The sequence below is a fragment of the Squalius cephalus genome, assembly GCF_949319135.1.
Source record: "Squalius cephalus genome assembly, chromosome: 2".
Lineage (NCBI taxonomy): Eukaryota > Metazoa > Chordata > Actinopteri > Cypriniformes > Leuciscidae > Squalius > Squalius cephalus.
Genome location: NC_137123.1, coordinates 45,769,632 through 45,883,689, shown reverse-complemented (window position 1 = coordinate 45,883,689; position 114,058 = coordinate 45,769,632). Strand labels below are relative to the sequence as shown.

The window sequence follows — 114,058 nt, the reverse complement described above, 5'->3', positions numbered from 1 at the left end:
TGCTGGACTGGATGAGATATTCCAAGAGCTTTTGAAGTACGGCGGGCCAGTGATCGCCCAAAAGCTGGTCGAGTTGTGCAACAAATGTTGGCAGTCCGAGACTGTCCCTAATGATTGGCGAAAGGGCGTCATTGTCAAGCTGCCGAAGAAGGAGAATCCATCTGACTGTGGGAACTGGAGAGGCATCACCTTGCTTTCAGTGCCTGGCAAAGTCTTTTGCAGTGTCATGCTGCGACGCCTGCGGACGGCTGTTGATCGATGCCTGCGTGACAACCAGGCTGGATTTCGAGGAGGACGGTCGTGCAGTGAACAGATATTCACCCTCCGTAATATCATTGAGCAGTCCGTCAAGTTCAAGCGGTCCCTTTCCATCAATTTTATTGACTTCAAGAAGGCCTTTGATAGTGTCCATTGGGATTCGCTGTGGCGTATTCTTCACATATATGGCGCCCCGCCACAATTCATCGCCATTTTCAAGAACCTGTATTTGAACTCCAATTTCACGATCAAGACCGAAACTGGGACCACCGACTTCTTTCACCGGCGTCCGGCAGGGATGCATTTTATCGCCATTCCTCTTCTTGATCGTGGTCGACTTTGTCATGGCGAAGGCGATGGATGGACCCGGTTATGGGATTCCATGGACTGACCAATCACGTCTGACCAACCTGGATTTTGCTGACGATATTGCACTGTTCGTGGAGACGAGGAAATCTCTTGGACGTATGACCTCCTCTTTGGAGAGGGAATCGGGCAAAGTTGGGTTAACGGAGAGAAGACCGAGGTCATGCAGGTCCACTTACTACCAACACCGGCCATGATCCCGATCCATCTAGGGCAGCAGCAGCTGGAAGACGTCACCCAGTTCACTTACCTTGGGAGTCTAATTAAAAATGACGGTGACTCGGAGGCGGATGTGCTCTGTCGCATTGCCAAGGCATCAGCAGTGTTCTACCGCCTGCGGCCCATCTGGACATCGAGTACCATCAGCATGACCATCAAACTGCATCTGTACGCAACCATCATCCTGCCTGTCACCTATGGCAGCGAGACGTGGAAGGTCACAGTGGCCGTCACCCATAAGGTTGACGTATTTCATCAGCGGTGTCTACAACGTATCCTTGGAATTAGCTATCTAGACCACATCACCAATGTAGAAGTCCTCCGACGGAGTAAAATGAGCAGACTGAGTATCATCATCGCCGAACAGAGACTACGATTGGCTGGCCATGTTCTGCGAATGGACCGGCACCGGATTATGAGGTGCGCCATGTACTGGGAACCACTAGATGCCAAGCTTGGACGTGGACGACCCAAGACCAACTGGAGGTCCACATTCAAAGACGTCTTGAAGCGACTCGGCATCAGCTGGATGGAAGCCAAGGACCGAGCGTCTGATTGTGCGCAGTGGAGAGCTCTCGTTGCCCTATATGCTAGACAGCATGGGCAGGACTAAGGTAAGGTATTATTACTATTATTATTATTATATTATTATGGTTTGGGGAGAATAAGCCATTTTCTAGGAGGCCATCTTAACCACCAATTGAAGCTCAACAGAATTTAAATGATGTGACAGGAAACAACTCAAAGAAAAAGAGTAAATCAACAACATAATGGCTTCATCAAAAGAAAATATGCCTTCAGGAGTGGCCCAGTCATGACCTCAACCCGACTGGGATGCTATGACCTCAACTATCTGAAAATCTGAAATGTCCAGATCAACATTTGGTCAGTTTTGAAGTGAGAAAAGTATTTCTTGTTTTGAAGGGATATTTCTCCCATAAATGAAAATTCTATAATAATTTGTTGTTACAAACCTCTTTCTACTGTGAAAAAAAAGTATTTTTTTGTCAACACAATAAAATTTGAGATCTGCCAGAAAGCCAGAGATCTGTGTTTTCCTTGACAGAATATTAAAATAAAAAAATAATTAAAAAAATGACTAATTGGTCAGTAGATTTATATCAGTATGTGGTAGACATTCAAAATAATGTCAGCCCACTCAAAGGTAAAAATTAAGTAAAGCTTTATTCCAAACAGAGAGCTACCAAAGTGAGTGCTAAAACACATTTTATGAGTATTTATTCAGTAAAATCATACATATACACAGTTATCAATGAAACAAAGACTTTCAAAATTGATTGGATAAACAAATGAACAGATCACTGTAAGGCCTCCTACTTTCTTTTACCATGTATACTTCCAGTTCATCTTCATCCACCTTGGTCTTTCTTATCATCGCATGTTGTGATGCACGTAAATAATTTTTCATTGGAAACGTTTTATGACTCGCTAGGCTCTTACAAACCATACTGACCTTTTTAGTTCTTTTTCACAGCATTTGGCTACAGAGTGCAGATTAGACTTGAAACTTGCAAGAGGGACAGAAAGAAACATACAATAATTTTCTCAAAATATTGACACACACACACACACATGTATATATGTAAAAACAAACAATATAAAATCAAAAAGCTAAAACTTAAACATAAAGAACATATACTGTAAATGACACACCCTTCCTCAGTTCACACATCCTTCCTTCAGGAACAACCTGTTCTCAGAACCGAGTGCTCATTCAAAAACAAAAACAAATCTTTAAATTAAAAAGTACCTGCTGTACCTCATGCAAAATTAACAACATTAATAATGTATAAGAAGTGGTAGTGATTGAATACACATTAGAAAATAATAATTCCCTTACAGTAACTGGCTGATTTGATTGCATTTTATTTTGGCATTTCACTGAAATGAAGAACGCTCGGATAACAGATGACAAATGCAGGGCCGGATTAACCATATGGGCATTTGGGCACCATACAGGGCTGTATAAAGGTTTTCAAGCATGGACGAGCTGACCAGTGTGTCCAGGGGAACTGCAATACCTGGAGTGAGACAAATAATTCTCTTATTTTATATTTTCCTGTCACCTCCTATTCAGCTCCTCCACAAATTAATGCTCATGTTTTCAACTTCACCTCTGTGTGTTGTCTTATTTTCCCTCTCTCTCCTTTGCTGAGTTCAGAATCTAAAGCAGAATGTAGGTCAGCAGTCGGTGCCGAGTTACCAATTAGAAACAGCTGTGTTTTTTTGTCCACAGAGTGAGCGGAGGTCAGCGATTTCTGCTTTCGTTCTCATTCTTCTTCTTGTTGCTCTCTGGCTTCTTTCCCCTCTCTCATTTACCAGTCTAAAAAATAATGTGTTTAACTGTCTCTTTTCACTGGTCTATGATGATGATGACGATAACACCTCAGCTCAATATTTATACTCTTTCTTCCCTAAAGGAATATATTGTTAAAAGGAATAGGCCAGTTCAGCCAAAACGAATAATCTGTCATTATATGTTCAACCTCACATTTCAAAACAGTATGATTTTTTCCCCTTAACACACACACACACACACACACACACACACACACACACACATTCCATTAAAAAATGGAATGAGGCATCTCTTTATTTACTAAACCCCTATAGCTTACCTTGGCAGAAATGACTGACTTATTATTTTTGAGTCTGATATTTGTAATGAAGCAGTTGATATGGTTCACAAAACCATAACCATGATTCTTTCATAAACAACATGAGCGTGAGTAAATAATTACAAAATTTTCAGTTTTGGGTGAACTGCTTATTTAAAACAAAACAAAATAATTCAGTTTACTCGTATTCCTCCTGTTGACAAATTTTAAAAGCCTTGAGAAATTAATAAAATACATGTGTTTTATGACTTGCAAATAAACATGGTTTTGAAAACTGTTTCTTTGCAAATTCTGCTAAATGTCAACGAGAACACCAAGTTGTGATATTGTGTTTTATAGCATTATTGATATATATATATATATTCTTATGTTATAGCCTGTTTTGAACCTCAGGAAAGTAGCCACTTTGAAAGAAATAGTACACGGATGACCATTTCAGAGTCGACCGCGCCCTTGGCGTCATATCATTGAGTATCATCCAACTTTGATGGTTTCATTTAATAAAAAATATAAGCTAATTTAGGCTACATCTTATTTTTAAACGTGAATCAGCGAGCTGTACTAACACTTTAATGTGATAGTGCCTCAGTAAACGATCAGAAACTTGATTTTCAAAAACATTTCCTTTCACTGAGTTCCTTCCAGAGACAACTTTGTCACTGCCAGCATAGTTCAGTAAACGAGGTTATTAGAAAACACGCCCAGTGTTTCATTTGGCCAACCAGCTGCTAGTATAGGGTGCGTCAGTCCAATGAGCGATTTAGGGGTTGGGTCACACGTACTGTTGCTAGGGCATGGCTTTAACCTTGTTACTATCACTGACTAACCAATCAAATGACATTTCTCAATGTGTCAACATCTTTCCCGTGAACTTCACTATTTGAAGTATTTGATTGGATACAAATGTTTTTAAGTTCCGCCTTTCACACTTTTCTGTTATCTGATTGGGCGAAGAAGCCATCAATCGAGCTCCAGATTTTAGTTTACGTGCAGTCTGCATTAATTTTTGTCGAGAGTCTCTACGACTCGGAATTGAGCTGTTCATATCGAGCGTCATCATTTTTTTTTGTTTATTTGTTTTGTTTTTGTTTCTTGCATTTGTTTTAAATTTATTGTTATACAGTGTTAATGCGTTTTTGTATTGTTTTTATTTCTGTAAACACACCAGGATGGAACTTAATTCTCTTCTACTTCTTCTTGAGGCAGCAGAGTATTTGGAAAGAAGAGACAGAGGTATATATGGATGTCTGTGGGATCAACCAAAACAATCTTTTTATTTGCAATTTTTCGTTTTTGGGGTCTAATGCCACTTATAAACCTGCCAGCTGATCAAGTGTAGTTTAATTCAAGCCCAAAAGGACGATAGCTTCTTGTTACTGTGAGTTACTAAAGTCAATAAATAGTCAGTTATCGGGATAAGATGACTTACATGTGTCATTCATCCCAACCTACGTTAAAATGTTGATCCGTTTTCATTTTCCGTCAAATGTAACCCGGGGGATGAGGTGTTTGCTTTACACTAAGTTAAGATAAACACAATTCGTCATTTTAAACGGCTTGACGTGAAAACATATAAAGTGTCTAACTTCCTAACCGTCTAAATTGTTGTACACTGAATCACACAAATCTGTATTTAATGCTGGTTTTGTTTACTTTCTCACTAGAAGCTGAACACGGTTATGCGTCTGTTTTGCCGTACGACAGCGACTTGTCCAGAAAGAAAACGAAATCTTCTCCCATTTCAAGAAAAAACCACAACAATAGGTAAATACAATACAAGTATTGCTATATTAATGGATGGATACATTCAAACTATGTTTATTCTACGTGTAATCGCCATTTTTGTTGATGGGCTTGGCTGTGTATAAACATTGCCACGCGTACAGCGTCAACTTTCTGCTGCTGCTGCTTTCCCTTTTCCACTGCTGTCATCTCCCTTCTACTCAGTCATTTTCATTTAAAAGCATGTATTTAATTAACAAAACCTATTTGTTTAAACACTACTGTCAACGTCAGTACATTTTTAAGGATTTGTAATATATACGGGAAGTAGCTTAAAACACTAAAGTTTGCATGCTTAAAATTATTTGTCAACCATTTTTTGACCATGCATTCTTGCACACTGAAAACAAACAGTGATTTCAGAAGTAATGTTTTTCTCAGAAGTTGCAATTTTATTGACTTTATTAAATATGAGCATTAATGTGTCATAGACAGTGGGCTTGTAGTAGTGTAGATAAGGTGTGGTTAAACTCTCACTGTTGGGTGTAGTGTGAAGACTCAAGTCAGCGGCTGGAGAGTATGGCGAGTGGATCATGCCTTTTCTAAGGCTACCCTGAAGAAGGCGAAGGAGCAGTCTACCCTTCCGTCGCCGTCAGTCCGTGTCTATTTTTGAATGGGATTGATAGAGACGTCAGACGACAGACCGGCGGCGACGTCACGGCGGCGTCACAGTAGTAACGTATAGGCTACCTTACGGCGACGTGGCGACGGCGTACGTGAGAAATGTATAAAAAATCATAACGTCTGAACCAGGCACGTCGCCTAATAAGACGCCTGATACACACGTCGTCCCTCAGTACATTGCCTAATAAGACGCCTGATACACACGTCGTCCCTCAGTACGTCGCCTAATAAGACGCCTGATACACACGTCGTCCCAATATAATGTTATTTTTCCCATGTTGATAACGAAAAGTGAATAGCATGAGTAAGATTGGATTTGCAATAGGCTATATCGGGAGACATGATTTTTGTTTTGTAGGAAGCTTTTCTTTAAAGTGAATTTTTGTTTAATATTAAAGCCTCTTAATTTTAAATTTGTCATCACCCAATTGTATGGATTTAATAAAAAAAGAAGCGAATATTCCATAAACAGGCTCTAACTTGTTGGTCTTTCTACAGCAGTGTTTCAATAAATGGTCTATCTTTTCTAGACAGAAAAGTTAACAACAAAGTAGGCCTAATAAAAAAATGTATTTGCAAAATCTATCCCTGCCTCCAGATACTATGGTCCCCCTTGTATGAAAATATTAATTGGAATAGAGCATGGAGTAACCCACATACATTTTTAATTACAAACAAAGTAAAAGAAATATAATTTAAAATTATTTACCATTATTACCCCTGTAACAAGATTATCTCTAAATTTATAGCCTACCGTAGACGAAAAATGCAGCTTTTGCTTTATGGAAACGGAAACGTTAGACCATTTATTCTATAATTGCTCACATAGCTCTTCTCTGTGGAATGATATAGCCTACAATGTTTCATTAATGGACAACTTGGCTCAAACATAGCCTACATTTATCTAATTTTGATATCTTCTTTTACTTTTCTGACTCAAATTTCTCTGTACAATATATAGTCAACTTAATCATTTTGCTTGGAAAATTCTTTATTCTTAAATCGAAGTTTATGAAAAACTACGGTGACGCATTGCTGCCACATAATTTTTTCCACTCAATTGTCGTAATAACGAGATCTTATGTCGTTTTAACGACATATTTTTCTCGTAATAACGAGATCTTATTTCATTAAAACGACATATTTTCTTGGCCTTATAAGAACGTGTGTAGTCATGTACAAAATATGCCTTTATCCACATAAAATTGATAGCCAATCATGTCTTTATCATACGTTCAAAAAGCTGAAGAAATAGCAGCCCCCAACGGACATTCATGTTAAAAGATAAAATTCTGTACACACCTTATTAATAACAGATGAGCCCAGAATACGAACATTGTGTTTAATTCATAGACTGTAAAAAAATAGGTTTAATTGCATATTAGGCTAAGCATTTTCCTCTCATAGAAAACCCTTATAATAAAGAAAAAGCTTAATGTGGCTTAATATACTTCAGTGATCAAGATCAAATGCTGTACACACCTTATTAATAAACCATACTATCCTACAGAAAAGCAGATGAGCCCAGAATATGAACGCAATGCATTTAATTATACGTTAAGCGTTTTCCGATAGAAACCCTTTATTATAAAGAAAATAAAGGTGGCTCTTAACGTGGCTTTCTATGGGAGGATGGCATTGCGGTGCACAGCAAATCCTTTAAATGGTATTCAATGCAAAACAAAAATGAAAAATAAAAGTAGCCAATAAAATAAACAAATTATTGTGGCATTAATTAGCCCACAAACAATATTTATTTTAAAGACTAAACGAATTTGTTTAAAGAAAAAAAACAGCGTTGGGCGTTTATCTTTAGAGTGTTTCAGCCGCCCTTTTCAAACTGGCGCAATAAAATGCAACAGAATTTGATTTGTTAAACATGAAGGACTTATCAGTCTGGCATGGCCGCTCGCTCTAACGTTAACCTAGATAAATGTTCGCTATTATTAAGCGCATATCCGAGTGTTTGTGCGGAGTGTGGAGCGCGCACTGCATGGCACACATGGACGCGCCGGTGCCATCACTCGCATTTTCCTATCAACAGTGGAAACAACTTAAATACTCCATTTCTGGTCATACAGAAAAGAATAAAACATCAGTCGCAACTTTATTTGTGTAAACTCTCAACAACAAGAAAACGTTGTGCTTTTGTAAAATAAAAGAAAACGAACGCGCTTTCATGATCTCTGTGAATTGGAGCGCGTCTCAAAAATGAACCGAAAAACAGTTAGCCTCACAGACATGAGAAATATAACTATCTATATAAAGTTTATAAATAAAATAAAAATGTCCACCAACGAAAAAAAATCCAATCGAAAGCAAATACGGTATACCATCTGATTATGTGATCCTGTCCGTATGAAAGGCGCATTCATTAGCCTACTTTTGCCGGTGCTTTGCGGCAAGTTTTATGCGCTTGAGCGCGGAATAGCCATATATACACCCAGGATTGAATATAAACGTGCGATTAGTCCTAATTGCTTAAATAAATTACTACTAGTCTAGAAAAATCCTTTAGTCTATGGCAACTCTAATCAATAGCCTACATTTAATATTTGACATTATTTAATTAGTAATTTTATCCAGCTCTTTACATTAAATTAGTTGAGTTAGCATAATTAGTTAATGAACAAATAAAATAATAAAATAAAGTTTAAATTATACCGGTAACATTGCTTATTCCACCACACAAAGGATTGTTTATGGTGACAATCCGTTATACATGTGAAGATTGTATATGGCTGTATCTTGAAGATTTTTGTATTGTATCTTCTGTTATAAAGATGAAGATTGACATTTCGTTAATTAAACAAAATAAGAACACAATGTTGTAAAAAATAAACAACTTAGGCTATCTGTTAGATGTGTTTTGACTACTTTTTGTTTAATTATCTCTAGGTAATGAAGATATAGCCTATTAACAAAAATAAATCTTAGGCTATATATAATATATTATATAAAAAAAAACTTATAGGCCTATATAAAATATATTTTAAAAAAGGGCCTCATTGATTCATTTTGCCTGATTGGGGGCTGTTACTATTTGCATAAGCTTTTTGAACGTAGAAGTGTGAAAAAGGCGCGATAGGCTGTCAATTTTATGTGGATTATAAAGGCAAAAAACGAGAAAACGAGAAAAATATGTCGTTTTAACGACATAAGATCACGTTATTACGAGAAAAGATGACGTTAAAACGACATAAGATCTCGTTATTACAATAATTGAGGGGAAAAAATAATATGTATGTGGCAGCAGCTATGCGTCACCGTAGTACTGCTCTTGATGTGTAACAATTATCGTCAGTTATCCTCTTGCGCCCTCTGTTGGCATTTGTACATACATATGTTCATTGTTTATATATTTCTTCATGTATTTTAATAGTGTTGTTAAATAAAATAAAATAATGAATTACTTTTAATACCCTACTTTATTTGAACCAATTATATTGCCTCATTTGTAATTATGTATTTAAGTAAAGGCTATTGTTCACTTCAGATCTATCTTTATGACCAAAAAATATATAGCCTAAATAAATAGTCGACACTGACAGCCCTAGTCTTGAACATTTGACCATGAACCTACATTGTTTTGCATTTTGTGACTAAACGACTATTTCCCTATCTTATATTTTTTCATTGTTGATTTCTTGAAAATAATAGGCTATTAAAATACTTTCTTGTCACCTTCTCCTGTAAACAATATCGTGAATAGTTTCATAGTGTGTATTCGCCCATTATGGTCGACTGTGTAAATTAAAATTATTACCACCTTCAAAAGTAAAAACTCAGAATGACACATTCCAGAATATTATGTTTATAGATTACAATTAATGAATTTATCTGTTCAACTTTAAAGTTGTTGTTAATAATTGTGCAAAAAGTTGTGACTTTGATGGTGTATAATTTGCATAGTCCTCATATCCACTAGAAAGTGAGTGAATTATAAAAAAAAAACAAAAAAAACTATGTTCGTAAACCATTCAGAGATGACATTAATGACATACACAACTTTGTATACAATACAAAATTTGATATTTTCCATGTCATCAGAATACAAGAAAAGAATGATTGATTAGAAAGATAACAAAGGAAAGATAAGAAAAGCTAGGGGGGAAAATAGATATTATTTTATTGTGATGCGACATTGGAGTCATGCTGTGGTGAGACGTTGGTGTCACGCGTCTGTGATGCGACGTGCTGTGGTGAGACGTTGGAGTCACGCGTCAGTGGTGCGACGTGCTGTGATGCGACGTTGGAGTCACGCGTTGGTTTCACGCGTCTGTGGTGCGGCGTACCCCTTCTGTCACGTAAAAGTACACGACTGTCGACTTCGGTAAGTTATCCGTGGCACTATCCACTCGTCATAGGAGAGTTGACCCCTGGATCTGTTTTGCTGCATTAGTCCCCTTTCCTTGCAATGTCAAAGCAAAACAGCAGGAGCCTAGTGTGCTGCCCTTCCCCCACATATGCATAGAGAGCACTGAAAAGGGGAAATCTATGGGATAACCAGGAAATGTGTGAATATTTTTTATTTTTACTTTTTACCAAAATGTACTATACTTTTCTAATTGATTTACAGATTACAAAAACTTCTGATGTGTGGACTTTCAGTAGTATATTGTTAAATATTTTTTTCTCCCAACACCATGCATTCTGCGCTAGCCTTGTGCCTGTATTTTTAGTCACGGTAATGTTTTTATAATGAACATAGCTTATAGCATATTTTGCTATGCAGCCTCATACCTGTCATTTGCATTAATTTCATTATGCATACTCAGGGATACTTCCACATTAAGGGAGAGGTAAAATAATTTTTTTTGCAGTCCCACATGATGATGCTAGTCGTGCAGAAAGTGCACACTGCAGCTTCGACATACAATAAACAACTGATGCTATGACCTATATATTTTGTTTCTGTAGTCTATTCAGTGAGTATAATCTCTCTGTTTTGTTTGTTTGGAGAACATGTATTTGCCCTATCGTACACCCCAGCATTCATACCCTGGACTAAAATAGCAATGCGTTGTAGCGTGCTGAATTTCCTCTGCGTCATTGAGTGCATGCTGTTGGGTGATATTGGCCTAATAGACACAGTAAGGGAATGCAAAATGATTGTGTTTTGTCTATAATATAGAATTCAGAGCATAACAGCATGTGGAGTGGGAAGGGGCCAGGGTGCATCAAAAGAATATCATTAATTTAAACAGATTAATTTAAACTCAAAATGCGTTGCATTACCTTCTTTGGGTGCAATGATAATTTATTGAATATTTATGCAAAAAGGGCATTTTTGTTAATTTTCTCAATAGACAACATCTTAACCAAGTGCATATGTATGCTAACAGACAAATGTAGCTCTTTGATGCTCTTTTTGGACCACATCATTTCATAAAGAACATCACCACTATTTCACACTGCTTTATTTTGCCACAGTAGATTGTAACAGCATCACTATCATTATATAAAAACCCTTTTTATATACTTTGTTAAAGAGGTTTACATGCTCATCTATGTTTCTATTTATTCCCTGTTCAGGTCATCACACAATGAGCTGGAAAAACACAGGTAAGATCATATCTGATATCCTACAATTCATATGTCGTTTAAGAAATGCCTTTAAGAGGGCTTTAAGAGTTTTTATATGTAGGAACCATCAAAAGAGTGTGGGTTATAATTGTGGATAACATAATGGTTTACATATATCTTAGAAGCCAGTGTCTTGTAGTGATGAGCAGGGTTTGAAATGAACATTCGCTAATCTGCCAAATGTTGTTGATAATCATCCATGATCAACTTAAAATCCAATTTGGCAGGTTATGGTTCATAAATGATGTTTGTTTGACTACACAGGAGCCAAAGGTGCCCTTTGCTGTTTTGGCATATTGAGATGCTGCTGCTTAACCTGCTGCATTCAGTGTAAAATATTTGCCAACAATATACTGACTCAAAGGGCATGGGAATATCACATGATATATTGGGACATGATTTTCACTATCATTATCGGACGCCTTGGGAATGAGAACGGGTTGGCTTTTTTGAATGTATGTTATTGGAATAGAGGCTTTAATACTTTTGTGATGAAACAACTGATCACTTTATGAATTGACAGCCTGTCTACTAATCTTCAGGGTGTTTGCCATTAAACATTCATTTTGGAGTCATCTGTACTTGAGTTTAAAACCAAATTAAACATGATTTCCTGCATTGCCCTTCAAGGGCACAAAAACACTGTTTGAAGTTTCACCCCACAGGTATAAGATTCAGATTTCGATTTTATAATAAATATATTTAAATCTAAGCTGTCACTTTGAAAATTAATTTTCTTAGTTAATTCTAGTAAGTATTTTTGTTTTAGCTAGTAGAAATTCTGAATGGTTGGTAAAGTTGCCAAATTGGCTTGTGAGTGAAAAAGTTGATTTCAAACCCTGAAGATGAGGTGATAGTAAGAGAGAGATAGTGTTTGCTAAATAAGAGATAAACTAAATAAACTAATTACAGTGTGACAGACAATTTTGTGCTGTTCGTGTTTGTTCCAGAGATCGGGTGTGTTTGTGTGAGAATTGTGTCCCTTGTGCTGATTTCTTGGAGTTTGCCAGTCACATGCTTAAGTTTGAGGAATTGATTACTGCTGCTCTGTGAGAAATATGTTCAGTCATGTCCTTCCTCAGAATAGAGCTTCTGAACCATTGACAGCAGCACTAGTACCGGGGGGAAAAACAGGAAAACCATATGGACAGGTTTATGACATTTTTAAAGGGACATATTGAAATACAAAAGAGAAAAACATTCCAATGTCATGCAACTTCCTGTTACTGTATCTCTGTGTCAGGGGATCCAATTTTGAGTTAATGCTCTAAATCAAGGGGACCCCTGGTCTGCTGTGGTACTGCAGGGGGTCCACCAATTAATGTTTGATCACAAAAATATTTTTTTGTTAAACAAATTAAAACATGGGTAAAAAACATCACTAAGTCAAATTTAAATATACGCACTCTGAAACAAAAGCAACAGGACCCTCAGTTGATACTGTAACAATATAATATTATTGGCGAAACACTCATTTTGAGAACGTGAAATGTTCCTATTTACAGTGAGTGTTTCTCAAAACAAAGAATGCAAAGAACGGACTTGTGTTCTTGGGGAGAAAGCTCTTGCTAGTTGTTCTTGGAAGAATGAACTCACAAGGTGACGAGCACACAGAACGCTGCTGACAGTTTGAGACGATGTGTTCTTGCTGGTATTGCGCAATAACACCCCCGCACAGACGCCGTCTGCAGTACCCAAACATAACGAGAATTATCGACGATAACAGCCAGGCTTTATCGCCCAAGCCTACCCTCAGCTCAAGGGATTACTCTACAACTGTACACTACAATGTAATGTATATTCATAACAATAAAGCAACGCTTATGGAGATTCTCACTTCCGAAAACGTTTGAGCACATTTTCGATTCGCCATAAATTTTCGTAAAAATGCCAATATTAGAAATCTACACAGTTGATTTCTTGCATCAAATGTTCTCAGAAGTGAATTTAGTGATGAAATAGCGTATGAAATTGTAGAAAAATGACTTACTGTTACTCTTAAGATACTCTTACCTGCCTCTCCTTCATCGAATGCCAAAATGAATGCTGGGATATTTCTGCCGTCAAGTTCACACAAGTTACCAACCGATGCATCCTCGGTAAAATGGGCGTGTCAAGAACACTACCGGGATTTTTAACTGTTCTTGCCAAAATGCAAACTTGTGTATTAGGACAGTACTTGGGCAGCGACTGATGACGTTTCACAAGTCCACAAGAACACAAGTACAGACAAGAACGCATATTGAGAAACGGCCAGTGTGATTTTGCAGCCAGGAGAAATGTAGCCAATCACACGTTCTATCTTGAAATCAATGTCCAATCAGTGGTGTTGAAGTTAAAATCGAAAAAAAGAGTTTTTGTTCAGTGATGAGTTCTGCTCGTTCTCGTGAATCATCTCATTAACAAACAAATACACAATGTAAGTTAGAGATTTATTATGCAGTGTAGACAACTTAATTGATTTTAGTGGAATGTTGTGAGATCGCAAACTGAGATGAGTGACAGTTTTTTAATGATTGTAAAGTGAGCACTATTTCACACTTTCGAGGCTACATCTATAATCCATTGAAAAAAGGTATTGTTTTTCATGCTGCAAAGAGGACCGGTGGCCAAATACACGCTGTAAAGTTTTTGAAGTGAGTGACATCTACCTATAAATGCAGGATTCACTCTCGAAATTGTAATTGCCATAGTGATACTAGCGTGTGATAAAAATATGGCATGTCAAAATAGATACACGCAAAATCCAGTTATGTCATTTTTAAATTCCATTCCATTATTTGCAAAAGTAATGACTTGTAAATAGTCTTAAATGTCTCACTGTACATTGCTATTCTTGTTATGGTGGAGCCGTTGCTACACATTACATCTGCACTTCTCACTAATCCTCACTAATTTCAGATGCTCAGTGCTTTTGATTCTTAATTGTCCATCACACAGTCGAATTAAAATGTGATATTTTAGTAAACTTTAAGCTAAAGTTCAGGTAAATGCTTATTTGTTCATCTGATTAATAAAATACTGTCACGGGGTGAAGAATCACACAACAAAGAGAGCTCACATTAAAGCCCCGGAGGGTGGGTTTAATGAACAGAGTGAAATGGTGAAAGCAGACAGTACGGGTAGGTGCGCCGGTGAGTGGTGTGCTTCTTGTCCTCGTGCCAGTGAAGTCCGTGTCTGAGTGCTCGTAGGGAGAGATCGGCTTCAGCTGCTGTCTGTGAGAGAATAAAGAGAAGCGTTAGTTCCACTTTCTCCGTCAGAGGTTCTCCCCCTAACTCTTTCGCCATGTGTGCTTATAAGCACGGTAGTTGATGAGCCGCAGCTGAGGCCGATCGGGGCGTGATGAGGACGTGCAGCTGTGGCTCGTTTGTTTCCAGGGCGACGCTGATGATCGGCCGGGACGCTCGTCACACTCCCCCCCCCCCCTAAGCGTCGTCCTGGTCCTGTTGAGGATATGAGAAAGCAGGGGAGAGAGAGGGGGTGGGTGGGGAGTGACCCCTGACAGACCTGCAAAAGCTGCCCAGATCCGAGAGAGTCCGTCGGCGTTTGAGTTCATGGCTCCGGCCCGATGTTGTACCTCAAAGTGGAAGTCCTGGAGCGCAAGGAACCATCGGGTCACCCTGGCGTTGGTATTCTTGGCTCGTGCCATCCACTGGAGAGGGGCGTGGTCGGTGACCAGGGTGAACCTCCGGCCAAGGAGGTAGTATCGCAGCTCCAGGACTGCCCACTTGATGGCCAGAGCCTCCTTCTCCACGGTGGCATAGTTTCTCTCGGCTGGGGACAGCTTCCTGCTGATGTACAGGACCGGATGCTCTTCTCCCTCTTGGATTTGGGAGAGGACGGCTCCCAAACCTGTGTCTGAGGCATCCGTCTGCAGCAGGAAGGGACAGGTGAAGTCGGGAGCTCGCAGGACTGGCTCCGAGGTGAGGGCGGATTTAACCTTCTTGAAAGCGTCTTCTGCTGCCGGGGTCCACTGTACTTTCTCCGGCTGTCCCTTCCTGGTCAGATCTGTCAGGGGGGCGGCTAACGAGGAGAAGTCAGAGATGAAGCAGCGATAGTACCCCGCCAACCCTAAGAACGCTCGTACCTGGGTTTTGGTCCTTGGCTGTGGGGCTGTCCTGACGGCCTCTACCTTTTTTTCCTGGGGACGGATCATCCCTCGTCCCACTTGGAAACCCAGGTACTTTGCCTCATACAGCGCTAAATGACATTTCCGAGGGTTGGCGGTGAGTCCAGCCCTCCGGAGATCGGACAGCACCCTCCGTAGACGGTCCAGGTGGTCCTCCCACGCCTCTGAGTGGATGACGACATCGTCGATATAAGCGGCGGCGTAGGCCTGATGGGGCCGCAGGATGATATCCATCAGTCTTTGAAAGGTAGCGGGTGCTCCATGAAGGCCGAAGGGAAGGGTCCGGTATTGCCAGTGCCCACCGGGGGTAGAGAATGCTGTTTTGGGCTTTGCAGAGGGAGAAAGCGGTACCTGCCAATACCCTTTTGTAAGGTCCAAGGTGGAGATAAACCGGGCCCTCCCCAGGCGGTCCAGTAATTCATCCACTCGAGGCATGGGGTACCCGTCGAACTCTGAGACTTCGTTGAGGCGTCGAAAGTCGTTACAGAAGCGGAGGGTGCCGTCCGGTTTTGGAACCATCACAATTGGGCTGGACCACGGGCTGCGCGATGGTTCTATCACCCCTAACTTCAACATTTGTTGTACCTCTTCCTCGATAGCCTGCCGACGAGCCTCAGGGATGCGGTAGGGGCGCTGCCGGACAACGACTCCAGGTGGTGTGGGGATGTCGTGATGTAGTACGTTGGTCCGCCCGGGGAATGGAGAGAACACATCCGAGAACTGACCGACCAGGTGCTGCAGGTCCGCCTTCTGAGCAGCCGAGAGCTGGGGGTTGAAGTCTACAACCACGGGTTCAGAGATGGCTAGAGCTGTAAGTTGGTCTCTAGTCCCCACCCACTTCTTGAGGAGGTTGATGTGGTACAACTGATTTGGACGGCGCCTTCCTGGCTGGCGTAGACAATAGGTGACTGGGCCAATTTTCTCCAGGACGGTGTACGGGCCCTGCCAGGTGGCGAGGAACTTACAGGCGGCGTTGGGGACTAGGACCATAACACGGTCTCCGGGTTGGAATTCCCGTGGCTGGGCTGCTCGGTTGTAGTGCCGTTGTTGGGACTGCTGTGCCTTCACCAGGTGTTCCCGGACTAACGGCATGACCCGGTCGATCTTGTTCCTCATCTGTCTTACGTGTTCCACGACGGAGCGATGGGCTGCAGGCTGCTGCTCCCAGGCCTCCCTTGCTACGTCCAGGAGGCCTCGAGGTTGTCGTCCGAACAGGAGCTCAAAGGGGGTGAAGCCAGTTGAGGCCTGGGGAACCTCGCGGACGTCGAAGAGGACATACGGCAACATCAGGTCCCAATCGCGCCGGTCTTCTGCGGTCACTCTGCGGAGCATTTGTTTGAGGGTTTGGTTAAACCTCTCCACGAGGCCGTCGGTTTGCGGGTGGTAGACTGTGGTCCTCAACTGCTTCACCCTCAGCAGCCTGCAGAGATCAGCCATTAGCCGGGACATAAAGGGGGTACCTTGGTCGGTCAGTATCTCCGCTGGGATGCCGACTCGGCTGAACAGCATGAAGAGCTCGTGGGCGATGGACTTGGCTGTAGCTTTCCGGAGGGGCAGTGCTTCCGGATACCGGGTGGCGTAGTCGACAATCACTAGGATGTGTTCGTGTCCCCGGGCTGACTTCGGCAGCGGCCCTACCAGATCCATCCCGATGCGCTCGAAGGGCACGTCGATGATGGGCAGCGAAATCATGGGGCTGGGGGAGGCTTCCTGGGAGAGGTACGTTGGCAGGTCGGGCAGGCCTGACAAAAGCGTTTTACCTCGGCGTCGATCCCCGGCCAGTGGAAACGGTCCCGGATTCTCTGTGTAGTGTTGTCAGCCCCGAGGTGCCCCGCCATGGGGTGTGTGTGCGCGAGCTCCAGCACTGTCTCTGTCTTCGACCGGGGCACCACCAGCAACGTTCTTTCCTCCCCCCTTCGCTGCGCGACACAATACAGCAGGCCATTTTGGACCACAAAGTGCGGGAGAGGATGGGGACCAGGCTGAACTTCTTTCCCGTCTATAATACGGACCCGTTCCCAGCAGTGTTTCAGCCTGTCGTCCTCGCGCTGTTCCCTTGCGAATGAGCCCCCTTCCGTGACCTGCTGAAAAACATCAAAGAAGAGATTAGGGCATTGGGAAGGGGACTCACCATCTCTCCCGCTGTCAGAGGCCAGGAGGGCGGAGCGCTGACGTGGTCCGCGGGCTGGTCTCCGCCTCCGGAGGCTCCCTCTCGGGCTGACGGGCTGGGTGGCAGTGGCCAGGAGGCGGTCAAACCCGGGCCAGTCTCTTCCCAGCAGGACCGGCACTGGAAGGTCCTTTACCAGTCCTACTTCGACCGGCCAGGAACCTGAGGGGGCTGAGATCGTCACTCTCCGGGTCGGTATTTCTCGGGTCTCCCCGTGGACGCAGGTGATGGGAAGACGAGCTTTGGAGTCCGTGCGGGGGAACAGCAGACTAGACTGGATCAGGCTGACCGCGCTGCCGGAGTCCAAGAGGGCACGGAAAGGCTTCCCATTTATTTTCACGTCGACCTCGGGGGCCCCTAGCGGTGGGTCGCTGTGGACGATGCAGCCCGCCAGCCAGTTTTTAGTGGGTGGTGTGGGGTCCTCCGTGGGCATAGGCTCATCACGGATAGGGGGAGCCGCGGGCCTGCTGTTTGGTCGGAACGTGCCCTCCGGCGCGCGTCGCTCCTGGACCACCCTCCGGGGAAACGGTAGCGCTCTCTCCCCGGCATCCCGCTGTTGGGCCGCATCCGCCAGCTCGATGGCCTCGACGAGTTCCAAGGTGGTAGTTGGACTCCTCATGGCGACGGCCTGTCGATGGGAGCGGGGCAGGGCACGAAGTAGCCGGTCGATGACGACACGTTCCGCCACTTGTTCCGGCGTGGGGTCTCCCTCCAAGAGCCAGTGTTGGGCAAGCCGTGAGAGCTCGGCAACCTGGGCGCGGGCGGGCAGGCGGGACTTGTAATTCCAGTCGAAGAAATATTGGGCTGCGCAGACTGGCGACAGCCCTAAACGGCTGAGGATTTCTCTCTTGACATCCGGATATCGGTCGGCGACAGCGGCTGGAAGAGAAAAATAAGCCCGCTGGGCTTCCCCAGTGAGGAGTGGGGCCAGTGCCCGCGCCCAGTCGGCTGGTGGCCATTCCTCTGTTGTCGCTGTTGTTTCAAACATTCGCAAGAATGCCTCTACATCATCGTGAGGGGTTAATTTAGGTAATAACCTGGCAGCTTGCACGCGAGGGTCCGGCGGCGGAGCGTGTTGGACGGCGGCGGCACGAAGTGCCGCGACTTCCTGTTCGGTTTCGCCCTGCCGGGTGGCGAGGTGCTCCACAATCTGCTGCTGGCGGATGCTGACCTCGGTGATCCGTTGGAGAAGTTGGTCCATCTCGGGGGAGGAGCGCTCGTCTGTCATAACCAGAACACAAAAAGGGGAAAAAACTGATGAGTTTTTTTTATTTTTTTTAAATTTTTTTTTATCACTTGTTGGTGATTCTTCACTCTTCTGCCCGCATTCTCCACCAGACTGTCACGGGGTGAAGAATCACACAACAAAGAGAGCTCACATTAAAGCCCCGGAGGGTGGGTTTAATGAACAGAGTGAAATGGTGAAAGCAGACAGTACGGGTAGGTGCGCCGGTGAGTGGTGTGCTTCTTGTCCTCGTGCCAGTGAAGTCCGTGTCTGAGTGCTCGTAGGGAGAGATCGGCTTCAGCTGCTGTCTGTGAGAGAATAAAGAGAAGCGTTAGTTCCACTTTCTCCGTCAGAGGTTCTCCCCCTAACTCTTTCGCCATGTGTGCTTATAAGCACGGTAGTTGATGAGCCGCAGCTGAGGCCGATCGGGGCGTGATGAGGACGTGCAGCTGTGGCTCGTTTGTTTCCAGGGCGACGCTGATGATCGGCCGGGACGCTCGTCACAATACAAACAACTAATGAATTGTGATTTTTATCGCAACATGTTGTTTATTATGATGCATAAATCTCAATTTTTCGTTCACAACGTACACTTCCAAATTGTGAGATGCGGCCGAACGCATTGCCAGTTTAAAATGGTTTTATGACCTCACACACCTAAAGCGCGTGCACTGAAACCAGCTGTCACAGCGCTAAACTGAATCATCTTTATCGCCTTATTGGGTGCTTCTCAATATCCCTCCTCGTCTCCTCTCTCCTCCGTCCTCCATCCTATGACCCGGAAACCGATCGAGCACAGCCATCTTGAAGGACATCTCAATTCTCTAATTGCACCGCGAGGAGTTGAGGATCGAGTAGTGAGGAGGCTTCCTGAGGAGTCATGAGCGAGGATACACAGGTGGATCCTATGCGGAAGAGTTTTATCGACTAAAACGTGACGCACGTATAAATTCTCCTCCCCCTTCACATCGGTCACAATAATTTTGATTTATACTTTACTTTTGCAGTTTATATAAACCACACATCTCACATATTTCAACAAGGTATCTTTCTTTATTATTATTTATTATTAATTTCTTAAATAAACAAATTTCAACAACATGAGGGCAGATCCTCTGAGCGCTGCTGATGACGCGATGAAGTGACGCTCGAGTGATCAAGGATTCCAATGTATAAAAAAAGCTTTCATTCGATCCCTCCGTCCTCGCGTCTTTTCCTTGCAGCCTTCCCTCGCATCCTACAGGGGGCGGAGCTGAGACGCGAGGAAAGGAAGCGAGGAGAGGAAACGAGGATGCACAAATAAGAATTGAGAAGCACCCTGTGTGTTTCAAATGTCAAAAACACACAAAGTTCACGTAAACAGTTTATCTTAATGAATGTAAACATCTGAAAAAAAAATAAAAGATGTGTGGAAAAAAAAAAACCTTTACCAAAATTTTCAAATTTCATACTAAGTATACTACAAAACTATTAACATGTTTACTGACATTACACTACACAATAATAATAATAATCCTATGACAGTAATAGCCATATATTGGAAAGCAAATGCACTGAAAAATAAATGAAACTTTCATAATTAGTTTTGCCTTAATTTCGATACTTGAAAGAGATAAACACGTAAGCTTTTATTTTGACAGAAACTGTAGTCAAGATTTTGCCGGAAAACAAGTTTACAAAACTTGTCTCATTACAATTCTAGTGAAATACTGTATGTGAAAATAATGCGTAACTGGTGCCCGTTAACCTGTTAAGCTGCAACCCCACTTTTGAAAAATCCCCAGAAATGACATACCCAAACTAAAACAGATACAGTTCATGAACCCTTTGCACTAAAAGCACAAGTATGATCTCATTTGAAAGCTGACACCTGGTAGTTTATTGTAAATGTAGAATTAATTATTGTCATAATGATTTTTTTTTTTTTAAATAGCTTCAAAGTTTTGTAAAGTTATTAGAATTTTTTTTTTTATGAAACATATTAATGAAAATAAAATTGAAGTTGGCACTGGAGCAATCTAGAAATGCACTACAGCTAAAGCCACATGTCTGACCATGTTATATTTAAAATATGAAGATAATAAGTCTAAAACTCTGTATTTAGTTAAATGTTTTTCAAGATCATGTCATGACTTTATTTTGATTAGGCTACTCTAAAAATGCTACTGATGTTTAGTCGTTGTCTAAGCATCCATTCAGTCTTTTGTCTCTATTGTTTTGTGGTGCAAACGAGCCCCATTCAGTCTCAGTCTCCCCCTGCACACATTCACACCTCTCCAGACTGGTTATGGCTCGAAATATGCATTTCTTTTGTCTGCATTATAGTTACTAACGACTGGCTATTCACAGGGTTTTAATCCCTAATTTCTTTTATCAAAGTTCTCACTTCACATTTGAAGTGCACTAAATAGTGGTCAAATGCACTAAAACATATCAGTAAGCATTCTTATTTAGAACAAAATTCATAAAAGAATAACCCCTGGTGGCAGGTGCACCTGGGCTAGCTAGCATGTTAGCTTAGCACACCATCAATACACGACCATTTATGAGATTAAAACCATGTTTGTGCTCCAAACTTACTTCATAACGCAATCGAGTGTTTTAAATAATCTTCTGTGATATAATTTGGCTTCAGATAAAAAAAAAATCAGACAGAAAACATTATTTATAGTTTTCTGCACGATGATAAAGTCTATATCGATTAGCATTACATTATAAATATAATATAAAATATAAAATACCTGGCATGGCTTGAAGAACACAGGCAAATCAAATATCATAGCAAACATGTTTATTGTCTTCAAAACATCTTTTATCTGCATATTACAGCGATCTCTGTAGGTTTGTGTGTAGCAGTGACGTCCTGGAATGTCACATGATTATGGCTCTTCTTCATGTCCCATATATGGATTATTTTTTGTGCATATAGCGCCCTCAGGCTATTGGTATGAATTGAAAACACTGCACATCTCAGTAAGAAGCGATCATAATGATTACATCGACGCATTTGGGTATAAATTCAATAAATATTATTCCTGTCTTTAGAAATATGACGTGAATCTATGAGAATATATCAATATTTCTCCAAGTTTGCACATTTTTGAGCTAAAAGCCCTGAAGGACGTTGTTTTGTGTATCGCTGTCATGACGACAGCACGGGAGTTTTTTATGAATGGAAGCGACTGACGCGCATAATTCATATTAAAGGTATCGACTCATTTTTTCATTTCATAATTCCTGACACAAATTAAGACATAACTGTCACTATAAGTTTCTCAGAATACAATAGTGGTCAAATACTGAAACTTGAGTATTATATCTTTTTAATGATGTATAGTTTGTCAAGGTATAACATTAAATCTGATAGTAACTTTGAACTATATAAATAAAAAAACGCTTCAGTGCGCCCACGCACTGGTGAAGCTTAACAGGTTAAAGGCAGGGTAGTTAGGTTTTTTCTAAAAAACTTTTTCCCAAATTTGTTTAAACTGTCTTTATATACCAATACATAATTAAAATGTAAGTACTAATGTAAGAAAAAGAGAGGATAAAAATCGAGTGTCTGTAGTCCTCTCAAGGCTGCAATAAACACAGCTACTTATTTCCATTCGGAATGAATGAAATGATTGGCTGGGCGACTGTCACTCTCCCTCGCTACCATGGCTACCACCCCTGCTGCTACAGGAGCTGCCCACATGCGCGCACCCATTTGACTCGAGGAGGCGAAGAGGCACGCAAAACTAGGAAGAATCACAATTATGGCAGAGAAAGAACAGTCAAAATTCCCAGTAACTGCATATACAGTCTGCGAAGGCAAACAAGGCAAAAAAAGGAAGACAGTATTCGAAAAGGCTATGACCAAAAAGTCTTTGGATAAAGCAAGAAGTAAGACGAGAGTCAATATCGGCCAACAGTGCTTTCATCGTGAAAGCTCTTACATGCAAAACACCGTATATGTTATGACTCTTACACGAAATTCACCTTCATCACAGTGTAACTGATGGTAATGGGAAAACGTGTATCAATGCAACCTGTTTTTAGCTTTGCCTTATGTTACTAGCTCGTTACCGAATCAAACTCAATATATTTTAAACTTTACCAGTATCGATATGCTAGCTTGATAGTGAGTACTAACAGCCATGTTAGTTGTTTATATTCATAATGATAAAGTTAGGTATTTTATTACATGTGATTCTGACATGATGTCACTACATGCACTGCGCTCCTCTCCGCTCGGCGCTGACAAACGCGTCCTCCAAGCTGAGCGGTCGGCATCGCGCGTTCATGTGTTTTGGGGGCGTGGCTTTGGAAGGAGCCCAGAAGGGAGGGGGTGGGAGTGAATGGAATAAGTAGCTGTGTTTATTGCAGCCCTGAGAGGACTATAGACACTCGATTTTTATACTCTCTTTTTCAGAGTACTTACATTTTAATTATGTATTGGTATATAAAGACAGTTTAAACTAATTTGGGAAAAAGTTTTTTTAGAAAAAACCTACCTACCCTGCCTTTAAGTTCCCAAATGCACGCTAAACTCAGCACATGCACAGATGGAATTCACCACATTCATTCACTGTGAACTGAGCTGTGCACAGCTGATCGCATGAGCCAAATGTGCACTTCTCTTTAGGACTAGTTCACACTACAGGATTTTAAGCCTGATTCAAGCCCGATTTGCAAGTTAATGAGCTCGCCGACAGGTCGTGCTGTAATCGCGTGCAAATCTGCTGGTGATCCGTGCTCACCAATCTTTATGTGTTAAATACTAAATGACGCATCAAAAACGCTCTCCGATGCCAGACAAATATCTAGCATGCTAAATATCTGGAGCTGTCGGCTGACTCGATAGCCTGTGGTGTCATGTGTCGCGACGAGCATCAGCCAATGAGAGAGAAAGGCATAGGTTGAGGTCACCTAAAGAAAAACAGCAGCAGCAGCAAAAAGAAAAGTTTGGACCCAAGAAATGGAGCAAAATTTAATTTAACTGTGGCAGGAGCATGAATGCCTGTTTGATGTTTCCAACAAGATGTAGTCTACCACAACCGAGATGGCAGCTGCTTTTTTCATTATAAACATGTTTTACTTACCTCCAACTCTCTCTGTAGCACAGACATAAAAAAGCCCTGAACCGCATGGCGAAAAAAAAGAAAGAAAGAAAACTTATCTTGTTATTTCGAGATATTAAGTCGTTATTTCAACATAATATCTTGTTATTTCGACATAATATCTGTTATTTTGACATATCTCGTTATTTCGACATAATATCTGTTATTTCGACATAATATCTGTTATTTCGACATATCTCGTTATTTCAACATAATAAGGGTACATTCTAATCTGCATTAAGCCACATTAACCTCTTAAGTGTCACCGGCCCACCGGTGGGCCCAAAATCATTACATATTTAAAACAGTAATATCCTATAATAAACATAAACTAATCTTGACAAACTATATATCATTTGAAAGCTTACAAACTCTAGTTTTCATATTTGGTGAATGATTTCCAAAATAAATTAGAGAGGAGCTGTAATTTATCAATTTGCAACAAGAATATTTTCATATTTATAAGGCGTGTTCAGACCTTTATTTTGAAATAGCAATGAACATGAAAAATCATGAAAGAATGGATGAAACCTCAGTTTGTTTTCATGCCAAGAGTTCAAAAGATATCATCCATTCAATTATTTTAGAAAAAAATATATTAATATGTTTTTAATAACACATATGGAAATGAAGGCACCCTTATATGGGCAGTAATGGAGTCTGGTTGTCACCTAGTGAAAATGTTTGGTACTGCGCCCAAACAAAATCTCACTGAAAGCTCATTTTTTGAGATATCAACCTAAAATTTGAAACACAACTTATTCAGATTTTTGGCTTTGATTTTCTAGCAGTTTTAGAGTCGGCCAGGTTTTAAAAATATATATTTTATATAAAATATGAATAATTAAATTTTTTAAATTGTACATTTTCATAAACACAAACTTATATAACTTTTTTTTTGTTTCACTTTCTTAATTTATTTCACTTCAACAAAAATCTGCCAAATGTCTTCTTTAAAACAAGACCAATTTTACGTCTATACTCCAAAGCATTCTTTAATTACAACCATTTAAAGTCGAAATGTGCATTTTCATGTATATTTAAAAAAAGGGGGGTGACACTTAAAGGGTTAAGCGTTCTTATAATGGTTTTCTATGGGAGGAAAATGTTTAACGTGTAATTAAACGCGTTGCGTTCATATTCTGGGCTCATCTGATTTATTTGTACATACTATAGCCTACTTTAATATGATTTTAGTATCATAATGATTAATAAATGTACGCACAATTATCCGTGAACTTGATCAATTTTGCAGATATGTTTTACTATGCACAAACAAATGCCTTTCAACTTCAGAATTCAAAATTCAGAATTAAATGAATGTGCAGCAATTTGTACAAATAGAGAGTACATATAGAGTACAAATAGTATGCAATATAATCATGACATGGAGGTGCCGGCGCGGTCACTTGCATTACACGTGAACTGGAGCGCATCTCATCCTAAATTAACCGAAACTCAGCGTATGCCTCACAGACATGAGACATATATCTATAGAAAGCTTTAAATGTCTTTAAACGAAACAATTCAAAACGAAAAGAAATAGGCTACTCTCTGATTATGTAATCCATTATGTGCATTTCTCTCTATAGGCGCGCTCACTACAGATCGTCAACTTCATCTTTGCAGCCGACACTGACACAGAAAACACTAGTTTATTAATAAAAATCAATGCACGCGTGTCACCAGATTTACAAATTCTTATTTGTTGCATACACACATATTATGTTGAAATAATTAGATATTATGTTGAAATAACATTATTAATAATAATAAATCTTTAAGAATATTTGATTGAATGCTGAATGGTGTGCTTGTTCAATTTAATACAATTAAAACTTTAATTGTGATAATTAAAATAATTGAATATTAAATATTGAGTGGCCATGTTTTGCTCATTTATTAATAGTATTTATATATATTATATAATTGCGCAGCTCCCCCTGTCAGTGATCTAGCACCCCCTCAGCACCTGTTTTTTAAATTCTCTAGCGTCGCCCCTGAGCACAGACAATCCCTGCTGCCCGCATGTGCTTATCCATTCTTTCACCCATATTCTTTTTTTTTGAGGGGGTTCTGAACAGATCATTGCGCAAACAACTTGCACTGCCAATTTTGTCCCGGCGTCCATTTTCAAATAGACAACTCCTGTTTCGCATCATTTCCCATTCCACTTCTCGCGCGTGTTTTCGTGACAAAACGTGGTTTGGGGACTGGATAGAGTCGTTGGGTGACAGTTGTTGTCAGCTCGTGTAGTGTGGAACCCCCTGTTGCAGATCATTTACGTAGTGTCACGTAGTGTGAACACCATAACGACTTCAAGACTCCAGAGCAAGTCATGTAGTCTAAACAGCACAGCGATCTGCCGACGTTTAAAGTTGTGTAGTGTGAACTAGGCATTATGCAGCGCAGTCAGACAATCTTTTGAGATTTGATAAGGACATATAGGGATTTTAGTTTGTTTGACAGCAATGGCGCAAAACATGACATTAAGGACCTTTTATGTTATTATGAGAAGTTTAAATATAGCCTATTCTCGAGCCGCCGGTGGCAGGTCTATTGTTTTGCATTTATACTCCAAAATGTAATGCACAGTTAATTTGACATACAGTATCAGATTGTTTTGTTCCGTCCATTGCTATGGTTATTACTGTCAATCGGTCATTTAAGTAGGGTTGTTAATCCAGAAACGTTTCACTGTGTAATTAGCAGCATGAAAAATATATCATATACAGAAAGCGAGCAAAGATCGCTGCCATTAGAATCACTGAAGCTGTCAATGAATCTCTTATTGACAACTTGTTTATACTTTGGTTATAAAGGATTCTCGAGCATGCAGAACTCGTGCTGAATAAAAAATCTGCCATTCTGAGCAGTGTTGAGTGGATTCTGACTAATTTAAACACCTGATTGGCATTGCATTCACGTGATCAAAATACCTTTGACACTCTTCACAGAGTGCTTACACAAACACTCAAAATAGCGTTATAAAGGGGTCATATGATGCCATTTTAAAAGTTCATTATTATGTTGGCTTTGTCAGATCTACTATTTAAGCTTATTATTAAGTTGGCTTGAGAAAGCCAACTTAATGAAATCCTATTTAAACATTATTATTCTTTATCTGAGACTAAATTTTCTGACTCTAACTCCTCCTAGAGCTTTAACTCTACATACTCCAAACTCAGACCTTCAGACTGTTCTGACTTAGTGTGCTATAACTTTTCAGACTGATTTGACTTTCAGTTTTCTTAAAAATTAATATTAAAAATCATCGACTTTCATTGCAGAATGTTCAAATTGAGCCAAGGCTACGGTGGCCCAGTAGTGCACAACCCAAAAACTCAAATCTAAACTCCCTGAAGCTCTAGACTCAATTAAACTACCATTCTATTTATATCTATATATCTTCAAACCTTTTCTATCTATCTATCTATCTATCTATCTATCTATCTATCTATCTATCTATCTATCTATCTATCTATCTATCTATCTATCTATCTATCTATCTATCTATCTATCTATCTATCTTCAACAGTTTTCTGTCTATCTATCTAATCTATCTTTCTTTCTAACTAATCTTTCTTTCAAACTAATTTTTCTTTCTAACTAAATAATCTAGCTAATCTTTCTTTTTTACTTTTTAACTAATCTACCTTTCTTTCTAACTAAACTTTCTTTCTTACTTTATCTATCTATCTATCTATCTATCTATCTATCTATCTATCTATCTATCTATCTATCTATCTATCTATCTATCTATCTATCTATCTATCTATCTATCTATCTATCTAAGCTTTCTTTCTTTCTAACTAATCTTTCTTTATTTCTAACTAATCTTTCTTTATTTCTAACTAATCTTTCTTTATTTCTAACTATTCTTTATTTCTAACTAATCCATCTTTCTTTCTTTCTTTCTTTCTTTCTTTCTTTCTAACTAATCTATCTTTCTTTCTAACTAATCTCTTTCTAACTACTCTTTCCTTCTTTTTTCTTACTCTATTCTTTCTTTCTAACCTATCTTTCTTTCTAACTAATCTATCTTTCTTTCTTTCTAACTAATCTTTCTTTCTTTCTTTCTTTCTTTCTTTCTTTCTTTCTTTCTTTCTTTCTTTCTTTCTAACTAATCTGTCTTTTTCTAACTAATCCATCTTTTTTTCTTTCTAACTAATCTTTCTAACTAATCTATCTATCTTTCATTCTAACTAATCTATCTATCTTTCTAACTAATCTATCTTTCTAACTAATCTATCTATCTATCTATCTATCTATCTATCTATCTATCTATCTATCTATCTATCTAAGCTTTCTTTCTTTCTAACTAATCTTTCTTTATTTCTAACTAATCTTTCTTTATTTCTAACTATTCTTTATTTCTAACTAATCTTTCTTTCTTTCTTTCTTTCTTTCTTTCTTTCTAACTAATCTATCTTTCTTTCTAACTAATCTCTTTCTAACTACTCTTTCCTTCTTTTTTCTTACTCTATTCTTTCTTTCTAACCTATCTTTCTTTCTAACTAATCTATCTTTCTTTCTTTCTAACTAATCTTTCTTTCTTTCTTTCTTTCTTTCTTTCTTTCTTTCTTTCTTTCTTTCTTTCTTTCTAACTAATCTGTCTTTTTCTAACTAATCCATCTTTTTTTCTTTCTAACTAATCTTTCTAACTAATCTATATATCTTTCATTCTAACTAATCTATCTATCTTTCTAACTAATCTATCTTTCTAACTAATCTATCTTTCTTACTAATCTAGCTTTCTTTCTTTCTAACTAATCTTTCTTTCTTTCTACCTACTTTCCTTCTTTTTTCTTACTCTTTTTTTCTTTCTTTCTTACCTTTCTTTCTTTCTAAATAAATAATCTTTCTTTCTGTCTTTCTTTCAACCTAATCTTTCTTTCTTTCTAACTATTCTTTCTTTCTTTCTTTCTTTCTTTCTTTCTTTTTCTTTCTTTCTTCCTAATCTTTCTTCCTAATCTTTCTTTCTTTCTACCTAATCCTTCTTTCTTTTTTCTATCTTTCTTTCTTTTTTCTATCTTTCTTCTTTAACTAATCTTTTTCTCTTTCTTTCTTTCTTTCTTTCTTTCTTTCTTTCAAACTAATCTTTCTTTCTCTATAAATAATCTTTTTTTCTTTCTAATCTATCTTTCTAACTAATCTTTCTTTTTAAAGGGGTCATATAATGGTACATGCACTTTTACAAGTTGATTGTACTGAAATGTGTGTTGGCAGTGCCTGTACACAACCATCATAAAATGATAAAAATCCATTCAGTGGTTTTTTTTTAATCTTCTTATGTTTTCCCCTGTCTCAAATCAAGGCGTGGGAGGGACGCCCCTCCCACGATTGTTGATTGACAGCAGTGTTTCAACACAGACCCGCCCTCGCTTGTGAGCGAGCTGTCAATCATCATAGTCCGCGCGGGAATATTCCAATGCTTTCATGTTTGCGCAAATCATTTCACCAGACTGCTTTATAAACGAGAACATTGAAAAAGGTATTAGCTCCTGTCTGAGTATGTGTTGTTTATGTGCCTAATGACTGTCATAGTCTCACAGACTGGTTATTTTTTAAACAGATCAGTAAAATGTTAGTGCTTCAGCCCTGACAGTTGTACCTAACAACACTGCATAGATAACGTTACGCATCACGGACAAGCCTACATTTACCGGAAAAAAGTTTTTCATGACCATTAGCTGTAACATCAATCTGTCAATGAACTAACGGATACATCAGTAAACACATAGCGTTTGTATCTCACTACTCTACCCTGCCAGTACATACAAAGATAGATCAAAGTGACATTACGTTAACCAACCATTCAGAAACGTCCTGTTTTCCGACTCCGGTTCAAATTGATACGGTTGCACAGTGTCCTCAGAGACTCCCGCTGCCATTCTTCAAAATATACCCTCAACTGTTGTCAAGGCAACACTCCAAGTGTGTTGTGTCCGGTTGTGTCAAAACGCGTCCGGTTGTGTCAAAACGGCCCACAGAACAGAGAGGCGGGGTGAGCAAAGTTCATTATCATTTAAAGACGCATGACTTAAACGTCGTGCTGAAAACAGAGCTGTTTTTGACCAGGTAAAATTAGTGTTTTCTTACAATACTAATGAGAATTTTTAATTAAAGTATATTACAAACTTTTAATTTAGACCCTAAAGAATCATATTAGCTTGTACAAAAATGGCATTATATGACCCCTTTAACTGATCTTTCTAACTAATCCATCTTTCTTTCTTTTTCTTTCTAACTAATCATTTTTTCTTTCTTTCTTTAACTATTCTTTCTTTCTAACTAATCTATCAATCAATATTTAAACTACTTTAAACTTCTTCAAACTCTCTGGTCCGGCTTTCTCAAGCCAACTTAAAGTTTGTCTCAACAAACTTTTTTTCTAGTTATTATTATTATTATTATTATTAGCAAAAATTAAAACAGTATATCCTTCTAGGGCTTTCAAGGTACAACCACCAAACTCGTGTCAGACTTGGGTTGTTATATCTTTTCTAGCTGATCCGACTGATGATTTTCGTTCATCAGACTTTCAATGAGTGGGTCAAAACTTTTGTACAATAAGACTTAAAGAATATTTAAGCTGTCTATCACTAGCCAAGCTTAAAGGGATAGTTCACCCAAAAATGTTAATTTTGTCACCATTTACTCACCCTTGAGCCGTGAGATATCTGTCTCCCATATTAGCATTTTAGAGTGAAAAACTATTTAATATTTTCTAGCCTCTGGAACAAGCTGTAGTGTGCACACACTATGGTGATTCATGCAAAACTCTTACAAAACTATAATCAGGCTTTGACCAGGATTCAGTGCTGCACTGATAATTAGTTGATGCTTCCCATTTCAGATGGGAAATGCATTTAGTGCTTGTTATTAAAGCTAGAGATGCACCGGTCAACCGGCCCTAAATCGGAACCAGCCGGTTTTGCTCCAAACACATGATCGGTTTTTCATTTTATTTTGGCCAATCTCTATCCCGAGAAAATGCTGTATTGCTGCTGTTCCATAAGAGCCACCTACTGTCGGAGAGTGAATTTGCATTTTCATTCAGCTACCACCCATTGATGAAAGGGGTAATATAATCAGGGTAATTTCATAGGTGAATAACCCCAAATATATTTTTTAGTATTAACCCTCTGGGGTCGGCCGGCGCAACAAGCTCGCTTTTTTTCTTATTAGTGCAAAAAATACTCAAAATACTCTGTTGATTTTGATCTTACATATAAGTGTTGTACATCATTCGATCCTGTTAAGTGTCTCTTTCTTTGTGTATACTCACAATAAAAACAAAGTGTTGTGCTTTTGGCCAAATAAAGAAAAATAAACATTCATGTACTTTACGTCGTCTTGCTACGCTGAGAGGAATAATATTATCGTAATAATAATCCTTGGAAATGTACCTCAGAAGTGCTGGTTTAGTTTCACTTTGAAGAGCAACGGATCCAGCTGAGGATTGTGAATAGTAAGTTCTTTATTCTTAAGTGCTTTGTTCTAATTGCGGTGTGGACTAGTGTTTGTAAACCGCAAAAAGACTGTTTAAATATGAATCGCGTGTCTGTGTGTGAATGAATGAACTGCACAGATGTGCGCTGTTGTTTACTACAGCTGTAGTAAACAACAGCGCGCATCTGTGCCGTTCATTCACACTCGCACTTACATTAGTAAACATTATTTTTACACGAACACATCTACTAGTTTAGCTTTTACCAAACTATATTGCTATACTGAGATGAGTAAAAATCGACTGAAATATGTTGAAATAAAATGTCTTTTTATAAGCAACGTATTAAACTGCAAATTAACATTTATATGCTAATATATCATAAAAACGATATGTTGCAGACGAAATATGAATGTTTAGACAAGATTTCGTTGATTAGTTTTGGATAGATTATAAAGTTTTTACTGTAAAAAGACTACTGCCACATCAAATAAGCTTTTGTTCACCAATTTCTGCTCATATGTTATAGAATGGGATGTTACTATAAAGTAGGTATATTGAATTATCAACTAAGATGTTATTATAATGTTTGTTCCAATATTCAAACTAATGAATCCTTAACTTTGAAATACATATGATAAAATGTATACAATATGCATGCATACAAAATTTGTGGAAAAAGACATTTTTTTCAAGATGTTTCCAACTCTAACTTTGAACCAATTCTGCAGAATGAATATATATATATATATATATATATATATATATATATATATAATGTGTGTAAGCAATAAGGTACGAGAGGCTGTACTGTATCGTGAATAAGTAACGGCTGAAGGGCGTTGTTAGGCACGACGCGAAGTGGAGTGCCTGCCACCCCTTCAGCCATTACTTATTCACGATACAGTATGAGGCGCCACGTAGGATTTAAAGGTGAACTAAGTAACTTTTTTACCTTAACTGAACAGCTTCGGAGACATTGGAGTGGTTATATTAATTATTTCGGGTTGAATGGTGGTCGTTTCGCACTCCCCTGGTGCCCGTGAGCGGAAAATACGCACTTGCAACTTTGAGCCGGCGGGCCGCCGGCCAGCGCGTCAGGAAGTATCGCGTGATATCAGGTCTCGCGATGTAAACAATTGCTTTACGGCCAAAAGAAATCTGCTAAAATGCTGTCATTATTGCGCTCCCTCACGCTGTTCGCACCCGAATGAAGAAGACGTTTTAAAGAATGTCCCATCTGCTTTGATGTCGTTGATCTACTAGCCTCTGGTGTCTGAGAATCGCCAACGAGTTTTTACAACAGTGTTGTCAAATATCTATTCCGAAGCTGTGGGGGGAGCTCTAGAGAGAAACCTGCGAGCAAAAAGCGAGAATACAGCGAAGAAATCCCGAAACTACTGAGCCCTGCTTTAAATCAAACTTCGCTTATCAATACATACATAACACATGCACATACACCTATAAATTACTCGCATATACATGTATACTATTGGATGTTCAAAATACATATATGAAATACACGTGCACACTAATATGAAATCCATACCAATACATATTATGTTAGTAATGAATGCATATACACTTGTGAATAACTTGCATATACATATAAACTTGACGCACGCATACACCTATAAATACTTGCATATACATATAAACTTCAATGCATATAAACCTATAAACACTCGCATATACATATAAACTTCCATGCATATACACCTATAAACACTCGCACATACATTAGGGCTGCACGATATTGGGAAAAAATGACATTGCGATATTTTATTTTTCTGCGATATATATTGCGATATGAAATCTAATCTAATTTTTTCTTACAAACAAAAATGGGGTGAGCACACTCACATTCTCATTTTAAATGATTTAAACATCAGAGTATGATTTAAATTAGAGTAAATTATTTGTTTGTAACTTTAGGATATGGTTTGAATTGTTAACATATTAACTAACATGAACTTACCATGAGCAATACTTCTGTTACTATATTTATTAATCTTTGTTTATCTTAGTTTATAAAAACACAGCTGTTCATTGTTTGGTAATGTTACTTCACAGTGCATTAACTATGTTAACAAATACTGTACAACTTTTGATTTCAATAATGTAGGCTATAGCCTAAATGTTGAAATTGTTGTAGAAGTGCAGTTTAGTAATAGTAAACTAATGTAGTTAAATAATTTAATAAATAGAACATTATTGTAAAGTGTTACAGATTTTTTTATACACCAATTCAGACGTCTCGTGAGTTCAGTGTTGGACAGGTCAGTTGTTTAAACCATTCATTAAATTGAATCGGTTCAAAGGAATCATTAGTTCGCGAATCGGACGTGTACGGCACGCGTTGTGTAATTATCTCGGCAGTTTAGGATATCGCACAAGATTTGACAACACAGAAAACATTTCATCACTGGATAGTTTTTTTTTCTTTTTCTTTTGTTCGACACCATCGTGTCAATTTATTTAGATTAATGTGCGCGAGGGAGAGAGAGCAAGACAGCGCTCGTGTTGTTTGAAGACGGTGAAGGTGAGCGCGCGCGCGGCCGGGGCTCGCTCGCTCTCTCTCTCTCTCTCTCTCTCTCTCTCTGCTCGTTCTTATATGCGCCCTGTTAAACTGACAGGACTTAAAAACACATGCAAATGATAAACTTTCACTCTATGATGGTTAAGCTGTGCAATTAATCCGCGAATCACATTCGTCCAAGGGCCTGTGAGCAGCTGGCCCGTACGGTAATGAATAACGGATCAACTACGACAGCCTACATCGCACATCCTGCGATGTGACTATCGTGGATTCGTACATCGCGATATCGATGCTTAAACGACACATCGTGCAGCCCTAACATACATATAAACTTCCATGCATATACACCTATAAACACTCGCACATACATATAAACTTTCATGCATATACACCTATAAACACTCGCACATACATATAGGGCCCTATTTTAACGATCTGAAACGCAAGTGTCAACGCGCAAAGCGCAAGTAACTTTGTGGGCGGGTCTTGGCGCTGTTGCTATTTTCCCGGCGGGATAAATGACTCTTGCGCCAGGCGCAAATCTAAAATGGGTTGGTCTGAAGAGCTTCATTATTCATAGGTGTGGTTTGGGCGTAACGTGAAATAAACCAATCAGAGCGTCATCTCACATTCCCTTTAAGAGCAGGCGCGCTTGTTCTAAAGCGGATTCCTATTATAACGGCGGATTTGCCAGACGCACGCGAGGAGCGGTTCACAGCCGAGGAGAGCAACGCTCTCGTCAGGGACGTTGGGGATGGAGAAACCCACCCAAATTAACTTCGGTTAAAAAGGCGTATGATAATTTGGGTAAATGTGTAAGCTAGATGTATGCTTTTATAATAAATTATCTATCTATCTATCTATCTATCTATCTATCTATCTATCTATCTATCTATCTATCGTAATAATGTATGATTTGCAAAAATGAAAACTGCTGCTTCTGTGTAGATGAGAGAATCAAAGTGTATGCGCGTTGTGCACACACTACATTGATTATGGCCAAGCATGCGCCCTTAAAATAGCATATGAATAACATGTGCAACGCGCCACTGACTTTAAACCATTTTTTCCTGGTTAGTGGCGCAACTGTTTTCTAAACCTGCAAAATAGCATGAAGGAATGTTTGCGCTGGAACACGCCTCCTTTTTTGCGCTGAACCGCCCAGGGAGCGCAAGTTCATTCCCTAGTTTAGCGACGTGCTTCTGTGGAGGGAAAAACGCGCTTTGCGCGGGTGCAAAATAGGAATGATACATGCGTCGGTGTACAAAGTCAATTGCGCTGGGTGCAAGATAGGGCCCATAAACTTCCATGCATATACACCTATAAACACTCGCATATACATATAAACTCGATGCGCGCATACACATCCATAAAACACTCGCACATACATATAAAATAAAACGTGGATGCATGCTTTGTGTATATATGCAAGTGATTTCATATGTGGATGTGCGTGAACTTTTCAGTGTAAAAGGAAGGCATTTCAGTGTAAAAGGAAGGCATTTGTGCGTACACGGAATTAACCTGCCTTTTTAAAAGTTTGTTTTACAATTTGAAATGAAATAAGCATAAACGAGAAAACGGCCCCTTTATTCGTTTTTTAGCCTAAAGCCTCTTACGTTGTTGATTTATATTTCAAACAAGAATTCGACATTTGCTCGCAATGTTTTTCTTACAAAAAAACCTCATCATTTTGCAGGACAATTGTCTTTTACAGTATACAACACAGATAGAAGGGTGCCAATAAATCTGTGGTGATATACAACATGCTTTAAGAAAAGTTTATTTCCATCACACTGTAAAGTGTTTTTAGATATTACATATAGATAACATACACCAAAGATTTTACATATAAACTGGGTCAGCATACTGTTAATTACAGTTAGTACCACGGGAAGTAGGGGTGCTGATGTGACCCCTGGAGTGGAGCCCATGAAGAAATATGGTTGGGGATAAAAGTTCACACAAACAAAACCAAAAAACTGTGGTGTTTAGCCTATACGACAATTCACCATGACGTCACAACAGTAATAGACGTTCTTCCGGGTGGCAAAAGCCGAAGCGTTCCTATGACAACGCTAGTAAATTGCTTGGAAAGGAGGCCCACCGTCGACAGTAAAAATGTAATAAAAATAAAACATTTAATTAAATATAATGCATTTTTTTTATCATAATAACAACTGTGTTTAATGGTAGAAGTAAAAAATATAATATTATGTAATATAGTAGGCCTACACATAATTAGCAAAATACTCTCTATAGATCTTTTTTCTAGCCAAAATAACGTGCTATATAGCCTATAATGGTCAATAAATGGCTTTCCTGAGGTAAATGTTACGTGACAATTGTTCTCCAGCTGTTATATCGACCTTTGCGCGGTTGAAAAACACTGATTGGTCGATATTATGTATGAGGAATATACATTTAGGTAAGTTGCGTGAGAAAATGGATGTGTAGTGAGAGCGTGTGAAAAGTGACAATTGTATGAGGCGCCACGTAGGATTTAAATCAAACTTCGCTTATCAATACATAACACAATACAATTATAAATTACTCGCATATACATTTATTGGATGTTCAAAATACATATATGAAATACTCGTGCACACTAATATGAAATCCATACCAATACATATTATGTTAGTAATGAATGCTTGTGAATAACTTGCATATAGGCTACATATAAACTTGACGCACGCATACACCTATAAATACTTTTAAACTTCCATGCATATACATAAACACTCGTCTCGCACATACACACTCGCAGCACGCAGACACACCTATAAACACTCGCACATACATATAAACTCGATGCGCATAACGTTACACATTCATAAAACACTCGCGCATACAAAATAAAACGTGGATGCATGCTTTAGTTGTGTAGGCTATATGTATGCGAGTATTTATAGGTGTATGCGTGCGTCAAGTTTATATGCAATATTCACAAGTGTATGCATTCATTACTAACATTGGTATGAATTTCATATTAGTGTGCACGTGTATTTCATATGTATTTTGAACATCCAATAGTATAGCCTACATGTATATGCGGGTAATTTATAGGTGTATATGCACGTGTGTTATGTATGTATTGATAAGCGAAGTTTGATTTAAATCCTACGTGGCGCCTCATACAATTGCGTGAGTCTCACGGTCAGTCGCTATAACCTCCTCACCCACAGGAAATCGATAAAACCCTACACCTTTTGCTGTATATCTGGCAGCGCAACCCCAAACACAACACGTTTTCATCATCGTTTCAACTTTGATCAACAACAATGTTTTTAACTATGTAACTGTTGCAGTCGCCGGCTGGATCTCTTCAGTTAGTCAGTGGAAGCCGCTCGCGTTCTGCCACCCGGAAGTTACTCGCCGCCTATTGTTTACAAACATTCTGAAAAGGCCTATAGGCATACATATTACGTGTGTTTGTTTTTATTTATGCAATATTATAAAATACCCATATTATAACAAATAAATATATTTGGAAATTGCCCTTTAAAACGAAGGCTCAGTTTGTGGTTCACAATTATTTGACTAAAAACAACAAAAACAATAAAACAAAGACAAAGTCACTTATATTAAACACTTTTTTATTGATTTTTTTGTTAACAGAAGTTATATCTAGCACCTTTAATTGCCTTCGCTATCGTCCTGTCAATCATCTGTCTCATTCTCGCGGGTCGCGGATATGATTACAGTTTCAGTAAAACTGTATTTCACCATCATCGGTACCCACCCTCAGCCGATTGGCATTACAGTATTTGCAATCACCATCCCGTGTCAAAACGGAGCGTCTAAAAGAAACGTTCTGACTGCTGCCTGAACATTGGTCAGTGAGCCTCTCCCGCTCGGCGCTGTCAAGCACAGCTTCACCACACAGATTTAACTCCGCACAGCTAAATAAAACAGGCTGGTGGCAGACTAATAATTAATATCTCTGATGTAAAGATTTCTGTGAAACGTGTAAAGTTGCACAGAAGAAAGCCCAATAGGACCTGCCCTGTACAGTTTAAGAATCTGTAGCCATAGTAGAGGACTATTATTTTGTAGAACAGACCCGAGCGACAACTGATGACGTCACATGCTCAGACTTGCTTGACCAATCGGCGGAAGGGGGCGTGTCAGGCCGCCCACATGTGGAAAACGAATTTTGAAGTAATTTATTCGTTTTTTGCCTGTGAACTAAAAAACTAAAAATCAAGCCGAAATCTCGTTTTTTCCGTTTTTTTTTTTTTTTTAAACAAAAAAAACGAATAAAGGGGCCGTTTTCTCGTTTATGCTTATTTCATTTCAAATTGGAAAACAAACTATCAAAATGACACAAATGACTTTTACACTGAAATGCCTTCCGGACCGGTTACACTGAAATGCCTTCCTTTTACACTGAAATGCCTTCCGGTTACACTGAAATTCCTTCCGTTTGCACTGAAAAGTTCACGCACATCCACATTAAAATCACTCGCATATACATACACAACTAAAGCACACATCCACGTTTTATTTTATATGTATGCGCGAGTGTTTTATGGATGTGTATGCGCGCATCGAGTTTATATGTATATGCGAGTGTTTATAGGTGTATATGCATGGAAGTTTATATTATGTGCGAGTGTTTATAGGTGTATATGCATGGAAGTTTATATGTATGTGCGAGTGTTTATAGGTGTATATGCATGGAAGTTTATATGTATGTGCGAGTGTTTATAGGTGTATATGCATGGAAGTTTATATGTATGTGCGAGTGTTTATAGGTGTATATGCATGGAAGTTTATATGTATGTGCGAGTGTTTATAGGTGTATATGCATGGAAGTTTATATGTATATGCGAGTGTTTATAGGTGTATATGCATGGAAGTTTATATGTATGTGCGAGTGTTTATAGGTGTATATGCATGGAAGTTTATATGTATGTGCGAGTGTTTATAGGTGTATATGCATGGAAGTTTATATGTATGTGCGAGTGTTTATAGGTGTATATGCATGGAAGTTTATATGTATGTGCGAGTGTTTATGGGCCATTCTACAGAATTGGTGCAAAGTCAGAGTTGGAAACATCTTGAAATTTTTTTGTTTTTTCCCACAAATTTTGCATGTATGCAAATTGTATAATATCCAAGGTATGCTTTTCTAGTAATTGTGCAGTTAATTCTCATATTGTATTTTCAGAAAATGCTGGAATATTTTCCTTCTCCCCAAATTTGTCACTACCGAAACACAATATTAAATAATTTATTAAGAAGGCTTATAATGACCTATTAAGATTTTGTTTACATCTACCTTATAAATATATATTTTTTCTATTTTTAAAAAATATTTTTACTGGTTAAATCAATAAAGATTATAATTTTAATAATATTTTAAGTGTGATTTATGAGATTTGTTGTATTTTGAACCCAATCTTTCTTTGTAGAAGGCATAAAGTTTATCGTACTGATTTCAAAGTTAAGGATTCATTAGTATTAATATGCATTGAACCAAACACTATCATAACATCTTAGTTGATAATTCAATATACTTTATTTTTGACAAAACATCCCATGTTACGGTAGTGACTGCACATTTTTGGTAGTGACAGTAATGTTTTGGTAGTGAAAATTAGTTTGCCATGGCTGAATCAGACTGTCCACATTTTATGTTAATATAAATAAATAACTATGATGCACATATGCAGTCAGTACATATAGCAGACACACATCTGACAGTAAATATCTTATAAGAACACCTAGAGCTATTCTATATTTTGGGTCTTGAGGTGCAAGTGAGAAGAGGTATGCTCATAGATTTTTCTTCCTAAAAAAACAACAACTTACAATGTAGACTCAGAACCACTTTGTTTTATTTTCACATTTTCAACATTTTGTTTATGAGTCATTCAGATAAATCTCCAGAACCACTGAACTCTCTGTCTGTGTGTGTGTGTGTGTGTGTGTGTGTGTGTGTGTGTGTGTGTGTGTGTGTGTACTGGTGTCTGATCACCCTCACTGGAAGTGCTAGGTGGTGTGGAAGCCCTGCAAAATGTCTCCATCTCTTTTTGTCTTTTCACCATCATCCTGTGTCTTTTCTGTCTTTTCCTCCATGCTTTTCTGACATGTCTTTGCTCCCTGTCAGATAATTCACTGATACTCTTCAACTTTCCTTCTTCCCTTCGTTTCTTATTTCTTTCATTTTCTTTCCTTAAGTATTCCTCGTACTTCACTGGGTCTTCCCTCAACCTTTGTTTGTATTCTCTCTGTCTCTCTGTTGTAGTTTTTCTATTTTTTTTAGGCATGTTGGTGTTTTATGTCATTCTCCTTGCCAAGTTAATCATAGAAATTAACATTACTGACAACAACCTTACACCTAAGCTAGTATCATGGACTGCAACCTTAAGTAATTGTAACCTCATCACATTACAGAATTTTAACAGAATATTGCATACTAAAACACTACTAAAACATACTACAGTAGTAATTATTTGCATAACTGTACTAAAATGTAGTTTATTCCTCCAAATAAAGGATTATGTGTTCCCTTTTGTCACTACCAAAACAATGTCACAACCGAAACTTCAAGAAAATGTTTCGGTTGTGACTGTTTTGGTAGTGACAATTTTAGATAACTTTTGAGCCTAGCTCGAAGATGCTAATCAGCACATGGTTAGCCATCACTGGTCAGAACAGTTGAACACATATAACAACTAAATTTTATGGAATAACATCCCAAAAAAATTTCTCAATAGCAGAAAAAATGAGTTTGGTAGTGACATTCCTTAAAGTTACACACAGATTTTTAGACTTTAGAACACATTTACCTCAAAATGATGGGATCAATCTACTCACCATATAGCACATGAGAGAGAGGGACACAGGAATATTTCCTGATCAAAAATGTAGGAGTGTGGTTAAAATCAGTCTCAGCCAATGGACTACAACATTCACTGTTTTGGTAGTGACATGAAAATGCGGGACATGTTTTTTTAGATAAAGTTTCATGATTTAAAAATAAAATATAAAATAAATATTTTTTTAACTTCATTTAAAAAAATATATATATATATATTTTTTTTAAAACAAGAATGGAAAAATTTGCAAAAAATTATTCAATATCATTTTCACAAGTTGAAATTTAGGGGTTAGGGTTTGGGACAGCCACCTCCTAATTGAAAGTAGCCCATAAATTATGATTTTATATATATAAAGCTTACTGATATCTTAAATATTATTGTGGGTTTCAATAGATAATTGAAGGATCTTAGTAAACATCTAAGATTTTAATAATTAAATGCTTTTCAAATGTGTTTTTTGGATGAGGGACAGCAGTTTGCACCAATTCTGTAGAATGGCCCTTATAGGTGTATATGCATGGAAGTTTATATGTATGTGCGAGTGTTTATAGGTGTATATGCATGGAAGTTTATATGTATGTGCGAGTGTTTATAGGTGTATATGCATGGAAGTTTATATGTATGTGCGAGTGTTTATAGGTGTATATGCATGGAAGTTTATATGTATGTGCGAGTGTTTATAGGTGTACAGTATATGCATGGAAGTTTATATGTATGTGCGAGTGTTTATAGGTGTATATGCATGGAAGTTTATATGTATGTGCGAGTGTTTATAGGTGTATATGCATGGAAGTTTATATGTATATGCGAGTGTTTATAGGTGTATATGCATGGAAGTTTATATGTATGTGCGAGTGTTTATAGGTGTATGCATGGAAGTTTATATGTATATGCGAGTATTTATAGGTGTATGCGTGCGTCAAGTTTATATGTATATGCAAGTTATTCACAAGTGTATATGCATTCATTACTAACATAATATGTAGGCTATTGGTATGGATTTCATATTAGTGTGCACGTGTATTTCATATATGTATTTTGAACATCCAATAGTATACATGTATATGCGAGTAATTTATAGGTGTATATGCAGATTATGCACGTGTGTTATGTATGTATTGATAAGCGAAGTTTGATTTAAATCCTACGTGGCGCCTCATAATACAGCACTTGCCTCAAGTACCTTTTTGCTTTTATAAAACAGTTATCACAAAATATTACAGTAAAAAAAAAAATGTATTAGTGCAACTTTCATGAAGTTAAATCAATAAAAGCATTCCTTCCGCTAGAAAAAAATAGTCCCTGTGACCGTGAACAACGTTCCAATGTGTAATATGCATGAAAGCTCAAATAAAAACAACAAACCGTTCTCAAACTTTCTCATTGTTTTTATTTTTTACAACACAATATTTGTGAAATTTCCTCACACAAATAGGCATAGCTTATCTCTCAGCATGAGAAAACGTTTATTTTTTTGTTTATTCCGTTATTTTCTCTCTGCACTAAACTAAATATTTACATAGCCTAAATAAAAACACAAGGGCACATATTTTGATAGATAACAGTTAGGTCTTTAATCTATTTTATTAATGTTATTAATTTAGTTGCTAAAATGCTGCCTAACAAGAGATACTTTTTTTTATTGTTGTTTATTTACATTTATTTGAACATCTCCGTTTATTGTGCACGCATTCAATATTTGTCTCATTTCAATCGGCTCCACTGTGGTGATATTTAAAGGTCCCGTTCTGCGTGATCCCATGTTTCAATCTTTAGTTAGTGTGTAATGTTGCTGTTAGAGCATAAATAATATCTGTAAAATTATAAAGCTCAAAGTTCAATGCCAAGCGAGATATTTTATTTAACAGAAGTTGACTACAAAAAACGGCTCGATTGGACTACATCCCTCTACTTCCTTCTTTAATGATGTCACTAGAACCGTTTCTTGACTAACCTCCGCCCACAGGAATGCTCCCTCAACTCTACTGGCTACTTGCGCACTTCTTATAACTTAGGCTACTGGGTTTACTCAGCTCTTACGGTGATTTTCTGAAGTAAAACTGACGCTTCATCTTTTGTGTGATGTACAATAAACTTTATTAAACTCATCAGTACATGTTTGATCATCATTCAGACAGCAGACTTGTAGGCTATTAATAAATAATGGATACATAGCCTACAAGCAGATGACAAATACGTTATAATAACCGTAATTAAACTACTAAACCATACCTGTTTCATCTCTATACAGCACTCTGACTCTGTAGGCATTATTGTCCGACTCGAAATGAACGCCGTTACTGAGAGTTTCTGATATTATCATCATTCCGTGAGATGAATTTTTCTTGACAGACTGAGCGCGAGCTCATGAAGCTCCGCCCCCTGTGTCGTCCAGCAGCAGCTCATTTGCATTTAAAGGGCACACACTGAAACAGCTCGTTTTTCTGAGCCCCAAAAAATGTCAATTTAAACATGCTGTAAAAAATTATCTGTTGGGTATTTTGAGCTCAAACTTCACATACACACTCTGGGGACATCAGAGACTTATTTTACATCTTGTGAAAAGGGGCATATAACGGGACCTTTAACGCGGTTCTCTTTAGTTGGGGCTCAGCACTGTCAGCAGTGTTTTCTGTTGCAGCAAGAATGTCGCTCCAGTGCTTTCTTTGTTTTAAGTTTGGCCTCCAGTAGCTCTGTAGTGAACTTTCACACTTATGTCCACTCACAGACATAATTTCCCTCGATTCGAGACCAGCATCGGACAATCTCTGCACCATGGTGCTGCGAAGGCAGTGATTTGTGTAAACCTTGGAGGTGCCTGCTGCTTTACAAATTCTCGGCAACATTGTTGCAAGGTAGTTCACACCCATAGGCTCTCTTTTGTACCTGCAACAGTCAAAAACGAGAAAAAACTTTAACACAACAAGATTTAACACAAATTATAAATGGCTAATATGATTTATGTGCCGCTGCGTGATCTACGTACCAAACCCATTTAGAGAGGTTTTGCTTTTTGGGGTGAAGGTAAAAAGCAGGGGGGTTAGATGGCAGAAGAGAAAAGTACTTCTCTAGAGAGGCAACGGGACAAAGCGGGTTCCCAGTTTGTTGGAACATGAAGCCACGCCTGCTCTCCTTATTTCTGTCATGTGGGTCCTTATGGTTTTTTGTGTGTTCATTGAAGCTCATTGTGACATACTTTAGACCATTTTCGTTTGTTAAAATGCGAAATGAGTCTGGAATGAGTTCTCGGTTCCCCTCTTTTCCTCTACGTCCGAAGTGTAACTGCACGTCAAACCAGACTTTGTTTTACGAGTCCTTCAGGCGTGTTGGGATTAAGCGCATCGGACAGTTTTATGGTGCTGAAATCTGTAGTAGAAATCGGTGTGTGATGCTCCGTTTTATCACGACCCTCTCTTCTCATTGTCTTTACGACTCAGACGAAAACATTATTGGATGAGGTGAATTCGCTGTCTCTCATCAGACACCAGGACAAACTCAAAGGTGGATCATTCAGGAATCTGTTCAGACCCGCACGTAACGCTACATAGCTACTGATCCCATATTTTTCGCCTTTGGAGCTTCTGACAGTTCCGTAGAAGTCACAGAGAAGTGTGTTGAGTTCCGTCTTGGTGATTTGTTTAAAATCAATGCTGCAACCCTTTTCACTACACCAGTCACCGAAGCATTTCACTGCCCATTGGGTTTGCTGCACGATATTTTTTTCATTACGAGTCTTCTCGAATGTATCAATGTTACATTTCAGCACTTCAGCACGACGGTTCATATTTGTAGAAGTCTCTCCAAATTGTTCCTCAAACCACTCATCCATCGTCATGCCACCTAGTAAATGGAAATTTACTTTAACCCCCTGAGGTCGGCAATCACGCCGGCGTGATCTACTCGTTTTTTTTTTTTATCAGTGCAAAATACTCTGTTGATTTTGATTTTACATACTTGTGTTGTACATCATTCAAAGCTGTTAAATCTCGTCTTTTATTTGTGTACACTCATAATAAAAACAAAATGTTGTGTTTTCCGTAAAACAAAGAAAATAAACATGATGCGCGTTCTGCCGTCTCTCTCAATGTGAAACTCATTCTGAAACGCGACAGAAAATGACCTGTAACTCAGCGAATGTTTGTCACACAGACTTGAAACGCATGTCTATACAACGCTTGGAATCTCTATTTTTAAAGTATGTAAATAATATAAAAAACAAATATTCTATTTTTAAGTAATCCATACGAAAGCAGCGGCATGTACAGTTTCTCAAACGCGTCCTCATTAAATTTAATTTGAACACGCCTACGAGCGCACGAGCGATTGACATGCAAATGATCCATGCGGAGAAACGCAGACCTGTAAAACGCCCTCATCACCTCAAAACAAAGAAGCAGAGACTTCGTAACTTAGCCTACTCCTTACTGTGTTTGAAAGACGCGCCAGAGCTTACATTGGATTTAGGCTACCTCAGAAGAAGAAGAACGCGATTTGTAGACAAGAAAGATTTAAGGTAAGAAATTTTTACATATTAGTTTGTTATTGTTGCATAAATGTCACATTGCAGTTGAACTGTTGCTAGATATATGGGGAATATTATAATATTTAGACCCGTGTTTACTGTTAAGCCTACTGTGTTTGTGGATATCTGGTCAAACGTAGATATGTATGGTAACCATAATGTTTTATATTTGAGCGCGATCGCGTTTGAATGTATCAGATTTTGCAGCGCGATCGCGTTTGAATGTATCATTTGAACATTTGAAAAGCAAAACGCACCAAACGGCTTCATGTTTTTACTATTATCTCATTTCATATCATCATAACGAATGGAAACATTTGAAGTAACATGATAATCAATATATTTTTCTCTAGCTTGGTTGTTACTGAAATATTTTGGAAGATTTATACTGCTATCTATTGTTATTATTATTTTACCCAGCACTGCGCATAGCTTATGCCTACAAGGCACAACAAACCTTGTGTTCATTATATTATATATTGTTGGAAACATTTGTGTGTGTGTGTGTGTGTGTGTGTATTTTGTGAACTTTAAAAAGCAATTTTAACCAGAAAAATCTAATATTTATTTCCAAAATCGTGCAGGCCTTTCTCTTGATATCAGTATGTTCATTTTTTTCAGGGCCCAGATGCCACTGAGTCCTGCCGACTTCAACATTCACATGAGTCTCTGGAACATGAACATGGTAAAGTGAAAATCAAACACCTTGCAAATTAAAGGTATGTAGCCTACAATGTTTTTAGGAATGGCACAAAGGTCTGTCTTTGAAGTGTTTTTTTTGGCATTTGTTGTGTATCTTTGGGTTATGTTGTGTTGTAAATAAATCCAAACAATTTAAAAGCCATTCTTTTTTTAATCTCCTCATTTACAGTATTGTGCAAGGTTGCTCAGAATGACAGGGCTATTAGGAGCTATATTAGGATAGCTCCTAATAGGGCCGTTGGGGAGGTTCTTTGTCTTTCTCAGGTGAGAAAAGCTTACATATTAATGAGCTGCCGCATAAGGCTTTCTAACACAAAACACGTCGTAAAATTTTTAAATCAATATATTGTCTTCTCTGAATGAGCAGTCAGGGTGATTTTCACATTGTTTTGGAGCAAATATTCTAGGCTACGTGATACAATTTTCAAAAGTCTTGTGAAGAAATAATCAGTATGGGTTTCATGGCCTTATTTCAGTGAGAATTTTTTTTTGTATTTTCACAAACCACGCATAAATGTCATTATCTCAAAACTACAAACTTTTACATACGTGCTGTTGATATATTATTGTAGCAGAGTTTGTGCTGAATACAGTGTAATCAGACTTTATCCATGAAAATGTCACAAGTAACAGAAATAACCAGAAATGTCAGAGCATGTCAGAACACCTCCAGGGCCCAGAAAACAGCTCAGACCTCAGAGGGTTAAACATTTTAGCCTTTTTAATTCTTACGTTTTTTCTATGTTTATGTTGATACGTGTGGTTGCTAAGGGTGTTGCTAAGGGCGCAGTGATAAATAGAACCGTTGGGTGGAAGCGGTCATTGCCGTGTTTTATCGTGAATAAAGCACAGCTATTGACCAATCAGAATCAAGGATTGGAACTAACCGTTTTATATATATATGACACAAGACACATTCTGCCCTGTCTGTTACAGAGAGCAGAGACAGAAGACACCCTTCACAATCTTACTTCATGTTTGCTCTTTCCTGTTTTTCTGCCTCCTCCAGTTGCTTCACTCTTCTGACTCATCAGGAGCTTGAGGTATAAGAGGAGGTACAAAAGCATGGTCTAAAATGTTCATTAGTTTAACAACAATTTCTCAGTGGAAGTTAGTATTGTCAGAAATGGTGATATGTCAATATTTATTGATACTGAAATATCTGAATTGATTCCAATACTCCTTTTCTGCAATATTGAAACACCGATACCAGTTGTGCGTTCTCTCTCTCTCTACTCTCTGACAGCGAATTGACAGTTTGACACACCCCCAACTCCTCTCACTCGTCTCATTTGTTCCGGTTGAAGTATTGGTGTTTAGGGCTGTCACTTTAGTGAAAAAATCCTGTTCGATTTTTGCGACATAAGTGTTCATTGAATCGATTGTAAAATCGATTTTCCATGTCTAAAGACGGGGCTCTCAAGTGTCACGCATTGAGCGTGACAGTCACTCATTTCGGTCTTTTGTCACGCACTCCCGCCACACATTGTATTTCTCACGCGGAAAAACTATTTATGCCGCAGCGCCCAAAATTTCTCTGCCCGTGCCGATCTCACTATGGAACCGGCAGCCAGAAATCAAGCGCGTCTCCCCTAGCCGAGCCTGCCACTTATCAGCCAATCAAAAAAAAGAAAGGGGCTACACAATAGCCAATCAGAAAATAGCACTATTGTATCTGGGTAAGATTTAACGCAACAACCAATGAAAAAAAGCACATCCTGGAATTGTTAACGTGATTCTGCTACAGCGTCTTCGTTCAAAGTTTCGTTCACCCATAGAGGAAACCACTGGAGCTCCGAGCATCACTTTGAGCACAGAGTAAGTCATGATGATCTCCTGTTTTAATGTTACAACAAATTCACAACTTGTTTGACACAAACAGTGACAACTTGACTGCTGTTTAGAGAATGTTTCCCAGATAATTAGCATCAGTTTTTCGTGAGTGTCTGTAACTTTTTTTAAAAAATTTGTTTTATTGCACTTCAAACAAACAAAGTCAATGTACAGTCAGAATTGCAATATATACAAAATGGAGAAAACAAAAACAAACTAACAAAACAAAAAAAACAGACATTATAGGCTAAACATTATATAAAAATATCAAAGGATTCACAAACCGAAATAGTTTTAATTGCTTTCTTATTGTGGGAATGAAAGATAGTTTTGATATATAATTGCATTTCTTTTTCAAGAACCAAAAACAAAGGTTTGGTTTTATTGTACTTACATTTATGTATATGGAATTTAGCTAAAATTAAATTTATAATATAGTACTCTTTCCTTTTATTTGAGGGAATATTATTAAAACCAAATATAACATTGTTGTCAATGTTGTCAATTATAAATCTAGACAAATCTTTCCAAAATTTTCTTACATGAGCGCAATGCCAAAACAGATTAAACAAAGTTTCAGGCAATGTATTGCAAAAAGAACAGTTCAGATCAATTTCCTTTTTAAATTTAACAAGAAAATTATTTACTGGGTTGTACCTGTGTAAGATTTTGAAACTTATTTCCTTTATTTTATTTACCAATAAATATTTGTTTGGTAAAGTCCAGATGGCCTTCCATAACAAACCTTCAACCAGTCTATTCCAGTAAACAATACAGTTTGGCCTGGTGACAATGTCTTTTTGAAACAATGAACGAATGGTTTTATTTACGTTTACGACTCCGGGGGCAAAACAAATTTTCCCAATTTCAGTATCAAATAAATTAAAGGAAGAAAGGGGCGCAGTACTGGTTTGGCTATTAGCTCTGAATAATGCCAAGTCCCCTGTGGGGATCGCATCCATGACAATCGAAAACTCCCTGGGCGTCACTGGAATTTTATGGAGACCTAGAAACTCAGAGTAAGTTAGCAGCATACCTTCTTGATTTAGTAATTGATCTACTCGTATTATACCTGCTAAAAACCATCTTTCAAAAAAATAAGGTTTTATTTTTAAATAATAAATTGTAATTGTTCCAAATTAAATATCTATGGGGTGAAAAATTATGCTTATATAAAAGGGACCAAGCAAGCAACATTTGTTTGTGAAAGCAAGACAAATTTAGAGGGATTTTCTCAATTTTATAATTGCAAATCAAGAGAAAATCAAGAATACCAACTCTGGAGAAAACAAGGTTGGGTATGAAATACCCAAAGAGAATTTGGATTTAGAATGAAATATCTAATCCAATTTATTTAAAAAATATTATTTAAAGTACTGAAATCAAGGAAGTTCAAACCACCTGATTCATAATTATTCATTATTATAGACTTCCTAATATAATGAGTTTTGTTTCTCCAAAGAAAATTAAATAAGGCAGTATCAATAGCTTTACACATCTCCTTAGAAACAGCGAGTGAAGTCGCAGTATAGACTAATCTTGACAGTCCCTCAGCTTTACATAACAAAACTCTACCTTTTAGGGATAAATCCCTCAAAAGCCAGTGATTCAGCTTTGCTTTAGTTTTCTGGAGAATGGGATCAAAATTTATCTTACATCTAGATTTTTGTTTTTTCGAAATGACAATCCCCAAATATGTCACAGACTCCTTTACTGGGATATTAGCAATTTGTTGTAATTGACAGTCTTTAACAGATAACAGTTCACATTTGTTAATGAAGCTTGAAGCTTTAGAAAAGGCATCTACTACTTTAAGAGCTGCCGAGATTTGATGTTGATCTTTTAGGAACAGTGCAGTATCGTCTCCTAACTGGGATATTATAATTTCCCTACCAGCAATAGATATACCTTTTAATTGGCTTGACTTAATATGAATATTCATAAGCTGAGTGCAAAACAAGAAGAGATAAGGGGAGATGGGACAACCTTGCCTTATACCACGGTTTAAATTAAATCTAGATGACGAACCACATTTAAGTTTAATAGAACAGTTTGCGTTCCTATACATTGTTTGTATAGCATTACAAAAAAGTCTCCAAAGCCAAATTTTTGTAAAGACCTAAAAATAAAAGCATGCTCCACCGTATCGAAGGCTTTATAGAAATCTAAGAAAAGAATAAATCCATTATCAGTACTTAAATGTGAATAGTCCCAACACGTCTAGAACTAATATTATATTATTTGAAATATGTCTTTTCTTTAGGAAGCCAGATTGAGCCTCGTCTATAAGGGGGTCCATAACTGATTTGATTCTATTTGCAAAGACTAAGGCAAAGATCTTATAATCATTGTTTAAGAGAGAGATTGGTCTCCAATTATCTAATAGCAAAGGGTCTTTTTTTTGGTTTTGGAATCAAAGTAATTAACCCTTGAGTTAAAGTAGGTGGAAGACATTGATTTTCTATACTCTCTATATAAACTTCTTTAAGAAACAGGGCAATAAGATCAGAAAAGGTTTTATAAAATTCAGCTGTGAGGCCATCAACCCCAGGAGATTTGTTAACCTTAATATGTGCGATAGCGCTCAACAGTAATTAAGCTATCACAAAGTTCTTTTTGTACAGGGTCGACAGATTTACAATTTATTCCAGAAATAGAATTTAGAAATAAATAAGCCGAATGATCACAGAATTTGGAAGAATATAAACCACTATAAAATTCTGTACAAAATTTTGATATTTTAACTTGGTCATCTGTAACATCCCCATCTATTTTAAGTTGTTCAATTGTATTATTTTTAGAATGAAATTTCTCTTTTTCCAAAAAAACATGCAGAGTTTTGTTCCCCTTTCTTCAACCATCGCTTTCGTGACCTGGTGAAGGCTCCTTCTGCCTTATTTTTATATAATTTGTCCAACTCCAATTGTAGAGTGACTAACTCAGCTTGTTCATCTTCATTTGGACATGATTTTGAGGAGAGGACAGCTAATCTTGAAATAATATTGTCCTCTTTAGTCCGTCTTTCTATTGCCATTAAGCTACCCTGTTTTCGAAAGTACTTAGCTACCTCAAATTTCAATAGCTCCCAATTACTGCAGAATTTCTTTTCTGAAAGTGCTTTATACCAATGACATAAAATAATATTTTTAACCTTTGTTTTAATATGTTCATATAGTAATGAACTATTAAGTTTCCAATATGAACTTCTACCCATGGTATGTGGAGAAGTGCTGAAATTAATAGAAATAAGAACAGCTTTATGGTCGCTGAGCGGTGAAGGAATCACATTAACAGAGACATCTGAAGATTGTATATTCGCAGACACTAACCAATAATCTATTCGAGATTGCCTGTTACCAGACTTGTTGCTCCAAGTATATGTCAACGAATCAGGAAACGTAGACCTCCATATATCAACCAAATTGAATCTCTCCATAAAACGTTTAAGGTTTGTATTTTGATTATAAGATGGTCTTGCTGGTAAACAATCGAGAGAGCCGTCCATAACAGTATTAAAATCACCCCCTATGATAAGAGAAAGATCCGGGAATTGCGATAGCTCCTGAAGGATATGCTCTTCTAAAGTTTCAAATAAATGATCGTTTTCACTTTTAGAATTATATCCATAAACACTCGCAATGAGCAATACAGAACCATGAATTTTGAGAGTTTGGCACAAATAATGTCCAGATCCGTCACGTTGTGTATGCAAAATCTCCCCGGTGAATCTGTTCTTTAAAGTGACGACACCGGCGGAGCGCTCGGATCCATGCGCACACCAGATGTCGTTACCCCACTGAGTCCTCCAGAAACGCACATCATCAGGAATCGAATGAGATTCTTGAAAAAAACAAAAATCAGTCCTATGCTGTTTAGCAAATAAAAATAAAGCTTTCCGTTTAATATGTTGCCTTAACCCCCTGGCATTTAGTGTAACTACAGACAATGACAGAACGACAGTGAAAAGTGATCCACAAAAATAAGTGCGACTACAAGAACAGTTGGTAGGAGAAACCGCGTAGGCTAGGTAGAGAGAAAAATAAAAACATAAACTCGAATTTCCAATGGCCACGAAAACTGATCTTGTTCAAATAAAATAATTATGAAAACAGTGTTTTCATTTGAGGACAAATGTGTGTATAAATCCCATGTTGGCTTATAAGAACAAAAAATCAACCATTCAGTAAAGTGAGCAGAATTGCTGCATGTCCTCGTTCATCATATTAGGTTAATTCCGGTCCCGATGGTAAAGGTAAAAATAAATTAACAAAAAAAAAAAACTTTGAAGACATAACGGTCTTCATTTTAGTTCAAAATACTGTCTACAAAACCATTAGCTTAATGATCCAACTTTTGTAGGGCTGTAGCCTACCCCCAAAAAAAGAAAAAGAAAAAAAGGGGTACCTCTCCTCATCTCTCATGGTGGGTTAATTTCGATCCCGGTAACAAAGGCACCTCCACCAACAAAGTAAGCAGATTTTCCTTTGAGACGGGCTTCATTTACTGCAGGCCATAGCTGGAGACGTCTTGCTCTGTCCATCTTAGACAAATCTTCCGCAAAACGCAGACCGTGACTCCTCAGGTATTCAGACTTTTTTGCCGCTTTCCACACAGAATCGCGAATCACCCTGGATGTGAACTGAATAATTATTCCTCTGGGTTTATCAATATTGGACAACTCCTTTCCTTTCTTCTGGCCCAGATGATGCACTGTGTCAATGAGACTAGGAAGTTTGGCCTTCTCTGCAGGTAGGATAGCTTGACATATGCCAATAGCTTTTTGGCGCACATCTTCTTTATCGGGCTCCGGTACACCGAATAAACAGAGATTCCATCTTCGTGAATAACTCTCTAACTCTGCAATACGCAACTCAGCTGAGCTCAGGCGCGCCTCATCGTTGGCGATGCGCTTTTCAAGAACTGCAGATTTCTCCTTAATGTCCTTTATCTCAGCACATGCAAAGTCAATAGTTTTCTTGAGTCCCTAAATTCGCAGGGTGTTTTCAGAGATCAATCTCTCCAAAGCATCGGATCTGGAGTTGATGAGTTGCGAGAGTTGTAGGACTATGTCAGAGGTCTCCATTACAGCGGTCTCCATTACAGCGGCTGAAGTAGGTAACTGCTCCGATTTACCTTTCTTTGGAGCAGGTGATTTGCTTGGGGTGACAGGTATGGCTGTAAAGTCTTCATCAGCCAATATATAGTCATGGAAATGTTCCTCCATGCTAACGCTATCTGGTGTGACTGTTGTCTTAGACTTCGATTTTCTATCTCTTTTACGATCAGAGGTCGCCATTTGGTCAAATTAAATGTTGTTTAACCAATTGAGAGCCAATAGGTTACATTAGATATGACAATTAGACTATCACTTTCCTGAAAACAATTTAAATTTCGTGGCTCTCCTTAAACCATGTGCTTACTAGGGCGCCATCTTGAGCCTCCCTGCCGTCTGTAACTTAGCCAACAGTTTTACAGCCTGTTCACTGACAACACCTGCTCAGAACAAGTAGTCTAGGCCTTGTCGTTATCACACGATGACTGATATATTGTCACATTATAAACATCTCTCTCTCTCCAAATAGGCTTAATAATTTTATTAGCACTAAATAAATTAAAGTGTATTGCATAGTCGATGTTATAGGTCACTTTTAAAATCATGTCATATTTTATAATTATATCCTGGCCATGGATGCATTAATCATTGCATCTGTCTTTCAAAGATGTCAGGTAAAAAGCAATTAAGCATCCTCTCATTCGCCCTGAGAGGAGAGTCCCCTAAAAAGGCCAGGTTAGAGGATGCTGTCCCAGAGAAGGTGGCGAAAAGGGTAGATCCATTAGAGGAGGAGACAGTGCAGGTGGAAGGCAACAAGTCCAAAAAGGCAACAAACACTTTCAATAAACAACACCAGTCATAATCTCTCTCTCTCTCTCTCTCTCTCTCTCTCTCTCTCTCTCTCTCTCTCTCTCTCTCTCTCTCTCTCTCTCTCTCTCTCTCTCTCTCACTCACTCACTCACTCACTCACTCACTCACTCTCACACACACACACATAATCGATTGCACAATCGATTGATTACACACACACACACACACACACACACACACACACACACACACACACACACACACACACACACACGCAGAAATTGAATAAATACTTTGTATGTGGTATTTGAGCAATTATTAATAACAACAACAAAAACACTAAAAAAACACCCCATTCCCGTCAGGAGGTCGGGCGGGGGAAATGACGTTTCCATTTTAAATATTTGCCAAATATAGGCAAATCTACGGACAACTAACAGGCATTAGGACGAACGTAAACAGGGCGCCTGAGACGTGCACATTCAGCAATATTTCTGATGATTTATTGGCGTGAAGTTTCTTGCACAATGACAAACAGGAGTGCAACATTCTCGAAAAACAATTAGCTGAGTGGACTGCCATAACATCAATGAAAAACATTACTGCAGGCTTCAACATGGCTGTGTTTACGATTAGAAATGTCAAACAAATTTTGCCTACGTAGGCGATTGTAGACCGTAGCCCGAATCTGTATCTGTATGCATGAGACTGTCTGAATACCGTCAGAATTCACTTTTTTGTAGTAAAAAGAGACACATTATGCAGAAATATAATTTGCTGTCATGTGTGTTTGTCAGAGTCTGCAGTTGCTGTGTGACGCATGTTCACTGCAGGCGTATCGTGACGAGCTGGACGCGCTCCGAGAGAAGGCCGTTAAAATCGATTCCCTATTTTCATTTTCGAAACTTGTGTTGGTTGGTCCGATCGATTGTGCAATCGATTTTCGAACGTAAAGTGACAGCCCTATTGGTGTTACAGGTCCTGAATTTTTGCTCGGGGTTTTGGTTATTGTGCATAATTTTACTCATTCCCGCAAGTTTCATGATCACAACAAAATCATGCGCAACACTGATCTAAAGAAGTGGTGCCCCCACATAAAGCCGCCTCTCAATCAGCTCGCAAGTAACAAATTTAGTTGGTTTTCTTGGCTTATTTTGCTTAAACGGTCAAATGCACACACAATTATGTCAAAATGCTTGGTTTGGTGAATATTCAGATAAACAGTCTGGAATGGAACAGTTTTGGAATGTAAATAGTTGAGAAAGAAAACACATGTTGTATAACAGTATATTGGATCTGTGCATAAGCTCTTAAAGTGACAGCAGCCTAATAAACATGCTGCTGTCATGTTAATCAGAGAATAAAAGACAAAGAGAAGGTCACTCATTGCTCTTTACTGAATAACTTTTGTAACTTAAATTGTAAGCATTAATCTGTATTTCATTTTTACAACGAAGACTATCCAGTGTTATTTTATTTTACTTAATTTAATTTCTTTAGTATTTCTTACCCGAATACTACTGTTAAACCCACCTGAAAAACATAAAACCACATTTATTTAATGTTTTTTTTATTCTATTGCATTTTATTTGTGATATTGTTTGCAATTAGCTTTTTTTGTTCAACTAACTGTCTACTTGTCTTTTTTTTTTAAGTTTCAAATAAAGCCTCCCTGTGCTGTGTGTAAGCTATTGCAACAAAATTAGCCAAATTATCAAAAAATTATGAGATAATAATAAAACTGTCTATAGCAGTATGGCAATTTTCCCCATGTATCGGATATAGATATTTTAAGGTATGGTATCGAAGTTACAAATTCCAGTAATCGTGACAACACTAGTGGAAGTCTCTTTTAATTAGCCTATACAGTGAAATGATACCCTACCAAAAGAGGAATTAAAATTGAAGTTGGGCTGTGCGATATCACAATATTAGATCATGAAGTAAGTGTAAAATTACACCTAGGTGTAAAAAAATTACACCGTGGCATAAATCCAACGCCATGTTCCTCACCAAATGAATGAGAAGGGGTTTTAGTCTAAATAAAGGGCTAGTAGGATTGTAAAATGAGTTAATGTGATTGATAATTTGATTTAATAATCAACTATAATGACTAATAGCCTACAACGTGTCACCAATGCAGCCTCAGATGCGTGCTAGTCAGAATGTGTAACTCCTGTTGTGGACGCGCACTTCCTGGAGCAACATGCTGAAACACGGCAACTAAACCCAATGAATTCACAACAATTTATTAAAACAGTGTTCTCATTATAATGTTATGTAATATGACAGTCCCAATCATAGTTATTATTAGACGTGCATTGCTGTTTGAGCTACGTACTGAATGAACACTGGTAAACTGAAGAGCTTTGCTAGCGGGTTATTTAACTCAACGAAACGCATCCCATATGAGATTAATCAGATATATATACAAAATAAACATAATATTACAAATTATATCTGCACAAAATTACACAAAGTATTCCCATTGAACCACAATTAAGGTTGAACCACTGTAGTCACATGGACTATATTAACTATGTCTTTCCTACCTTTTTGGGCCTTCAAAGTGTTAATTAAATAGCCGTCAATGGAGTCCCCCTGAGCCATAGGATTTTATCAAAAATATCTTAATTTGTGTTTCGAAGATGAATATAGGTCTTGCGGGTTTGGAACAAATTGAGGGTGGGTAATTAAGGACAGAATTTTAATTTTTGGGTGAACTATCCCTTTAACCAAATGCATCCTATATGAGATAAATCAGGAGTGCCCAATCCTGCTCCTGCCAATCGACTGTACTGCACAGTTCATCTCCAACTCTAATCAAACACACATGCCTTTAATTTTCAAGTGATCCTGACTACCTTAATTGGTTGCTTCAGGTGTGTTTGATTAGGGTTGGAGATTAACTGTGCAGGACAGTCAATCGCAGGAGCAGGATTGGGCACCTCTGAGATAAATCATATATAGGCCTACACAAAATAAACCCAATATTACAACTTGCGTTTGCACAAAACAAAAGGCTGCGAATGCTCATGCAAACTTATAGTCATGAAGGTCTAACTCTAGCCTTTTAACGTAAAATGGTCCCAATTCCAAACATAACTCTGGCGCGCTCGCTTGAGCAGCACGCAAGTTTTATTGATTAAATTATTATCGACAATGAATTGGTTGTCAAATAATCATTAGCATCTCTAATTAAAATGTCTTTACGATCTGCCTCCTTGAGAGATCATATAATCTCAGTCGGAGTTTTGATGCCCCCATCCCAACATATTGTACAGTGTGACGTACATTAACATCACGTTTAGCACCGTAGTGGTAGGGTTGGGCATACCGCTAGACATGGTTATGATCACGTGACTTTTGTAGTTTTTCGTCGTCACAAAAGTATTAAAGCTTTGCCCGTTTAAACTTTTTAAAAAGGTTTTACTTGCACACTGTTTGGACATGTGCTTTTCTGGAGACACACACCGAAAGTTCTATTTCACGTCTTATTGCGCTTAAACTGTCAAATAAACAAAAGGTTTACATAAACACAGTCGGATATGTCTTAAGTGAATGTAAACAGCTGAGATAAAATCAGATGTCTGTCAGTATATTGGATCCGTTCATGAGGTGACAGAAGCTAGTCTCGCATAGCTGACGGCAGACAGTCTGGACTCCATCGCAGCTTTAAAGGGGCATTTCACCGGTGGGAACTAAGGATGGGCATTTTTCAAAAATATTGCATTCGAATATATTTTTTTACGTTTTTGTCACCATTTCTGAACAAGCTTACGATTAGGCAATATACACAACAAGCTTACAATATATGTTAAAGTTTTATTTTAGTTGAAAACATTAAACAATGTGTAAACCAAAAAATATATATATTGATCTAAGTGTGTGATCTACTGACAATGCGCAAATTAAAGAACACACGCAGCCGGATCATTTTGATAATGACCAACGCAATCTATCAAGAGCAGCGCAAATTAGCATCTGGTTTAAGACATGCTTTTTTTGGACGTTAAATGGCGCAAATACCAGTAAATTGACTAGTGCAAACCTTAGTAAACCACCTTACATGATAAGAATAATCATTAAATTCTCTCTTATAAATTTTGCAGAAGGGAAACTTCTACAAATGCATATATTACTGATTGCCTTAAGTAAATCATGACAAAAGAGGGTGTGCGCTGGTGCAAGCTGTTAGTAAATCTGATCCTTAGTGTAATTGGAAAAAATAAATAAAGAGCATAAGATAATACGCCATGTAATACTCATGCATTTATATATATATATATATATATATATATATATATATATATATATATATAAAACTGGTTTAATGTTTTTTATTTTTTTTTTATTTTTTTTTTTAGCATTTTTAAAATGATTATGTAAATAATTAACTAAATTAACTAAATAACTTGCCCTTGGCCCTCTGGTTGAGAACCACAGCATTGTCACTAAAAATGTCAATGTCAAAGTCAAAACAAAAATTACAAATAAATCTAAATAAACTAATCAATCTTTTAAAATAAATAGTTGGATGGTGGAACATCCTGGCCCTTCACTAGTCAGTAGCCTACATTTAAAGAGTAATCTCTGTTGGAATGGTCAGCGAAGATCTGTGTTGACACAGTAATCCAGTTCACTGAAGATATGCCTGAACCTGCAACTTTACTGTAGGCATTTGAAATGGAATTCATGCTGTGCCTGTACTTCATGTGTCACCCAGCATTCCTGTGTCATTTTCACATCTGCAGGTGGAACTTTTCTGAGCAGTTCGCTTTGTACAGTTGTACAGTACTTGGAATTGCATTATATTTGTCTATTTTAAGTCATGTAAAAGTGCATTCATTTGTTATTGTTTTGAAGAAATTTAACTTGACATTCAACAATGACCTGAATGACCACAAATCTTCACGCACATGTAATCATGCGCATAGCTGGGAGGCAGTTCGAAAAACAAGGCTGATCTGTGAACAGTGAAATACAGCTCACATACGCTACAGTTTACAGTGTCAAAGACAGGAAAGGTGGAGGGTTGTTTGTGGTGAATGCTGAGGGAACATTGTAAAATCCACAATTGTAAGTTCTAAAAACTGATACACCAAAAGCAAAGCATTTATGCCCAGTTTTAGCAATACTAATAAAAATAGTTTAACATAAATGGAGTCTGTTTTACAAATTTACTGTTGGATTGCACACAATGAAATTTAAGTTGTGACAAAATATTCAAGAATTGTAAATAATATTACAAAAAAAAAGAAAAGAAAAAAAAGATACTTTATTGTAATATAAATTATTACAAATATATAATAATATTTATTCCTTATCCTACCTAACATCACATTTTTCATTGCTACAGTCAAATTACACTTCTTAATCTTCACTGGGGGTTTAAACCTCCATGTTCTGTAAAGCTGCTTTAGAACATTATGCATTGTGAATGGTGCTATATGAATAAAACTGACTTAACTTGTGCTGTTTGACCCAGAAATCAGATCACTGCACTGCACTCAGTGAGATCAGGTTTTCAGGAGTTGAAACCTTTTTGGAAATTTCAGTTAGGTACATTTATTTGCATGCAGGGTCTCACCATTATTCAGTGAAATTATACATGTGCACTGTTGCTGTGAAAAACAAACAGTGCAGGAATAGAAAGAGAAGCTCAAGATACAGTGTCCTGTTAGTTTAGCTCATGGTAATCATTCACAGAGTCATTATAATGTGACTCCTGGCCTATTTCAAATAGCCTCTGTGTTAGCAGGCACACTATATTTTTTAGTTTACTCCCCAGGCTTTCTTTAAGTGCTGTTGAGAGATTGTTCTAATCAATACACCAGTATGATTGCAAAAGAGTCTGGACCCAGTTTTAGCAGCTGCTTGAGTGATACCAGTTGCTTGAATAAAACTGATTGAGAACAACAATAAGTCTAAATGCAAATTAATTTGGGCCAGAGGCAAACAGAATGTTCATCAATTTAGCATATCATTTCAAAGCTCTTTTCATAATTTTTTCCATCACAGTATTCTAAGACATGTGACCATTAGAAGTCGGGCAAGTAGTATTGCTCTAATGATAAATAAATATTATTTTGTAACATTTTACGTTTTAGCTATCATATACACTCACTTATTAAGGACTTGATTGCTTTTTATTCCACAAACATTGCAAGGCATCAGCTCTTTGTTATAAGCCCACTTTAATGATAATGGAGGAGTGGCGAGGTTAGGTGTGCATTTGTCACTTGCATAAAGCTGCAATTTCAGTCTAGTTCCTCTGTCATCCCTGCATTCAAACCTGCAACCTTTGTGTTAGCAGCCCAAAGCAGCATCCTGAATCAGTCTAAATTTATCTCAGGCTAATAATCCTATAACCTGTTCTTTATTTGTTGCAGACGTGCCAAACTGCGATTGTACCTGGAGCAGTTGAAACAGCTTGTGCCTTTGGGTCCTGATAGCACCCGTCACACCACACTGAGCCTGCTCAAACGCGCCAAAATGCACATCAAGGTACAAACATATAAGCATCTTTTTGACTATATGTTTGTTTACACAGCAGTAAAGAGGTTAGAGAAGCTTAAAGCAGTTACAGTCAGAGGGGACGTTAATCAGGAACTGGCTACAGGAAGTTTATGTCACTCTCCATGTTGTAACTCAGATAATCCACAGTTCCTAACGCGGTAGAGATGGTAATATACCTCAGCTTAACATTATTCTTATAATCATAGTCTTTTTTTTATTTTTATTTTATCATTTAAATATTCATGCATGTGATGCATCTGACAGTTCTCATGTGAATCATTGCATCATGTGAGGTAATTTCTGAATTAAGATTCATATTGATATTTTTGTGTGGTATAAAGTAAAAAATGTCAGGGTGATACAACTTTTCTGATATCATCAAGAAAGAAAAAAGCCTCATTAAAATAATGACATTCTGTGTTGCCAAATCCCCCAATCAGAACATTTCTCTTGAATGGATATTTTTCATACCTGGTGTTTTATCTGGTGGCAATCCGCCCAATCTGGCAACACTGTCTGCAGCAGCAGCCTCCCTCGGGTCCTAGTGCCTGCCCAGTAGGAAGTTTGATTTATTTAGGGGGGAGCTGTAGATCTACTTGTTAGGCTAATAAAATGGAACGTAAAATACACAAATAAGATTTAGTCACTTCTGTTTCTCAATAAAGCAAGAAGTAATTGATGTCATACAATCACGAGTCTGATTTGATTTAATGGTCAGAAGCTATAGCCTACATGATAAATAAATGACACTTGTAAATTTATTAATCTGTAATATATTTTTTTCAAACAGATGATGAAAATAACTTGAATCCAAGGAGCTCTAAAAGAATTGTAGAATTTTTATCTGAGGCTAAAGGCAGCATCCTTCAACTGAAGTCACGCCACCCGCACTTCATGTGTTGATGACTCCATTGCTGTAGACCATCTACAAATGTTAAATCCACAATTGAAATATTTAGGTTGCAACTGTATCTGTCTGAAAAATATTTGTTTTATTGTTTTGTTATTTTCAAAGCTTTCAATGTACTCTTATTATAAAAAAGAAATTTATTAATATTTATTTAGCACTATCAAGTAAATTTTTGATAAGGAGACCTCAGAACTCTAAAACCTGAATAAAAAAAAAAAAAAAAATATATATATATATATATATACAGTGCTATGCATAAGTGAATACACCCATGCTAAAGTTGACTAAAAAGAGGAATAAAAAATCATATTTTGGAAATTGAACTTAATGCCTTAATTTAAAAAATGACGAAAAATCCAACCTTTAAGGACACCAATTTTCTTTGTGAATGAATAATGTATCGTAAATAAATAAATGTTCTTCCTTAAAATACATGGTGCATAAGTGAGTACACCCCTATGTTAAATTCCCATAGAGGCAGGCAGATTTTTATTTTTAAGTTTTTTTTTTTTTTTTTTTTTTTAGGATACTATGCATCCTGATAAAGTTCCCTTGGCCTTTGGAATTAAAATAGCCCCACATCATCACATAGCCTTCACCATACCTAGAGATTGGCATGGTTTTATTTCAGTTAGCCTAAAAGCTAGTTTGATTTGCATTGAGAGATGATCTTATGGAAAGTACCCCATGCCAATCTCTAGGTATGGTGAAGGCTATGTGATGATGTGGGGCTATTTTAATTCCAAAGGCCAAGGGAACTTTATCAGGATGCATAGTATCCTAAAAAATTTTTTTTAAAAATACTTAAAAATAAAAATCTGCCTGCCTCTATGGGAATTTAACATAGGGGTGTACTCACTTATGCACCATGTATTTTAAGGAAGAACATTTATTTATTTACGATACATTATTCATTCACAAAGAAAATTGGTGTCCTTAAAGGTTGGATTTTTCCTAATTTTTTAAATTAAGGCATTAAGTTCAATTTCCAAAATATGATTTTTTATTCCTCTTTTTAGTCAACTTTAGCATGGGTGTATTCACTTATGCATTGCACTGTATATATATATATATAATTTTTTTTTTTTTTTTTTTTTTTTTTTAACACTAAGGCTATTTTCAGACTGCAGGCAAAAGTGGCCCAAATCCGATTTTCTTTGTTCATAAGTCATTAGCTGAAATATGTATTTTTTTTTTTTTTTTTTTTTCTTAACAGTGTAAACAGCTCAAACATGGAATTTGATCTTTTCGATTCTGATTTGGGCCACTTCCATATAGCCTATGATTCTAAATCAGACACAGGTCTGATGTTTTGCAATGCGACCTCAGTTCAAACAGTCATATCGGAATTCATGCAACTTTTAAGTCACTCTAGAGTCTAGATCAACATTCATCACAATTCAGCACTGATGGGAGCCAATCCAAAGATTTTACATACCGTTAATTATTTGGTCACTCCGTGAATATGGTATACTGCAGTGAAGTTAGTCAGTGGAGGGATGGTGAGCTGTTATACTAATGTATTACAGTGACAGCTCTATACAAGCAAAACTTTAGGAAAAACTGTATGTGAAAAACATCTCATCCTAGTCTGTGTCCTCTTTATCGGCTGTGCACAGATTCGCTAGCTTCCACATCACATCACTGTACAAATGAACTTGTTTTTCTGTTTTCTTCTGTATAATTCTGTGCTGCGTGCCATCTTTGTTATTGTTCTTTTGTGCATGTGTGTGAGTTTAGGATCGGAGCTGTTCAGACTCGAATCTGATATTAGCCACTTTTAAAAATAACGTGAACAGCCAAACAAAACAAAAAAAATCGGATTTGAGCAATAAATCAGAATTGAGCACTAAGGCTTGCTTTGTGAACGTAGCCGAAAATAATTAATTTATAATTCCTAAACAGGAGAGAGGTGTTATGTCCATACAACGAATATATATATATATATATATTTGTTGTATGGACATAACACCTCTCTCCTGTTTAGGAATTAAATATAAATATATATATATATATAAATATATATATAAAAAAAATTTTTGTTCATATTGGCTATCGCTAAAAATTGGTTAAAAAATATCGGCATATCGGATATTAGCAAAAATCCAATATCGTGCATCCCTATCAGTGTGACAATACAATTGTTTTTTGTTGTTTTAATAGAAAAACTTTGACATAATTTGAATTGAAATGAATTGTTTTAGCTTGAGAGAAATGTTTTACTTTTTACAGTTTTCATAATGTAGAGAGTGTGTTAATTTATATAAAAAACATTTTAAATCAGCAAACTAGGTGAGAAATTGAGTAAAATAAACAATGCGTGTGAGTTGACATTGTCTTGATTTGTGCTTGAAATCGTGATCAGGAAACAAGATTGTAATTTTGAGCAAAATAATTGTAATTATCATTTAACCATGACTAAAATATGACAAGTTTTCAATGACTAAAACTAGACTAAAATTTCCAGACTTTTAGTCAACCAAAACTTGACCAAACAAAAAACAGAATAGGTTGACAATAAAAAATAGACAAAACAAAACAAAAAACACAAGGCTAAGACTGATGTATCATGCATATACATGTAGGGAAAACAATATATTTGTGAATGAATAACTATTTTTAAACTTGAAATAATTATTGGGTTGTGTACCAAGCACATGTTTTCTATGTGTATTAAACCAGTTATTACTTATTGCTTGATGGTTAAACCACATGAGTAACATCTGTAGAGTCATTCAATTGAAAATTTCTTGAAAATTGAACTTTTCGAAAGAACTAGATTTTTATCTTTTATTTATTATGGACACTCTATGTCACTAACTCATTTAAATTTGCCTAATGAAAAAGGGCATTTAGCGTCAGTGGAATGAAATGTGTTCAAACTGTCACTGAAACAGAGACTAGACTAAGGCAACCTGGTACTATGTCTCTGTTGGCCCTTTTGTTTCTTTCCTGTTTGTCACACAGTATTTCAGCTCACCCTGTCTGGTTTCCTGTCATGCACCATAGTCATGCACCAATCTGTTCATGTGATTGTCTCCCTTTTTAGCTCACACAAATTGTGGATTTCTTGCACTGTGCATGCTCAAGCCGACTAGTAGATACATGTCATGCAGTGTGGTGTTTCTGTGCGCTGTGGTTTGATCAGTGGAAACATATGCTCTGCAGAAGCTGGAGGAACAGGACAGGAAGGCTCTAAACATGAAGGAGCAACTGCAAAGAGAACATCGCTACCTCAAACGGCGTCTGGAGCAGCTCTCTGTACAGGGCTTAGAGCGCATTCGCACTGACAGCATGGGCTCCACCATCTCCACTGACTCTGAGCAAGGTAGAGCACAGCTGAAATATCCCGATGAATGCTGAAATACATCCAATAAAACCTTTAAAAACGAAATTAAGTTCTACACTTACAGCAATTACACATACTGTTACATATGCTACACACGTGTATATCGTATGTACTATATAGGCTGTATGACCATAGTTGATTCCAGATCATGTGACCTACATTAATCTCTGTATATACAGTGAGGTCCAGATGTCTGAGACTTTTTGTAAAAATGTTAGTTTTCTGTAAAAATTATACGATTAGCATTACAATTTAAGTGCAAGTTTAATTGATAAATGAATACATTTCAGAATGCCTTTGAATGTTTTAATGTTCTTGCGCTTCTATATATATACACACACACAGACACACACCATACTGTTCCTTCATACTATTCCATGTTTTTAAATTTTCAAAATCCTAAAACTTTCTCTTTCAGTTTAAATGAGATAGAAGTGGACTTACATTTTGTGTAAAATATGTAAATACATTTTGTAGTTAACAGTTAATTAAGCAAATGAGCAGAAATCAGATTTGATCTGCATTCAGCTGTAGTTTGTGTGCTTGTGCTGTTGATTACCACAGATAGTAATTTCAACTCTTCACACTTTAATATGTATAAACAAACATGAAGAGGGTTTACAGTAAATACATGTATTGTGGAACACCAGTAGGTAAGCGGGCAGCACTGCAAATAATAATAACAATAATGTTAAGCATACTATTTCACATAACCATTACCATTTTACACAAGTCAGCATTATTGTCTGTGGCAAGCTTCAGAATTTTATATTTGCCATTAGGTTTAATATAACACAGAATATTCCTTTATTCTTGGGATCTTTGATTCATGTATAAAAAAAAAACACTTTCTATGTTTTCACAGATGTGGACATTGACATAGAGGGAATGGAGTTTACGCCAGGTGAGAATGATAGTGTGGACAGTGTTAGTGATGGTGAGGACCACTACAGCCTGCAGAGCAGCTCCAGCGATGGAGGCCACCATTCACATTCCCACAGATTACAGGCTCACATCTGCTAGGCCGTATCAGACCGCTACAGTGTGTCACCTCCAACATACCCATCAGCCAGTCCCAGCTGGCAGGAAACACCTGGCTGACTTCCACTCATCAGAAAACTCTCTTCCCTCTCAACCCTTGCAACACTTTATATCAGACCCCCCCCAACCCCAACCCCAACCCCAACCCCACGAATACACAAACAAGCAATATGTGGTTTTAGTAAGAACATGTGGTGTGGTAATGCAGTTTCAACTTGTCTTTTCTGCTGCGGTGTGAAACTGGCTCTGTTCCAAAACTTAGTAACTGCCTTGCTGTCTATCATCTACGTAGGCAGTTCTGTCATCTAAGGCAGTATAGACTCCTTAATAGATTAATGGAAAGGGAGCAAAAGGCTAAAACTCCTGGGCACTTCTAGGAATCAATGGATTCTCTTTCAGATAAAAAATTTGAAGTTAAATTGACCTTGAAGTTTATTAATTGGTTAATTTTTTGTGAAAGAAGATAGAATAATAATATCTAATGGCTGACTACTAATGGAGCAAAGAAATGGTGCTCTCCAAATGCATCACTACAACGGTCTGTTGTTAATAGTTTTAGTAGTAAATTAACAGTAGTAAAATTTAATAGTAAATTATGTGGCATTAAACTTGGAAAGCTACAGCTTTCTAATTCAGTAAAATTATTCTGGACCAAGCCTGAAAGACTTGAGAAGATGAGTAGTTTTTTTTTTTTTTTTTTTTTACCTGTTTTTTGTTTTGTGTGTGTGTGTGTGTGTGTGTGTGTGTGTGTGTGTGTGTGGCCAGCAATCAAACTGACAAGTCAAAACTGCATGACTGTACATGTGAAGGTGTAGAGATGGGGGAAAAAACACTTGTCGAGGTGTTGGTACTATCAGAATATAATTAATATGATGCTTTTAGTCCCATGTTTTTCCCTGTAACTTAATTGCAATAATTTTTGAAGCCTGTATTCTTCAGCAGTTTATATGCAGTGTGCAATATACAGTATATTAAAGAAAGTTCTTTGTGCTAGGAATTCCAACTCTTCAGACAGTCCCAGTCTTTAAAGCAGGTTAGACCAAAATAATTGAAAAAAGAAAGAAATTACTTTTGAAAAAAAGAAAGAAATAACTTTTGAAAAAAGAAGCCAAAACCATACTGGTGATTTGAAGTGTAGTTCATATTTTCTGTAGTAGATTTTGTATTATATTTTCCTAAATAGTCCTTGATTAAAAGACAAATAGAGGTGTGTGTGTATATATATATATATATATATATATATATATATATATAAAAATGACAGAACATGAGGCCAGGATAATGTTTGGGAGGCATTTGTTCCTTATCTCCAACCGTCATACTGTGCCTTGACTGGTCGTATCCCTTTTCCTCCCATCATCTCCTTGACACATCCCTCCAGCCCTGCTCGGATCCACTACCTGCCAGCCACCCCGCAGCTTCCATCCTCAGAATAGACTCTTCTTTGGCCTTTGGCACAAGGTGACGAGAAACATTGGTTAGTCACCTCTGACCTCCTTCTTTTAATTCCCCGAAAATGTGCTTTCCATTCTGCCATGCAGCATCATCCACATCAGCGCACACTGGTCATCTCCTCTTTTGGCAGCTCGTCTCACCCCATTGAAAAGCGTTATCCAATCAACTCTGCCCTTGAGGCTCTTTTCATTTCATTTTTTTTTTTTTAAGTTTGATAATAGCTGTCTTTTATTGTCCTTATGCCTAAGATGTGTTTTGTAATTCAAACAATGAAGTGGAAAACCTTGGGAGAAGAGCATTGGAATCAATCATTAATGGCAGCTCAAGTCCTCCCCACCCTCTCCCAATGGTAGTTCCTGTTTTAGTGTTAAAGTGTGCTTAAGGTGATGGCAGTATTTGATCCTTTGCCCATAAAAGCAAAGATACAGCAATATGATAATTTTGTTTGTAAAGGGGTGGAGACTGGGTGTATTTGGTAAGCAGCACTGTTTCAATACTATGGTGCATATTGTGACCAACTCATTGAGTGTTTTTTTTGTATTTTTATTTTTTTATTGTTATTATTTTATCTCTCCATTCTCTGCAAACACTTAAAGGAGGGAGCATGTTTTTATTTTATTTCATTTTACTCTTTTATTTTATATCTTTTTGTAAAGCATTTTTTTTCCATTGAAGAGTTTACATTTATGTCATGGATATATGCCTGACTGTTGTAGCAAAACTATGCTTTTTCAATGTGTTCCAGTATGTTGATCAAGTGAATTGTAAAAAAGAAAAAGCAAACTCTTGCACAGAATCTCCAACAACATGATTTGATCGAGAGTTCAAAGAATTGTGCATGAGATTTTTTTTCAAATCTTTAAGAGATTGTAGCTTTCATTGGCATTATCTAAGAATCACGTCACATGGCAAATTATGTGAAATCAAGCTAAAGTCAGCTTCCAGTGTGGTGAAAGAAATACATGTGACAGAGACAGGGCTATTCAGCGGCTGCAGGGTTTTTGAAAGCTTTAAAACACTAAAAAAATTAATAAAAGAGTGTATGTCAGCATACAGGTACACATATAATTATGTGAAAAGAGCCAGGTGTCCAAGGATCTTAGATGTGTGTTCTATAACTCCGCAAAAAAAAAAAAAAAAAAAAAAAAAAAAAAAAAGGATGGCATGTTGTGATGATACTTTGCGTTTGTTGGGCCTTGCAGATTGAGCTTTCTGCTGAGCATGTTTGATTGAGCTTACTTAAAGTCTGTGCGGCAGGAAAGCTAGATGGCATAGAGACAGGAGACTGGGAGTCAAGGCTACTTAAAGAACAGACCAGAATGACCAAGAAGAAAATATATAGCTATATATATAATTCCTTTTACCTTTGTTATACACATAAAAGCACTAGAAGAAAGAAAGAACTTCCATGAAAAAGATTCCTGCCATATAGATTCTATTAGATATAGACTTATTTTTCTAACCCCTCCCAATTTTGGGAGGCATCAGGTGTAATATCAGATTTATATCTTTATATGACTGTAGGTTTGTGACCCATATTTTCTGCCCACTTTTTCTCTCTGCTTTTATTTGTGTTCATGAAGCAGTTTGTTGACCGGTCAGCATGAGTGGCGTAGCCCGCAGAACGCTTGCGTTTTAGCATGAGGAAAACTTGCGGAGAGACTGCGAAGGGAGGGTTCTGTGCTGGAGACCTGTGAACAGATTTCATTTTAGAAAACAAGTAATATGCATTCAGATGTTGTATAATATTGTAAAGGTTTTTTTTCTCTCTCTTTGTGTGTGTGTGTGTGTGTGTGTGTGTGTGTGTGTGTGTGTGTGTGTGTCTGTCTGTGTCTGTGAGTACGTACACATATTTACCTGGTGCTGGCTATGTTTGAGCCCACACTCTTAAGGTATTATGTATTCTTGTATTGTAATATAAATAATTAAAATGTTTTATACATAGTGGGTCTACGGTCATTATTTGCAATTTGCAACAGCCATTGTGAAAATATATGCTTGGAGTGTAGATCATACATTTTAGCCCTCATGTTCTGTGGACAATCATGTATCAACAAAACAAAATATATCCTGATGCAGTGTAGTTTCTGAAAGGCAGCAGATAGGGAAAAAATATAGACAAATTGGGCACTGGTAAAATGTTTCTAAAATTTTAACTAAATATTTGTAATTTATATGTCAGCAAAGATGCTTTTTGCACCCAGATAATGTAGTTCTATCAGTAGAGAGCTTAACATGCTACCCAACAAAACATTTATTGACCTCTTGTCCTGTTTTTTGTTTTTGTTTTTTTTGACAAAAAACAAAACAAAAACAGCAACATACAAAACTCTCGTAGGGGAAAGAATATACATGCATATATATGACATGTTGTCAATATACAAAAAAGTATTAACTAAGCAGAAAACAACAAAAAACAAACCAAAGAGGGGGAGTTCCTTAAAAATACACAAGTCAAAGGCAAAACGGCTAGAGAAAATAAAATTAACATTTGGAGCGGCACATAGACTGTAAAAAAAGGAGCGGCACTACAAGCGACAGGGGGAGATTAATCAAAACAGTAGTTTCCTAGATACATCACTACACATTTTTTCTTGCAATTTTAGTAGATTTGATCTTTTTCAGTGAGGTAAAAAAAAAACTATTCAAAATCATTTATAAACCAAACAAAGGAAGGCTTAGAACATCTGACCTCTTGTCCTGTCTCAGGCAGTGAAAAGGCAGTTATTTGGGTAACGCACGACCTCGTGTGGTTATTTTGCTTAACATCGTCACAGTGGTTATTTGACTCCAGATCAATAGGTGTCGCAGTGTAAAAGCCCGATGTTTATGCCGAGTGTTCTTGAGTTCGCTTTGCACTCTGGGAGGTTTGTCCTCTTTAGGTGTCATTGTACATTCTACTTTATTTGTAAAGTAATAGAAAATCAGTATGACTGGATCCACAGCGGATGAAAAGCTCCGCTTTGAGCAGTTAACAAAGCTTCGGCGGCAATGGCTTAAAGATCAGGAACTCAGTCCTCGAGAGCCTGTCACTGCACCCAAAACACCCGGCCGCATCGAGCGATTCTGGGGTGGATTTCTGGAGCCCAAGACACTCTGGAGACTTTACGTGAGTTTATGTCTTATATGATCTATTTATCCAGAGAGTGAAAATGTATGTTGTGTATAAGTAACATGCATTGAAGTTTAACTGAGCATTTTAACGGCAGGATATTATTATAACTTGCAATTTTGTCTTATCTTCTTTTTATGCGGACGAACCAGACATTTAAAGCCTATAATGCCAGCGTTTTTGCTATCACTCGGATTCTGATCCCGGCCTGGGTCGTGCATTACTATATGAAGTACCATGTCGCTGTAAGTGCATGTTTATTATGGTCACACTGATTTCTTTGAACATAATTAATTAATTATTGTGTGTGTGTGTGTGTGTGTTCGTAAGGATGTACATTATTCGATGAGAAGAAACGGAGTAAAAAAAGGAGTTCAACACTTATGTTACGTTTTGGCTCGATACACTCACAAAGTCAAAATAGATTTGAAGTACTTGTTTTTATTTATTTATTATTTTTAACACTTTACAATAAGGTCTCATTTGTTAACAGTATATTTACTTCGAAGACATGATATGATAAACATACAAAAAGTATGGTTTATTAAAATGTTAAATTTGGTATTTCATCAGGCATGGGCTTGAATAGGCTTCAACTTATCCATGTACAGGGCAATGATGACACCAGAATAGTAATATTCATGACTCATGATAAAAATACAACATTATGCTAGACACACATGCTGGCACTCTGTCCCTGACTTCAAACATTTAAAGTCTTAAATTTTGTATTTTATAAAATAATGTATTGTATATTTAATTTTATAATCATAAATAATAAACATGGAAGCTCAAATGTGCAGGGTGTTTCCAGAATTTGATCATTGCATAGTCATATTAGCCATAATCAAACAAACCTGAAAATTCTAACCAAAGTTTTCAGTTACTTAAAAATTACAGGCAGGTGTCTGTTTGATTAAGGATGGAGCTAAACTCTGCAGGACATAATTGCCCATCCCTAAACTTAATACTTCAACAAATCAAACAGGTATAAAACATAACATTCTGAAAGAAGTATCTAGATTCTAGAACATTCACTTAAAAATAGAACATGTTAGCTAACGTTATCAATCAAATCAATGATTTCAGATGTATCTATTTACTGTAACCTACCTCATCAGTGAAGTATCAGAAAATTAGTTTGACAATCTGGGTTTATCATATTTGATACTAAATTAAATCTGTCTAAACTTTAATTTTGGGAAAAGTATACATATTGTTTCTATCCACGATACATATTTTTGTATTGTGATATATATCCTGACATGTTATATTGTTGAATATGAATGTAGTATTTCTTTCAATTCAGTGTAATGGTTATATCTATTAAAAGGCTAATTACATTCTATTTTGGTGAACCAAAACTATACAAAAACTGAGGGACTGAAATATTTCCATAGATAAAATGAAAGATAAAATAACACTAAATATCTTTGTGTTTTGGTTGATCATTGTCATGTTAATAAATAAAATGATTTTTCTTGTTTCCACAGAAAAAGCCATATGGAATTGTTGAGCTAAAACCCAGACTGTTTCCTGTAAGTATATTTGGTCCAAGCAGTATTATCACAAAAGTATTCATTTATCATTTATATTTACATTTTACATTTATTCAGTTAGCAGCCTCTTTTATCCAAAGCGACTTATAATTTAAAGCTTAGACAAAGGAATATAGTAAAGTAATCAGTATGATGTTTTGTAAATTAACATTCAAGTAATCATTCATATTGATGTTTCTAAATGTCCTCATACACATCTTTCTTTGTGCATGTTTGTTTTTCAGGGAGACACCATTTTGGAAACAGGAGAAGTTGTCCCAGATCTTCCTGAAGCAGAGAGTCATGGTCATCATTAAAGATGCCCATTTATATTCAGTATAAACATCCTGTCTGCACTGGTTGTAAAATGAACACGTTTGAGTGTATACTATGTCAATAAAATTTATTATACAGATTTTGTGTGCTTTTACTGTGCTTTCAAGTGACAGTAACACGCCCCTTTGGGTAGATTACTCCTTAATATAAATATTCTGGTACTGAGTAAAAGTTCATTTTGATCGTTAAAATTAAGGCTATTTAATATGATTCTATTTTGATAAAAACAACGAACAGTCAAGAGCAAAATTATTTAACAACACAAGGAGTCTTAGACATTTGTTATTGCATATATTTTTTAGGGAGAAAATGTCAAATAAAACAGATTTTCCTAAATAGTGAAAAATTAAAGTTTTTTTTTTATCAATTAGCATATAATACACTCTGTCGTTGCTATTTAGTTAACAATTATCTAATGTTTTTGTGAGTGTTTTAGTATTTTGAAATTATGAAATTAAAAACATTAACGCGTCAAATTTAGCTTTGGACGTCTTTCTTGCACTTGAGTGATATTAGACATTCTCTGGTGATATGCTTTTATTTTGAAGTGAGAAACAGGAAGTTCTGAAAGTGACTGCATTTCACTTCCGAGATGTTCTTGTTTTTTACGTCATTATCAACATTGCTTATGTAGATCTAGACCGACTGAGAGAAGTTGGGTCATTTTTGGTTCTTAGTAAACGATTTTTATATTTACAGTAATGGTGTAGCAATAAAATCCGTCAGATATTATGTATTTCAGACATTTTTGAATATCGTGTAGTGATCTTTGAACTGACACTGCTTTTTTAGGCATCAAGTAAGTTAACGTACATTATTTTCAGGTTAACGTTACATGTTTTTGTGGATTCTGTAATGCATTATTACAATTATTAAACGGTACAAGTCATAATGCTCCTTTTTTGTTTCGGATACTTAAGCGAGATGCTTCCAGTGGAATCCAGATGATCTAAGTAACTTACTCCGAAAGTTTCAACAAATACAAGGAATAGTAAGTAAAACATAATTTTTAAGGGGATATATTAGTTCTACATTATTCGCTTATACATAGATTTATTATAGAAATGTATTTATTGCGATTAACATAAAAGCTAGTATGACACTGCATAGTTATGTCTATATGCTGCACGGTAGGCTATTTTGAAACGCAGCAAAGTTCCAATATTTTGTTGTATCTATCAAAAAGTAGGTTATTATTACTAAGAAGAAAAATTGTAATGTGAGTAAACACGATCACAGAAATAGGCTTTTAGTATTAGTAGGCTATTTATTGGTATGTAGTCATATTTACTCATAGAATATTTCATAATAATGTGACGTACAAAAGTTTTCTAATATTAAGCAGTGAATCTATTTTGTTTTTAAAAAATCTGAGGAATAGAACAGTATGCTATACTACCTAAAAAGGTTTTCTTTTAGGGAATTTCAGGACAGTATCACTTTGACATGTTTGGCTTTGTACTCCTTAAAACATCTAAATAAGTTCAAATTCATTATTTTTCTTTTAATTTATAATGTTATTTAAACTTTCTAAACATTCACATTTAGACAAATGTAGCGAATGCTGAGAACAGTACAAGTAGCCTAATAATTCAAATGTTTCTTCCACCAGATAATGGCATCACCACAAATGAAGGAGCGCCCATCAGGTTTTGTGTTAAACACAATATCAAAAGCAGCATCTCCAGAATCAAAGTGCCCAATCTGCCTGGATCACTTTAAAAACATATCATATCTTGATGTGTGCCTACATAAGTTTTGCTTCTGCTGCATTCATGAGTGGTCAAAGAACAAAGCAGAATGCCCCTTATGCAAGCAGCCATTTAATTCAATCTATCACACCATTAAATCTGAAGATAACTACAAGAGATTTGACCTGCGACCAACTGAGAATGGCTCATTTGGCAACATGGCAGGGCAAAGATTCAGGTATCGCACCACACTTACCGGTGACCGCAGACCAGCAACGAGGAGAACGTCTCCTCCACCTGACCATGGTGTCATATTTGAGGGCCTGAGAGGATCTCTTCCACAGCGGCACAGCAGAGATCTCCATAGCATGATAAGGAGGCTGGCAGTAAGGCAAAGAAGAGAGAGTGAGGGCAGGTCTGTTCAAAGTCTTCATGAACAAGAAGTGATTAAATTCAGACGAGCCTTGTACAGAAGAGGTGTGCGAGTCCAAAGTGTGCAGGATGGTGGCCGTACCAGGGAGACCTCCGCAGAGTTCTTTAAAAGAAATCCTGCTTGTCTCCACAGGCTTGTACCCTGGTTGAGACGAGAGCTGACTGTTCTGTATGGTACCCATGGTTCTCTTGTCAATATAGTGCAGCACATCATCATGACTCTGATCACTCGACAAAACTTGGACGACCAGACTGTTCTACATGAGCTTCGGCCGTTCTTGCTGTCCCACACTGAGCACTTCCTGCATGAGTTTCTCAGCTTTGCTCAATCCCCGTTCAACATGGAGGCATATGACCAGCGTGCTGTTTATGACTTGCCTCGGCCCCCCGGACAGAGTAGCAGTTCAGAAACATCTGTGATTGCCATCTCTGAAGATGAAAGTGATTCTTTAGTGTCAGGAGCCCAGGAATATGCCACTCCTAGGGTGACTTTAAGCCAAACAGCATGGGATGATGAGACCCCGGGGCCATCCTACACTTCAGAGCTATCTCAGGTATTACCTTTCCATGTGAGGGACTCAGATTCTGATAGTAGTGTTGGGGAAGCAGTAGTGTCTGTTGCTGCAGTGCCACATCAGGACCGTCCAGGAAATACTGCCACTATTGCAGTGGAAGAAGAGGACTCCTCTGGCAGTGATGAAGACTGTGTTATTATCAGCTATGTTAAGCCAGTGGCAGAAAGGACACCAGAACTGGTCCAGCTTTCTTCTGACTCTGAACATTCTGAGCAGAATGAAGAGCCGCAAAACCCTCAAGCACCCCAACACATTCGTTTTACTTCAGAGTCAGATTTGTCACCCATTGTAACTCAGAGACCCTCAAGGAGGCCAACAAGGTCCCCTCGCTCACCTGATGACACCTCTACACATCTTAGAAAAGAAGATAAATATGGTAAAAGGAATCATGAAAGGGAGTTGTCAGGATCTAGAGAAGGATCCTCACACAGCAACAGGACACACTCTTCCTCTTGTAGCAGGAAGCACCCATTGTCTAAAGAGAGCAAGCATAACCGGAACCAAGGAAAGGATACAAGTCGCCACACCTCTAGTTATTGGCATTCATATAGCCATTATAGTCAGCAAGGCAGTGACAGGAGTTGTTATACAGAGACATGCTCATCCTACACCAGCTACTACAGAAGTGTTTATAATCGCCCTCATTCTCTATCACACAACAGAAGGCGAGGCATGGATCGTGAGGACAGAAGTAGCTCAAGGAGCACTTCTAGAATCAAGTCCGGCTCCTCCAGCGGCCAGGAAAGAAGACACTCAAGGAGCAATTCCAAAATCAACTCTTCGAATCGTCGGCACAGAAGTCATTATGAGAGCCATTCTAGAATCAACTCCTCCAACCGTAAGGACAGAAGTCGCTCAAGGAGCAGTTCTAGAATCAAGTCCAGTTCCTCCAACTGTCAGGACAGAAATCACTCTAGAAGCAGCTCTAGATACAACTTCTCCAATCGTGAGGGCAAAAGTCGCTCAAGGAGCAATTCTCGAATCAACTCCTCCAACCGTCAGGAAAGAAGTCGCTCAAGGAACAATTCTAGAATCAACTCCAAATCCTCACATCAGACAACACTACATGGTGAATATGGCAGGAAAAGGAAGTACAAAGCAAAGCATTATGAGGAACCCTCAAGGAAGAGTCCTAGTACATGTTTCACAGATACTGCTGAAGATGGTGCAAAAAAGAAAAACAAGAAGCATCACAAAAGGTGCAAGAGGAAAAGTAAGAGTCCAAGCGTAGATGACAAATCTGAGGGTCACAGTAGGAAACATCACAAGAAGAAGAAAAAGAAACACAAGAAGAAGAGCAAGAGACATAATAGTGAGAGGAGGGTGGTAAAGCACAGCCCTGTTCTCATTACAATTAATAGTGACAGTGACAGTGACAGTGACAATGCTGACTCCAGTGAACCCTCAACCAGTAATATCTGTGCAGCTAGCTCCACTTTTACAACAGCAAACAGTTCTACAAAAACTGAAACTCAGCCACTCAAGTCCAGTTTCCTAGACATGGAGCAAGAGTCAACTGCTGGAACTGAATATAGTTCAGTGGGTGATGCAGGGAATCACCTCAATACTGATTAACGCAAATGCCTTTGTGATTTTATATGTTCAATTTAACTGTAATTGAACTCCTCAATTTGTGACGAATAAAGATTTGCAAATGACTTCTTGAAATGCCCACATGCATTTTCAGTGTTGCAAAATCCATTTTTGTTTGCTGAGACATTTCATTTTGTATTGTGTACACATCACATTATTTTTTTTATTACATTACATTATTTAATTTACGAGTTATGATGGCATTTTAGTGGAATAAATCATGCACCATATTCTAACATATTGTAACAAAAAACAAAACAAAAATAAGTTTCAGTGCTTAAATTACATCCCATAACACAAGCTAATAGTAGCGTTGTCTTCATCGTTAAAATGTAGTTGTTTTATGGTTATCTTCTCTTGGATCCACTCTTGTGGGGTTTGAGATTATTTCATTACTTGGGTTTAGTTAAATCACAGTAGGCGGCGCTACTGCGCTTGTTTCGCTTGCGCAGCGCCATAAAACAAGCAAGAACAAGTAGGAAGCTGATGTTATAGTTTATTGTTGCACGTGGAAGCATAGAAGAAAATGGCATTGGACAGTCACATAAAGGTAAATTAAATATTATTATGAAATATGACACGTGAGTTATGTAAGAAAATAGTTTAGGGGAGTGGTACTGCAGTGTTTTCACGTCAACATTCGAAAGAATCAAATGTTGCATTACTTGGCTTCTGAAATGAACATCAACTTTATAATAATATAGTGTTGTTGTAATCGTTAGAATAGAGCACTTCTCTTTCCTTCCAATGTCAGCAGCCCGTTTCGCTCTTTAGAGCATGATGAAAACCTAATATGACAACATGCTTTACGGTCAAACAGTTTTGTTTCCTGGTTCATGATAGAGAGACCAACGAGAGTGTTCCTTTTGTTTTTTGGCATTGACATAAATATTGTATTTCGAAAAGTTTGCTACTTCAGTATTTGTTGATTTTTTTCCCCACATGTTTCCATGGTATACTGTAGAACAAAGGTAAGCATTTCATAAATGTAAAAGTTTAAAATTGGCAAAAACATTTAATATATGCAAAGAGTCAAAATTTACAGTGTTGACCCTTTTTCTTCATAACCTCTGCCATTTTCTCAGAAAGGCCCGGTTCTTGCCAGCTATAGAAGGGTGGGCTGGCAGATATGCTGAGTGGGCAAATGTGGGGAAATTTGTTTGGAAAATGTATTTATTCATTAGATATTACTTGGGTGCACATGTTATTGTTTGTTGTTTGTGGGTCAGTAAATCAAGCCAGTGACTAAACTGTCAGTTTCACATTATTTCTCTTAATAGCGTGAAAATAATCTGTTGTTTAAATTGTGATTAAATTATATACAGAAAGCAATTAAAGAACGCTCCCTTTATAATCACTGGAGCTTTCATTCATACAGCACAAGTTTATCAGTGTTCTGGACTCTCACCAAAACTCCCATTATAATCAGTGATGCTGTCTACACTGCACAATGAATCTCTTATTTACATAGTGTTTGCACTGTTAGTTATGATGAAAGCATTCGGGAGAGTGCAGAAATCGAGTTGTGTTGACGAGATCACTGCATTTAATGCACTCAAGAGACATGTCTGTTATCGGCTACATTGCTCAGAGTCATCGCTGCAACCTTTAATGCCACGGGAGTAGATCTAAATATTATGCTATAATCAACACTTTTCACGATTTGTTTATCGACAGCTGTAATAGTAAAAACGTTGTAAAGTTTTCGAGAGAGTTCTACATGTAGTACTTATTTCATATTCAAAGATGTTAGTCAATCATAGCAGTGGGCATTTACATTAAAGTCTCACAGTGGACACGCCCCTTCCAATAGGGCATTCAAATCACAAGGCTAAAATCATGGTAGATCAGGCCTTTTATTTCTAAATTATGATATTTTTTTGACAATGTAAAAATCATACTAACATTTTAAGTTCACCTCAGTAAACATAAAAAAATGCATTCCATGACCCCTTTAATTGAAACAAACAATTGAAGACACCATCCCACCTTTAGATATGTCTATAATACAGCATCTCATGTTCTTATAGATAGGAATAATTGGTGGATCTGGTCTTGATGATCCAGATATCCTAGAGGGAAGAACAGAACGATATGTAGTCACACCATTTGGAAAGGTGAGTGTCTCTGCATTGTGTCTACTGTGCTTTCTAACATGCATGTTTATAAGAGAGCATATTTGGAATGAATATATCCCTTTGCTTGAATTGAACTGAGAAGTTGATAAAATCACAAATTGTTAGGATTTTGCTTTTAAATCATGTGGTAACCATAGTATATCACAGATGGGCAGAGCCAGAAGGTTTATTTATTGACACTCATTTCCTCCTCTCTTTTGACAGCCATCTGATGCGCTAATTTTGGGCAAAATAAAGAATGTTGAATGTGTCCTTCTTGCAAGGTGATTACACTGGCATGTATATGACTTTTATATTGACTTTTACTTGAAATGCCTGCTGATTTTATATATGAAGGACAAAAGTCTAATCTAGAACTAATCTAATCACAAGGCATGGGAGACAACACACCATCATGCCCACCAATGTAAATTACCAGGCCAATATTTGGGCACTGAAGGAAGAGGGCTGCACTCACCTGCTAGTCACCACAGCATGTGGTTCTCTCAGAGAGGACATCCAGCCGGGGGACATTGTTTTGATTGACCAGTTTATTGATAGGTAAGTATTCATTTGTCTATAATAATTTGACGTTACACTTTTAATTTCACCCTCACTTAAAATAATATTTTAAAGACAATAGAGGTGGAGGACATACAAAGCTACTAAACAATACTGAATGAAGCAAACACTGAGACATCCTTTGACCTTTGTTGAAGGTACTAGAGTCGACCCCCATACTAGAGCTGTTCAAAGTCAAGGAATCGACTCCTCATCCAGACACAATATTAAAGCTGATATCGCTAAACAAATTTAAGATAAATTCTTATGCTTTTTTTTCTTCTTCTTGTCTTCCGTTGGAATAATGAATAAGAATGCTTCTTGTTTGCTGATTGGCTGCTGTTTGTAATAAGCTACTTAAAGGTGCTGTATGTAATTTTTTTTGACTTCGCTAAAGCATGAAAATACCATATGTTTGCAGATATTTAGGAAACCTAAGTTCACATAGCCTAACGTTTCTCTGAAAAACAATGCTAATGCCAGTTATTTTACTTTGAAATGTTTGTTCTGTGTTCGAATGTCTGTTTTTGTTTTGGTCTGTGTGATTCCGCCCACTGCTAATTTATCCAATAGTATTTCGACACCCCAGGTTGCCAGTAGGTGGAAATAGAGCCCTGCACGGGCCTCAAATCTAGGCCCGAGCCCGGCCCTGGCCCGAGACGCTCAGGCCCTAGCCCGACCCGTGTCCGACAGCTCATCAGAATTATCAGCCCGAGTCCGACCCGAGCCCGTTTTTTTTTTTTTTTTTTTTTTTTTTTTTTTCACAGCGGCAGACTGACATTAAAATATGTTCGTTTTGTTAGTTATGTTTCTTTTCTTTTCATTTCTTTATTAAGCTAATTTAGACAAATGTTGGGAGCATTTAAAAAAAAAATGACGACCAAGCAGCCGAGCCAACAGTGAGTAAAACATGTTTGATCAATTTAGCCTCTCAAATCAACGCTAATACTTTACTTAGCTACAATAAAATCCATAGATGTAAAACACTTCAAGCATATCACACAGACAGTTAGTTTAATGTTTATTTATTAAACCACAGTGAGTAATTTTTTTTTTTGAAATACTGAGGCAGGCTCAGGCTGCTTGCAACAGCGCTCGCAAACGAAATGAGCAATAGTCAATCTAAACAAATTAAATAAAATAAATAAAAAACAAACTTGCAGGTTATCTTACCTCAAAAATGCACCACAGAACATGGCCATTCTTTTTTCCAGTAGTTTCCAACAGTTAAACGAAAATAAAGTCCAATCGAACGAAAAACGAAAAACATCAGAAGTTTCCAACAGTTAAACGAAAATAAAGTCCAATCAAACGAAAAGTTAGAATAGTCTCTTACAGAGCATCGTGGAGAAAAAGAATAGCATCCACAGTGGAAGATTTTAACCCAGTCCTCTCTTCTATCACTCGCGATTTTTCTCTTAATATTCTCCATTATTTGCACATGAGGTGAATCGTTGGTTGCGCTGACGGGAAACCACTTGTGTGTGCGCGTGTGTGCGTGCGACTGTCATGTCAATCATATGTCAGTGTAAATAATTATAAGATTATTAAAGTTATGAGGTTATTAAATGTCTTTCTATGTTTGTTTTTCTATCGTCGACGTCAATTTCTCATATTTTTTTTTATTAATGTCTAAAAATATAAAAAGAAGGATAACTCAAAAAAGGCCCGAGGCCCGGCCCGCATGTGAACTATGACGTGAAAATTGGCCCGAAGCCCGGCCCTAGGGGCGTAAAAAAGTCGGGGCCTGTCGGGCTCGGGCTGAAATGCAGGGCTCTAGGTGGAAAACACAGCGTTTTGCAGCCATGGAAGCCAGCAAACGAACTGGGTCAGAGATCGCAGATTCTACCCAACCTAAAAAGCGAATCTAATTGATCATCAACTTGCATTGTAAGTCTCCTCGCCTTCTATTGTCAATTGCGCTCGCTCCTGTTGCGTGTCCTCAATCTGGCAACCCGTGTGAGTGTCGAGTCTGAGGAGAAGGGGGCGGGGGAAACAACTCTCTCCAATATTTAGAATTTGGACTGCAGTACCCATTTCCACCACTAGCTATTCATTTTACATACTGCACCTTTAATTTGAATGTCAAAAGGTTGAATTACAAATTTCTATTCACTTTTGTTCTGTAGTGGAATTACAGTTAGAGCACATAAAGAGACCAATATGCTTAATGAAGAGCAGAAGTCAAAGCTGAAGTTGACAGAGTTTTGAAGTCAAAGTTCTCCACACTTCCAAAGGCTGTAGTAGGAGTAAGATGCTCCAGCCTAGAACTAACTTTGGACTCAGAAACACTAGTGCTTATTAGGGGCTTTCACACCGGGTAGTACTAGGAACTAGCCACCAGGATGGTTCACCGAGAACAAATGGTTCCCCTAGGAATGTTTTCCTGGTTGCATTCGCACCGCCAGTAGGAACTCTGAAGTGACGTAAGTGAAAAAGTGACTTTTATTTTAACGTGTGGTGGACCTTAATTTTGACGGCTCTGAGAACGCTAAAGCCTGAGCTCACAGTGCTATCTCCGTGTTCATTAGTTTACGATCTGTCTAACAGTCCTGTCTAATACGGTAATAATACATAGAAGGTAGACGGTATATGAAAAGGTATTAGTGTATGGTGTGTGGTTGATATCCAGTGTTGCTAGATGAGCAGAAATCATGTTTGGCTTGGTCCCCTCAAAGTTTGGATTTTCTCCTCAGCGTAAAGGTTAAGAGGCCCATCTATCACTGTTTTCCATTTTTGTAGAGTTAATTTCTGGAGTAAATATATAGGCTGTAATCTGTGTGTTTACACAGCCTTTTTAAAAATGGCAGGTGCTGGTGTTTTGCGTGCGTTCGGCCAATCAGCATACACTAACGCCATGGATAGTTCCTATAGTGCTGGTTTAGACCCTACTCTGAAGTAGGAACTAAATTAGTTCCTCCAAAAGGAGTTCCTAGAACTAAAATTGCTACTAGTTCCTGTGGTGTGAACATGCCAAAATCCGGGTACTTCCGCCAATAGTTCTAGGAACTATGAAAATGTTCTTCCGGTGCGAAAGCACCTATAGTCATATGGATAATCACGTTATTTCTACAGGTTCTGTACAGGTTAACAGTACAGATAACTTTAGCAACATCTGAATATTGTATTCTTCTGTATAATTCTGTATTCTATTGTATTGTATTGTTCTTTACGCAAATATTAATTTCATTCAATCATTTAAAGTCATTATCTTTGACGCACTCTGTCCCATATACATGAGAAAGTTTGGTAAGGGTCACTGGTGTGTCATAGGAGTCAAAGGCACTTCTCATCTGGAACATTTTGAACTCTTCTGGAGACTATTCCTTTGGCATGGTCACATGCGTCTCATAATAATAATAATAATAATAATAATAAACAGCCCCTGCAAACACAATTGGATAAAACACAGGCTAGCTATATCTTTTCCCTTCAAGGCTGAGTTTTGTCAGAACATGAACTCTACGGTCCACACATGTGCACAGAGCACTGATATAAACTTTTGTATATGATTCACTCTCATAGTTAAAATATAGTGGCCAATGGTGCAATAAATCCTAAAAATTACACATGCTAAGTATGCATAGCCTATGTGTTAATGGATTCATGTAGTGTGTTATTGACCTTCATGACCTTAGAAACAGTTGTCTCATACAACTAGATGAGAAGAGCAGAATAAAATTAATTAGTTCAAACTGACAATTCTTGATTTTTTTGTATGAGCAAATTAATTAATTACAAAACAAGTACATATCTATTCTCTGCCAAGCCAGGCTAAATAAGTAAACACTTATACTGCATTCCTGTCAAGTCAAGTCATCTACATTTATATAGCGCTTTTAACAATGTAGATTGTTCCAAAGCGGCTTTACAGAGATACAAGGATAGTTTCGCAACGATCATTAGTTATTAACTTAGGGGCCGCGGCGCTAACACAACACCGTTTTAACAGGAAACTACACAGACTTTAAACGCGAAACCTGTGAGAACGCTGATGGCGTGCACATGCGTATTACGAGTTCAGTCTATTGGTATGCGCGTTTGAATATATGTGCGCAGGTTTGTAATTCCCTACAAACCAAGCCTTAAAAAACTACTTGTCTGGCCTTAACATTAGATACAGAATTGTATCACTTCGGCGTAGATACGCGAACCGAATTTTCCCAACAACGCCTTATCTGTAGAGTGGTAAAGGGATCCTCCATAAGGAGAAACTAGTTGGCAATTTAGCACCACGTTATGACATCGGGTCCAGGCGCAGGTCCTTCATCAGATCTGGATACAGCCTGGATCTGGCAGGCTGCGGGAAAACCTCGGGATAAACAAAAACACTAAAATTACTAAAATGGCGTAGATGCCATTCTTTTTATGATGTAACGAGTACATCAGGATTTATGGGAAGTGTTCCCGGTTCCGGCTGACCTGATCTATGCAGCCTAACATTGAATTATAGATATCTATAATGTGTTATGTGTATGCTAGGTCAAAGAGATGTGTTTTTAGTCTAGCTTTGAACTGACAGAGTGTATCTGCTTCCCGGACAATGGTAGGAAGACTGTTCCAAAGTTTTGGTGCTAAATAGGAGAAGGATCTACTGCAAGCAGTTGATTTTGATATTCTAGGTATTATCAACTGGCCGGAATTTTGAGATCGCAATAGACGTGAAGGACTATAATGCGTTAAGAGCTCGCTCAAGTACTGCGGAGCTAAACCATTTAGTGCTTTGTAAGTAATCAGCAATATTTTAAAATTTATACGATGTTTAATAGGGAGCCAGTGCGTACTTCCTGGTTCTGGTAAGAACTCGAGCTGCTGCGTTTTGGACCAGCTGTAGTTTGCTTATTAAGCGTGCAGGGCATGAGGTCATGAACGCATGAACTAATTGTTCCGCATTTGTCAATGAGAGCATATGGCGTAATTTAGATATATTTTTAAGATGGAAAAATGCGGTTTTACAGATACTAGACACGTGACTTTCAAATGAAAGATTGGTATCAAATAGCACACCCAGGTTCCTAACCCATGATGAAGACTTAACAGAGCAGCCATCAAGTGTTAGACAGTATTCTAGGTTTTTACGTGAGGAAGTTTTTTCTCCAATAATTAGAATCTCTGTTTTTTCAGAATTTAGTAGAAGGAAATTACTAGTCATACAATTTTTTTATATCAGCTATGCATTCCGTTAATTTTGTGAATTGGTAGTTTTCGTTAGGTTGTGAAGAAATATAGAGCTGAGTATCATCGGCATAACAGTGAAAGCTAATTCCATGCTTCATAATGATATCTCCTAATGGTACGGTAGCATGTACAGAGTGAACAGCAGTGGTCCTACTACTGAGCCTTGTGGTACGCCATACTGAACTTGTGATCGATAAGACGTCTATTTAAAAGAATGTTGTGGTCAATAGTGTCAAATGCAGCACTAAGATCGAGTAACACTAATAGAGAGATACAACCATGATCAGATGATAAGAGCAAATCATTTGTGACTCTAATGAGAGCTGTCTCGGTACTATGGTACGGTCTAAATCCTGACTGAAAATCCTCGCAGATATAATTTCTTTCTAAAAAGGAACATAGTTGTGAAGATACTGCCTTTTCTAGTATATTTGACAGAAAGGGTAGATTCGAGATCGGCCTGTAATTGACTAATTCTGTAGGATCAAGTTGCGTTTTTTTTAACAAGCGGTTTAATCATAGCCAGCTTAAAGGTTTTTGGTATGTAACCGCACTGGCATTAGTAGTACATTTAACATTTAGCTCAAATGATCTATAGGGAATTTTAATAATTAATCATGAATATGTTACAGTTACATTAATTTATTCGAAGTTGAAAATAGATCGATTTGTATATATGAATAATCAATCACAACGAATTATAATTCATCATTCATATATCAATAATCCTATTTCAGATCGATTATGAGATAACCCTTAATGGAAAATTAATGTAATTATCGAACAGTTGTTTGTCCCGCAAACGACCATAAGATTAACTTACTAACCTTCTCAATAAAGTTATCACTTCTTATAATTTCAAAAAGGAATAGCTTCTGGCCATGAAACCATTCTTTTTGTCCTTATAAAATTTAGGTTACTAAACCATAATCAAATTGTAAAGCCTGTAGCTAGATCAAACATTTCAGGGACTCGTAATGTGAGAATTATAGACAGGATCAATCAAGTATATATGGAATTTTAATAATTGGACTAATACATTGAACTAAGGAATACAAAATACTACAATTTACACGAGTAAATATGTATGTACAGGACACGTAAACAAAATACAAGACTAAACGAATAACGAAAATCAGGGAGAGGATGAAAGAGATCGGACAATGAGACCGGAAAATGGGAGAGATGAGAGAAAGTGAAACTAACATGTGCGATCACAGAAAGATCACAGTTAGGCAAAATCACAGACAGTAACCTTTTGAGAGACACAACAAGAAATCACATCAATCAAATCAAAAATCATTACTTGCGTATGGTTCTCTTTGTATTTGCTGAAGAAGAGCTCTTTTTAGAGCGGGGCGTGTTTCCTCTTGTCTTTGTGGCGAGCAGACTCGCGCGAAGTTTAAAGGTTCACCGAACGTGAAGTTGCCAGAAACATGATTCAGAGTTCATCTCCCTTTGTGGAGAGGCGAATATGAAAATAAAACTTAGTAAAGAAAATAAAACGGAGATGAGGACTCCCTAAGGAGCCATGGAGCCAGGAATTCTCTCAGACGCAGTGCTCGTGCACGTCCTTAAGGAAGAGGAGCGCGCGTGTGTTTCTGCAGGGCTTGCGCTCTCGTCTCTTCCGGTGAGCGCGGTAGCGGGATTTTCAAAAGAGTCTTTTCCTTTGAGTTGAAGTTGTCGGCTGAAGTCCGAAGACGAAACCAAACTAAAAGACTGCAAGGAAAGGAAAATATAAACGGAGAAAAGCTCCCTAAAAGGGAGCCATGGATGGTCTCGCTGATGAAGAGGGTTCGTAAAAGTGCTCTCCGGAGATTTCCTGAGTTGGTCTTTATGGAAAATATGGGTTGACGCCTCTGTTCGCACAAACACCCAATCACCTTCAGAGATTTCAGAGCGGGAAGAAGTTTCTTTGTCCTGTCAGACAACGCCCACTCGAATGAGTCATGAGGAGATGGGCTTTGAGCTGTTCGGCTCCCGAAATATGAAAAAGTGTAAAATAATGTATATTACTTCATTCTGCTATCGAAATTCGACTCTGTTAGATTGAGAGAATCTCAACGATATCACACACGTCATATGAAGATTTTAGGAATATCAAGTTACATAAGATATGCATATTTACAAACATTTTAAAGTTCGTTACATGGCTAGAAATAAGATTTACCCAAAATGTGTTGTACACTAGGCTACAAATGGAGATGAAGCTTAAGGAACTAAACACGGTACACACCTGATTTGTCTAACCTTATTACCAAAGTTTACCAGAATACACAAACTACACCACGTAAAAGAAAAATTATGAGATGGGAAATTACATCCATGTTTACATTTCTTTAGTGGTTATACATATAGAAAATGTAGGATTTAAGTAGGAGTAAAGATTAACACTTTAATTCTGCTCCACTCCTAAAATCTCCGTTGCTTGACATTCCATTAGGCAATAAAACAAAGTGGGGGGGAAGGCAATTTCCAGAGAACGTTGGTGAACATTCTCTAACTAAAACACTATTGATTAAAGAATACATTTCAAAACCACACCTCTATTATAAAGCAAAACTAATCACACATGCATAATGTAATTGTACTTATATTAAAGGATATTCTATCCTAATTCAAAACACAAAGGGATGTTTGTGTGTGTGTATGTCACATAGAAAGTTTCATTATCTCTCTGTGGGTCCTTTTGAAGCTCCCCACAGGGAAGAAGAATGTTGGTTTCAGGTTTCTGGAGTATCTCTGAGATGCCATAAGTGTCAGAAAAGTCCATTTGTTCCAGTCTCTCTGGAGCCTGGCGTATGATTTGTAATTTTGAAGTCACGAGGTTATAAGCTTTGGTAAGCTTAGCAAAGAACGTTTTGGGCAGGAATGTGCTTAGAAAACACAGAGAGTCCGAATTTGTTAATTCAGAATCACACGAACGAATGATTCAAATAGCCCAGTCGCTACAGGTACGTATCCTAGAGACAAAGATGAATTGATGATTGTAAGAAGAGGATCTATGACCTCTGGAAGCATCTCTTTCAGTAGCTTAGTTGGTATAGAGTCTAACATACATGTTGTCGGTTTAGATGATTGAATGAGTTTAGCGAATTCTTCCTCTCCTATAGCAATAAATGAATCGAATTTTTCCTTAGGGAGACTACAATACACTCCCTGATGCGATACTGTAGTAGACGTTTGCGTAGTTATAATTTTGTCCCTGATAATATCAATCTTATAAGTGAAGAAGTTCATAAAGTAATTACTGCTGTGTTGCTTGGAAACTTCTGTGTTTGAAGCTTTCTTTTTCGTTAGTTTAGCCACTGTTTTAAATAAATACCTAGGGTTTTGTTTATTTTCTTCTAATAGGGTTGAAAAATAAGCAGATCTAGCAGCTTTTAAGGCCTCTCTGTATGCAATCGAACTATCTTTCCATGAAATGCGAAATACCTCTAGTTTTGTTTTCTTCCAGTTGCGCTCCATTTTTCTGGCTGCTCTCTTAAGTGCCTGAGTGTGCTCGTTATACCACGGCATTGGACTATTTTCTTTAATCTTTTTTAAGTGCAACGGAGCAACTGTGTCTAAAGTGCTGAAAAAGAGAGAGTTAAAAGTTTCTGTTGCAATATCGAGTTCTTCTAAGCTATCTGGGATGCTGAGATGATGAAACTGATTAGGAAGATTATTAATAAAGCCATCTTTAATGGCTGAAGTGATAGGTCTCACATATTTGTAACACGGAGTCTGCTTTGCAGCCTTAGCTAAATGTAATTTACACGAGACTAGATAATGATCTGAGATGTCATCGCTCTGCTGCAGAATTTCAACGGCATCAACATTTATTCCGTGTGATAATATTAGATCTAGAGTATGATTACGTAGGTCCTGACACGTGTTGTCTAACTCCAATAGAGTTCAGAATGTCTTTAAATGTCCATCCCAATGCATCTTTTTCATTATCTATATGTATATTAAAATCACCAACAATTAGTACTTTATCTGCAGCCAATAGTTAACTCTGATAGAAACTCAACAAATTCTTTGATAAAATCTTTATGGTGCCCTGGTGGCCTGTATACAGTAGCCAGCACAAATCTCAAATGTGATTTGTCATTTACACTATATATTTTTACATTAAGCACCAACACTTCAAAAGAAGTATATTTAAAACTAGATTTCTTATTGATTTTGAAAATATTACTATAAGTTACAGCAACCACCTCCCCCTTTGCCTTTCAGACGAGGTTCATGTTTATAACAGTAATCTTGCGGGGTTGACTCATTTAAAGTAATGTAATCGTTTGGTTTTAGCCAGGTTTCTGTCAAACACAGCACATCTAGATTATAGTCAGTAATCATATCATTAACAATAAGTGCTTTTGAAGTAAGGGATCGAATATTCAGCAACCCAAGCTTTATCATTTGCTCATCTGTATTATAGCTGTTTTTTATTTGTTGAACATCAATTAAATTTTTAACCTTAGATGGGTTGAAACGTTTTTTGGATTTCCAAATTCGGGGAACAGACACAGTCTCTATGTGATGATAGCTGGGTGAAAGAGGCTGTATGTGATGGGATTTATTTGAACTTGGTGACGTGAGACAGCTAGCAGATGGTCGGTTTAGCCAGTCTGTCTGCTTCCTGACCCTTCCTGAAGCAGTCTGTCTGCTTCAGACCCTCAGTCACCTATCAGAAACCAAATACAGACATTGCCTGTTACACAAATACCAGAATAGATACACTGGTAACTGTCATCGTCCCGCTAGCTCTGTTTGGCACACTCTCTCTCTCTTTTTTTATTTTATTTTTTATTAATCATCATTAATTATTAGGTATCCTTCGAAAGCCTACTCCTTTTCATCCTGTGGGCAGTGTCAGGTTTCATATTACAAAATTTACTGCGCTATTTTACAACCAAAACTAACATAACCTTAACAAAGTCTTAACCTAATCTTAACAAAACACATCATCTGAAACTCAAGGTTTAATATTTGGTGATTGCATTGTGAAAGAACAAAGAAGTGATATTTTGACACAGATGTATTCATTTGTGACAGGAGAACACATCAAACAAAATCTCTCCTAAAAATCTCTTAGGAACTTCAATTTTTTATATCAACTTCATATTTGGAACACAACTTGGTTAGACATATGGCTTTGATTTTATAGCCTTTTTAGATTTAAAAATTATTTGGTAAATATATATTTAATATAAAATAAAATAAATGTTATAGTACAGTACATTTGCTTTACAATTAATCATTTTTCTAGAGACCAACCTTAGGTCTGTATTCCAAAGCATTCATGAATTACAACCAAGTCTGGATAGTGCATTTTCACATTTTTACTCAAAGGGGGTTGACAGTATTGTGATTGTGTGCCACGAGTGTGTACACAACCACCCTGTAATGATACAAATCCACCCACTCTTCTTTTTTTAATCCCTATAAATCATAAGCAGTGTCTCAGAACAAGCCATTTGCGGATTGTAGCTTTTGTGACGTCACAAATGCTTAGGCTCCGCCCACGACTGCTGGCAGACTCTGCTCTATTAGCATAGACCCCGCCCTGAGTGAGCTGTACACAGTCCGCCATGTTTATCTCCTCACCAGAGCATTTAGCATTCAAGTAAGACATTTATTTGTATTAAAGCTACTAAAGTATTCAATCAAGAGCAGTGAGTGATTTTCTGTTTTTCTTTTGTTGTTTGATTCATATTAACAGCATATATAGCAGTAGGTACTGTATATTATGCTGCTTTCACTTTAATATACAAATCTAATATACACATGCAATTTATTTACTTGCTGTTTACGTTAACAGACATAACCGACTGTGTTTATGTGAACTTTTTGTACTTTTGACATAACCTTCTGTTTATTTGGCAGTTTAAGCGCAGTACCATAGACATAATGAATACATAGACGCCCTATTGGCCGCTGGAACGTACGTCAACGGCGCCGCCATATTGCGGAGGGCAACTTTCCCATAACTCATAACGGGAATTGAGAAAAATGCCTGCTTCGTGTGCTGCTTGGGGCTGTACAAATTGGTGCACAATTGAAAACAGGTCTCGGGGAATTACCTTTCACATGTAAGACTGAAAAATTGTTTCTGGTTGTATTTGGTCATTACATAATTAGTAATAGTAACGTTAGTTGGCCACCGGAGTCAGTCAGACTAAAATAGCTTGCGATAAATAAATGATTGTGTGACAGTGACAGGATGTCCATTTTTAGACACGCGTAGGGTTGCCAACTTTCTGAAATAGAAATACGGAACGGGGGGATGGGGGGGGGATTTTCGATTCCAGTTTTGGATGGGCCAGACCAATAGTGGGTGGGCCTTAAATTAAAAACGTTATCCAATCACTGTTTAGCCTAATAAATAAATATTGACTGATAAAGCCTACTGTTAGATTATCTGTGCGTATACATAATATAGATTTTAATAGCTTGGTGCTCTTTAAAATTGTTGTTGCATTGTTAAAAGTTTCGGTGCATAGGACGACCTATATCCACGATCGCTCTCCATGGTTCTGACCAAAGAAGAGCGCTTTGGAATCTCCATTACGCATCATACCTGGGCTGCATTTTCTGATAATGTTACTCTTAGCGCGCTACAAAGACTCTTAAGATATAACTTAACTAAAGGTATACTACCACTAAAGGTATACCATTGCTAGGCGTCTTCAGGGCTATCATCCACTCGCGAGGCAGAGGCGCTGGCGCCCTCCTAGCAACGGCGCTGTTTTTAGTAAAACATGATTTTGACGACTTCATTAAGTTTTGTTTTGTAGAAAACTCTTTTTAAAAGATTTTCATTTTGTATAAATTGTATCTTAATTTTGATCAATGTTTTATCAACAAATTGCCCGTATTTATTAAATAAGAAGCAAATATATAGCAGCCAATGTAATAAGGCGCCATGCAGCACAACTTGCATTGCACGTGAACTGGAGGGCGCCGAAACTCAGCTTGTGCCTCACAGATTTGAGAAATATAGGCTATCTATTACAGAAAGCTTGAAATGTCTACTTTTAAACTAAAATATTCAAACCAAAATAAATAGGCTACTCTCTGATTATCCATATGAAATGTGCATTTCTCTTTGCAGCGACACAGAAAACACCAATTTATTACTAAACAAATAAATGTCTCCTTGCTAATTTAGACACATTCATAATCATTACTTTAACCGGTTCTTTGTGGCAAGCTTTATGCGTGCATGCGGTCATAGCGATTATTATCCTGTACCAGCCTATTTAAGTAGCCTAATTGAATTAATATAAAGGGGCGATTTGTCCACAAATGGCTTAAATGAACAACTACTAGTCGACTAGAAAAAAAAATTAGTCGAAGGCAGCCCTTATTACACATATTTTCGAACCAGCAGCAGGCCATTCTGGATTGAGCGAGCGACCCTACGGAATGAGCGAGCGAGCGGAATATTCAGAAATGCGCTCTCCGCTCACGAGCTCTGATCGGAACAAACCCGACCACTGTCTGCTGAACTTGCGCAGCAACATCAAAATAGACATAGCCAGCTTTTTAAAAACTAAACATTTAGACTATTTTAGTGCACTGAATTTATTTTCAAAAATACGGAACAAAGTGCGTTCCGTATCAGTTCAATACGGAACAAGACTTTTATGTGTCAAATACGGAACGATTCCGTATTATACGGAACGGTTGGCAACCCTAGACACGCGCCCGATGCGTAGTAAGCCATACTCAGGGTATTTTTATTTTTTTAACAAATAATTAATTATAACGTAGGGCAATAGTCAGTGGTTAAATTGGGCCGGGGCTCTCCGGGGCTCAGCCCCGGCACATAAGCCTGCTCGTTTGCAGTCAGTTGCCTACTGGAAATTATGTCACATAAAATTTGATGAAAGTGATGCTTTTGAAAACATATTTCTGATTATAACTGAAAGATTTTGAAATGGCATGTCTATTTTGTCTCGGGGGAGCTGAGATGAGAACAATCGGGACACGGCCGTATTCTTGTTCAGCTGCTTAATCTTGTTGTCAATCGACCATGATCGCGCACCGCTCGCGCATGCCATGCGCATCTAGGCTATTACTCAGAACTCCGACACGGATAAATGTACGCAGCAATAATGAATGTTCCTGGGAGATCCGTAGTTGCGCGGGATGTGGAAGCGCGCAAAAGTTCCAGAACCTTCGATCTACTGCCTTGGAAAAAAAATGGAAAAAAAACCCGAGCTGCTGGCCGCCGCTGCAGCAACAGATCAATTTAGTCAAGTTTGTTGGTTGTACAAAAAGTGCACTGGCCTTGAATGACATTTAAGGTAAAAAATGCTTGGCACATTGTATGGGTCACTATCATAACAAGGTAATACAAAGTGTAATCAAGCGTTTTATATTTAATATGAGGGAAATAGGCTACACATGCCATGGACGTGACACAAAAAATCTTTAACTTATTTGGTGGCAAAATATTTTTTTGTAATTCTGTGAATTACACTGCAAACCAAAGTAATACTACCCACCGGATGAAGAAGGGTTGGCTCTCCACAGAAAATAACATATTCATTTTATTTTATTTTTCATGTTCGCATTTAGGAGGAAAAAACAATGTTACGGACGGGACCGCTCTGAAAGTGGCACTAAACGACTGTTTAAAACTTTCACTGAGACCTCAAACAGAAAGCACAAAGCCTTTCTTTAAAATGAATTTCGTTTTGTATTAATTGTATCTTAATTTTAATCAATGTTTCATCAACCAATTGCCTGGATTTAATAGAGTAAATAAAGTAAATATAGCAGACAATAGATAAACACGACACGGAGGCGCCGGCTTGTGAACTGGAGCTCGTCTCATAAATGAACCGAAACTCAGCGCAAGGTAGCCTACTTGCCTGACAGACCTGAGAAATATATCTATAAAAAGCCTGAAATGTCTTTTAAACAGAACAATTCAAAACGAAAGAAAACAGACCGCTCCTTGAGTAGCCTAATCCGTATGAAATGTGCATTTCTCTCTGGCGCGTTCACTACTGCGAAGATTGCGAGGATAGCATCGTCAACTTCATCTATGCAGGGCACTGACACAGAAAACACTTGTTTATTAATAAACAATTAAAATGTCTACTTGCTATATTTTACATATTCATAATCATTACTTTTGCCGGTTCTTTGTGACAGCTTTTAGGTGCTTTATTGGCAGCGCCACCCTTACATCAACGTGTCACCACCTCATCAGCACCGAAAACAGGACATTTTTTTCAATCCCTGTTTTGGCAGGGGAAAAACTGATCAGAAAATGTAACGAAACGTTGTAGAAATGTAGTGGAGTAGAAAGTATAATAATTGCTGCAAAATGTAACGAAGTAAAAGTCAAAAGTATGCACTATTGATTCTTCTTAAGTAAAGTAGGCCTACAGAAACAAAGTATTTGTACTTCGTTACATTCCACCACTGCTGATTAACAGTAGGCTAATGTCCTAATACCTGTTGATACTACAACAATGCAAATATGCTCTTAACCTTGCAGTTTTTCACATATCATGTAAGACTCAATTTCTCCATTTCTTTGCACAAAACTCTCCAGAAAATGCCATTTGATAGTTTATTTTTCAAAAAAAAATCCCGCGGGGGGCATACCCCTGGACCCCCCTAGGGAGAGCCCCCCCCCACATAATAAATCCCAATTTAACCCCTGGCAATAGTATTTAATAGTGTATTGAATGTTGCCACAGACTTGTATAAAATTATACAATGATCCAGTGGGAAAATTAAACCATTAATTTTTACATCTTGTTTTCAATACATTTTTAGTTAATACATTTTTGAAATAATTTTTAGTTTCAATAAAGTTTTATGATTTTTTTTAGTTTTTTGTCATTTTAATTATTTTTGTCTACATTTTTGTTTTACATAATAAATATATATATATATTACACACACATATTATTGCTGTCAAATCGATTAATAGCAAATTATTGTTATAATATTATACCACTTGCGATTATCAATCTATTATAGTTATGCTGTTAAATTATTGTACTAGTCACTATTTAACTTATTTTTTATTGTCTATATTCTGTAATTGATATTTCATATTGTATTGCTATTATTATAGTATTATACATAAACTATATGCTATTATCAATATATTATTATTATTATTATTATATTGTACTTATATTATATAATTATACTATTCATTACTATTTTATTTTTTTTATTTGCTGTATACTGTTTGTTTATTTTATTGACTTAAACTATTTACTATTACTTCTCACTTTATCTTATATTTACTATTTTCATTGCACTGTAGTTGTACCATATCATATATTACCATAAAGGATCCATCAGTTATCTTCGTTATTGTATATTAGGAGTATCTATCTGTAAATATCTATCATTTTAGTGCTATAAAAATACAGAAAGCAGCCTGCCGGTGTGATTTGTAGGCCTATTTGCCGATTAGTTTAATTTTATCAATGGCGGTCAATTCTAAGCACAAGAAAAGCTAAAATCAGGTTAAAGACAGAAAATGCTTTTTCCACAAAAAGAAAACTTTATTTCATTTATTGTGAAAATAAAATTATATCTCAGTATGGGGGTCTTCACAGTTCTTATCCAAGAATAAAAAGCCAAATACATGACAAGCCTGAGCTTTGACAATTCCTTATTAAAAAAATATTTTATAAGTCTAATTATCGAGATTTTAAATAACTAGAGATGGAACTTTTTGTACACCACGTACAAACCACTGAAATGGGTTGATAAATGTAAACGTTATTTTTGTTTTTATCCAGAAAAACTGCAGCTCACCGGTTTACTTGCATTTGTTTACAACAGAGTCTTGCCCTCAGCAATATGGCGGACACGTTGACGTATCGCAGCAACGTTCCAGAGCAGCCAATAGGGCATCTATGTATTTATTATGTCCATGCGCAATACCACGTGAGAGAGAACTTAGTTTAATACTCATGGGACCCGTCGACTGACGTCCAGCTTTCTGTGCGCATGCTTTAGATGTGGGTGCTAACCTTTAAAACGCATGCAGATAATAAACTTTCATAATGATGAAGAACATGTCACGTGAGCGTGACCGCGATAGAGATGATAATCAAAACCAAACAGATGTGGTTTTTTTTTGCAACTGTCTTTATTGTTCCTCACAACTCACCTTGTCAGTTTGATGCATATTCTTTTTCATTTCCTTTTCTTAATTCCATGCCAAAATGTCACACACCACCTTGAAATCAAGGACAACAAAACGTGTTCAGACATTCTATGACGGGCAGCCCACCAGCCCCCCAGGTGTGTGTCACATCCCTATGGCTGAACCTTTCTGCAGCAGGACTAGAGAGGTTAGTGACATTTCCCAGCTCTCTGTCCTTATTGTTCATCTTATCTTATTCTCTTCACCTTTTGCTTACCTCCTCTCGTAGGTTCTCCTGGAGGTTGCCCAGGCACTTGGTGTGAAGTGTCATACTCGAGGGACAATGGTGACCATAGAGGGTCCTCGTTTCTCTTCTCGGGCAGAGAGCCTAATGTTCAGACAGTGGGGTGCTGATGTCATTAACATGTCCACAGTACCGGAGGTGGTTCTTGCCAAGGAGGCCGGGCTGTGCTACGCTAGTATTGCAATGGCAACTGATTATGACTGCTGGAAAGAGCACGAAGAGGCGGTGAGCAGATAGAAGCCTCTGTGTGTGTGTGTGTGTGTGTGTGTGTGTGTGTGTGTGTGTGTGTGTGTGTGTGTGTGTGTGTGTGTGTGTGTGTGTGTGTGTGTGTGTGTGTGTGTGTGCGCGCCTGCTTTACCATATTCATATTTTTCGGGACATCCAGGAGCTCAATTCTATTGGTGGTGTTGGACTGTTTAAGACTGTTTGTAAAACAATATATAAATAAAGTAAATTATTTTTTTACTTGTAAAAATGCTGTAAGTTTTCTGTCAGCAGACCTCCGTTTGAAAACCCCTGGGTTATAGCATTTATAATAATTAGCTGTAAATTAAAAACCATAAAAGTCTTTAGAATGACCCCATTTAGATAAGTAAACTTCATTTGAATCAGTTGAGTTCAAGCCATTATTCCCAATGAGCTGTGCACAGGCACAGCTGCACATTTCTGATGTTACTCCCACACAGACCAAACAGATTATGTGCAGGAGGCAGACTTATAGATGTGTGTGGGGGGAAAAAGTGTAAAATTTCTTTAATCAGATCTATGTGAATGGACAGTCCATTTTGATTTCAGTCTGGAACGGAAACTTAACTGAGTAATTCTGTGCCAAAATACACATTCAAAAGATTAAAAATTTCAAGTGCAAAGTGTTACCAAACACTGTCTTATTAATAAACTACACAATGTAATGTTTGAGTAATTTAGTAATTTATTTTAGGTCAAAGGAAGATTGATAAATATCTACAACCTTGGACCCACATGGTATTTCATTGGTTCTTATGTTTGTGGCACATACTCACTCTAGAAACAAAAAAAAAATTAAAAAAATGTAATCCATTTTCCAATACTGGTCTGCTGCTTCTCTACAATTTAATTAGAGTGCCATAAATAGAAGCATTTGTCTCTTGCTTACACATGCCACATAAAAGCCCTTCATATTAAAAAAAAGTTTTTACGGTTAATTTTCATTGTAACTAGACCATGTGAGTTTTAACAGCGACAGTGTGTATATAATCTTTTGATGCCATGTCAAGAGAAAGGGCAAATGTGCTGCTATTGTGTTCATTCAAAGTTGTTTGTATCCTATTGGTTTAGAAGGATTGTTATAGGATATTCCTTTTTAAGTCAATAAACTCTCCACAGATTATAGTTTCCGATAGCCGGACAACCGGTTAGGCTTGTAGTTTGAAGCAATGTTTACTTCCCCTTGCAGTTCAGAGTCCTCCTTCCGAGTTCCTGCTGCTGACCTCTAGTTTTCACGCCCCACTTCACCACATCCTTCCGTCCCTGTCCTGTATTCTCATTCTCTCTCTGACTCATGCACAGACAATCATTTTGCTGCCAGATCAACACATTTTGCTGCCAGCCAATTAGTCAGTTCCTCTAAAGGAAAACATTGGTGATGAAAAACAGTCTACAGTTCAGTTTTCTTTCTTGATCACATGGATTTTTCTTGTTGCTGTCTTAATTCAGTAGGTTAACTATAGATCCTGCCATAGTCCCCTGTAGAATTTGAATGCACAATGTAGCTGTAGACGACTATGACTTACAAAGTCAGGCATTAGAGACAATAGACCATTTGTTGCTTGAGCATAAAACTTGTGAAAGGTTATACATGACTCATGGCAACCTTATCTGCATTATCTGAGTGGCCACGGGCAAACGTGAGACTCATTGAGACTTAACAGTGTGATATCTGTTTTAAAAAAAATTTAAATCGGATTTTAAAAAAAATATGATTTGTTTGTTTGTAGAGGTAACATACAGTTTTAAGAATAAATGTGATCATTTTAAGGTCCGGATGCATTGCACCTTCATATCTTATCAGTTAATGATTATCTGTGGCTTGCTGGTCCATTAATAGCCTTTTTTTTAATGTACCATTATTTTTGTTTTTCCTATATATTTTTATAAACCTGCATGTACCAAACTTAGCTCCAATTTTATTTTCTTTTTTCTAGGTGTGTGTGGACAATGTTCTAAAAACCATGAAGGAGAATGCAAACAAAGCTAGCAGCATCCTGCTCACAGCAATCCCACAGATCAGCCAGATGGACTGGGAGAGCACAATAAATGCACAAAAAGTGAGTTTAAAGCTCTTGAAATTAAGTCAATTACGGTTTTATTTTATCTTATTTTAATATATGTAATTATATAATAGATCTTTTTTTCTGACATGTATGAAACTTTCCATGTCATAATTTGTCTTCCTTTCTGTTGTTGTCCAGTTGATGTCACAGTCTTCAGTAATGTTGCCCAAACATTAAAGTACTCTGCCATCAAGGAGCCATGAAGATGTGGTGTCCACAAATGTAATCATGTACCTGTTAACAAGTGTGACATTCTTACCGCTATATTAACCTAAATAAAATAAAAAAGAAAATGGGTTTGTTTGTCAGCCACACTGACATGAATGTGCATTTCCCACTCTTTAAAATACAGTATTATGATGTTGTTGTTTTTTTTTTAACAATTAGACATAATGCATGGAAGCATTGGTAGAGGGAATGGACAGGATCTTTTGATTTTGGAATGTTTTTTTCAGTGCCTTTTAAATGTAGTAAATATAGTAGTAGTGTATTTGGTTGTTTATATAGCTAAATACATTTCTCTCATAACCACAAATAAATGTATGCATTTGTTCCCCTATTATATTATTATTCATTTTGCCACATTTCAATGAGCAGTGCTGAAACTTCTCCATTTTGAGTCAGCAGTGCATTTGTTTTTCCAGAGTTTTGTAAAGAACGGATGTCTATTTGTAACAAAAATTGTTAAACTGGTTGCTTGTCAGAAAAAAAAAAAAAAAAAAACTTTTTCTGCAGTATTTTTCCCTCAAGCAATCTTAACAGAAATATGGTCATTGTTTTTAAAATAATATTTCTGCTTTCAAAATGGAGGCCTTCCTAATCCGACTTTGACTACAGTAGTTTCTGAACATATTCTGTTTTTCTGTTCTTTCCATGAGATTAGATCAGCTTGCCAATACCTTGCAGAAATAATTTTACAAATAGAGATGGAGATAAACTCCCAAGTTAATAGGTAATTCTACAAATAACCAGACATTTTTGGTACTTTAAAAGTTAATTCTCTTTTATGTTATTTATTAGTTTTCTACATTTAGTTCTCTATCTCGTACAAAGTGCCAGTATCTGTATTCCACACAGGTTATTTGCAGCCAGGAGATAAAATGATGTAGGCAAATCAATAATGTCTGCAATCAAAATTATATCAATAATAACAAACATTCCTTTCCGCACAAGCTAAATGTTTCTTTGGACTCTACAAACCCCAGTAAAACAGTGTATGCTTTATAAAGAACAAAACAAAGAATTTAAGTTTCATGGAACACAAGATGCAAAGAGTGCTACTAGGGTATAAAGTCAGTAGACTATCTCAGTGCTCTGGATGTGGTAGGCTATAGTTCAACTTTCACAAAAAAAAAAAAAAAAAACATTTGGTCCAACCACTCGAGAATGTAGAAAAACCATAACAACCTTTTATTCATGGTTATAACATTTTAAAAACATTCACATAGGCTATGTAAAGGCTAAAAGGCTTTTTATTTTATTTTTTCTACATTCTCAAGTGCATTGGTCTCGTTTTTTAAAAATAATTTAAGCTTGCATGGTTGAGTAGGCCTATTTATAGTTTAAGCTTATTCATAAAATATAATAAACGAAAATATCTTTACAAAAAAAGAGAACTGACGAAACGGCTCACGAAAATGTAAATTTCGCGCTATTATTGCATTGTTAGCATAGACTGCTCAAAACGGACGACTTGATTTCATTACTTCATCGATTTGATTCCATATAGCCACATCATTCATCACCATGCCTAAGTTAAAAACAAATATTTTGTATAGTCTAGTAAATAATTTGTATCATTACGTCGTGTACAGTTTTTAGTAGGCTAACATTATCGGTAATGCTTCAGACTGAAGGTTGGGTTTCTTTCATTAGTTTATACCAAACATAAAGCGGAGATGCTATGCCTATTCAAAAATGAAGAACAAAAAATTCTCAAGGAAAACATAAATATAGCCTATAGCCTAGGCTACTTAAAATGTTTAGCCTAAACTGCAGCCTATCCACAGACAGTAGCCTAATAAATAACAATTCAAATGCATTAGCTAACTGCGCTCATTCCTTTACTTTTTTAAATACAGTAGGCTATAGGCCTGTCATTTGTGAAAAATGGGCTATATGTATGTTAAAAAAAAAAAAACTTTAGCGTTTAAAAACGACTAAGAAATTCAACCACGTCCACATGGTCAGCCTGCCGTGCCACATCCACAGGTCGTAAATTGCAGTGATCCGTTGCATTGGGATCAGCGTTAAAAAGGATTAAAAGCCGCACAGTGTCTATGAATCCGGCTCTGGCAGCATCGTGCAGAGGAGTGCTTCCTGTCCCGGGATCAGGCAGATTAGGATCCGCTCCATATTTCAGCAGCAGGTGAGCCAATGGTGTGTTACCCATCATCATCACCTGCGAAAAACGTGAAATGTTTTCGCTTTCAGAAAAAAAAAACTACTGTTTGGCATAAATAGGCTAACTGTTCCATTTAAAATAAGCTGCAATTTCTACTCTTGCATTATTTTAATCATTAAGGAACAGATTATTTCGTGCAGTAAGAACATTGTAGGCTAATTGTAGGTTATTCAAATTTGCAGCAATAATGAAATCATTCACGGGCAGTAGGCTATATTTAATGCAACGACTCATAACATTATCTCATGTTTTTATTAGCCTTTAGTAGGCTATTGTTTATCAGTTAAGTGCGTATGAGTATGCACACTTGTGATATTAAACATCTTTCGTTAAAAGATTAAAAGCTTTATAGGCTACCTATAAGCCTGACACTTCAAGCAATACGGTGGTTTTACAATTTCTGCATTTTTGCTGTCTGTTCATTTTAAGTTTAAGAAACTATAAGCCGACTTTGTAGGCACTTTATTTGACCCCCTCCAGCTTTTTTTTATTTTTATCCTATACAGAATGAATTGCAACATGGAATGAGCTGTAACACCAATCAGTTGAACCGACTAGAAATTAGCAACGAAATTATAGCTTATACGTGACCAAATTGTTTAGAAAAAATGCTTTTAACGTCTGGTTTAAAATGTTTGCAGTTTGTGAGGGGGTGGTGAATTGTGATGGGGGGCTATTTATTTTGAAGAAGCAAATAAAACTGGACATTAAATCCATGGCAGAATGTAAACGTCCAGGTTTTCTATTAGATTTACAACCCATCCTGGTGGTAGTGGTAGGCTAAAAACAGCATTTTTTAATTTATTTTTTTACATAATTTACAGTTTAGGAATAGGATTTTTTTTTGTTGTTGTTTGTTTAACTCAAGTAGGATAAGTAGATTTAAGAATACTAAAATGTGACATCGAGACACTTTTTTGTTCTTTGAAGCACATGATTTTATATCGTCGTTTTATCCAGGTGCTAAAAATCTACCTTAATTATCTTACATTCAAGACAAATAAAACAGCAAAGTTTTGTTTTACTATTTTTGTTTTCTTAAGAGTTTTAAAAAAAGGCCATTTACTGGTGCTATGTTAAAATATAAAGTGAAATAGGCTGTTAGGCTAGTGCTACCTACCTCTACAATAGGCTACACTATTGAGATATTATTAATATATTCTTTAGACTATACAAAAGAATACATCAAGTCATTAGAATGACAATAGGCCATAGGCTATTATAAATAGGCTAAGGCAAAAATGTTCCAGTTAGTCTATGTAATGATAAATAGGCATTTTAATACAGAAACAAATAAGAAAATTAATTTAATTAATTAATAAAAATTTAATTCTGTAGCCTATTAAACCAACTGCGAGAAAGAAATAAGTGAAATCCTAAAGTGATATTCATTTATTTGTCAATAATTCAATAATTTTACCTTTCGTACATTTAAATGCCTTTCTGTTGTATGTAGGCTAATAACTAATATTGTGTATGTAAGCAGTCCGTCTGATGTAGGCTTTATATTATTAGGACATCTGAAAACGTTGCCTACCTGTATAGGCGTTCTTCCGAATTTATTAACGTTGTTGACATTCACTCTGTTAGAAAGTAAAAACTGAACACGGCAAGTGTTTCCAGTGGCGGCTGCTTTGGTTAGTTCATCCTCGGCATGCATCCTCTTCATCATCAGTCCAATGAAGAATTTCACTCTGACAGGTAAAAGCAATGAGGACGATATGCGAAAATAATCACTGCATTTCAATCTTCCCTGTCACAGACATAAAATGTTCCCCTGCGCTACGTAAATGAGTTGAATCAGCTCCTTCATAAGCTGTTGTGCCTAATAATTATTACACGTAGGGAGAATTTGTTCGGACTTGCCTCTTATCAACGTCACGGCAAACCGAAACCGTGCTGCAGTACTGTATGTACTGCGCATGCGCACTGAAACAGCTGATCCAGGAAGACTTGGAGCTACAATGACACGATAAAGCAGTAAGAGAGTCTGTTAATGTTTAAAAAACTGGTATTAAATAAATTAAAACAGAACAATCGCGAGAACGAGTTTTCTTTTTCGGTGTCCACAATCGTAATTATAAAAAAACACATTCACGTAGGCCTATAGTCGAATTTTGGAAGTCAAAGCGGGAGGTTATAGCCTACCCAAGAAAAAAATAAATAATTCAAAGTAGCCTTGTTGCTTTAAAGATACGCAATGCTATAACTAATAGGCTAATTATGACTCCCTCAGCATCCCACATTACTTTAGATTTAGCAATGTATTGGTCACCGTATTGTTTACACTGCTATTTACATATAGCCTAGCCTGTTTAATTATAGTCATTCTTTTGTCAGTAGGCTAGGCCTACACTATGGAACGCTTATACACACAACATTAATAAAGCATAGGCTACATTTACGTTACACTTTCTCATTTTTTCTTTTTCCTCAAGTATTTGATTAGCTGCACACAAACAGTGTGTAGAAAGGGGGGAATTCCAGGGATGTAAGATACTGCAATTATTCTTCTGTCACTGTCAGTATTTCGTTCTAGGCTACTTTCCGTTTTATAGTGATATTTGTTCTACAACAGAATCTTAAAAAATTTAGACTGTAGCAATTTATTTTCTTTTACAATATTGCGCTTTATTCATCTGATATGTTTGGATGTGTGTCAGTGAGAGTAGTAAAATTAGTAGCAAATAAATTACATAAACTTTCCTTTCTTTCCAACGGTCTAGGAAGTGATCATGTAGTTCACAACTAAAATAAAAGCTTTACATTCAGAACTGCAACAGTTTTAACTTGTATGGAAGATGGAATAAGAGGCCCCTTTAAGAACAATGTGTATTTACTTTTAAACTGTAACATTTAGTATGCAGGATGATGATGCATCAGTCAATGTTTTATTAATGGAAATAAATAGAAACATTTGCATATTTAGTTGTCAGCATACAAAGTAAAGTTATTCAAAGAGAGGACAAGAAGCCATAGCTAAAATTTTACAGGATGTGAAAATGACTTGATATTATTCTTATTATAGAATAAGAATATATCATTCTTATGCTTCTGTGCCAATTTTTTACTCCGCAGATCTAAAATCCCCCATTAACAAAAAGACACAAAAAAACTTTGATATTCAAAATGATACAATGTCACATATTAGTATTTCCCAAAGACACAAAATTAGATCAGTTAACCTCTAAACTGTTTTTACGGACTAGGCCTAATCTTATAAATGTTCATAATTAGATGAACATTTGTAATTAAGAAGAGCATCGCCATTCATTGTATTGAGATAAAAAAAAAAAAAAAAAAATTTTTTTTTTTTTTAATAAAACCAACCAAAAAAGATTTAATATTCAGAATGTTTTGTTCATGATTAAAGTGTTTCTGACATTTTAGTTAAGGTGAGACAAGTATTTTTCATAATTCATAATAATGATATTTCCCACATTTGGTGGTATGTGTAGAGTCTGTTACAATCAGACACACAATTATTCATTATATTTAATGAACGATCCAGCAAACCCCCTCGCCCAACACACTATGTGTTAGAATTCTGTGAACTACCCCCAAACTGCAACTAACACCCAGGCAGAACAATAGCTAACACTCTGGTCACAAAAGCAAAAAAAAACAAAAAAAAAGGTCTTGTGTATTTTTCAATTTTCCTATTGAAACACACATTGCCCATAAAAAATGACTCTTTCATTAATTAATAGGCAAACATTCTATTAATGAACATGCATATTTCCAGGACATTGTTTATGATTATTACTGTCTTGTATAGTGTCTTTTGTATTGTATACTGTTTTATGCATGCTTTATAATTGAACCACTAGTTAATGTAACCTCTTTTATACCATGCTATCAAAATAATCCTCATTTAATGCCCTACACATTGGTGTACATCATATCATGCATTGCATTCTTGTTATATTAATTCAGAGTTTGAAGGGACACAAACTGCCAGCCCACTCTAATATGCAAAATACCATGCTCAAAGACAAAGTCATAAACTGTCCCTTGAAAGTCTAAGTTACCACTGGCTCACTGACCCACTGGAAGAGTGACCTCCACAGAAGTTAAAGGCCACTTTTCCAGTGACCTCCCTCTTCTTATCCTCTATTCTGTGCGTCTTCTGGTTGCTGTTCATGTGGGACCTCACCAGGCCTCAAACCATCAAGCCAAGACTCTCCCAACAGTAACAGAGTCAGACTAACATCAACGAAGTCTCGACACCCTTCACTCAACCCGGAAGAATTGAACTGCTGAACATCAAGACTTTCTCCTGAAAATGCATATCCGGACGCACGTTCAATGGCTAAGGCATTGCAAGTATCGTACAATTAACTAACTAAGCAGAGGTTTAGTGTAAGTGGTAGACCCCTTGTTAACAAGGTGCTTTAAACTAAGAAACTGATAGTTCTGTTCAGATGGTTAAATAATTATTTTCCATAGCTTCATTCTGGTTCCAGTTTCATTCACTTTCACTGTCCATTTTACCCATCCCATGTATGCGTGATTATGTGTTATGTGTTTTTTGTAGATTGTTTATGTGTTTGTGATTTAGTTAAATAACTTTTGTGCACATCTTACACGAGTTTTGATTGTTTCCTGCTTGTAAATCAACATCACTTTAACAATGCGATCACAGCTACATGCTAACAAAGAGTTATTTTTCAATGACCATGCAAAAATCCTTTCTGAGAGTTGATAGACGATCAATGGTGTTTGCTGGACGAACAGATTAATTGATTGTAATATTAATTCAGATACATCAAATTAATTCTATTAACCTATCCACATATTTTATAATTTATCATAACAAGTTATAATTAATTATTAATATTTCCCTTTTGAGCTAATTTGCATATTAGCACATGTCTGAAAATTACTTTTATCCTCAAAGTTCTCATACACTAAAATTAAATGTGATAGAAATATCAATCTCTTCTGAACTGCTGTGTGATTTTCTTCTTGGTAAACATATAGTATAAATGTTTTATAAATTATTAAAGGCTCACTCAGTAATTTTGTCCTCATTAATTTCACACAGAAATGTATTGTTACATTACAACATTTTAGGTTATTGAACACTTGTGGCTTGTGGAATAGATAGTACCTGTAAAGGAGAATCTTATTTTTGTTGTTTTTATTTATTTATTTGGTTACACTATTTTAAGACATCCCTGCTACAGTGTAATTATACATTTAGGTACTGAGTAATATTAATTAACAACATGTATACTGTTTTTATACTGGTTACAAGGTTTGGTTTAAGGTTAGTTTTAGTTTTTCTCGATTGCTTAAACACTATAACCAGGCTTTTGAACTAAAATTTCAAAACCATAACGCCATTTATCAAAAAGCACACCCATTTCACTAAACTATAAACACTATTCCCTGTTTTGACACATGAGTCAGATTTGTTGAACTGTCACTGCAAAACTCTACACACAAATCCCTTCATTTCTCATTGCTTAGACCATGTTGTCATTTAGAAAGCACTAGCATTCAAAATTGTTCACTCAAGTCAGCACAGCTTCAGCTCAGTTAGCACACAATTACCCAGGTGGAAACACTAAGAGTCAAAATTTAACACACATCAATCAGATCCTTCAATAGATATATAAAAGGGCCCAAATCAGTTTATTGCGTTTTGGAACAATGGATCCAGAAAGACATGAAGGAAGAGGGATAAGAATGAGGAGGAGGAAGGGCAAGGACAAGAAGACAAGCAGTGTCAGATGAAATTCAAGCCACTCTAGTTGCCCATGTCTTTATCAATGGTATGACTATGAGGGAGGCTGGGCTACGAGTAAGGCCAAATTTGAGTCGCTTTACCGTCGCCTCGAGAACCTTCAGGGAGGTGTGGTGGCAAACAAAATTCTATCACTGAATAAGAGACAAACATTTCCAATAGTCTTTGATGAGGTGTTTTTTCTTGCAAGAAAAGGCCAGCAGTCGTACAGTCACACAGAGTGGCTGCAGAGTGTGACCGCGAAGGGAGGGTTTCCTTTCTCCTTTATAGTCTTGACTCCCAGAATGTTATCTTTCTAGGTATTTCAACCATATGTGGAACATTCTTAGACGTGTCCATCATTTTGTATCCTTGAGTGGAGGCCCTCCTGTTACATCCCAACACTCTTTACCATTCCAATACAATTCCATATTAGAATAAGGTTTGTGTGTGCTCTTTTACTGCCATATGATGGTCACACACATCTTACTGTAAGTAAATAAAAAAAAATAGAGGAGAGAGTAAAAAAAAAAAAAAGAGTAAAAAAAAAAAAGAGTAAAACAGAAAAAAAAAATGTTTTTGTGTGTGTGTGTTTTCTGTGTATGAATAAAAATGTGCCAATGTATCCACTGGTTGTGTCTTTTGTGTTCATCATGTAAAAAGGTTTGTGAGGGCGGGAACCACAAGCAACATAACTTACCAGTTTTGGAAATGTTGTTTTGAATTTATTGCACCAGTGTCTTTAGACTATGTTGTAGTGTGTGTGATTTTGAGGGCTTGTGTGTCCTGTCTGAGGGCAAAGTTTGGTTTTTCAGCAAGAGTGAATGGTTTTGAGTGTAGAGCTTCATTTTGACCTGAAAATAGGATGTTTGGGGAATTGGGTGAGACGTTATGGATTTGTGTTTCTAGTTTTGAGAATACGAGGCATAGTTTCAAGAAATGTGTTTAAGCAATCGAGAAAAACTGTAAGTAATTTACAATTACTAAGGTAAGTACATGTAACAAGGACACAGCAAAATAAAGTGTTACCCTTTTTTTTGTTGCTTTTGTGTGATTGTGAATCTGCACTGCTTGGTGTCAGTGTCCAAGTTCAAGAACACTGGCATTGAACAGGAGGTCAAAGAGGTTTGCTGGTATGTCTCCAATAATGCTTGCTGATGGATGTAATAACAACTCTACTAATTAACAAAATCTAGCAGCAAAAAGCATATTTCTACATTCAAAAATATTGGTATTCTGACAAATAACTGTATGCAAGCAACCTTTAAACATTTACATTTCATTATATTAAAGTAGGTGGTTTATAGTGCCTGATTCTTAATTTGTAGGACTCTTAAATATTTTAAATGAATTAGTATTTCCCCTTTCTGCTGATTTTCACGTCACAGCTCAGCTTTCTGAATGGCTTGAGGGTGTGCACATTCTTGGTTGTGACATAGAGCTTTCTTGGCTGGTGTTTGTGCCAATGATCAGGCACAGTCAGGCCTCTTTCGACACTGACCACTCTTTGAAATGGCCATGTACTGCCTTATTCTAACACATGCAGATACATACAAACCCACAAATAAACATGATGTTGCTTTAGAACAATGGGGTATTTGTGAGCATTTGAGAAGCAGCACTAGGCCATATCCAGTGAGAGTTACCGAGAATTTTGAGAAAGATGGAAAGTGATTCACATGCACACTGCCTAACGGTCTGTGAACAAAGCCTTCAGACACAGCCCTCCTTCTTACCCATCTACTGTAGAATACAATACAGGGAATAGTCATGAAGCTAAAACATTTCTGACATACATCAGCATCATGACAGAATTAGTTTGTATTGGTATATGATTTGAACATATATTTAACATTTGAACATATATATGATTTTGTACATATTTTTATTTTAGATTTTAGTTTTTTTTTTTGTTTGTTTTTTACCTATGGCATCAATTTTCTTTAAGCATGTGCGTGATTGCATTTAATGATTAAATTGCGCTTTAATTTTGTGAGACCGCACAAGACCCTTCCCCGCTTTGTCATCCCTTGTCTACAAACTCAAGCAAATTCAGTGCAAATTCAATCCACATCATACAATTGTAATCACAGTCTAAATGCATTAGTTACACTTTTGAGCTGCATTAAACAATGAATCAAACAATTTACAATACAACTCTTTTATTAAATTAAGTATAAGAAATAAGTTTTTTTTTTTTTTTAAACCTATTAATGTGACAAAACAAGCACATCCACTATAGTCACTTGGACTATTTTAACAATGTCTTTAATAACTTTTCTGGGCTGGCAAGTTTTGATCCCATAGAAGCCTATGGAGGAGTGAGCCAGCTCTCAAATTTCATCAAAAATATCTTAATTTGTGTTCCAAAGATGAACGAAAGCCTTACAGGGTTGGAACAACATGAGGGTGAGTAGTGACAGAATTTTCATTTTTGGGTGAACTAACCCTTTAACAAATGAAATGATTAGTGTGTCACAGTGGCTGCAAAACAACTGTTTGACCTTGAATTGTTTAAAAACTGTCTCAATGTGTTTTTCAATTAGAAGGAAGGAAATGAATGGTTTTATAATTAAGATAAATCAAAAGACAATAGAGACAGTTATTGATTTTAAATATTTAGGTGTTATTTTAGATTCTCAATTGAAATTTGATGTGCATGTAAAGAGGCTGTGTAGAACAATCAGAACAAACCTTAATTGTTTTTATTTGACTAGGCCATATATATCCCTAAAAGCAACCAAGTTATGCATGCAATGGTCTTCTCACATTTATTTTATTGTGTAACTGTCTGGAGTCAGGTTTCTCAAATGACTATGAAACCAGTTAGATGTTTAAACAAATTTTGGACAAGAAACCAATCATCATTGTATCATTGTATTGCATCATTGTAATATTTTACAAAAATATAGTTTGCTTAGTTTAAAAAAATGTATAAATATGTCTCTCATTAAAATGTTTTTTAAATGTGTAAATAATCTTGCTCCAGATATCATATGCCAATTACTATCAAAACAGAGTACAAGGGGGTCACTACAAGTGGTGCAACTAATCAGAATTGCACAGTAGGGCCTACCGAAAAGAAAAACTAAATTTGCACAATCCACATTTTCAGTTCAGGGTATACTGCTTTGGAACAGCCAACAAGTTGAACTGAAAATGCAAACAGAGTTGAATATTTTTCAAAGAAATCTAAAAAAGCTTTCTTTTGTCTTTTTTTTTTTTTTTTGTGTGGTTATTGTTTTATTATTGTAAAAAAAAAAAAAAAAAAAAAAAAGCCTAACCAGGGACTGGGGATGCAAATTAGCTTTTGGCTAGAAGCCTGTATGTGGAGCATTGGCTGCTGGAAATTTTAGCAATGTTTCTGCATTGTCCCTGCTAAATAAACTAATACATAAACCAATTCCTAGAAATATTGTTTTTTCAGTTTCCTAAGTTGTAGTTCGAGGGTGGATCTGCTGAATGACTTCAGACGGCATTTGAGCACAAAGATTCTGCATGATCTGGTTACAGACAGACTTCTGAGGCAGCATATTGTTCTAATGATCTACAACAAATTAGAGATAGCTTTGGTAATAACTAAGCAAATATTTAAATCACTAAAAAAACACTCATTAGAAATAAAGTCAAAAGTTGAAAAGTTGTTCAAAAACATACATTTACACACAAACTGACCTTCAATCACAACAAAATATATATTTTTTTAGCTCATCTGTTAAAGAACTGAAATCACAGAATTGTGTGATATCATAGGTAGCGAACGAAACGTATATGCTGCCTTAAAAAAAAAAAAAATCGATCAGATGAAGGTGGCTGAGGATGTGTCTGGCTGCTTTCCTATTTCTGCATGGTGCCTGTAATCCAGTCTGGGATGCAAAAACAAAGCAGGAGAAGGCTATTCTGAAAGGGCCTGCAGACCTCCTGCTCTTCTAAACACAGTGAATGCTAATTTAAGAGCTACTTAAAGAGTCAATAACTACTCTAGGCTGACTCTGAGGGTTCAAATGGAGCCTCAACCTTCCAGGACCACAGACAAGTCCCAAGAAGGAACTTGCTTTCTGGCACTGCGAAAAATGGAGACACCAAGGGATGGCTTCTCACAGGAGCTCTAACAGAACCTAGATCCTAGAACCAGACTCAGGCTGGCCAAATCAGAGCCACTAATGATAGATGGGCTCGGTCTTGGCGAACCCTGACTAGAACTTCCAGGAGCAAAGCTATTAGAGGAAAGGCGTACAGAAGCCACATCTGTAACCTGTCGTCTAGCCCCAACAGAGCTGTAGGTGTGAGGGCAAATCAGAGGGGACAATTAGGTTGACGACTCAAACCAATTCCTCTTGGCTATACCTCTGCCATATGGACTCCATCACCTGTGGGTGGAGTCGCCATTCCTCGGGCCTCAGCCCCTGCCTAAACAGGATGCCTGCTCCCAGATTTGCATGCTCTGGAACATTTGAGAAACCATTTTTAAGGCTCTATGAGTCATAAGGGGAGGGATATGACTCAGAATTTTTTTCTCAAATGTTTTTAATGCCTTAGCCTAGCCTGATGCTGCCCTTAACGGCGGGATCGACTCCACACATGCAGGAGATAAACATGCCTGCATCATGGTCGAATTCCATGCTTAATCTAGAAAAGTGGTACCCTGACTTGAAGATACCCTTACGAAAAAAAAGTTTATTCAAGTGTTCTATTAGTATACTTCTTTTAAACTAAAAATAAGAAAGTATACTTTCAGTCTACATTTTATATACTTCTCAAAAATATACTTTATGTACTTCTCAGACATATACTTAAAATTACACTTAAGTACTTGACTTAGGCTATACTGAGAGAAAAGTCCAAGTATATTTGGCCTGTACTTGTACTCAGTCTTTTGATCGAGATATACTTAAAAGTATAATTAAAGCTACACTGTGTGATTTTTACCCCCATCTAGCGGTGAAATTGTATATGACTACCCAGTGAATATTAGTTTCTGTTCCTCTCAATTCCGAGGGCGTTTTAACTCCTACGGTGGCCGTATTATTCCAAGATTAACATGGCTTCCAGTTATCGACTTCGTCCATGACAATAATAAACAATACGTCTAAAATGAATAAAACTACAGGACAGATGTCAGGAGGTAAACGTCACCCTTGGAATCGGCTATCCCAGCATAATCAGATTAGGCTAACGTTACAATGTGTACAAAGTAAAAGCAATTAAAAATAACTAAAATTTACAGTGTCCTTTTTTTTATATAGCTTAAAAAATTGCGCCTTTAAAACTATTCCTCTCCTGTGATCCGTCGCAGCACAGATTTATGTTACAAGGTAAACAATACTTTTTCACCATTGACGCGAGGATGAAGTTATACTAGAGGTCGTTCTGGCGTTATGCACAACCATGCTATGGTTAGACAAGCAACTATAAAACTTCGAATTTATACAAATGAATTACAACAGGCTGAATTACCTGTCGAGAAGAAAGCAGGCAACCTCGGCGTCCGTTTTAAAATCTTTTCTCCTCGTGAGCTTTTTCCATCTGGGAAAAGTTACTCCAATATTGACTATGGTCTTGCTGATTTGTCTGTCGCGTTGACGTTTTAATTCTCTCTTTCAAATGTGACGCACGCAAGCACACACACACACACACACACACCACACTATCTTTCAAATCTGCCGGCACTCGCGAGCTCGCGAGTAATCTCCCCCTCGCATTCGTCACGGTGTCACTGAGTGAAAAACGCAAAAGGCGAAGCTTGAATTTACAGGTATGTCCCTCTTTGGCTAATGTAGTTTCAAGATGGAGGGGCAACATGGCGACCGGCATTCGAACCCCTCACCCGTATGTACTTTCAATGGCAGATTATAAACTTACGAGAATACTTTATTACTTGAAAGAAGTAAATATACATTAATGAGCACATATATTTTTGAAAGAACTAAGTGTTTTTTGCTAAGAATCAACTAAAAAAGTTACACAGTGTAGCTTTAAGTATTCAAAGTATAGGCCTACTAGGCTTGTAGTTGTGTTAATTCTTTTGATCGAGTAGCCAATATACTTTTTTTTTTTTACATAGTTTTTCATACACAGTCTTATGAAACTTACATTGTTTGAAAATATTGATTAGAATATTGATATAAAACAGATATGTTTTTAATTCTGCGTATCTGAATTTTTGTTTAGGCTAGTCCACTGGTAGTGTATAGGAATTTACTCTAATTCTACTTTTCCCCATCATTGACTGACTTTTCCAGCTGTCTATGTTTTCACTGTTATACAGTAGGGGGCGCTATGACATCTTCTTGTACAGAATCTCTCCGGATCAAAATACAGGAGAAGAAGAAGCTGAAACAAGTGATAGAAGATTGCTCACTCAAATGTAAATTCAAATGTTGATCATCAAACATTAAACAGCATGTAAATCAAAACTGCTTAATATTACCAAATGAAATGAAGCGTAACCCATGAAGAGAAAACGACTGTGAAGCTTTGGGGGTGTTGGACTCGATCTACTCCATTAGTAGCCGCGTTTCCATTACCCTTCAAATTGCGCAAATTGAAATTGCGAATTGAAAATACGCTCAATGGAAACATGTCAATTTCGCAAAACCTCCCATTTATCGCAAAAAAGTTTTTACACTCGCATGAGGTGGCTTTTCAGGCAATTCGAAAAAGAAATATTTCGCAAAACTGCAATGGAAACAGTTTTTGCGCATTTACAGGTCACCTGACGTAGAAGGCGCGGTGTGTTTGGACAGAATACGAGACAAGAGTTCTTTATTGAATTCATAAAAGACAAAAGAATGACAGAAATACTGAATTCTAAACCTCAAAGAAATGCCACAATCAAGACCTCGGAGCAGAAATGAGTGAGAAAAACCCAGAAACACTTCATATACACTAATCACATGCACGCTCACAGCAGGCATGTGATTGGCTAAGGACAAAAAAGCAGGAAAATATACCCCCCCCCCCCCCCCCCAGAGAGAGGTTATCAAAGTCCTCGCCCCGCGGCAAATATCCAGATACTTACATAATTGTGATGAATTTAATCCTTTGTAAGTGATCATTTTGCAGTGTAAGATTACAGTTAACACCTTTAAATATTACATAAATGTATTATGTATGTATGTATAAATCTGCAGCAAAAAGTAATTCTTGAAAAAATCTGCACAGTAATTTTATCAAATCTTCTAAACATGTTAATAAAAATAAATATTAACATATTAGTATTATTAGTACTAATAATAGTACTATTAGTACTCTTATAAAATTCAACCAGGCAATCATACATTTCACAATTTTATATTTATACATGAATGTCAAGAATTCAGAAGTGTGTATATTTATATAGCCTACACTACACTACACAGAAATAACATACAATTAAATTATGCTTATTTTAAATGTATTGTGCAGGCTAGGTATACAAAAATATAGGCTTTTAATAATATTTCAGTGCGCAAAACTATTAAAATATGAAACGCTTCAAAACAGAGCGCACAAAGCGCGTATGCGCATCGCGGGCGCAGAATGATGTGCTCAAAGCAACGTGGAGTCACAGTGTTCAGCGCTGCGCTGCACAAGTGCGCATTTAAAAGTTCACGGCACAAAGCGAAGAAATGTCGAGCGCACAAATCCTAGTGTCTATCTGTCCAACAGTTTATTGATCATTTGTTTCTTCACAGTTTTAAATTCCAGTTATTGTGCGTTTGATACCGATTTAGTCCTAACAGATTTAGATCTAACAGGCACACGGTAGCGAGTCGTTTAAAAACAGCAACAAACTCCAACAAAATAAAGTCATTTTATGCAAATCCACAGCCTTTTCTCTACAGATCAAGCATTATAATGTGAATATCATATTGGAGAGAGTTTTACCGTGCTTGTATGCTGCTGTAACCGGACGAGGCGCGCGCGCTGTTTGAATACTGAATGGAGAATGACT

The 114,058-nt window shown here is 37.2% G+C and overlaps 4 protein-coding genes across 5 annotated transcripts; 3 read left to right on the top strand and 1 right to left on the bottom strand.

Moving 5' to 3' along the window:
• Positions 1-4,350: 4,350 nt before the first annotated feature.
• mxd4 (MAX dimerization protein 4) lies at positions 4,351-69,067 on the top strand. Of its 2 annotated transcripts, XM_079863794.1 has the most exons (7): positions 4,351-4,715; positions 5,147-5,246; positions 11,424-11,453; positions 60,235-60,349; positions 64,440-64,599; positions 65,486-65,524; positions 67,043-69,063. In XM_079863794.1, exons 1-7 carry the CDS (start codon positions 4,652-4,654, stop codon positions 67,141-67,143), a joined length of 609 nt encoding a protein of 202 aa, XP_079719920.1. In that variant the 5' UTR covers positions 4,351-4,651; the 3' UTR covers positions 67,144-69,063. The 2 variants fall into 2 exon arrangements, with proteins under 2 accessions (XP_079719920.1, XP_079719919.1); XM_079863793.1 differs by having other exon boundaries at positions 65,486-69,067.
• Positions 69,068-69,928: 861 nt separating this feature from the next.
• ndufb6 (NADH:ubiquinone oxidoreductase subunit B) lies at positions 69,929-72,181 on the top strand. Its single transcript, XM_079863850.1, has 4 exons — positions 69,929-70,225; positions 70,381-70,473; positions 71,722-71,766; positions 72,012-72,181. The coding sequence occupies exons 1-4, from the start codon at positions 70,046-70,048 to the stop codon at positions 72,081-72,083; spliced, it is 390 nt and encodes a 129-aa protein (XP_079719976.1). The 5' UTR covers positions 69,929-70,045; the 3' UTR covers positions 72,084-72,181.
• A 526-nt stretch (positions 72,182-72,707) lies between these two features.
• On the top strand, positions 72,708-99,327 carry toporsa (topoisomerase I binding, arginine/serine-rich a). The gene is made up of 10 exons (XM_079855671.1): positions 72,708-72,901; positions 73,023-73,093; positions 73,715-76,369; positions 78,424-78,510; positions 78,736-78,794; positions 78,904-79,071; positions 95,477-95,579; positions 95,661-95,900; positions 97,859-97,981; positions 98,126-99,327. The coding sequence occupies exons 3-10, from the start codon at positions 73,718-73,720 to the stop codon at positions 98,162-98,164; spliced, it is 3,471 nt and encodes a 1,156-aa protein (XP_079711797.1). The 5' UTR covers positions 72,708-72,901; positions 73,023-73,093; positions 73,715-73,717; the 3' UTR covers positions 98,165-99,327.
• Positions 99,327-102,316, bottom strand: cdkn2a/b (cyclin-dependent kinase inhibitor 2A/B (p15, inhibits CDK4)). Its single transcript, XM_079863878.1, has 2 exons — positions 101,929-102,316; positions 99,327-100,388 (listed from the first exon to the last, which is right to left on the bottom strand). The coding sequence occupies exons 1-2, from the start codon at positions 102,061-102,063 to the stop codon at positions 100,137-100,139; spliced, it is 387 nt and encodes a 128-aa protein (XP_079720004.1). The 5' UTR covers positions 102,064-102,316; the 3' UTR covers positions 99,327-100,136.
• Positions 102,317-114,058: the final 11,742 nt, after the last annotated feature.

What these genes read in the sequence shown, in the direction of transcription:
- mxd4 (XM_079863793.1), top strand. Translation starts at nt 4,652, where the DNA reads ATGGAACTTAATTCTCTTCTACTTCTTCTTGAGGCAGCAGAGTATTTG. An exon ending in TTTGGAAAGAAGAGACAGAG is followed by an intron (nt 4,716 to 5,146) that starts GTATATATGGAT and finishes CTTTCTCACTAG; the next exon opens with AAGCTGAACACGGTTATGCG. An exon ending in AGAAAAAACCACAACAATAG is followed by an intron (nt 5,247 to 11,423) that starts GTAAATACAATA and finishes TTCCCTGTTCAG; the next exon opens with GTCATCACACAATGAGCTGG.
- ndufb6 (XM_079863850.1), top strand. Translation starts at nt 70,046, where the DNA reads ATGACTGGATCCACAGCGGATGAAAAGCTCCGCTTTGAGCAGTTAACA. An exon ending in AGACACTCTGGAGACTTTAC is followed by an intron (nt 70,226 to 70,380) that starts GTGAGTTTATGT and finishes CGGACGAACCAG; the next exon opens with ACATTTAAAGCCTATAATGC. An exon ending in TAAAACCCAGACTGTTTCCT is followed by an intron (nt 71,767 to 72,011) that starts GTAAGTATATTT and finishes TTTGTTTTTCAG; the next exon opens with GGAGACACCATTTTGGAAAC.
- toporsa (XM_079855671.1), top strand. Translation starts at nt 73,718, where the DNA reads ATGGCATCACCACAAATGAAGGAGCGCCCATCAGGTTTTGTGTTAAAC. An exon ending in GGAAAGAGCACGAAGAGGCG is followed by an intron (nt 95,901 to 97,858) that starts GTGAGCAGATAG and finishes TCTTTTTTCTAG; the next exon opens with GTGTGTGTGGACAATGTTCT. An exon ending in GCACAATAAATGCACAAAAA is followed by an intron (nt 97,982 to 98,125) that starts GTGAGTTTAAAG and finishes GTTGTTGTCCAG; the next exon opens with TTGATGTCACAGTCTTCAGT.
- cdkn2a/b (XM_079863878.1), bottom strand. Translation starts at nt 102,063, where the DNA reads ATGATGAAGAGGATGCATGCCGAGGATGAACTAACCAAAGCAGCCGCC. An exon ending in TCGGAAGAACGCCTATACAG is followed by an intron (nt 100,389 to 101,928) that starts GTAGGCAACGTT and finishes CGTTTTTCGCAG; the next exon opens with GTGATGATGATGGGTAACAC.